The 125,171-nt window shown below is 40.5% G+C and overlaps 6 protein-coding genes and 1 pseudogene across 14 annotated transcripts; 4 read left to right on the plus strand and 3 right to left on the minus strand.

The window, feature by feature from the left end:
- The first annotated feature begins 9,744 nt into the window (after positions 1–9,744).
- Positions 9,745–28,239, plus strand: LOC143848599 (uncharacterized). Of its 7 annotated transcripts, XR_013235425.1 has the most exons (13): positions 9,747–9,903; positions 11,982–12,350; positions 13,658–13,732; positions 13,877–14,059; positions 14,154–14,222; positions 14,338–14,427; positions 14,906–14,992; positions 15,172–15,237; positions 22,798–23,523; positions 23,879–24,061; positions 24,148–24,226; positions 25,202–25,260; positions 27,855–28,239. XR_013235425.1 is itself a non-coding variant. In XM_077357568.1 (12 exons), the coding sequence occupies exons 2-11, from the start codon at positions 12,065–12,067 to the stop codon at positions 24,219–24,221; spliced, it is 1,839 nt and encodes a 612-aa protein (XP_077213683.1). In that variant the 5' UTR covers positions 9,746–9,903; positions 11,982–12,064; the 3' UTR covers positions 24,222–24,223; positions 27,855–28,239. The 7 variants fall into 7 exon arrangements, 6 of the variants coding, with proteins under 6 accessions (XP_077213686.1, XP_077213687.1, XP_077213683.1 ...); XM_077357568.1 differs by lacking the exon at positions 25,202–25,260 and having other exon boundaries at positions 9,746–9,903; positions 24,148–24,223; XM_077357567.1 differs by lacking the exon at positions 25,202–25,260.
- A 1,180-nt stretch (positions 28,240–29,419) lies between these two features.
- On the plus strand, positions 29,420–42,580 carry LOC143847778 (GDA1/CD39 nucleoside phosphatase family protein). The gene is made up of 8 exons (XM_077356543.1): positions 29,420–30,208; positions 31,304–31,416; positions 32,403–32,510; positions 39,464–39,518; positions 41,022–41,204; positions 41,328–41,425; positions 41,598–41,794; positions 42,111–42,580. The coding sequence occupies exons 1-8, from the start codon at positions 29,590–29,592 to the stop codon at positions 42,376–42,378; spliced, it is 1,641 nt and encodes a 546-aa protein (XP_077212658.1). The 5' UTR covers positions 29,420–29,589; the 3' UTR covers positions 42,379–42,580.
- LOC143848825 (autophagy-related protein 8C-like pseudogene) lies at positions 38,409–38,785 on the minus strand (annotated as a pseudogene).
- A 7,256-nt stretch (positions 42,581–49,836) lies between the features above and the next one.
- LOC143848318 (uncharacterized) lies at positions 49,837–55,537 on the plus strand. 3 transcript variants are annotated; one of them, XM_077357229.1, is made up of 9 exons: positions 49,914–49,987; positions 50,234–50,300; positions 50,424–50,840; positions 52,429–52,500; positions 53,527–53,591; positions 53,787–53,943; positions 54,268–54,348; positions 54,477–54,566; positions 55,132–55,537. In XM_077357229.1, exons 3-9 carry the CDS (start codon positions 50,559–50,561, stop codon positions 55,255–55,257), a joined length of 873 nt encoding a protein of 290 aa, XP_077213344.1. In that variant the 5' UTR covers positions 49,914–49,987; positions 50,234–50,300; positions 50,424–50,558; the 3' UTR covers positions 55,258–55,537. The 3 variants fall into 3 exon arrangements, with proteins under 3 accessions (XP_077213343.1, XP_077213345.1, XP_077213344.1); XM_077357228.1 differs by lacking the exon at positions 50,234–50,300 and having other exon boundaries at positions 49,837–49,987; XM_077357230.1 differs by lacking the exon at positions 50,234–50,300 and having other exon boundaries at positions 49,859–49,987; positions 50,543–50,840.
- Positions 55,538–63,528: 7,991 nt separating this feature from the next.
- On the minus strand, positions 63,529–73,207 carry LOC143848498 (putative arabinosyltransferase ARAD1). The gene is made up of 2 exons (XM_077357454.1): positions 71,448–73,207; positions 63,529–64,325 (listed from the first exon to the last, which is right to left on the minus strand). The coding sequence occupies exons 1-2, from the start codon at positions 72,465–72,467 to the stop codon at positions 63,804–63,806; spliced, it is 1,542 nt and encodes a 513-aa protein (XP_077213569.1). The 5' UTR covers positions 72,468–73,207; the 3' UTR covers positions 63,529–63,803.
- A 29,780-nt stretch (positions 73,208–102,987) lies between these two features.
- Positions 102,988–105,165, minus strand: LOC143848249 (uncharacterized). Its single transcript, XM_077357146.1, has 3 exons — positions 104,226–105,165; positions 103,701–104,143; positions 102,988–103,610 (listed from the first exon to the last, which is right to left on the minus strand). Exons 1-3 carry the CDS (start codon positions 105,133–105,135, stop codon positions 103,146–103,148), a joined length of 1,818 nt encoding a protein of 605 aa, XP_077213261.1. The 5' UTR covers positions 105,136–105,165; the 3' UTR covers positions 102,988–103,145.
- Positions 105,166–109,343: 4,178 nt separating this feature from the next.
- On the plus strand, positions 109,344–110,534 carry LOC143848250 (zinc-finger homeodomain protein 11-like). The gene has a single exon (XM_077357148.1). The coding sequence runs from the start codon at positions 109,603–109,605 to the stop codon at positions 110,338–110,340; it is 738 nt and encodes a 245-aa protein (XP_077213263.1). The 5' UTR covers positions 109,344–109,602; the 3' UTR covers positions 110,341–110,534.
- Positions 110,535–125,171: the final 14,637 nt, after the last annotated feature.

A 125,171-nucleotide genomic window follows, 5' to 3' on the forward strand; every position in this document is an offset into this window, starting at 1 on the left:
CCCCAAGGTGAGTCCATCATTCCAGAACCAGGCAGGCCCATACAGAACCTCGTCACCGCCAGAGGTCACGATCTCGCTCTACGCAGAAGCACCAAGCCAAGGAAGACCGAGCGCCGCGGGAAAAATCCCGGCATCATCGAAGGAGTCCGGAAAGTCACTCCGGCTCCGCCGCGAGCCCCTCAGTAGAGAAAAATGAGTCATTGGGCCAAGTAGACCGGAGGGCTGACCCAATGTTATAGAGGATAGAAGAGATAGACCACCGTATAGAAGAATGCACGACAGAAGTTGGAGCTTTATTCTGGCATCCCTTTATGTGATAATCCCATGTCTATATTCTCCTTTTATTTCTCCCAAGTCTCAGGACAATTGAATATTCTCTTACCCTAGGGTTGGAAAATTCTTGTACTAGTTATGACGTTCTAGTTATGACGTCTCTCACAGCTGTTTGGATTGTGCAGGAAAAATAATTTTTGATTGTTTCAAAAAATTTATTAGGTATTGATCAATGTTAGACCCTGTTTGTTTTGGAATTTGAGAACCAATTGTGAGTACAAAACTGATTATTGGACTCAAATTTATGCTTAATTTTAGTGCAATAATCAATTTTGGACTCACAATCGGTTTGCAAAATCCAAAACAAACATGGCCTTACTGTAGCTATTCAAATAATTTTTTGTTTCACGTGTAATCACACACAAGAAAACTTTATCCGGAAAATTCCTGCAATCCAACAAGGGTCTTAAAGATGATTCATCTCCGTCTTTCAATTAATTTTGGTGGGCCCCTCGATCAATGGCTCACATAATCCAATCGAAGAGGGGCCCACGTCCCTATCCACGCACCTTAGCTAATTTCCACAAGATGATCCATTGGAGATATGATCAAACCATCTCAGAAACCTAGTTCACTAAAACTTGGGTACTCATTGCTTGGTTCGCCCCAGCTCGTATCCACAAAGACTGGAAGCGCACTCCTAGTCGGGAACGGGCCCACGCATCTCAGAAACCCAGTTCACTAAAACTTTGGTACTCGCTGCTTGGTTCGCCCCGGCTCGTCTCCACAAAGACCGGGAGCGCACTCCTGGTCGGGAACGGGCCCGCGCAGAAAAATCAAACCATCTCAGAAACCCAGTTCACTAAAACTTGGGTACTCGCTGCTTGGTTCGCCCCGGCTCGTCTCCACAAAGACCGGGAGCGCACTCCTGGTCGGGAACGAGCCCGCGTAGAAAAACCAAACCGTCTCAGAAACCCAGTTCACTAAAACTTGGGTACTCGCTACTTGGTTCGCATCGGCTCGTCTCCACAAAGACCGGGAGCGCACTCCTAGTCAGGAACGGGTCCGGGCAGAAAACCAAACCCTTGCAAAAACCCAAGTTCAATAAAACTTGGTCATCCGAAGCCGTTCAGAGCATACATGGCCGGACCTGATATTTCACTTCAAAATCCTGGTCGTCCTAAGCCGTTCAGAACATCTCCAGCCTGACTGGATATAACGCGTGGGTAAAACTTAACCTGAAGAAGGTTAAGTTGTAGCTCATCTGTTTTTCAGCCGACCTGAGATGGACGACCTGAAATGGCTGACCTGAATCAGTTTCCAGTTCATCCGTTCCTCAAGCCGACCGAGATTTAGCTTGATTCGCTAAAAGACAAAATTCAGTCCGGCCCCAGCCGAACAGAATATGGCGCGTCCGCTAGACGACAAAAATCAGTCAGGCCCAAGCCGAACAAAATATGACGCGTCCGCAAGACGACAAAAATCAGTCCGGCCCAAGCCGGACAGAATATGGCGCGTCCGCTAGACGACAAAAATCAGTCCGGCCCAAGCCGGACAGAATATGACGAGTCCGCTAGACGACAAAAATCAGTCTGGCCCAAGCCGGACAGGACTTGGCCGGACAGATTTTCCGGACAGATTTCCCAGGTCGGACAGACGGCTTAGCCGAACAGATTTCCCAGGCCGGACAGACGGCTTAGCCGGACAGATTTTCCGGACAGATTCCCCAGGCCGGACAGATTTCAGTCCAAGTTTCTGCCCATCCCAGGCCGCCTAGAAGGCTTAGCCGAACAGAATACGACGCGTCCGCTAGACGACAAAAATCAGTCCGGCCCAAGCCGGACTGGACTTGGCCGGACAGATTTTTGGGAAAGATTCCCCAGGCCGGACAGACGGCTTAGCCGAACAGATTTCCCAGGCCGGACAGATTCCCCAGGCCGGACAGACGGCTTAGCCGAACAGATTTCCTAGGCCGGACAGACGGCTTAGCAGAACAGATTTCCCAAGCCGAACAGACGGCTTGGCCGGACAGACGGCTTGGCCGAACAGATTTTACACTCCTCATTTCTGCCCGTCCCAGGCCGGACAAACGGCTTGGCCGGACATATTTTACACTTCAACTTCTGGCCATCCCAGGTCGGACAGATTTTACACTTCAACTATTGGCCGCCCCAGGCCGGATAGACGGCTTGGTCGGACAGATTTTACACCTCAATTCCTGGTCAGTCCCAGCCGGATCTCTTACTTCATTTCATCGAGCCGTCCTGAACATCGGCTCGTTCTACCATTTAGGAATATAACTCATCGCACTTCTCCAAATCACTACAATGACTTGGAGAACTGGGGGGCAACTGATGGGGTATGAAAAACAATAACTAATTACATGTCGACACGTGGCCCCAGAAGGGCCCACCACAAATTGAGCATCGGCTCAGGGGCATCTCAGAAACCCAGTTCACTAAAACTTTAGTACTCATTGCTTGGTTCGCCTCGGCTCGTCTCCACAAAGACAGGGAGCGCACTCCTGGTCGGGAACGGGCCCGCGCAGAAAAACCAAACCATCTCAGAAACTCAGTTCACTAAAACTTGGGTACTCGCTGCTTGGTTCGCCCCGGCTCGTCTCCACAAAGACCGGGAGCGCACTCCTAGTCAAGAACGGGCCCGCGCAGAAAAACCAAACCATCTCAGAAACTCAGTTCACTAAAACTTGGGTACTCGCTGCTTGGTTTGCCTCGGCTCGTCTCCACAAAGACCGGGAGCGCACTCCTAGTCAAGAACGGGTCCGGGCAGAAAACCAAACCCTTGCAAAAACCCAAGTTCAATAAAACTTGGTCATCCGAAGCCGTTCAAAGCATACATGGCCGGACATGATATTTCACTTCAAAATCCTGGTCGTCCTAAGCCGTTCAGAACATCTCCAGCCTGACTGGATATAACGCGTGGGTAAAACTTAACCTGAAGAAGGGTAAGTTGTAGCTCATCTGTTTTTTAGCCGACCTGAGATGGACGACCTGAAATGGCTGACCTGAATCAGTTTCCAGTTCATCCGTTCCTCAAGCCGACCAGGATATAGCTTGATTCGCTAAAAGACAAAATTCAAACCGGCCCCAGCCGGACAGAATATGGCGAGTCCGCTAGACGACAAAAATCAGTCCGGCCCAAGCTGAACAAAATATGACGCGTCCGCTAGATGACAAAAATCAGTCTGGCCCAAGCCGGACAGGATATGACGCGTCCGCAAGACGACAAAAATCAGTCCGGCCCAAGCCGGACAAGATATGACGCGTCCACAACACGACAAAAATCAGTCCGGCCCAAGCCAGACAGAATATGGCGCGTCCGTTAGACGACAAAAATCAGTCCGGCCCAAGCAGGACAGAATATGACGCGTCCGCTAGACGACAAAAATCAGTCTAGCCCAACCCGGACAGGACTTGGCCAGACAGATTTCCCAGGCCGGACAGACGGCTTAGCCGGACAGATTTTCCGGACAGATTCCCCAGGCCGGACAGATTTCACTCCAAGTTTCTACCCATCCCAGGCCGCCCAGAAGGCTTAGCCGAACAGAATATGACGCGTCCGCTAGACAACAAAAATCAGTCCGGCCCAAGCCGGACATGACTTGGCCGGACAGATTTTTCGGACAGATTCCCCAGGCCGGACAGACGACTTAGCCGAACAGATTTCCCAGGCCGGATAGATTTTCCGGACAGATTCCCTAGGCCGGACATACGGCTTAGCCGGACAGATTCCCCAGGCCAGACAGATTTCCCAGGCCGGACAGACAGCTTAGCCGGACATATTTTCCGGACAGATTCCCCAGGCCGGACAGACGGCTTAGCTGGACAGATTTTCCGGACAGATTCCCCAGGCCGGACAGACGGCTTAGCCGAACAGATTTCCCAAGCTGAACAGACGGCTTGGCCGGACAGATTTTACACTCCTCATTTCTGCCTGTCCCAAGCCGGACAGACGGCTTGGCCGAACAGATTTTACACTCCTCATTTCTGTCCGTCCCAGGCCGGACATATTTTAACTTCAACTTCTGGCCATCCCAGGCCGGACAAATTTTACACCTCAATTCCTGGTCAGTCCCAGCCGGATCTCTTACTTCATTTCATCGAGCCGTCCCGAACATCGGCTCGTTCTACCGTTCAGGAATATAACTCATCGCACTTCTCCAAATCACTACAATGACTTGAAGAACTGGGGGGCAACTGATGGGGTATGAAAAACAACAACTAATTACCCGTCGACACGTGGCCCCAAAAGGGCCCACCACAAATCCAGCATCGGCGCAGGGGCAATCCGGTAATTACCTAAGAGTAGGTAAACCTAAACCCACAGAAGGGCCGACACCTATCCTGGGGTAGGTAATCCAACCACGCTAGGTCTCCCTTTATAAAAGGCCTCTCAAGGCTCAAAGCAAGGGGTAATAACTTCTAAGCTACTAATCCTAAATTTTTGGCTCTGCACCCCTGCTCATACTGACTTGAGTGTCGAAGGGCCCGTCTGGAGCAACGACTCCGGGTTGGTCTTCTGACCTCGTGTGCTCTTGTGCAGGACTCAGCTCCTTCACTTCGGCTCCTCGGGTCCTCCAGCTCAGCTCTTACGTCACTGCCGTATATGTTATCGATTTTAGGCCTAACACCATGTAATGAATAGATTCTTGTGGTTCATAGAATACTGCAACCAGTACTAGTCGAGCGGCAGGGACTATACTTCCAATATCAGTCAGTAAACGCTGTCAAGTAATCAGGCCTTGTGCAACAAGGTTGACGCACGGCTGCCAAAATCATATAAACAAAAACCCACTACACCGTAGGATTGATTGGGGCTTCTTGCATGGTTGAACATTTTCTTGATGTTGATGATCGTTTTTCATGAGGAATAGAAAACAAGAAACTCTAACTCCGTTTGGTTGCTGGGTTTTTTTTTTTTGCTAGGATTTATGTGGGAGAATATTTAGTGGTCACATCAGCTTTTTCTTGCTGACATCAGCAAAATCTTGTCTTGAAAATGGTGGTCTCTCTTTCTCTCTCCACCCTCTCTCTCCACTCATCATAATATCTTTCTCTAATTAATGCTTGTCCCCTCTTTTGTCTCCTACCTTTACCCACATAAATCCCAGGAAAAGCAAAAAACTCAGGTAGATGTTTTGAGAGAGAGTTGAAACAAGAAACTCTCAGAAAAACACAGAAAAGCAAGAAACTTAGAGAGGGAAAGCCCACGAGATGTTTTGAGAGAAAGGTGACGAGATGAAATTAAAAAACCATTTATTTATAGTCTGTGTGGGATGATCCAAACCGTCCATTTTCATTTATAAAATCCAGTTTAGTTATACATGTCGATCGAAATTTAAAACCATGGTCTTTTTATAGCCGACAAAATCAACGGCCCAGATCACACATTCACAGGAGCCACGTTGACAAAGTTTTGCCAATGACAAAAAAATCTCTAATCCCTCTCAGACACCGAATTCTACGGGTTTAGCTCAAACGAGCCGGGCCATATGATCAAAGCTCAAATCTCGCCCAAAAACCTAATTTCTCAATTCCCTTCCTCTAATTCAAAACCTCTAAGAGGAAATCATCACGACGGCACTCACGGTAACATTTGCCCCATTCTTCTACTTGTTCGTCGTGGCAAGAGGTTCTAAGTCTAATCTAGGGCTTTTGAAATTAGGATTTGGGATTGTTATCGATGGGGAGAGCACGAGGACTCGAATCCACGTGTTCGAGTTTCGAAGCGGTTGCCGATTTTAGGAAGGAGGGTCAGAGACAATGAGGGTCAATCTGGGTCTATGAATGCTTGATGCAGGGATTCAGGAAAGGATATTCGATTCGTGCCGTCTAGCTCTTAGGTGGTGGTGGTGGTGTTGTTGTTGTTAGTATTTATGGTTTTTACAATTTCCACTTCTCATGTTGTTGGTTTGTATGATCATGGAAATTAGGTTATTTTGATCATAGCTCCTGAATTAAGTTTTGTGTTTACTTCCCCAACGCCGAGTACCACTGGATTTTACCATTCTACTATATCTGTTTGTGTTGGACGTTTTTATTTGATTTTATTGTCACTTTGAAAATAAAATCTTTCTGATCAGCAAGGTCCAGTACAAAAATGTGCATTTTCTACACTTGGATGAGAAACATTTCTTATGAATTGGAGTTTTTTGTTTTTTTTTTGAAACCTAGTTAATATATTTTCGTCTTCATTTACACGATGCAGCCTAATTACATTGATGCCCGACAAATCAATGGTTTGGATCATCCTGCGAAATTAAAAATACTGAACTTGATGTGCACAATCCGAAAATCTCATAATTACATATCTCTAAGGTGATCCTTTTCCATAATTTTTGGTTCGCACTCAGCGAATTATCAAGGGAAGATCTCAAAATTTTAAGGGTGTAAAGATCTTGAACTTTCAAAGGTGTTACCAAAAAAAAAAAAAACACTTAAGATTGGAAATTTCTCGAAATTTCATGGCGGTAATTGCCCCTGGCTCCGCCTCTCTATACTGTGTTTCAATCCTCGGATTATAATCCACCGCATTCGCGTCTTTGAAATTCTTGACTCTTCGTTGAGTTGCGATATTTGATGATAGATTTTCTTCAACTTCATGGGATACTCGGGAATCGTCATATTCCCTTAAGATATAGAGCCTAACTCATTTTCGGGCATATGCAGTCTTGCGTGTTTGTTTTTTTAAAACAAAGTGGCAAATTCCCTCTGAATATGATAGCCTTCAACACGAACATGGCTTTAGCGGCTTTAATCTTTCACTTGCTCAAAACCTCTGCGGTTTTGCCATCTCTATTAGGAGAAGTGATTTCCGAACCATTCACTATCTCTCATAAATCTTGCCCTTGGAGATATAATTCTATGCAAGATTTCCAATATTCATAATGTGTATGGTTCAGCTTCTCAATCATATTGACCGAATTGGCGAAATTCATCTCCTTGATCGAGGGATGAGTTGCAAACTTGAAGTCGGATCTCAGATCTACAACTTTAACTCTGATCCCTGAGCGTAGACGTGTCGGATCTCGTCCTTAGAGGTTTGATCTACGTTCGACCCGCTACGTACACCGGTCCCTGACCGGTGGCTCTGATACCACTCACCGATATTGCATATGCTTATGTTGATTTGGAATAGAAATTGGTTATATCACACACACATTCACTACACAGTCAGGCTACTACAGTTAAGATCGGTCATACATGACTCAAACAAAATCCAATCCGGGCAGGGGAAAGAAACATATTGACTTCATAATGCTACTCTTGAACTCAAGTGGCACACGAGACGTCTACATGTGAAAATAGCTATGTAATTGTACTTCCATAGTTCCATATATACAAAGGATATGCTTACACTTAAATGCTTGCAAAGCTTGTTTTCTTGTCCTGATTTAAACATTACTCAAGATACCTGTTTGAACGAAGCTATATCTGGAAAATCATCCAAGTTATGCAAAGATTTATATGGTTTTTAATATGGCAAAACTTGTTCAACATATAAGCTTTTTCGGTATCATGTGGCCGTTTTCAAGTGTCACTGTTCCAATTTCATTAATTCTGAAAAATCAAAGACAGAGAAAAAGAGAAAGGTATTGGAAATCCATTTGTACTGGGCTAAAGAATCTAAGTAGGGATGGTAGTGAAACTGACATTATCAAAGTCTCTACTAAGCTGTCATAGCAAATTGACAATTGGCACTGGAAAACACAAATACAAAAAATAATGCTTATATCAAGGGTGAAGAGTTAATTTCCTGAAAGACTGTTCTCGCATTGCCGTAGTCTTCCTTATAATTATGTCACCACACTGCTCAATGGAACTTTAAAAATTAAGATTTATATTTATTAAAAAATGATGTGGTGTATGCTTATCTTTTAATTACTTTTCATGTAACTACAGGTTCGAGGAATTGAGCTCCTTCTAATTGAGTTAAAAATACCTGCACCATTATAAAGATGTTAAAAAATAAACCTCTAGGTGTGAATTGAAATTGTATATGTTGAATCAAATCTTGAATCAACGGATCGGTGGAGTTGGCTCTAAAGATGCTTGATCTGGTGCTTGATCTAGGTGCTTGATCTGGTTTTCACCAACTAAAGAACACAAACATTACATCTATGTGGCCTTATCTTTATCAGTTTTTAGTTTTTTTCTTGGGAAGTTAACATTTTTGCACTTTGAAGTGGGGTAAGTTCAATCTTCACATTCTTTTGACTTCTCTTTGCTTTCCGTATGCTATGTCATAAATATCTCCGATATTTTCAAAATGTCGAGCTTTGATCTTGATATTTTAATAAAATGACAAAATCCTGAATAATCCCGAGATTTTAAAAACTATAGTGACATTTTCATTTACCATAATAATATCGTCCATTAGATGGGCCACAACCTAAATAGGTTGTGCCCCAAAAATCAATTCCATAGGTTGATCCTAACCTCTGATCTATAGAGGGACTGCACATTAGAGATTTGATCCTAACCCTCTATAGATCGGATGGTTAGGTCACAGCCTATTTAGGTTGTGTCTCATCTTATAGACTGTTTGGATCATCCTATGGTTTGGGCTGTGCGGTACTTTTGATATTAAAAACTCCATTTTTACACGGCTAATTGAGGAGATTCTAGCCGATTCAGTAGGCGAGGATGAGATCTCTAACCGCACACACCCCTAGTTACTTTTTTTCATAAGCATTCCGTGGAATAATTTTTCGTCTCTGCAATGTTATGGCAATTATCATTAGCAAAAGAAAACATCACAACATTCTTTTTATGCTATTTTAGTAAGAAAAATGCTAAAAACAGGAGCGACTTTTCAGGCCCCACATGATACATGATCGGATGCGTGATCCTACGTGTGACCACACATCCATAAGGATATGATGTAGGCTTGACATGATCAGTGGTCTTGATTACACATGAGTGTCCCTGTGCATGTGGGACGCAAAAAATGACCTACCCCTAAGAATGATATTTTCAGGGCTTATTGGCATAATAAGCATGCAAATTTCCACAAACCTATATCAAAAGAAGATATTCGGGATTTGCTAGGGTTCATCACAGTAGGCATTTTGCGGGGTCAGACCAGCCACCTCGTGAATGAAGACAAGTGTTGTCTTCATTCACGAGGTGGTTGGTCTAACATGCGACAGACTAGTGTTGTCTTCATTTACGAGGTGGTTGGTCTAACATGCGACAGACCAGCTCGCAAATGCCTTTTCCACTACTCTCTCTCTATACCCAACCAAATGGATACTAAGAAGTAAGAAGTGCACATATTCTCCCAACGCCACAGGATTGTCTAATCTAAAAAATGCCAACTAGTTTCTAATGTAACAAGTTGTCTTTCTTTTGCTATATATTTGGTTGCATCACCTAATTAGGAAATAACATGGAAAATGGATTTTTTTTATTAGAGTAAGAAATTGATAGGTGGGACAAGACCACCGGGAATATTACGTAAAAAGAAGGCAAATTTAAAATAGGTACGTTTCCCTTTTTGTTGGTTCCGTGTTTTTTGATATTTCCACCTCGGAAAAGAGTCCACCTGGGGTTATCGATCGGCTGAAAAGGAAAAGAAACCCTAGATTTGGGTGTCGTCATTCTCCCAGTAAGCTTTTTAATCTCTATTCGTCTTCTTTCTTTTGTTTCATTATTAACTACAAAAGAGTGAGTGCTTTTTTTGGAGATTTAAGGTTTCTTATCTTGGAGATAAACACGAGATTTCTAATTTCTGCTAACTTAATTCGGTCTGAAAACATTTGAATTTCATGTAGATAGATATAATTCTAGTATTTTTGCCTCCTTCTTTTTTCTTTTCCTTGAAAAAAAATTGGAATCCAATCCAAGCCTTGCAGTTTTTTTTATTTATTTATTGATTTGAATAGTAAATGTGATTTGGTTTGCTGATCTTTGCTGAAATTTCTATTTTTCGATCACCCGTTTGAAACTAATCACGAATTTGAGTTATGTGGGTAGACACAGGGGCTTGAACACGGAAAAAAAAAAGTAGTAGAAAAAGAGATACAAGTATGTGTTACTCAAATATTTGTGACTTTGTGAGTGATTAAATACATGGGCAGAGTTTATAATTGAATGACTGTATACTCATCTCGTTATGTTCTTAAATGTTAATGTGTGATCTGATAGTAAAGTGGTTTACATATAAGGATGAACAAGCTAGATATCTCAACAAATATGATTGGTTGCACACTCTTGATACGATGCACATGCACCTGTGATTGTTTTTTTTTTTTTTTTAATAGTAGAGAACTATATTAAAGGAAGAAAATTGGGAAAACCCCACAACTGAGATGGTCAATTCAGGGCAAGAACAGTAAGAATAAAATGTCTACAGCAGAACCCCTGTTGTCACGGCCAAGGGGCAAAAGACAAACTATCATATAGGTCAGAAATCTGATGTAGATGGGCAATCGATGCTCGGAGTTATCACGGTCCTCACAGAGATGTCAAGATATTCTCATTGCTGACTCGCAAAAACACAACCACTAACAATTGGAATAAAGCATGACATAACAATTTCAATCCATTGCGCAGCATGTAGTGAATCAAATACAATTTTAAGTGGCAGATTTCTTGGCTGATGAGCCACTTTTTAAATTCTATGATAGCTCTCTGTTAAGTGAAGAATTACCAACACTATGGATTTGAATCTCCAATTACTAGAGCCGATTATAGACTTTCAGCAGAGAATGAAAGGGTGTTCACTGGCTAGCAAAAAGTCTCAATTCTCAGGCTAAATTGAGCTATTGGTTTGGTTAGTTTTCTTAACAAAATGACCTGCAATTCCACAAAGAACAACAAAGAAATAAAAGGAAATGTCCCCAAAATCTCTCTCTCTCTCTCTCTAGAGGGGTGGGATGGGGGTGGATCTGTTTAAGTTGAAGCATTTGAATTGGACATCACGCATCTCTTCTGTCCAGGAATGAAGTCTCCTTGGGATTCATTTTATTATAATGATTTTTTAGAAGGTCAATACAAAGCCATTGGAATGCAGTTGATACTATCTTGCACTGGGAGATCAAGGAGAAAACACACACACTCGTGAGCCACTTTGATTTTGGGAAACCCAAGTAATGCCAGCAAGATCTGAATTTTCTCATCTCATGGGCTCCAAAAGTAGCCTACGTAGCCAATAACCCTAACCATACAATTAGAGGACTTGAATTTGGTGCTCGTCAATTTGTTTTAGTTTTCCATTTGTTAACCATTGCTCAGACAACTAGGATCATTTGCACCCAAAAAAGATGGTTAGGATCATTCTGTTGCTGTGGTTTTGTGACAACGACATCTACACGACAAGGCCATATTCTCTTGTACACCCTTGTACTGGATGAGAAGTTCAGGGTTTTTTTAGTCATTTTTTTCTTTTTCTTCTGAATGATAGGGTTGTTTAGTCTGTTTAGCATTAACTATTTGCGTGTATTCATTTCCCTTATACACATGTACAGTATAACACTATTTTTTCTTTTCTTTTCATGTGGCTAACTCAGTCTCTCCTTTTCCCTTTGTTTTCCTGCCTTTTCTTCTCAATAAAATTTTTATTGTTATTTCTAAAAAAGAAATATAGAAGGTTCATTCTTCGGCACGATTAATGCCATTCTATATATCTGTGGCCATTCTAGAATGACTAATGAACTGAGAGAACACTATAACATTGTTTTACAGCAAAGAAATCTCATTATTTCTGATCAGCTGAGGAAAAAATGTATAAAGCTGCTCGGCAATGACCGTTACAAATTGATGTGAAGATGCAACTGCATAAAAGACCGCACCGTGCTGCGGCACGTCAGAGGTGTCGCCTATGGGCTGAAAAACTCTGGGAATCACAAAATGAGCACATAAGAAGAAAATGGAGGGGAGAACAAAGGACATCGTTGAATGAGCACAGATGCTTAGACACAAGTCATTTAAGAAAGCGAAACAATGTTGATGGAGGGATCAATCATCTGCTGTTACTTGCACAATCAGCTGAATTACTGTTGGAATCAGAACATGACTTCCATTCCTCACACCCAAATAATCAAAGTCATGAAGGTTCGTTCTCCAAAATTTTCAACCTATATTATTTTATTATTTTTATTACTGTTACTGTATTATTATATCCACACGACCATGTTTTGATAATGGGACATGCTCACTTTGTATTACATTCTCTGATTGGCTGCTGAGAGATTTTTGGGAAATGTAATAGCCTTTTACAGCGGTTAAAACATGTGAAGTGCAAAAGGCCAAGCTCCAGGGTGCCCCATTGGATCCCCGTTATTTATGGCGACTTGGATAACCTGCTTGTCCTGTTTCTTTTTTTTTATCCCACTATGCATTATATATACCTTTTTTTTTTATCTCGGTTTAGACCTTTAATGTTGCATTTATTATGGGCTACAGACTCTCATTGCAAATCTGTTTTATCTCATCTTAATCATATTCAAAGCAATCAAAATGAGAGAAAAAAGAAGGAATGTTTTGCAAGCATGGAATATGAGCCAATAAGCCCACGTTGAACAGCCAGAACCCATTTGTAACTACTTACTTCGCGTATCCCTTTCTTTTGCTAGAACAGGGCAGCAACAGTCGCTTGTCCAATTTGATTTTCTGAAACTATAACCACACTAAAACGCCCTGTGGAAATTCATTTCATGTTTCCCTTTCTTTTCTTACTATCCCCTGTTTAAACAGGGCAGTAGCGGATTCCTGAGAGAAATTTAATCATCCAATGCACTAGATGAATTGATATTGATATCGGGATCTGCTCTTACAAACCAAGATCGTAGATGGAGTGATTCTAGCAGTGATTTCACCTTTAAATTCCTGTTGGTTTCTATAAAGAATCACAAGTGCTGAACTCTCTCGGTGTTCTTGAAAACAAACTAGAAACGTGAATTCCTTACTTTTTCCGTTTTGCTTTAAAGAATTTTTTAAAGACAACCCGCTGAGGGAGTTACTCGGCCTGTGAACTCTTACAAACTGACAAGCGACATCCTGGGCTAATTTTTTCTTGGTCATGGGAATGCTAAATTCTGGTTTTTTGTTTTTCTTTCTCTCTTTGTGATAAAGAGTTTTGGCCAAAAATAAATGTGAAAGTAAAGGACCATTAAAAAAACAGAAAGTTAAGAAGAATATTAAAAAGGAGATAACAAAGGTATATTAAATTCCAAATAGAATGATAAAAAGAGAAGCGCAGGTTACCCCAGTTGCCGTAAATGACGTGGATCCAAAGGCATCCCTTGCAATTGGGCTCTTGCATGGGCGCCCTTCACTTTAGTATTCCTCTTATTATTAGTATTATTATTATTATTATTTTTCATCTTTTAATACGGATGTCCATGTCTCTTTTTTGTCAGGATCACCACTGAACCAAATTGTTCCTCAATTACAAAACCCACATAACAATCTTAGCTCAACAGGTCAGTGTCCAGGTACTCGCATCTTGTTTTGCGTGATGCCATTATCCCATCGCACCCTCGTTTATTTCAACCATAATGGATGGAAAATATCTAATGCCAAGTTATCAAATTGCATGTGTTGGACTTGGATGCCACCTGACTGGGTATATAATTCAGATGAGCAACATGTTGCTACACAAGTGGGAGGTAATTCTGAAGTTGGAAAAACCATCTTACCATTGCAAAGAAGGACCCGATTGACCCAGTTCCGACGCCAAGCTCGGTCCAGAAATGCTCGATTAGTACAAGGGATGAATGAGGACCTTGTAAAAGGATATATGGGTTGCCAAAGCATCAAAGGTAAAGTTCTAGTTTTGCCCAAATTGTTCCTTGTGTTGCACAAATGACATAGCATTGGCCACACATGGTACTCTTGCTCTGCATTTGCAAACAGATACTCAAAATTTGGAGAGGGTGCATGCAAAGCAAGTTCGAGAGTCTATGAATCAACAAGTTGTTAAAGGTGGCCTTCTTGCCTTTTCCTATACTTTTTTATGTTGCCTTAGGCCTTTTCCTTTACCTTTTGATATTGCTTTATCTAAAGGATTTTTCTGAACACCGGTTTGATATTTATATAGCAGAACCAGCTGCAAATTGTGATTTCCAAATGCGGGAAGGGATGGATGGAGTCCAAGTATGTGAAAAACAGGATAGCCAATATACTGAAGGTAACTTTCTAGATGGATTTTTTGATACACGCAATAATAGAACATATAGACCATTTAAAATTTAACCACATAATTGAATTTCTCTACTTCAATAATGTCTTTGATAACAGTCGGTTTACAACATTCTAGCAGGCTTTTTAAGTGAAAGGATTACTGTAATTTGTGTTCTTGCTAGAAGGCCTTTTACTAACAGAATGTAATAATTCTCAAATGCTACAGGGGTTAGCTGTTAGCATGTAAACATATGGACGGTCAATGTGATGCTGGCTCAATTTTAATTTGAATTTATATGATTTTCAAATAGACAACCCCATTCAACAAAAGCAGTGAATGCTGTTTAATGTGACCTGAACAATATGGCTTGCTTTGGTTTGAAAATTTTCCTTTTATATAATTAGTTTCTACACTTGACTAAAGTTTTCATTTAACATAATTCCTTTTTGCGTGTTGCTTGGATAACAGTTACCTTATATTGCAGTACAAAAACATTTCTGTAGTTCTCGGGTGGTAGATGAGATTCATGTGGGCCAATTACGTGATGAGATGGATCACCAATGTGATACAGGTGGATGCACCATTGTCCATGCATCCAAACTCCTGGTTGCATTATTTAGTAACTTAGTTCAATATGCCTTCACATCAGTATAGGTTTCACTTATCTTGAAAATTTTTTTTTCTTGCAAAGAAGGTTCCCTTTGATCATACATAACCTCTAAAGCACCATATTTGATTTTCATTTTGCAGCCCCAACAGTTGAAAGGATGCATGAAGACCAAATATGTCAAGAGAGGGACCACAAATGCAATTCAGGTCCACCACCACCCCCACCACCACCATCATGATCATTATCATTATCATCATCATTATTGTTATTATTACTATTACTATTATTATTTTGAATAGCGTCAATTCAGGTCCATTATTAATATTATTTTCTTTGATTGAATAAGCCTTGCAATAATTGCATATTTTTACTAAAGATTAAATAACCCTAGATAGGTCTCTTTGGAAACATCTGATAAAATTGGAATGATACAGAATAACCCTAGACAGAGAAGGGTTTTCTTATAGGTACTCCATCGGATTTGACATTCTGCGACTAATTTTCTCTGAAAAAAATCATTACCAGAATTTTGTGAAAATCATTCTTATTCACTGCAATATTTTCACACAATGTTTTTTATTACCTTTTCTTGTTGATATGCGTGGGATTTGTTGCTAAATTCCTCCTGTGTGTTTTAAAATGGCTTTTTGCTGGCTCTAATTATGATAAGAAAGAAATCTGAAGAGCTTCATGTCTCATTGCTAGAGGTAACCACAAAGTATCCGTCAAAGTAGTTTATGCAATAAATGACCAAAATACGCCTTGTAAAATTTTAAAAATGAAAACCAACGGAATTCTAGGACTATAATTGTGACACTAAAGGCCAGAGACATGCCTAGCCTTTTCTTCAAATTCTCCCCATGAAGGTGAAACTAATTTCTGCGTCAGAAGCTTTCTGCCTATTTATCCATGTTTGTCATCTAATTAGACTTTGTAGAGACTAGATAGTGTTGTCCATTTTTTTTTTCGAAAGGTAGTGTTGTCCATTTTATCTTTTGATGAGACATACTACTTGCTTCTTTCTCTCGTTTATGGTTTCTTTCCCTCTCTTACATCCCTATGTTCTTTTCTCTCCTTCCCTTTTCACCCCTTTGTTGGGTCCATAAACCATTTCTTCTCGGCTGTGCATATAAACCGTTCCCTTCTTCTGCTTTGATCTTTTCTCCTCTTGATCTTGATCTTTCTTGAACTTGATCTTTTTTTTATCTTGATCATTCTTTCCTTTATCTCATTTTCGTGGCTGAGATCAACCCCTTTTCGTCTCTAGTCTAGCTGTGTCTCTTTCTTCTCTTGGAGGTTACCTACATTTAGACTACTAAGGCTAAGGCCCTACATACCACCCATGTACAGATTTCTCCTACATTCTTATTACAAACTACGGTATTACCCTTTTTGAGCCTCCTTTGTTAGTTTTACACCTCTGCTTTTCTTAACCAACCCACCCTCATTCCCCTTAACCTTATATCCTTCACATCTAGGAAGCACGGGTACTCTCCCGGGCCTCCCGTACCCGTATCCGACACGTATGGGGTGCGGGTACGTTCGGGTATGCCATGGGTACGTCCCGGGTATGCACCCCCATAGTTTAAAAAATTAAAAGCATTTTTCTTGTATTGGGTGCATGTCGGGTGCGTTGGGGTGCGTGTCGGGTGCGTACCCGACACGTCCTGTTTCTCTAATCTGGTTTGTAAACCCTTCCTGCTTGTTCTCTCTCCTTTCCTGTACTTAGTATTTACTATTTTATTGTCTTTACTATTTTATTGTCCATTTACTATTTTATTATCCATTTACTTAAGATTTACATGTAAATAACGGAATACCCCCCATTTGGATTTATTAAAAATAGTTTCAAGACCCAAATCTAAAAGGAACAAAAGTCAACTCTCCTGTTCTAGAGCAAAAGTCGTAGAAAAATGGTCGGGCCAAAATTTTAACTTTCTTAACTTCCAAACGGTGGGGTATTTCTCAAAATTTAAAAATTCATAAAATCTATAATGTCCAAACATTATTAAATCCCAAAAGTCCGGTATTAAAAATCTCATAATTTGGTCTCTAAAAATTATCTTGTCAGGCACTGGTCAACACACTGGCGAGAGACTTTTTTTTCAAATGAATGATGTATTGATGCCTCATGTTATGAAATATGGAACTTAATCACTTATGAAATGAAGAGTAATATTAGAATTTTCCATTTTGGTGATGTTATTGTTATTTGATTGCTCTCCAATTATTTTTTAAAATTTTTTATAAATATATAATAAAATCTTAAAATATATTATTATATTCACATACCCGAACGTACCCGCACCCGGTTTTTTTGGAAAATCACGTACTCGTGTCGTGTCGTACCCGCACCCTGTACCCGTGCTTCATAGCTTCACATATTCCGCACCCCCATCACTTTTAGATTTCTTTGAGTCATTGCAATGGCCACTCTTCTAAGCTCAATACCTTATTGGGTTATGTTGGTATCATCCACTAGCTTAATTAATTTCCAAAATCATGACCTCCAACTTGCAATTCCAAATAGCATGCCATCCAACCAATGTTACTTGGAACGTGGTTTGTTCTTGTACGCTGTACGGGAATTGGTATGGGTTACGATATTAGCCCGGTATGAGGCACGATGAGGGTAGGCTAAGTTGGTTCGCTATTTAGGGTTGCGGGTCGGTTTGGAGAGCTAATCCGGGTTGCTCTTGTTCTATATATATAATATCATATATTTTTTCAAGAATATCATTCCATAGTCCATACTACATGGAGTGGAGTTTCTGTTGGAAAAATATATGTTTCAGGTTAGTCTCTTCTCCTCTTCCCTATTTCTTTTATTTCTTTTTTTCTTCTTTTTTTTTAGCCTGCATTAAGGTATGAATAGATTAAAGCTGGGAACGAGAGTTGTTTTTTGGTTCTCTCTTCTTTTTTTTGGAAAATTGACAATTTCATTGATACTAAGAAGATTACATTGGGGACCAGGGGTCCCTACTTGCATTACATAGAATCAATTAAGGGTGGCTAGGAGCATGCTCCTAGATCAGTAAAAAGCCAAAAAATGATCTTCTGGGTCAACCACTGCAACGAATTCTGCACTTCCATGCGCTGCCACCCTGCCGAGTACTTATTTCACTTCCCTTTCGAATTCTTCATCTACTACCCCAGCTGAAAATGCCTTCACCATTTCCCCCTTCTTTCCTTTATATTGCACAAAGGTCTCATTTGAAAGTGCCATATTTGTGGACCCCATCAAATCATAGTTGTGACCTGCCACGACACTTAGACTGCTCCATCACTTTATAGCCGGCTAATTCAAATTTTAAAAATCCCGCTCAAAGGCCTAAAGCTATTGTGCGTCTCTAACCGTGCACGATAGCCAATCCATCGAATCTGATCATCGGCGGCCTCCACCTTGCGCCACTGCCCATTCCGGGGGATCCCCATTAAACCACCAAGCCAAAAACCCTAATCTAACCCTAGAGACCACCATTTTTTACCCTAACTTCTTCCCCTTCAGCTTCACCAGAGCTTAAAATCCTAATCCTACCCTTATTTTCACCTAATCCTAGAGCCCACCATTGTTCACTGTGATCCTACCCTTCTGGCCCCAACCTTGCACCTCGATCAAACCCATCTTTACCCTCCACATCCAACCTCTTCCTTTTTTTTCCGAATTCGGCCACCCTTTTTCACACTCCTGCCACGTCTACCACTTCTGACAACTCATCAGCCCACTTTCTCCATCCACCCAACCCAGATCCGATCCTTTCCCCAATAAATCCGCCCATTTCGCACTTCCAGCCACCAATGCTGCATCCCCTGCGAGGACTGCCCAACTTTGGGCATCATCCGGCCACTAACACCTCCCTTGCCCATCAAGGGAGAGAATGAGAAAGACCAAAAAATAGGAAAGATAGATCTAAGAGAAAGAGAAAGCAGAGAGGAAGAAAGAGAGGGGAGTAGAAAAAAGCAAAAAGAGAGATAACATGAAGAGATCAAGTGAAAGAAAAGAAGATAGGCAGAGAAAGGGATATCAGGAAGGGAGAGAGGGAGATCAATCGAAGAGAGAAAGATCAGCGAGAGATGGGGAGAAAAAGAAGAGAGAGAGATAGACGAAATAGGGAAGAGAGACACGGGAGAGAGGGAGAGAGACGAGATAGGGAAGAGAGAGAGAGAGAAATAGGGAAGAGGGAGAGAGAGACGGGAGAGAGAGAGTCGAAATAGGGGAGAGAGAGATGGGAGAGAGAAAGAGAGACAAAATAGGGAAGAAAACGCCTCCCTCCCTAGGGTTTCCATCGACCTAAGGAGGGAGTTCCAAAATCACCTAAAAAATCGCCTTTCTTTTCTCCCCCTTTTTGTTGTTTGGTTCTCTTTCACCCTTCTTCCCCCTCTCTATATGCATCTCTTCCTTTCCCGCGGGTTGCTCGAGTCGCCATTTCTAGCGATCCAGGTCGCAAATGACCTATGTTTGGGGTCATGTGACCCCGGGTCGTGGGTCGAAGGGCTACCCGGGTAACATTGCATCCAAGCCTTTAATTAAAAGGGCTTCAAATTGGAAAGAAAAAAAAAGAATTTCAAATGCTCATTGGTTGCTAAAGTTTGGTTCTCAAGTTCATTCACTTACAGGGATCGTAATGGTTGTGCACTAACTCAATTCCCTTTCAAGTTGAAATGCGAAGGAATTAAATAGTTTACCTACTGTGCATTAGGAGAAGAAATGCATGCAGTAACTCCACCCAACAATCCGCAGTAAATGAAAAGGGGCAAGCACGACCACTAAGCCACAAACAAGGTTTTAAATTTCGGGTTCGGTCAAAAGCAAAATCGAAATTGCATAAAGTCGAAACGTTAAAAAATTTTGACTGAAATTTTGAAATTTCGAACGAAATGTCGGTCGAAATTTAACGAATATCATGAAAAAATCTGGATTTTGTTTGATATTTAATATTATCCCGAAATTTCAGCTGAAATTACCGAAATTTCCCTAAATTTCAGGGATTTTGTCGAAATTTGGTACGGTGTAAAATATGACCTCATTTGATTTCGATAGATTTCGTCCGAAATTTCAAAATTTCAGCCGTGTGGACAAAAACGCATCCCGAAACTGAAATTTAAAACCTTGGCCACAGATCCTCCGGACTTGTTGAGATTCCCGAGATTTGTTTCATTAAACCTCAGCGAGGAGATGCCGAGATGAAGAACAGATAAAAATCATTGATTCACAAGGTGATAGATGGAGAAAGGGGATAAGCTTCAAACCAAAGCTTATAATTTTGTTTCTTCCCAAATGAAATTAGAAGCAAGATAATCTCTTGCAAACTTCCAAAACCCTCAAGTTTTTAAATCATATTCATCAAAAGCTACCCAACAAAAGAGAGAAATAGGGCTTTATATGTTAGCCCTTTACATGTGGAGTGTCTTAATTACTCTTACTTACCAAAAGACACTTAAAAGGACATTTCAACTTCTTAAATGACTAAGCTACCCTCATTAGCTAGAATTAATGAAAACAAAAACAATTGAGCTTTTTAGGCCGATGTAGTCTTTGTGATGTAGGCTGAGAAGAGAATCTCTTGGATCGTAAGCTCTGATACCAAGTTGATATAGGGTTGGGAAGAAAATCAGAAGAAGAAAGGGTTTGAGTCGTTGTTGTCAAGGTTTTATGGACATGAACATTAAAGATTAGAGCTAGCCTGATAAGTGGCATATTTGCCCATTAGGATTAAATTTTTATGTTATTTAGTTTCTAGGATTTTATTTCCATGTTTTAGTTTTAGGGATTTTATTTTCTATGGAATTTTATTTCAATTGCCTATATATAGGCCTTATGTAATAGAGATTATTAACTTTGGATGAATAAAGATTGATTGGCTTCTGTCGTCTACTAGTTTCTTCTCCTTCCTCTATTCCTCTTCTCTTCTCCCTTAATTTCTTCTTTTTCCCCTATTCTCCTTCTATTCTCGTCTCCTTCTCTTTTCCTCCCCTTTCTTCTATTTCCCTTCCCGGGTTCTACATCACTTTGCCAAGGGGATGCTCTGCATCTCTTTGCGGTGCTGCCTATTTGCTCAACCTTTCAAGAGGTTGCCATGATTGGCAATGTTGCTGCATCTTCCCTAGGTTCGTTAGTGGCTCTTGATTGGCCAGTGGGGTGGCATGTGGCCTTTGGCGGCGGCGTGCTAGAGAAAATTACTGTGCTGGCGTAAAGCGGTCATCATGGCTGGGTGGGTATGTGTCTTGCCACGCAGCCTCAAGTCTCTTGTGTAGGGGTGCAACTCGGGTCGGTTGGTGCCAACCCGAACCCAACCTGAGGTGCCATTTCTCCAATCCGAACCCGACCCGAGTTGAAGGAAAGAAAAACCTCGGCTGCTTCTTCTGCTTGACATGGTTTACTGTTCCTGCTGTAAAGCAGTGAAGAATAGGGCGGAAGAAATATTGAAAACCTTTTGGTAGCAGTTCCAGATAGTTCAAGAAAGAAGAAGATGAGTCCAATGATCAAGATGAAGGTGTCTCGGTAAAAGAAGGATATTTATGTAAATAGAAAAAACACTGGTTGCTTTTCCCAAAAGGCAAGATGTAATTAATGCAAACTGATGCAGATCTTCTCCCAAAAAGCAAGCTTCCCTAAAAAAAACAAGCTTCTCTAAAACAACCAAGAAATCATTAATCCAAGATATAATAAAATATTAGATGGCACATGATTGCTTACGCATTCTTAGATTTCTTACTCAAAAATATGATTTTACGTTGGGTTTTGCAATCTGAGCATTCTTACTAGAACAATACCATAAAAAATAGCATTCTTAGCTTTCTTACTAAAGAAATAGTACTAAAATACTGATTTTGCCTTGGGTTATGAATCGGGTCGGGTTGCCGACGCATTAACCCTAACTTAACCCGAAATTTTGTCGGGTTCCTTTTACTTTTATCCAACCCAAACCTAACCCGACCCGAGCAAAGCCCAACCCAACCCGAGAAAAATCCGGGTTGAACCCATCGGGTTCAGGTTGAGCCCGACCCTGCACCCCTACTCTTGTGGGCTCAGGAGCCACATGGCATTGTGTGGTTGGTGCTTTGATTTCGACCCCAACACATCCAATCTCCATGTTCAGTTGTTGGGTTTTTTACTATATATACTGGGGAGGTCACAAAATTATATCTTGTGCTGGTCTTCATTTTGCTAGTCCACAATTCATTGGCCGTGCAGTAAAAATAATTATCGTGACTCTTCTATATTCCAAGGAGTGCCAATGTGGTGGATCAGCTGCCCAAATCATGTGTCTTGAGAGGCACATTATATTCTGGGCAAATCTAGGCCATTGATGTGCATCTGTCCTTTTCTTTAATATAATGCCCGTTGTCTTAAAAAAAAGAAAAGAATATCGTACTGGTTTTTTTTCAGCCATGCCCGACGTGCAGTGTACATGGTGTAATCTAGAATCATATTGTATGTCACGTTTTGATTATTATTTTCCAATTCGTCTACTGATAAACAGAAACATACCATTTTATTTCTATGTTGATGGTTGATTTGTGTCATATCACTTTTCTTTAATGTGTTCTTTTGAAATTGATGTGTTGTATTACCTGCTGTAGGCACATGGGAAATTGGCATAACCATGCTTTTTCATGGACACTACTTGTTCTGATAGATTTGCTTTATTGAGCCGCATTATATGCTGTTTGTTATTTGTTGATTGTTAAAAAGGGTAGTGATATTTTCCGAAATTAGTTTGTGATGTATGACTTTTATGGAACATTATGGCCACTTGTTGCAGCTCAAAGAAAGAAAGATCGAAGTCTCATCCGTGATGGACAAAGAGAACGCAGAATGAAACATTTCCATCTTGCCGCTCCACAACAGCTAGAATTAACCGTTGAAGGAAGAGAACAATTGAGTTTACAGATGACTGATGAACTACAACAACCTAGGAAGCGACAACGTATTGCACGCCAAGTGAGGCTAAAAAGGACTAATGCACAGAGAGGACAATCAAGGAATAAGGATCGTAATGATGCCCAACCAGAACAAATACATGTACCAATCGAGCAAATCCGCGTATCAAATGGAAGACGGAATGAACAACTCTCTACAATTGAACCACAATGGTTATTGATATCTGAGATGCAACGGGTTCACCGTTTTAATGCGCGTCATCGACTATTATTGAGGACTTCTGAATGGAGAAAGCAACGGAGAGAAAAATTGTCAGATGTGTCGAATGGAAACCACGGTGATGTTGAACATCAATGGTTTTTACAGATGGGTTATATACTGAGGGAACATCAACGTTTTGCTGCTCGACAACTTAGAGCACGCCGAATCACTGAGAGAAGGGCATCAAAAAATGTACTTAAATGCCTAAACCGAGGCCAGGTAAGGGGAGAAAGGAATGTTTGTGGAGGGATCCATCATGTACCTGCAGTCACAAAGGCACAATCGGGTGAATTACTGTTGGAAGCGGAGCCTGATTTCCATGAATCTGTTGGAAATAATTGTGAAGGTTGGTTTCTGAAAAATTAGAATTATTATATAGTCTGTTCATAACTAATCGTTCTCTCTCCTTTGTGCTTCTCATTCCCATTCTGGATGATCTTTATTCCCATTCTCGTATCGGGGTCTGAATCAATTTTTACCTCTGCATCTGCAGAAAAGCTTTCCATTCACTAAATGAGCTATGCCGCTATGCAACAATACTAACTCTCTTTTCTATATTTACTTGTGACTGATGGTTATTATTTATTCGCATAATGCTTATCTTGAATGCAAATTATCTTTTCTCAAAAAAAAAAAAAAAAATAAAAAAAAATAAAAAAAAATCGTGATGCTGAGTATGAGTGTGCACATATTGATTTCAGATCAGTGTGTGGAGCAAAAGTCTTCTGCAACAAATGTGAATGCCAGCACTGAAGTTCTAAAAAACAATTTTTGCGTGAAAGGACGGACCCGCTTAAATCATTTGAAGCGCGAAGCACGGTTGAGACATGCCCATTTGTTAGGAAGAATATCTGAGGGGCAGATGGATTGCCGAAGTAATAATGGTAATATATTGGTTTTGTCAAGTGATTTATGTGTAACATGTTTAGCCGTTCAGTGTATGAAACTTGGTATGCATTTGATATTCCAGAAAATATCTCTGACGCCGGAACTATAGAAGGGATGTGTGCTGAACTAGTGCAAGAAGAGATTCCATCAACTTAATGGTGGTGACTAATTTTCTCCTATTCTGGTTTTCATGAGTATTTTTCATTCGTGATGTTTCATCTCCTACTCCTACTGAAGAGTCTCTAGTGTTCTGCATTTGCATCTTGCCACCGCCATGATTATTGTAATTCCTGAATAGTAAGACTGGATCATAGACACAAATATTTGTCTCAGGTAGTGCAAATCTCGGGAGATTTTAAATTCTTTTGTTAGTTTCATGTTTATACAAGGGAAAGTTTTGAAAAAAATAGAATATTTAAAAATAGATGTAAATATATAATTTACAAAAAATGTAAATTAAAATATCGTAAAAATTTCGTGGTATTATCATGATATTTATCACAGTGAATGATAAAAATGAAAATATTGTGATATTAATCTCGGGATTGTTTTGGAGTTTTGTCGTTTTATCAAAATGTGGTGATAAAATCACAATATTTTGAAAAAGTTGGAGATATTTGTGACTATGGTGTGGATGAATGTGGAAAATGCATGTGAAGAGACAGTGCCATCAGGAATTATATTGAACTCCCCTTTCAGTTTATTTCTGAACATTCAAACTGTCCAAATAGCTTAGCTTGAAACATAATTACTTAACCATAACACCTTCATATTAATTTCTTCACGTTCATATTTCCAATAGATTCTTAGCTATTCCATTTTGTTGCTGACAATGTGTGCATGTGTGAGTGTAAATGCATCCATGGTGTGCTCTTTAGAACTTGTTTAAAAAGGGAAAAAAAATGTACTCATGAGACACTCATGGTTGGGCCCACTGAGGTCAAGTTAGCATGATCACGACTTTTCATTTGACGGGCCCACAATGGAGATTCCATACCCTAAAAATAAAACTCATAAAATAATCCTATCATTCGAATGGTTCCCTGCAAGTAGCCGGTCAAAAAGGTTGAGCAACAGTCCGCAGTCAAAAGTTTTTGTACTTGGAGCTACAATCTTATGCTGTCTGCAACTTTTAGGCTACTGAATCTATGATGGGGGGCCATTACATTCACAGTCCAGATTCTCCAGAACACAGGTGGGCATGATCATACACAATATCAGCATCAATATATGTTCAATACACAGAGTTTTGCTATTTCTTCGTTATTATGTAGTGGGCCAACTTGTCCCGACTGCTTTGTCTATTTTCTGTTTTAGTATTTGTGTGGTCCAGTCTTGATCACCATCCATCTTAGAACACTTTAGTTTTTATTTTGTCTAGTTTCTATTTTTGAACATATTTTTGCACGTAGGATAATTTCCATTCCTGGGGTTGCAACTTGGGTGGATCAGGTTGAGACCAACCCTACCCCTACCCGAGATTGCATTCCCTCAACCCTAACCCGACCCAACCGAGCCTCGGGTATAGGATGGTCAACCCTACCCCTACCCCAACCCACCTCTAAATGTCTCAACCCTAACCCAACCCGTCTAACTTGTTTTTTCCAACTTGGGTCATGGTTGGGTTTGGGTCAACCTAGGGTCATAGAAAAGTGCAAAAAAAAACAAAAAAATGACCCTAAGAAATCACAATAAAATTAGAGGGGGGAAGGTCGGGTTCGGGTCAAGTTGCCCAAGGACTCGACCCTAATCCAAGCCAAAATTAAATCAGTTTGGCTTTTTTCCCAACCCAAACGCTACCCAAGCCGAGCCGAAATCGGGTTGAACCATTTGGGTTAAGGTTGAGCCCGACCCGAGTTGCACCCCTATCCATTCCTGATCGTACTTTCGATTTTGACTTTTGTTGAGTGCTTTTGTTTCACCGACCTTTTAAGTATGAGCATTTAAGTTATTACTTTTTTTTTTGTGACACATCTGAGTCATTACTTAATGAACTAAGTTCCACCCCTCATGCGATTTGATGCAAATTGGGAGTTTTCTCCTAGCCGCGAGGTAAATCTTCTTCTTCTATCCCTCCTCTACTCCTCCCTTCTTTTCTTTTCCACTCCCTCTCTTCTTCTTACTTCTTTTCTTCTTCTCCCTCATCTATTTCTCTTCTCTTCTTTCTCCTCCTCCTCTTCCTCTTTTCTCCCCTTTTCACTATTCTTTTCCTCCTCTTTTTTCCCCTTTGCATGTCCCTTTCTATTTCCCCTCCATCCCTCGGCTTCTTTTCTTGGGCATTTGCACAGTGGGACTGCAGTCCACGATTGCCTGCCACTTGTTTCCCTAGCTCCCCCCTCTTCTTTTATCCTCTCCTTCCTCCCTACTTCACTCCCCATCCTTTCTTTAACTTGCCCATCGCTTTCCCATACTTCTTTGCCGTCCCTGCAGATTTTAGTGATTAAATTGCAGTGATGTGGGGACTATTCATTACAATTGCCTCCCTTCCCCATTCTTTTCTTTGTTGCTTACTCCTTTCTTGCATCTCTTCCATTCTTTGTTGTTTGGGGGTTGCACGCTCACATACACACTATCAGTGTTTAAAAACTCGTTGACTCGACTCGGAACTCGCCCGGGTCGACTACCTTTTAGCTTGCCACGTTCCGCATTGCACCACATTTCGCATTCCGCATTTTGCCCTAGAGAGTCAATAAAAACTCCTTTGACTTGCCCGAGTTATGACCGAGTCAACTGCGTCCGCGCCGAGTCAACAGTGATTTTTCTTGGCCGCATTCCGCATCACATGCTTATTTTTAAACACTGCACACTATATCCTTCCCTCATTGGCTCTCCTACTTGGTGACGCTGCACTCTACTGGGTCCGATCGACTTTCCGGCTCTTCCACCACTTCTTTGTGGCCCCTTCATGCAAGATTTGAGGATGACACACCTACTTATCAGGTGTGATCATATCTTTGCTATATTCAGGCATGTCAGTCCTTGATATTGATTTTACGGACACCCTTGGATCATCCACACCTTGCACCTATTTTACCTTTGAGACTTTTACCTTAGATTGGTGGATGCTTGGCCCCTAGATTCCTCACTTCTTTATTTTACCTGTATATTCGCTATTGATCGGTGTGATCTATTATTTGTAATGCATGATTGGGTAGAATTTTAAGCTTATTGTTGATTAATCTGAAAGATTGAATTCATGTAAAATTCCGAACATGAGGAGATGGTTTTTTCACCCTTTTAACGATTATGCGCCCCCCCTTTTAATGAGATTTGAGGTTAAAAAGTGTTAAAGTCAGCCCCCACAGTTCCCTTAAAAGGGGGGTGCATTACCCTGAGGAGGGAGAGAGAGAGGAGGGGGGGGGGGGGGGGGGGGGGGGGGGGTTGGTTTGGGGGGTGTTGAAAATGTCATCTCCCTTTGATTAATTTCTTGAACGCCTAAGCTGAAAACGGCGTTTGTTTGTGCTATCGTAACTTGTTGATTACTCACGAAGCTCCTAAGTTTCTCCAGAACCTACGAACCTCCAGGTGTGCACCTTGTTTTAATAAGATTTTCTTTATCTATAAAAAGAAAATCAACAATTGAGACAAATCTGCATGGTGTTGACCTTGTATATTGATGTGGCAACTTGGCTCTTTTGTCGGAAAGCAGAACTGCACCTTTTATAACAATCAGTCATCAATAACAGAGATTCATTATCATCTATGAAGTTTAAGAATCTTCAAAATGCTTTTTTTCCATATTTCAAAGTTTTTGCTCTGAATTCATCTGGTTTTCATTATTGAATGCAGGTGAAGAATACAAAGCAGTTGGTGAAATTTAGCAGTGGAGTTGAAGCTGGTTGAAACCAAGGAGAAGAATGCAAAGCAGTTGGTGAAATTTAGAAGTGGAATTAAAGCTGGTTTAAACCGAGTCCTGGAAATTTCTTATCGTGGGCTGTGTGAATTACTCGTTCACATGAAACCTAGCATATCATGGGCTTTGTCAAATGTGCATTTAATACTTTCATAGGGTGGTCAGTATCTCTAATTTCTGATTACAAGGTGTTTGATTTGCATGGTTTTGGTGGAGGTCTAATTTGGATACAATCAAGGTATCATAGGTTTGCTCTGTTTCAAATGGTTGCTTAGTAGAGTTGCTGCCTGATGAATGAAGGGCATATATGCTGTTGGCCCATGAAGTTTGGTAGAGGTATTACAGAAGAAAACCTGTAGTTTACCTAAATCTTAAAAAACCAACTGACATTCAAAATATTCAACAATTGCATTCATAAACCCACTGGAAACCCTGCCAGCAGATGATCCTGACTTTTCAAGATTAACTTCAAGTTGTCCTCTTCAGGTGGTTCTAACGAGTCCCAATTGATTTTTATCAACCCCATGCCCAAAAACCCTCCTCTCATCATCTGATTATTTTCGTTAATGATACACCCCAGCTTTCTTTTCTGCATTTTGTCATTCCATAGACCATGAGTTTGATTTTCAGCAGTATTTAAGTTGTATTTCGATGAGGTTTTGTTGTTGAAAACATAGCTATTTTTCTTTTTCCATATGGAGTAGATAGACATAGTACTTCACCAATGGAGCCCAAACAATTGAGCTTTGTAAGGAATTAGGAAGGATTTGACAGTGTAGGCACCATTAGGCTTTGGTGTCCATACTGTAAAACAACCCATTACTGCAAACAAGCTTATTCTGTTAGGCCCTCTTCGTTTGAGATAGTGGCAGCCTATTCTGATTAAAGGACTCAAAACATTATCAGTGTATCTTTATTATGGCCCACAACATCAACGGTCCAGATCACACATTCACAAGGACAGAGTTTGGCCGATGACAAAAAATCTAATCCAGATAATTTATACAATGTGTGGTTCAAAAATTACGGTGGGATGATCCAAACCGCCCATTTGTTGGGCCACAACGTAAATAGGTTGTCCCCTAAAACTCACTTCTATATGATGATCCTAACCCTCCGATCTATAGAAATTTCCATAATGGACGACACGTGTAGAAACCTCAACGGATGAGAAGGTTAAGATCATCAAATGAAAAATATTTTATGGGCACACCTTATCTATGCCAGGGCCCAACAATCGAATGATTTCGATCACCCAAACAATGTAGGCCCCATTGGATTTTTCTACATGCACATCCATCCACCGTATACTCGTATCTTATTACGGCCCACAACATCAACGGCCCAGATCAAACATTCACAACGACCCACGTTGACAGAGTTTGGCCAACGACAAAAAATCTAATCCCTTCTCAGACACCGAACCCGACGGTTTTCGGTCAAACGGGCCGACCCGACCCGACCCGGACCATACTTTATTAAAAGGTTGAAAAATGCAGAGAGGGGCCTTGTTTTAGTCTTTGGCCTTCCTTTCCTGGCAGAGAGATGGTGAGAAGAGAGAGCGAGAGGGCAAAGCCCTGAAAAATAAATAAGCCCTCTCTCTCCTTCTCCAATAATCCTCTCTGCAAAACCCTAACCCTAACCCTCCTCCCCCTAAAATTCAGAGCTTTGATGCGACGATCGAACGCCCGTTCACCGGCGATCGATCTTCATCCAATCATGGATCCATCAAAGCTCCAATCTCGCACAAACCCCTCTCGATTCAACCTAATTTCTCGATTCCCTCCCTCTAATTCAAAAACCCCAAAATCAAATCACCTCTGTATCATCACAACAGCCCTCACCATAACATTCGCCTTATTCTTCTACTTATTCGTCGTGGCAAGAGGTTCTAAATCTAACCCAGGGTTTTCAAAATTAGGGTTTGGGATTGTTATTGATGGGGGAAGCACAGGGACTCGAATCCACGTGTTTGAGTTTTCGAAGGAGGGGGGAATTCCTGTTGTGGATTTTAGTAAGGGAGGATCAAAGACAATGAGGGTAAATCCGGGTTTGTCTTCGTTTTCGGAGGATCCGGAAAGTGCTGGAAAATCCCTGTTGGAGCTTTTGGAATTTGGGAAGGGGAAAATTCCGAAAGAATTTTGGGAGGGGACGGAGGTTCGGCTTATGGCGACCGCGGGTCTACGAATGCTTGATGTGGGGATTCGGGAAAGGATATTGGATTCGTGCCGATGGGTTCTTAGGGCGTCGGATTTTCGATTTCAGGATGATTGGGCGTCTGTCATAACAGGTGTGGGATTTGTGGTTTTTCTTTTCTTTTGTAAGTTCATTGGAGAAATTCTATTTGTGAAATGAGTGCTTATTGTAATATATTTTGCTAAAAATGTATCTATGTTGTGATCTAACTCATCTAAGTCCAAGTGTTGATATAAATTGTTGATGAGATTTGGTCCAATAGGACCTAAACAACCTTGATTAGAATTAGCAAAAGCATTGTCCCCTTGCATAATGATTCCAAACATGCATGATCGGCATATGCATACTTGGCTGCAGCTCAAATTGAATAATGCTAAACACATTGAAAACCATGTTGAAAAGCATTATAATATCTGAAAAATGTCAATAAGATTTCAAAACTAAGCACAAAATGATGTAATAGAAGTTACTGGTTGAATAAATTCTACTCTTATTCTTTGATCGAAATTGTTTAGTTTTCTTCGTTTTAAAAATCTTCAGAGGCTTTTAGCATAGCTTTTCCAAAGCTTGCATTGAGATTTAACTACTTTGTTTGCTTTTTTACTCGTCATCAAAAAGGTATTAATGCCTTTCGTACTTTATGGACATATCTCTATGTTGTTGAATGTTGATTATGTGGGTTATTGGATCGATTGATTTCTTAGAGCAATTTGCTCCCAAAACCTTTTAAAATAAGTAAAAGCAATTTCCTGTCCAATTATCTTTTCAGTATTCATCAATTAATTTACTGATTAGTCTCCTGTTCTAAACCACCAATTCTTAGATAATTTAGCTAGATAGACTGGACACAATGTCTTGAATAATTTGTTAGTTTTGTGTTTGGGTGTTAAACATGCATGTCAGGTGCCATTTGTTATTAGCTATGCTGATGTCTGATTAGCCTAAACAGGATGTGGTCATAAACTACCCGCTTTTTATTTTATTTATTCGCTTTGAATCTATTGATATTGACAGCCTTTTATGTTCTACAAAGTGCTTATGCCAGTTGCATACAGACTGGAACATAACTTGGCTCTCTGTCTTCCATAACATTCTGCATTTTTATTCTTGCCATTTCGTTTATATTGCTTCTTTGCGGACTTTCAGTTCGCACAGAGAAGCCTAATAGTGCATGATATGATCGATGTAGGCGCCGATGAAGGTATCTATGCTTGGATTGCTGCAAACTATGCCCTTGGCACATTTGGAGGTGATCCCCAGCAAACAACTGGGATAATTGAACTTGGTGGGGCTTCTGCTCAGGTTTAGTTTCTTTTCTGAACCTTTTTTCTTCTTCTCTCTCCTCCCCCCCCCCCCCCCCCCCCCCCTCTTTTCACTCATTAGAATTCGTCCTCTCTCATCTCTTGTGAAGTTTAATGTAAAAGATAACTTGGATAAGCATAGTCTGCTTTGGTAACTATACATAGTTTTCTTTTTTGCTCCATATTATTTCAATAATTTGGAGGATTCTGATTATTTTTCTTGAAAGTTCCTTAACTGTTGGAAGGTGATTCTCTTAACATGATAAGGTGGCTGAGGAAAAAAAGCCCTTTCCCTTGGAGATTTGCCAACTTTTTTCAGGAGACTCAGGATCGGATTGGCGGCTGCTAGGTGTATCTCAACCACGATAGAAGATCGACTAATAGTGAGGGAGATAGATTAGCCAGTGCCGGGCGTCCATGGAATTTTTCGATTTCCTTCCACCTTAATTGTAGTGTATATTGTTGTATGTTTTCCCTTTTCTTGCTTGTTTCAATCACCTCTGTCTCTCCTTCGATTTAATAAAATCTCTATTGCAAAAAAAAGAAGTTCCTTTACTGTTTTACTAAATAATTGATATGTTTCGTATATTATACACGTAATGGTTCCGTTGATTAAATATAATGCTTGATGAGTCTCCAAACCAATATTTATGTGGTAAAGGATAACGTAAACAGTAGCTATAGATTCTCCAACTGTAAGATTTTATATGCTAAACTAATCCAACAATATTGCTCTATCTATACAATCTATCAAAGTTAGTGTACGTTTGATATTTGTTGCACAAACAACAAATAATGTTTGCTGTTGGTTAGAAAGCTAGAACTATGTCTGGTTTGTGCCTTATGTCTGTATATCTATGTATCAGGTATGCTAACATTCATACTTTTACTGTTGCTGAATAGTGTTAGTAGTTTTCCTTGCTTTGGACAATGAAAGTAAGAGCTTTAATATCTACTATTGTCTTACATAGCTGAATATATTTTCAGGTAACATTTGTTACAAGTGAACGGGTTCCCCCTGAGTTCTCACATACAATTCAATTCGGGAAATTCACTTACAATCTTTATAGTCACAGCTTGCTTCATTTTGGCCAGGTGACATTCCTGCCAAATTAATTCAATTCCTTCAATCTGACAAATATTTTGTTCATTTCGATTACTTTATACTTTCTGCATATGCTATTAGACATAAATAGCTGTGTTATAGTCTTCTGACGTATTACTTCGAATGCAATGTTGATATAATCCTAATTCTTTCTTACACTTTCCGTTTTGTGCAAGTACCTAGTAATCTGGTAATTCTATATGTTTATTTCAATTTGCATCATAAGTAAATCCACGTGATTGCTTTGTTTTTTCATGCAAAGACCCGGTGCTGTGGTAATTCTAATATTTCTTTCAATTTGCACCTTAAGTAGTTTTACTTGATAACATTGTCCAAAAAACACAGAGGTTGTTAGCATCAAAGAGTTGCTTCCAAACCCATACAAGTGTGGCCCTTTGGCTTAAAGTCATGGGTATGCTCCCCATTAACGAGAGTTCGAATCCCCCCGGGCTTACCCGATGCGCATGGTTTACGGGTGATTGTGTGCATCAGTTGAGAATAGCCTGCCCTAAAAATTGGGGTGTGGATACCCTATGTCATAAAAAAAACAAAAAAAGAGTTGCTTCCAGATATAGGTTCAAAACGTGATCCCCAGTAGATTCCAGTTGATTTTATGAAGTTATTCTCACTTGAGCTGTGGGAATTTCTGGGATCCGCCACTGATTCTGTTTCTCTCACACGAATCTGGTCGAAATCTTATCGAGAAGAAGAGAGTGCATTTTCTTTGCCTCTAAATCAAGCAAGTCTTAGTTATTCAAACTTAGGATTTTCTCTCGATCATGAGATATGTCTTGTCTTTTGCAGCCAAAAACACCTCCAAGAATATGATGGTTGGTGTGAGAAAGGAATCAGGAAGCCAAGCGCTCTTATGACATGCTTGCAACCATGAAAAAAATTCAAGAAATGCTGGTCTACCCACTCGTGAGAGAGGCACCGGGCTGGAGAGGGAGATTTGAGAGGGAGAGAGTGGGGAGAGCATGAGAGGGGGCTAAAAACAGGTAAAAAGATTCCTACACAAATAGTTATTTCCCTTTAAAAAAAGAGTTATTTCCCCCTTGATTTCAGCCCCTTTTTATGCTCCCCTCACAACCCTCTCAAGTCTCTCCCTCTCCTGCCCTCCTGTCTCATGACTAGGCCGACAAACATTCCATGGATTTTTTACATGGCTTAGCGATCGATAAAGCGATGCAGAAGAACCTGTCAAGAGGAATTCCCGCTCTACATAACACGCTTTGTTATTGATCATGATATTCCACGATGGGTTCTTGACATCAAAAGTTTGCCTGTATTATTACAACCTCATATCTTTCTCATTCTCTTTGATCTCTGTACTATTTGCATTGATGCTTGCGTTCTTCTCAATTCGTCTCGTCGCCTTCATGTTATTCCCTCCATTCTTTATAGCACTCTTCAAATCGACGCTCGCACTCCTTGTATCCCCCGCTTTGTAAGAGAGTATCAAAGTAATAGGAGAAGAAAAGGAGGTAGCTGGTCTCGCCATTTGCTAAAGCCAAGCTCAGGAGAAAAATATAGAGAAGAAGGCATGTTTAATCACATGGACTGACAAGCACTAGCTGACCGAAAAGATCGTAATGCACGAGAGAGAGAGAGAGAGAGAGAGAGAGAGAGAGAGAGAGAGCTAAACTTTCTTGGGAAAAAAATTATAGGCCTACCCAGTTTTCTACTGTCCTTTTTTTTTTATGGAAAGTTCTATCCAAAATTTCCAAAATCTATCTTAAAATAGTTAACCAAATCATGGATTTTTTGCCCTTTGTTTCGTTTTGTTTCTGTTTTCCATTTTCTTTTCAGTTAGGCTAGTAAAACACTTAATGAATCTAGCAGAATAAGTGCTTTTCAAATTCATCCTGAGCTCTTGCGTGAAGAGCTGATGTTGAGACCCCTTTGTCCATGTGAACGCACGCTATATTTTTATACCTTTGTCCATGTGAACACACGCTATATTTTTCATAAATGTTTTAATTTTTATAATACTTTTGTTGATAAAATAGGATAAGTAATAAATTAAGGTTATTATTTTAAATTTTAGAGTTTGAGGACGTGTATTGACAAGTATTTTGGAATTTTGTGTGTGTATAAGTAATTTTTATCACGTTTAATTAGCACGACACTGCCACTTTAAACCAGTTTTTTTCACAGACCATTTTTCTGTTGTGAAATTTTGGCATTTTATCCATCGTTTTTAGCTAGAGACGTTCTATACTCGTCATTATAATTTATTTATTTTTTCCATCATACATTTAGCTATGGTGCCAACCAATGAGTGAAGAGAGGCGTGCTAATACCAAAACAAGGGAGTCCGGGTATCAGCTCCCTCTGTGTGAGCAAGTATACACATTCTGTTATATATATATATATATAGTGTCCAAGCTTATCGGAAAAGTGTTGCTACTCAGTCTTGTGGCCAAGCTTATCTACTCGGTCGAGTTCAATACAGTGGGGGCCCACATTGTTTGGGTGATCCAAACCATTCATTTGAAAGCCCCTTACCTAGATAGGGTGTCCACAAAAAATCAGACCCACAGGATGATCCGGAAAAATGGGCAGATTTGTGGACAAACTATGTCTGTCTCCATTTTTTCCCATTTTTCCCTCCACTGTTGAATGGGTTAGGATCATCCTATGGGTCTGATTTTTTGTGGACACCCTATCTAGGTAAGGGGCTTTCAAATGAATGGTTTGGATCACCCAAACAATGTGGACCCCCACTGTATTTAACTCGACCGAGTAGATAAGCTTAGCTACAAGACCGAGTAGCAACACTTTTCCTTATATATATATATATATATATATATATATATATATATATATATATATATATAGAGAGAGAGAGAGAGAGAGAGAGAGAGAGAGAGAGAGCTCACCAAACTTATGGTGAGCTAGCTTGCCCAATCACATGGGGGCCCACTTTGTTAGGATGATCCAAACCATTCATTTGAAAGTCCCTTACATAGATGGGGGGTGTACCAAAAATCAGCTCCATAGGATCATCCTAACCCCTCCATTTGTGGAGGACAAAAATGGACAGACACAAATCTGCCCCATTTTTGTCCTCCACAAATGGAGGGGTTAGGATGATCCTATGGAGCTGATTTTTGGTACACCCCCTATCTATGATAAGGCCTTGCAAATGAATGGTTTGGATCACTCCCCAAAATGTGGGACCCATGTGATTGGGCAAGCTAGCTCACCATAAGTTTGGTGAGCTTAAGCTCACCAACAGTTTCCTCATATATATATATATATATATATATATATATATATATATATATAGAGAGAGAGAGAGAGAGAGAGAGAGAGAAGTGTAGCTACACATACGTGTAGCTAACTTAGCGACACCGACGGCTTAAAATACAGTGAGCCCACATTGTTTGGGTGATCCAAACCATTCATTTCATAGGACCTCACATAGATAGGGTGTGCCCAAAAAATCAGCTCCATTGGATGATCCCAACCCTTCAAACTGTGGAGGCAAGAATGGACAGATTTGTGAAGGTTTTTACACTTCCATTTTTGCCTCCACAGTTTGAAGGGTTGGGATCATCCTATGGAGCTGATTTTTTGGGCACACCCTATCTATGTGAGGGCCCATCAAATGAATGGTTTGCATCACCCAAACAATGTGGGGCCCACTGTATTTTAAGCCGTCAGTGTAGCTAAGTTAGCTACACGTATGTGTAGCTACACTTTTCTCATATATATATGAGAGAGAACATTTCCTACACACTTGTGTAGGTAAGTTACCTACACACTACCTTAAAATACAGTGGGGGCCCACATTGTTTGGGTGATCCAAACAATTCATTTGAATGGTCCTCACATAGATAGGGTGTCCACAAAAAATCAGATCCATAGGATCATCCTAACCATTCAAACTATAGAGGCACAAAATGGACTAATTTGTGAAGGTTTATACACGTGCATTTTACCTCCACAAATCGTAGGGTTGGGATGATCCTATGGATCTAATTTTTTGTGGACACCCAATCTATGTGAGGACCATTCAAATGAATTGTTTGGATCACCCAAACAATGTGGGCCCCCACTGTATTTTAAGGTAGTGTGTAGGTAACTTACCTTCACAAGTGTGTAGGAAATGTTCTCTCTCATATATATATATATATATATATATATATATATATATATATATATATATATATTAACATTTAGAAAGTAGAGGAACATGATGTTTTTTTTATATTTTGTTTTTATTTTTATATAATAGTATAGGCCCAGCTGGTGGGCTTTTCTGCAATAGTTCATAGCCCATTTTCACCTAATCTTCAAGTATCGGGTCTAAGGGATCAATCGCTCATTTCGCAATCCCGCTCTCTTCGTCTCGGTGATTGGCGAGAAAAAGAAAACCCTCGTCTCAAGGTCAATCTAGCGGAGGCTTTCGCTGGTGTCTCCTCTTTTGATCCTTTCATAGAAGGAATTCACGAAGGTGAAAATTCTCGTCTCATGGTCAACCTGGCGGAGGTTACAGTAGGTGTTTCCTCTGTGGACCATCTGGTTGACGGAATTCAGGAAGGTGACATTTTGCTTCAGAGGGAAGTGGTGGATCCGGTCGGTGGAGCCTGCACAGCTCTAGTTAATTCATCCTGGGTGCTTTCAATCCCTGAGGAGGCACATCGGGGGGTGGTATCGGGCAAAGACATTTGCTGCAGCCAAGATCGGGGTGATTCCTCCACCCTAGGATTAATTGATGTCTGTCATGACAATTTGCTGTCCGATCCTTCTCCATCTGGGAGTTGGAAGTTTTCGGTGGAAGGCGTTGATGGTGGCGGAGTTCCGGATTCAAATGGGAATATGGACAGAAAGGAACTCTCGGATCTTTGATGGGAAAGCTAAATCTCCGTTCTTTTTATTTATTAAGGTCATTTCGCTTACGATCTCCTGGGCTAGAGCCTTGCCGTTATTCCGTTTCGTGTCGGCATTTGAACTGTGAGAAGGGTGGATGGTAGTGTGCCATAGCAAGGAAGTCCTGCAGGTATCCATTCAGCATTGGAGCCCTCCTTACGAAGGGCACGTTAAATTAAATTTTGATGGTTCAAGCTTGGGCAACCCAGGCCCTGCAGGGATTGGTGGAGTATTACGAGATAGCAATGGTGTCGTCCTGAAGGCTTTTTCTGGTCCAATCGGCATAGCTGATTCGAATGAGGCTGAGGTAAGGGCTGCGCATCAAGGCATTGTAAGTTTGGTTAGGGGAACATCAGACAGATGTGTTGTGGAGGGTGACTCGCTGAATGTTATAAGATGGCTCAGGGGACCTCGGCCTCTCCTGTGGCGCTTTCTTAAATTCTTTGACGAGATTACAGATCTCCTACAGGGGCGGCCGGTATCTTTTAATCATGTGAGACGCTCTGCTAATGACGTAGCAGATAAGTTAGCAAAAGATGGCGTATCGCAGCAGGCTTTAGAACTCTATGATTTTCTCCCGCCCTAATTGTATTACTATAGTCTGTTTTTATTTTTCTGTGCTGAAAGGGGGACTCCCTCAGTCTTTTTTTAATATACTTGCTACCATTCAAAAAAAAATAATAGTATAGGCATGTGCGATGGCCTCTTGGTGTTTAAACTTTAAAGGAGGGAGGGGTTCTAAGTTCACCAGATTTTATGAATTTGTCAGTAGTGAACACTACTTTACTGTGAGTACTGGCTGATGCATTACATAGCTGCAATATTCTAAAGTCAATCTATGGACCCATTTATATAATGTACTATCATTTAATGTAATCTCTTTTCTTTCGATACTGTCGATATCTAAATATCCGTTGTTCCCGATTCAACATAAAAATAAGGGAAAGCATTTACAAATGTAAACATGATCCTGGGAGATGACTTAGAATATACACCTTCCATGGCTTTATTTACATATTGGGTATCATCGACTGTCTTAAGAGGGCCCCAAATGTGTTATCGCCAGTGTGATTCATGTAAAGAATACCATCATCATTCTTGTTTTCCTTGTAGATTGAAGATATCATATCAGTATTGGGAGGTAAAACATTCTGGACAAAGATGAAAATGGCCTTCTCAGCTCTTTGTTTAATCTTTTTCTGTACTACGCAAACAAATTACCCCACTGTCAAATCTGCAGGAACCAAACATTTCTTCTAATTGATATCTGGAATGTCACTCGTTTCATCCTTCTCAACGATCACTGATATTCTGTCGGGATACTTCTCCCTAATATGAGCTGCCTCCTCTTGTGATGTTGTTCCCACTTGAAGGAACTTTTGGCCATGGTGAGACTTCTCCAGCGACTGCTCTCGTTGATGAGTTTGCCAACACCAGATTTTTTAATTCTGATGCTGTTTGCTTCTATCTCATTTAATATAATCTTTTTTTTTTTCTTCTTTTCCTTTGTTTCTAGAATCGAATAAACCTTAAAATTAATATTTTTTGTATCTGATTTTGGGGTGTGTTTTTTCATGTATCTATATCTGTTCATGGTTGATGTTGTTCCAGGCTCTACACCTGTACCATTGCATTGGTTTTGTACAGCGGCATTCTTGTTTGGACATCAGCCTTCATCTATTACAAGTTGTTGAACTTTTATTTAGTAATAAGCAATCGTTGGCAGACCATGATATATTCTTGAATTTTAGCTTATCATGCTTTCTTTTAGCTACTTAATTTGTTTTTCTTCTTCTTTTAGCTACTTAATTTGTTTTTCTTCTTCTTTTAGCTACTTAATTTGTTTTTTTTCTTCTTTTAGCTACTTTATTTGTTTTTTTTCTTCTTTTAGCTACTTAATTTGTTTTATTCAGTTTCTGATGAATTTGACTTCACTAGTCAACCCATCCCTTTCATTGTCAATGTAATTTATCTTTGTGTGGTGTCTGAAATCTGTTTTTTTTTTAATTTCTTTATGGAGGTGCTATTATGTACTAATGGCTCATTATTTATGGTTTTTTTGCAGAACGTCGCATACGAATCGTTACACAAATTGCTCATTTCGAGAGACCTAAAATTATGTAAGTTGGTATGCAGTTTCTGACCCAAGTGAATGATGAAATTCTTTTACCCTTCTTGTAACTCTGAACATTATTATTATTATTATTTGAAACTTTAAGGTTCAACTTTATTGAAACAGAAAGAACAACAAATTACAGTGGGGTAGAGATTGCCCCTCATACAAAGACTACTCACACACTTTTATCGAGTTCCTCTGAAGTCTGAACACCTAGATTATATTGTTCTGAAAAATTGCATTTCATTCCAACAAGGTGCTGGTCATTTGTGCTTAAAGTATACTTTTGTCTTTGGATTGTTGACTGCATGGATATGATACTTGGACATGTTTTAGAGGCCCAACGTACCGTGTCCGGTGTGACACGATACTCTATCCATGTCTATATTCTACCTTCTGCAAAATTCTGAGTTATATCTCTGTTCCCATGTTTGTGTCCGTTTCTGTGTCTGTATCTGGGTATCATATAACCACATGGATTGAATCCTTAGATTTTTCAGATAACAGTACTGGAAATGTTCAAACATTTGTTCCCTATTTTCTGTACAATTTCATCCTTCTGCTTTCCACAATTCATTTCCATAGAGTGTCGTTAAGCCTTTAGTTTTGTTTAGTGAAGCTTGCAACTTAGCAATAAAGGCTGAGTGTCTGTATTTACACTCATTTTCATGAATATTCTTTTCTGCGGGGTAAATTTATTTTGCTCGACAATAATATCAAAATACAGTAATGCCACTTTATCATTACACTAAATTTGACTCCATTGTCTGCTATCACAACAAATTATTAAAGTAGATGCTGGAGAGATGTATACCGTTTCTTGGTATTTGGGGGACAACCACTGAGTTGGAGCTTACTGTAAGGTAGCTGTTAGCTTTAAGGGAGTCTCTCTTAATCTAAATCATTGAGCAAAAAAGTGTGTTCAGCAGTTTTCTCTTGCTTTAAGAAGCCAACCCAGGACTTGTTTTAATCATGTTTCCTAGGAGGCTTTGCAAAGGAAAGTATCACTTTACACCCCTTGCTGAGAATACCCACGCATATTTTACATGTCCGGTGTTCCCCTGCTTACTGCTGATAAAGGCAAGCTTCAGCCAACAACAAGGGGTTCATCTCAAATGTTTTTTAGTCTTGTTATGGTGGAGTATCCCCATCAAAATTCCATCCAGTTGATAACTGACCTATTAGTACTCCCTTCTCTCACTCAGGAGTCATGACTAAAGAATTACACTTTTGAGCACCTCCAAATGAACCATTTAACTACTGTACTGAGATCTTCAATGATGAGTGAGAGAAACTTGAGAGTTTCATTAGTCTTTAATACATGTGTATAATTGTACATTCATCGTGGAATCTATCCATATTTCTATCAATTAGCATGTTGATAACTTTCGTAGATCTGTGGATAACATCTGTACATCTGTGCATGTGAAGTATGGTTAGGAATATGTAAATATAGATATAATGATGCTGGTACAAAAAGTAATCATTCAAAGTTCCTAAAATGCAGCTGCAGATTCAGTTCAGGAGGGAATATTTAAAGATCCGTGTACTCCTAGAGGATATTTACATGGTGAGGAATCATTGAAGCTCTCTGCTGGTGTTTTGGACGCGAATAATCCTACTGTTCATGCATGGGGTAACTTCTCAGAGTGTAGATCTGCTGCTCTGATGCTCTTACAGAAGGGAAAAGGTGTGTGTTTTATTTTCTGAGTTCAAATTTTCATCACCTCTCTTCAGTGGACATCTTTTTTGTCGATATGTATATGTTGTAAGACGAATAAAAATAGTGACCCTCTTTCCATATACTATGCAGATGAATGCTTGTATCAGCACTGCCATATAGGATCAACATTCGTACCGGAGCTACGAGGAAAATTCTTGGCCACGGAGAATTTCTTCTTTACAACAAAGGTACTGTGAACTTTCTATCCTCTAGTTGGCTCTACCCGACTTTAAACTATTTATGTGGCCTGAACTTCTTTAGGAGCAATATGTCTCCATTTTCTAGAATTTTAAGCCTCCTTTTTAGACAAGCAAAAATCCTGTTTTGAATGTTCCGTTTTTGTTTCTTAATTCCTGCTAGTTCTTTGGGTTGCCCCCGACGGCAATTCTTTCCAATCTGATCGCGTCTGGACAACAATTTTGTGAAGACGATTGGATTAATCTGAAGAAAAGATATCACACTCATGATGATGAAGATTTGCAACGTTATTGTTTCTCTTCAGCGTATATTGTGGCCCTACTCCATGACAGTCTTGGAGTTGCTTTGAATGATGACAGGTATTGATTGGTTTTTCTTTACCTCAATCTCAGAATTTTGTCGTCTCAGTTATTAGTTGTCTGAATATTTTTACTTCCCGTTGTCTGGGTTTCAAATAATTTCATGATACAAGCAAGATTAAATATTTTCAGCACTTTTATATAACTTTTTGCAATTTAACCACTGCCCTATTGCATGAAGGCCCTGATTCTTTTAACCTTAGTGAAGGTTCCTTTGTTTGAAAGGGTTCTCAAACTACAAGATCTCTATGAAATAAGCGCGATATCCTTACATTTTCAGTGTTTCATTTGATTATATAAGCACCTTCTCGTGCAGGATTAGTTTTGCAAATGAGGTGAGGGATATCCCACTTGACTGGGCTTTGGGAGCTTTCATATTGCAAAAAACAACAGATTTGGAGGAAGAAGACTCAGATTGGATTAATGTCATCAGTGATGATTCATCTGCACTGCTATCTCTTTTCATTGTTTTGGCCGTAGTGGTTTTATCGGCATGGTCAGTTTCGAAATGGAGAAAACCACAGTTGAAGACAGTATATGATCTGGAGAAAGGGCGTTACATTGTTACCCGTGTCAACAGATGATTACTCTCGAGATGATGAAATGGTATATAACTGTATCACTTCTGTATTTCATTTTTTGGTACATTTAGTATGTTGTCATATTCATGGGAGGCTGAGGCCTGCCATTCTCTATTTACAGTTACAGTACAGAAGAACTAACTGTCTCCCTTGTATTTATAGAAGCTTGCTGTATCTATTATTTTAGGCAAAGGGCATTTTCTCAGATGTTCTGTTCTTGATGGGGATTTTTAGGTGAAGACTTTAGAGTTCTGTAACAGGGAAAGGATATAATGTTAAAAAAAGTTCTGTTACCCTTTGTTATCCAACTTCATAGATCATAGCGGTTCAGCTGGTGGCCACACTACAGATGATTCTTTTAACGAAGATCACGCCAACGAGGCTGAGTTGAATCACAGCATTTCCATTGTAAGCCATAGAACGTATGGATCCTGTTAAAAGAGGAAAATAATAGAAGGAAATATCATTTGGACCATCAAGATTTCAAATCCTAGAGGAAATTTCTCTCATTTTATGGAAAAACAAGCCTACCAAAAATATTTGGTTGAAGAAACTGGTGAAATTAACCTCGATGGCGGTAAATCATAAATAATAATAAAAAATCAAATCCCATCATCTCTGTTTGAGAATATTACAATGATTTCTATCTTTGGACCGTTGGCCGAACTTGTGGAGGGGAAGGAAAGAGCAGAGAAAGATGATGGGATCTTTGGCATGGCAGTAGCCAGCCCTCTACGCTTCAAACCCTTTTTTTTTTTTTTTTTTTTTCTTTCACACCGGAAGCCTCTTTCCGATATTTATGTTATGAAAGAGTACGAAAAAAAAAGGATAATTTTTCCTTATTTGATCGGTGGAGGGCACCTTTTCTCGAAAAACGATCTAACAATTCTTCTATATATGAAATTCAAATATTAAGATGGATATCTCATAGAGGTCGTATTTCTTTGGGTTTGTAGTAATGGAATGCTTTCATTATCTAAAATGTAGAACATTTCCCACCAAAGGATCACTCCAATAATACCACTCACAGGTAAATAGCGCAATACTTCAGAATATGTCGGAGGAAGATAAACTTTTCAATTTTATGAGCGGGCTACAACTACAAGGCTGGGCTGGGCCCAAGCCGAGATACATAGGCAAGGTGTAAAGGACTTGCCTGCAGCTAGCCGGCTATGGCTGCAGCGGACGCATTGATCGACTACAAACAGTCGTCAAATTCTTCAGGAATGCGTAGAGAGCGGAAAGAACACAAACGGCGAAAGCACTCTGCTGGGCTGACACTGACACTGAGAGACGAAAGCGGCCTGCAATACTAAATTCTTTCTACTGTAACTTTTTTTTGTTTCACAGAATTAGAATGTAATATATTGCAAGAGGGAACAGTTTCTTTTATTTCTTATCACAAACATGCCAAACAATCTGTTTATGTGATCTTTTAATGGTATATGTAAATAGTATTTTCTTGTTTCCTGTATTCTCGGGTGTGGTCCATCTCGGTCCCCCCCCTGTTCTTTTTATGATATTTTTCACCATTTCAAAAAAAAAAGTATTTCCTCACTCTCGGAAATGATATTTCCTGACGTTTCCATGGAACGATAGAAAAATGGGTGGAAATGGAATTTACTAGGGACCATCACAGAAGGCATTTTGCGGACAGACTGTTGCATGAGAGAGCAGCCACATAGGATCACTTTTTTTTTCTTATTCATTTAAATTATCCGATCACTTTTCTGTCTTATTCATTTAATTCTTCCTATGTGGCTGCTCTCTCATGCAACAGCCGGTCTGCAAAATGCTTTGTGTGATGGTCCCTAGCAAATCCCTTTTAAGAAAAGTCTAACATAGGGAGTGGAAATACTGAAGTTGGGAGAAATTCTATGATGCCCCAGCGTGAAGTCCAGTGGGGGGCACCACCTTGATATTTGATCCAGATCGCTGTTGGATCAAATATCAAGCGCGGTGCTTCTGATGTATAGCCTGCACTGGAATTCACGCTCCAGCACCGTATAAAAACTCCTAAACTTAGAATGGAAATTTCATTTCATTTCCATATAATGAATTCTGTGTTGGGTTCGTGTGGGAGAAAAAAAAAAGTAGACAAATAGTTAGGGAAATGATATCCACACTTCCTTGACCGTTTAAAGCATGTTGAGAATTATAAATCTTTAAAATTTAATCACAATTTTATAAAACTAAAATAGAAGGTACCAGTGAGAAACTATATCACGAAGGCCAATATAAACACGTACTCATCATCTCATACTTGATATTTGATCCATCAGCCGCTGTTGGATTAAATATCAAGGGTGGTACTTCTGTCGTACGACCTTTACGTGTTTATATAGCATTTCATGGTATAATTTCTTGTGGACCAATTTATAAAGTTCTTTTGTTTTTTTGTTTTTTTGTTTAGTATGGGTTTCCAAATAAAATGGATGAGTTCAAAAGTTTGAGTTATGTTAATTGAGAAAAAAATATGGAATCGAGCATCGGCAACAATGGTGTTTAAGTTTTCTCGAGTCCCGAGTTGACCCCAACTTTGACCGAATGGATCTCAACTTTTTCCTAGTCAACTCCAACTTTTCCTTCTTCCTCTTTTTTTCTTTTATTTTTCCTGGCACCCTATATTTTTTCCGGCGTCCTCTATTTTTTTCGGTGTCGATTGCTCTTTTCTCGTTCTTCCTCCTCCTCTTCTTGCTTATTTTTCTGGCAACTTCCATTTTTCCGGCACTTTTCAATTTTTCCAGCGCCCATTCTTCTGTTTCCTTCTTTCCCCCTTTTTCTTCTTCAACTTCCTCTTTCTCCTCTTGTCTTCTTCCCCCTCCTTCTTCCATTTCTGAGTTGCGGAGGTGGTGGAGATGAAAAGACGGAAAAAATAGAGAAGAAGAAGATGTCATTTGGTCTTTTGGACTTTTCGTTGCTAGGCGGATGTGAATCGCATAATGGTGCCTCTATCTGTCATTTCACATATAAAATGCATTTTTCATAAGTTTCCCCATTTCTTGAACTTGTTTAATACTTTATTTTTACTACAAAGTTTTTATAAGATGCCCAACCGTCAAGTACCGTCAAAACAGTACCTCCCATGATAATTTATATAACATCAGCATACTTTTTAAGAGGCTGCTGTTGGATCAAATATTAAGGGTGGTACTTTTGAGGTACCACATTCAAGGGACTTGACGGCTTGGCATCATATAATTTCTCTTTATTCCAAACAAATGGCCTGCAATTTTGAATTTTTATCAATATTTAATATTGAAACTTCCAAACTAGGATGTCCCATCATCATTCATAATCATAATCTCGAATGCATTATCATAAAGATTATTTTTTATGTACTATACATCATCATAGTCTCCGAAGATATATTCAATTTAATTGTTTAATTATTAACTTTAAATAATATATTTTATGTCATTTTTAAGTTTTGGCCAGCTAGTAAATTTTTTTAAAGAGATTGGCAGGCAAGACGTTCTCTGCTCGACGAACGTAGACAGTCGTGACTTGTTGACTTCTTGCACACATGGAATATATGATTGGTGATCGGGATCGTTGATTTGATGGACCATTATAGGGCGACCTAGTAGATCCGGGTCCAATCCCAAACAGATATCTCAACCGCAGGCATGATTTTAAATTTTGGCCTGAACATTTCTTTTCGGCCGAAATATTTCAATTTCGTTTGCTACCTAAAAAAAGGTAACTTTTATTAAACTATGCAAACCACGCAACTTTTCGGGTAAAAAAAGCAAAATATTTGTCAAGATGTCGACATTTTGACATTTTGATAGAAACCTTGGCAAAAATCAATTTCACTAGCAAAAAAGAAGAGAATGATGTTTTTTCAAAAAACCCAGTGATGAATCATCATCTTACATGAGTCTTGGCCATGATTTTATACCGAAAAGCTTTTGTGATTTTTAAAAATCTTGGTAGAAATTTTATACCGAAATAGAAATATTTTCCGTTTTGCTTATGACCGAAACCGAAACCGAAACCCAAATTTAAAACCTTGATTGTAAGAGTGGGTGATTTAATCATTTAAATACATCTTAAAAGACACTTATTTAATCCGGGTTGATTAAAGGTCTAGAAGCATGGGATAAGGGCTATAGGGAGAACTTGTGATGGCCCACAATATATATGTACCCTATCATCATACATATGGCAGTGGGCCCATGCTGTACAATGAATTCTCTACTAGGGACTTGAGAATCACTTTTTCTGGTATAGAATCTATAGATGTAATAGCATGAAAATCATCCTAATCGAACAATCTTAGCCATTCGATTGTAGTGCTTCTAATCAATTTTGCTTAACCTTCAGTTCTGCTGGCCCTCGATCGAACGGTTAGGATCTTCCGATAGGAGGTGAGGCTGATATGAGGTAGGTGGGCCCAGAAGCTTCTTGTAGGAAAGTATCCAGAGACTTGAGAGTCGAACAAAAGGAAACGGTCAATGCAGAGAACGCCAAGGCCCTTCCGTGCAATTTCTTGGAAAGTATTCTCCATGGGCGTTTAACGAGCCTAAGCTGGTGGGGCCCACCCGAAGCTAAAGACTTTCCGAACCGCTCAAATGATAACGTCACCTCTTCTCTCATCCTTGCGACTCTGTTTGGTTTTTTTGGGTTTGAGTGGGGTTTAATTATGATGGGGCCCACCCTTGTAAAACCAAAGTTACTGAGAAATCATACGGTGTAAGGGCTTACAAGTTACAACAATAAGGCCTTTGTACGGTGGAAGTACCACCCTTGAAAAGTGAAAAAATATGCTGTTTCAAATTGGTTTGTTTTTTTTTGTTTTTTTTTTTTGGGGGATTTGCTAGCGTCCATCCCAAAAGGCTTTTCGTGGCTAGTCTGTCGCACTTCAGACCAGTCATCTCGTGAATGGAGACAATTCGCTAGCAAATCCCCTTTTTTTTCCATTTTTCCTCTCACTCCAAACTCTCAAGTCTCTGTCCGTTTGCTCATCTTTCACAAGTGGCCTCACTAATATTCCATGAAATATTTTTTCATGGTTTCCAATCATGTCTAGTTTGGTTGTAGGTTTTTAACTCGTAGAGTAGTAGTGTAAGAAGTTAACAGGGAGAAGACAGGCCATGTAGATGCCACATACGATAGTGGTAAGTACTGTTTGGTTTTCAACCTCGTAGAGTAGTATGGGGTATCATTACCGGTATAGAGAGATAAGAGAATGAGAGAGACATAAAAAGCATCACTTCTAAGAAAATTCTTCTGACTTTTTGCTTGGATTTTGTTGGGTGTTTCCTGGCATACCATGTCAAAAGACAACCATGAGACATCCAGAGTCATAAGTCTTCTAAGATTCTAATGTTATATTGGCAAGAACAAAGGGTTTTGAAGATGTAACACCCAAAATCCATGGAAACCCCTAAGTCGGCCTGACTTTTGTGCAACCACCCAGAGAGCTAGTGTATTCCTTTTTTTAGAGCAGACTACTATTCCAATGATCTTTGTTTAGAAAAATTCAAAGGGAGTGATTTTTCATAGTTTGTCATATATAAGTACAGAGACATTGGCCAAGGTTCTCACGTGCCTCTCATGGTAAAAGGTTCTCCTCAGGCCATTTGAAATAATCTTTTAAGCACATATTTTTTATGGGATTTACTAAAATATCACAGAAGACATTTCGCAGATGGGCTGCTGCATGTGAGAGCAGCCACCTTGTGAATGAAGACGAAATCCGCTGAAAAGTGAGCCTGTGTGGCTGCTCTCACATGCAACAGCCAATTAAAGAATGATATAAGCACAATCAGGGGCGATGGCAGAAATTTTGCACAAGGGGGGCAAAAATTATAGTAATTTTTTTTCTCCAAACAAATGAAAGTAATATTATAGTTTCCAAAAAAAATCCTCTATATATTCCATCACCAGCAACGTAAACATCACTTCGGCTAAAATGCCCTTGGCTATATATTTCAATCTTGTTCTGGAGAACAAAACATATTCAAGTGAGGAATGATAGAATGAAGTGCGGCATACAAAAACCAGCTACAAGGGCGCCTCCATCGGTCCAATCTTAAGAAAGTGAGAAACTGGATCACTTTCTTAAGATTGGACCAATGGGGGTGCCCTTGGAGCTGGTTTTTGCAAGGGTGCCCTTCAGTCTATCATTCCTAAAAAAGTGGAATGTTAAATTCTCTTGCAAACCCCACTGGTAGAACGGGACCAATGTGCATTTATAACTTGTATAAGTCAAAGAACAATAAATGGATTCAGTGACAATCACCAATGGGGTGCCCTTTCATCTGTTTTCTGCATTCGATGACATTCACCAATAAAGGTATATTTGTTCTTTCCCAAAAAATTAAGGGGGGCAATTGCCCCCCTTCCCTTACAAGTGCCGTCACCCCTGAGCACAATCATATTTTGATATTTTCTCAAGCCATCCTGTTTTTTAGTATTTAAATAGCTGTCAAAAGGTTATTACATTTCTCAAAGAGCTCTCACGAGCCAATTAAAGAAGAAAGGACAGCTTGGTTTGTGCAAATATTAAAATATGGTTGTGCTGATCAAGGTTTTAAATTTTGGGATTCACCGGAATCGAAATTTCTGTCGAAATTGGGTAGAATTTATCGAAACTACTGAATTTTCTTCCGACTGAAATTCCGTAAAGGAATAAAATAATAATATTATATTGAAATGTCGACTGGAATTTCCAAATTTTTGACTGAAATTTAGTATGTTTCGGGAATTTCAGTTTCGGAACGTTTCGGTTTCGGTTTTGACCGAAATCCGAAACAAAATTTAAAACGTTGGTGCTAATAACATTGCCCTTTTATTTTTTGTTGTTTGAATTTAAAAAGGGAAATGTTATCAGCACTATTGTATTTTGATGATCACACTCCTCACTTTATTAAAAGTACCATATGCCCCGCACCATAGGATGATCCAAAGCATCCATTAGCTGTGCCACAGCCTAAATAGGTTGTGCCCCAAAAAATCATTTCCATAGGTTGATCCTAACCATCCGATCTGTAGAAGAATTGGATATTATGAAAACCTTATAGATTGGAGGGCTAGGATCATCCTATGGAAATCATTTTTGAGGCATAACCTATTTATGTTGTGTTCCAAGACATGGACGGTTTGGATCATCCTATGGTGTGGGCCATACAGTACTTTTAATAAAGTAAGGAGTGTGATCATAAAAATACAATAGTGCTGGTAACATTTCCCTTTTAAAAATATGGAGATGATTTTTTCACTCCTCTTTAGGATAATGCGCCCCACTCTTAACGTGATCTGACGTCAAAAAGCATTGAAGTCATGCCCCTTATAAAAAAGACATTTTTGTGGAGAACGTGGGGCGACGCGGGGAAATGAAACGGAACACTTCCACCGAAGTAACGTCCGTTAGTGTCTATTTGAAGACCGAAGCGGCTAAGTCCCTTACAGACGTTTAATGGACGTTACCGAGGCTATAGGCTCGGAGTTTCCGAGCCTAAAACGCTGATAAGAAAGCTATAAAATGGAGTTCCTCTTTTGCTTCGCCATTCCGTGTCTTTTTTCTAAGAAGAGCTTTCAACAGAGAGAGGGGATTGGGAATTTTCAAACCTAATTTTTGACCACGCGATTGAGAGCTTTTAAGGTACGTAGATTCGAATTCGGTTATTTCTCATTCGTTTTGAATTATATGCAATTGATTCTGCGGAAAAAACCTTCGATTTGGTGTTAATTTGACGAAGATCGAGGGTTTCTAGGTTTTCATTTTGGAGATTTGATTTTCCGATGGTATTCTTTGTAGATTTTCGTATTTTTGAAGTTGATTTTTATGTTTTGTGATGATTCTCTCTCTCTCTCTCTCTCTCTCTCTCTCTCTCTCTCTCTCTTCCAGAAAAAATCATGTTTTGGTTGGGGAATTTGTTAGGTTTGGGTTTCTAGAGGAAAAATTCGCTGTATTAGTAAGTTTTTTTCCGAAAGTGAATATTATTTGGGATTTTTCGTATTTTTTTTAGCCAATGGATATGCGTTTCTGCTTTCTTATGCAGAAATTAACGTTTTTTCATTTTTTTTCCTGCTTGCAGCAAGGTGAATCTGGTCATAGATTGTTATCCTTGACTTGACTGTACATTGTTATCCGTGTTCTTTCATTGAGGCAAAGAATCAGTTGAATTGAGATTGCTTCTTATATTTTGTTGGCCAGCAAGTTTTGTTAAGGAATGGGAGATCATGTGGTTGTGTGTGTTGATCGTCTCATAACACCTGTGACCTTAGAATCCCAAAATGGCACTGAGGCTCTGGAACTCCCTGGAGAGAGCTCTTGCTCAAATAGCGCAGTTACATCTGTTTCTCCAACGATGGGAGATGATAAGAGGATAGAGGAAGGTGGGGCCTCTGAGGAGGAAGAACCACTTATTCAGACTGTAGAATGTCGTATTTGCCAGGAGGAAGACCACATCAAGAACCTTGAGACCCCTTGTGCTTGCAGTGGCAGTTTGAAGGTTTCTTTCTTTTAATCCTTTCCCTTTAAAGTATAGTTGTGAAATTTGGTTAATTTGTAGATTTTCATGCAACGTTTTGCTGTAATTAAATTGATTCTAACGTCTTTTGGGGGTATATGTTTGTGATTTTCTAACCTTGGACTTAGCCCACGAGGGATGCTTTAGTTTGATATAGTTTCTGGAGAAATACCTCCATGTTGAGGCTATTCATTGTCTCCTCAATTATTTTACTTCTGAAATGGATTGAGTTGTGGATTCGATTCTCTTTGTTGGCAATTAAGCTGGTGGATGTCGGCTTAACATTGAAATTTTGTTCTCAGGTGTATACACTGGCTGGGTTGTTTTGTTGGAGTAAAACACTTGCTTAACTCGTCATGTTTGTGTCTACTCTAGACATTTTATTAATTCCAAGAAGGTGCTATTCCTTCTTATTCTTGAGGTATGGATAAAATCCCTCCTCATAGATGGGGTTAACAAACAAATTTGTTTGACTTCAGTAATAAGGGGTGTCAATGGATCCACCTGTCTTGGTCATGATCCGTTCAAATCGCTTTCGGTTGAATTCTTTTTGCAGTTCTTTTTGAATCTTACTTTCTGAGTTTAAATCAAGATGTATTTTGAATCGGACCATCTATCGGAGTGTCCTAGGCCCTACTTACGTTATACACAGTTAGGACTTAGCGTTAGGGAAGTTAAGAGTCAAGAAATCGAGAGAGGGAGGGTGTTTATGGTTTTGAGTTAAGGTTTTTAAATGTTGCCAAAATACCCTTCATGAATAGACATAAATCATGTTAGAGACCTTATTGATTCTACTATTGTGGAGGGGGATTCACTCAATGTGGTTAGGTGGCTCCGTGGGTTTGTGTCGCCACCTTGGAGATTTTGGTCGTTTTTTTATGAAATCTCTGATCTTGTTGAGGGCTCTTCTATTGTCTTTAATCATGTTAGAAGATCTGCAAATTGCGAGGCGGATTCTTTGGCGAGATCTGGGCTTGATAGATTGAAGTTAGAAAGTTTTGATTTTTTTCCTCCCTGAGGTTTGTATTTTTCCTTATTTTTTCCCTTGTATTCCTCTGGGGGTCCTCCTCGTGCTTCCCCTTCTTTTTAATATATTTGACTTACCATTTAAAAAAAGAAGAAGACATAAATGGCTTAAAACATGTCTGGGTCATGATATGAAATAATTTCAGACCTTAGGATATGGATCCTATGGACATGGTCGGGCCTAGCTGCTGTGCTAAAATCCTGTCCAGTAATGTTCGGGTCTTATGGATTCAACCAACTTCTGTATATATCACTAATAGTCACTATGAACAACATAATTATCTCTTTGTATATATCCTTCTGGAAAAGAAGTTGCCAAACTCCTCTGAATTTTATATGCTTGGTGGGGTTAACATTGAATACAAAGGTATTCTGATTGCATTTTAAATCTGCTGTATTTTTTGCAAGAACTGGCATAGAAATGCAATTTTTTGTTGTATTTTGTTACACCTTTTTCGTGATGGATTGTGTTTTGATTCCTTATTGCATTCAAGTGATTTATTGCTCATATGGAGGACTGAATTGAGACATGTGCCTTGTCCAGTTTGCCCACAGGAAATGTGTGCAGCGATGGTGCAATGAGAAAGGAGATATAACTTGTGAGATCTGCCATCAGGTTAGTCAGCAGTTCTTCCAATTTTTAATGCTTCAAGCCACAATTGTTGCAGATTTTAATTCTCTTAGTCTATCTTTATAAATTTACCTAGAAAATATAAATAGTCGTTTTTATGTACAAATTTGTTTATGCCTTCTTCAGTATCTTTCTCATATCTGCGAACAGCCTAGTTGTGATATGGTGGCTTTTGATCAATGACCTCTCGTTTAGTATTAAAATGAATAAAAACTCTGTTAATCGTTAGAAACATGCAACATCATTGTTTGGCTCTTCTTTTTATCGAGTGTATGACCTTGTATACATGTGTGTTTGTGTTTTGAGGTGGAATTCTTTATTGATGAGTGGGATTTAAAAAGAAATGCTACACCAAAAGATCTGGCGGCACATACTTTTCTGACTCTATCTTTTGGAGGAGCTTTATTTCTTATTTTCTTTATCAATTTTCTTCTTAAACTGGGGTTTCTATTTTTTATTTCCATTTATTTGGATTTATGGACTAAGCACTCCATAGTCATGGCAAGCATATATTAGATCTTATTTATATCATGGAACTGGTACTACAGTTCAAGACTTGAACAGTATTTGCATTTTTTTCTTGTTCCCCACTAACGATATTTGTGTCTTAGTTGTTATCAATTGTGTCCTTTTATATTTATTTATAAAAGTTGGGTTATTAATATGGTTATTGTCTTTAGTTTAACTGTTGTTGTCGGGTTTTCCTGTAAAAGTATAAATTCATATTACATTATCTATGATATTAATATACTTGGAAGTTGTTATACATTTTAGCTCCTTGAACTGCTGTCATTACCTTGTTCAGTTGTGGTATTGTAAGTTTTACTCACCAAATCGTAGTGCAGTTTGTGATGCTATCTTGTATTATGGGATATTATATTATGCTGAAGTGATAATTCTTCAATCTGTACTATAAATGCCCGGAATTTATTTATCATCGTAATTTTGTTTCAGTAGAATATCTTCCTATCCAAGTAACTGATTGTGATGTCTTGCATTCTATGGCAACAGGCTTACAGCCCTGGGTATATTGCTCCACCCCCACGAGCTCCTGACGATACCACCATTGATATCAGGCAAGTTAAATATGTTAAAATGCTTCCATTTTCTGGTTAGGCTTTGAGATGATGGTTTTAAACTTTGTGTTTAATATTTTCTTTATAGTCATCAATTCATCATGAACTAGAAATATCTCTTTAGTTATTATTGGTTGAAGACTCCAGCTTGATTAATGTTATTTCTTAACTTTCTTTTTTGGCTTGCACTTGCAGTGGAGGTTGGACCATCTCAGGAACTCCGTTGGATTTGCGTGACCCTCGGCTCCTGGCAATGGCAGCTGCCGAACGCCATTTTCTGGAAGCTGAATACGACGACTATGCCGCTACAAATGCAAGTGGTGCTGCATTTTGCCGCTCTGCTGCTCTGATTGTAAGCCTTATTGTTGCACTGTAGCTGCCTGTGTGTTACTTTAAGTACAAATGATCTCCATAGATTCTGAATTTCTAATGAATAGCCAAAATGCTATGTTTACATAAGTATATAGATGGATTAAAGTTAGAGAAATACATATATTTCCATTGCTTAGCAGGCATGAACATTGGTTTTCCGGCTGCTCATTCTGGATTTCTGCTGGGATTATTTTCGATTTGAATGATTAGATACAAATTGTACACCTTGTGTTCTGATATAATTTTGTCGTGTCCTTTGGCCTGGTCTAAGTCCTTAATCCTTACTGGTTTTGCCTTGATGCAGTTAATGGCCCTTCTACTCCTGAGGCATGCATTGAGCATCACCAATGCTGATGAGAATGGTGACGCTTCTGCTTTTTTCTCTGTAAGTGTGATTAAGAAACTCAGACTTTCACCCTTAAATCTTTCCTTTAATTGTTTTTTTATTTTTCTTGCTTTATATGTCTTGGAGATTGCAGTCTATGATGATTTTTTAAAAAAATCTTTGAACAGCTTTTCTTGCTGCGTGTTGCTGGGTTTCTATTACCATGCTACATCATGGCATGGGCCATCAGTATATTGAACCGTCGAAGGCAAAGACAGGTTATAACCACACTCTTTACACTTTTCTCTTTTCTTTAAGGGTGTTATTTAACTTAGTACGTAGGGAAGGCATCTGTAGTTTCCTAGTATGGTCATATGTAAGTTCTACCTCTCATGGTTATTTACTTTTTCCATAGAAGGTATATTGTTAGTGGGAATATGTTGGTTTGGTCATGTGGTGGTGAAGATCCTAGTGCAAAATTTTTCACTTTATGGGATCTCACTCAACCTTGGTAGCAATCATTTTTGACCCAAGACTTCTCCCATTCTGGAGTCTCACTCTTGCTCCAGCTCTACTTTCCATTTCCATTTCCCAACCAGGTTTTGCTCCTACTGATATCTCCAATCTGGCCCCCTCTATAAGCTCAATCGATTTAATTAAGTTTGCAGCTGTCATTTCTCATTCTGGATATCCTACGCTTTTATAAACACAAGCATGAAATAATCTGCAAAACTGTAGTTGTCTTAGATGGTTATTTGTAGCCCTTCATGATAAAATTCTTTAATAACTCCTACTTGTTTTGAAACTTTACTCACTATCGCCTCGTGATTTTCTTTTGATCAGGAAGCAGACGCGTTGGCAGCAACAACAGAAGTTGCTTTTGTATTGCAGTCGGGGCAAAGAAGAGGTCTGCAATTTACAATAGCACCAGGCCTTGCTGCAGCTCCTCGCGAGGAACCACTTCAATAGTAACTACTCAACTCTCCCTTAAGCTGTACAACTTTAGTTTCCAGCAACTTTAGCAGAGGTAAAATAAATCAAGGGAAAAATGTCGCTTACTAGTACTATGTATTTTAACATGGATGTCTCAGATGGTGTAATTCTTGTTGAGAGCTTTTTCTTATGTACATATTTATGGGATTTGGGTGTGGTTTCTAGGTGCTAATTATCTTAGCAGCAGTGAATAAAACCACCTCATACTTGTCTTCAGCTATCTTAATTGATTTATTTATACATGATTGTGACTGTATCTGGCGAATTCCTCTCTGTATCTGTATCTAAGCTCCTCCTGGGCATGGTTTGAAATTTCGGTCGAAATTGAGTAAAGATGCTCGAAATGTCATTTTTTTGGTCCGAAATTTTGTAGAGGAATAAAAAATTAATATGTTATGTGATATTTCGCCGAAATTATAAGAAATTTCCGAAATTCCGAGCGAAATTTTGTACTTTTCGGATATTTCGGATTTCGGTGTCAGTGTTGACCGAAATCCAAAATTTCGGTCCGAAATTTCAAACCATGTTCCTGGGTATGAAATAGGTGTTTTTCAGCTGATTTTTTGTTGTTGGTGTGAACCGAACACGGGAACAAATGGCTCTCTGATTGTTTCTTTTTCATCATATTCTGTGGAGGAAAAAAAATTAATGGTTGAGATAAATGCATGGAAGGTCAAGTGCATGTGTTTGATTAGTTAACTTAGATTAGAATGTAAGAACAGGTTCTCCCCGCGATATCTTCTGGCTACTGATATTGGCACTACCATGTTTAAATAATTGCACAAACTTGTCTATTATTATTGGGATTTTTGCTGATTAGTTCCTGCACGGCAAAATAATTGCTTATTAGTCCCTAACAAAAGCATATTATCTTAGCAGTCCTACTTTTAGAAAATATTTGCTAAAAGGTCCCTAAAACTCACCAATTAACGGAAAAAATATTTTATCCGTTAAAAATTTTAAAATGGAAAATTTACGCCCCCCCCCCCCCCCCCCTTTAAAACTCATTTAATCCGTTTTTAGATTTCCCTTCCAATATTTTCGATAAATAACTAGGAAATAAGCAAAAATATTACCTCTTCCAATATTCTAGTAAAAAATCCTCCAACAAAAAAATCATTTTAAATAAATTGAAAATCCCTCTAAAATAAATTAAATAGGGTCAGTTTGAGTTATCTTTTCTTCATGGATAAATAAAGTAAGAAATTTTAGGAATATTTTTGGTTTCAAACTTTTCCAAGAAATTCCTATTCCGGTTGGATTGCAAGAAAATATCTCCGATGGAAAATTATTTCTATGTAAATTTATTTCAATGATTTAAGAGGGGATATAATTTAGAGGGAGAATGTCAAAGGGAAAGTCAAAATGGGATAAAACGTTAACAACTTTGAAGGGTTTTACAAGATTTTTGAAGAGAATATTGGAAAAGTGGGAAATCAAAATAAGCCAAATGGATTAAAGGGGTTAGGGAGTAAATTTCCCATTTTAGAATATTAACCGAGCAAGTTGACGTAGATGAGTTTTAGGGACCTTTTAGCAAATATTTTCTAAAAGTAGTACTGCTAAATAGGGACTAATCAGCAAAAATTCCCTTCCATTGGAATGTCCTAAGTCTTACTGTTGTACACGATTAACCCTTCTACATTGTTTTTCCAAGTAAAATTCATGTTTACATTGTTGGGAAGCAATGCCTTCCTGTCCGTGTGTGAATCAAAGATAAAAGCAACCCACAAACGTGTCTACGTATGTGTCGGGAAAAATAAGCCACACTATAAATCGCACAATGCAAAATCATGGTTGACAATCATATATGCCCTAAATTCAGAGGGAGACACTATATACTATTTCCATAGCAACTAGATGGACCCTCAGGGTCTCTCTTAGCCTTTCAAAATACAATTTTGGTTGTCAATTGTCAACCTAGAGCCCCAAACAATAAATTAATTTCAATGATACCATTTTCTATAATCACCGGATTCCCTTAAAACTTCAACATACCAAATTTGCATATAATTCATCTTTTAACATATCTAGATGCTCTACATGACTATAAAGGGAGATGATATTTTCATTCCCCCTGCATTGCGCATGCGCCCCCCTTGTAAGGTGATTCGACGTCAAAAAGCGTTAAAGTGGAGCGCATGCGTAATGCAGGGGCGTGAAAATATCATCACCCAGTGGCGGAGCCAGGATTTACACATAAGGGGGGCATGCTTCAAATTTTAAAGGGGGCTGGGCTCAATTGAGTTGGGCTTATTAAGGAGTTTGGCCCAACTCAACAGGGGCAGCTGCCGCCCTTATGCTGCATGTAACTCCGCCACTGTCATCACCCGACTATAAATACAATAAAGGGAGAAATACAGTTACACCCCCTCAACTTTTTGACACATTCAACAATAACCCTGTGTTTTTAAACTCATCAACTACACTTCTTGACTTTTCAATGTGTATGAGGTAGACTTCCTTAGTTGACGGTCCGTCCACAAAGCTAAGGGTTAGGATGATCCTATGGAGCTTTTTTTTAGCACACCTTATCTATGTCAGGGCCCATCAAATGAATGCTTTGGATCATCCAAACAATGTGGGCCCACTGTGTTTTTGGTCGGCGGACTAAAGAGGGTTCTATAGTTGATCAACTAGAGAAGAGATCTTAATTAGCATTGATAGTGTTTCAAAAGATGGGGTCTACCTTATACACATTGAAAAGACAAGGGGTGTAGTTGATGAGTTTGAAACTATAGGGTTATTCTTGAATGTGTCAGAAAGTTGAGGAAGGTAACTGTATTTTTCCCTACAATAAACCTGCATAAGTGTATCGAAGTATAAATGATTAAATGACACCAACTCTAACAGCATAAGCCCTGGGGGATGTGATGCTGAACTCTGCTCTCACCTATTTGTAAACTAATATTCCATGAATCTCTCACCTGTTTGTAAACTAATATTCCATGGAAAAAAAATCATGTCTGCCAAACATGGCCCAAGTGCTCACCACTATTTTAAGCATATGTTCTCTATATTTCTCATTCTATGTGCTTTATTAAAGAGAATATTAAACTAATGAAGGCAGGCAAAGCAAAAATTACAAGCTCAAAACAATGTTCTAGTTTGTTATTTATGTTTGTTTTCATGTAACAAACACCTAAGAGCAGAAAAGAAGGCATATTAGTAAAGTGAGGAATGATCCATTGAGGCACGACCCACCCATCGCCGTACAATTGGACGACTAGGATGACTCAATCACTACGACTTTTGAACGATTGGAGCTCAAAGGTAGGGTCCACCATGTGAATTGTTTCTATCGAAAAAATGGTGGGTCCCATCTTCATGATAGAAGTAGTTCATTAATGTAAAGCCAGGTTATGCAGCATGTTTATGTTCCTTAATTATGTAAGAAAGAGGGCATTAATAAATGATTTTTGATCTTTAAATCCTTTGGTTTGAAGAAGTGAGAGATGTAGAAGAACAAATAACAAGTTTTAAATGAGATTTTTAATGGTCCAGCCCCTAATCGCCAGTGGATTCTGCTCTATCTAACCTTTGTTTTGCTTCCTTTTTCTTTTTCTTTTTTGGTGGGTCAGTTTGAGTTAAGCCCATAATACTAAAACCTAACGAGTCGACTCGAAACAGCTAGCCAGATTACTCAACTGGGTGCAAAATTTCAAGTCAATTCAACGGATAAATTTTTAATATGATGTAACATAATAGTTAATATATACAATTATATGGAGGGATTTGCTAGTGTCCATCCTAAAGGCATTTCGCGGATGGGCTGTTGCATGTGAGAGCATCCACATAGGCCCACTTTTCAACAAATTTTGTCTTCATTCACAAGGTGGCTGCTCTCGCATGCAACAGACCATCCACGAAATGCCTTATACGATGGACGCTAGCAAATCACTTGTATGAAATTTATGTTTTTGGAAGAATAACCAATCTGGGCTGTTTGGATACATAGATTTTACAATCCTGAAAATGTACAATCCAATTTTTAGCTTATAAAATCCAGGTTTTACAATCTTGGATTGTAAAATCCGTATATCTAAATAGCCGTGTGGGGTTTTCATTAGGTCATGAAGTAAGTTGGTCGAGACAACTCAACTCACATTCGAGTTTGGTTGAGTTTCGAAGTTTTTGAGCCGTGGTCAAGCCCCTAACCTTGTGATTGAGACCCTTTGGTCAGGTCCAAAGGCTCAAACACTGAGATGGCCTTGTTTAAAGAAAAATTCAAAAGGCAGTAGCTTTAAGACTCTCGAAAATTGCTAAAGAGGATCAAAATGATTAAAATTTGATCAACATCCCTTAATTATTTAACAAAATTTTATAAACTTGTCGTCCCCTTCTCGGGCTCATATGAACTTTACAAGGATGGGTATCTATCAAGTACAAAACCTTAAAAAAGGTGTATCCGTACCCAACCAAGGCAAGCCTACTACATAGGCAGATAGGCTGATGCATTCTTTTATCTTATTCTTATTCTTTGTAAGGCATATACACCCGAACACACACACACACTCACTCACTCACTCACTCTCTCTCTCTCTCTCTCTCTCTCTCTCTCTCTCTCTCTTATACACACATGTGTATGGGTGTATGTCCTACTCACTCATGCTCAATAAAAACTCAGAGAATTATTTTTAATTAAAATATATAAATTTCAAATTTTTATATTATATGCGACTCGTAATCATTGTTTTAAATTTCGGATTTCGGTGGAGACCGACACCAAAATGGGTAAAAACCGAAACGGTCATTTATTTCGACCGAAATTTTGGAATTTCGGTAATTTCGGCCAAAATTTAATATTGAATAAAATATTAGTTTCGGGTTTGGTACCAGTTTTCGACCGAAATTTTGAAATTTCGGTCAAAATTTTGAAATTTCAATGTCCGAAACCGGTACTGAAACCGAAATTTTAAACCTTGCTCATGATACATTTTTATTAGAAAAAGCCCCCTCGACTCATTTGATGACTGAGTCAATCTACGCCACCCGAGTTTCGAGTGGACTCGTTGAGGTTTTGTACTTTGGAGTATACAGATACAATATGTATCATATGGGCTGGGTCATGGTTGCATGAATGCATACTACTAGCATGTTTCATGTGGTGGTGCAATTCAAATATTTTGAGTCCACGTAGTGTCGGCGCAAAATTAGAAAGTAACATTCCAATTGCTCTTTTACTTTAATTGAAAGCTATCAAAGCATGGGGCCACCTATTAATGCAAATCCAAATTGTGTTATTTGGCATGGACCACTACCAGTCTCCCTCCATGTTAACAACATGAAATATCCCACCTTAGTCTTGATAAAGTGCAGAATTTTTACTGTAGGTTGATTTTTTGTAGCATGTGATCATGTATATTAATGAGAAGAGAAAATAAAGGAGCGGTTAGTCTACATAGAGAAACGAGAAAAAAAAAGGAAAAAATCAGCAGGGAGAGATGGGAGAGGGAAGATGGTGAGACATGGGGAAGATTGTAGTGGGTCTGCTTTGAAACTTTGAATGGAGGCTTGAGGCTCAGCAATCCAAGGAAAAGGATGGATGCAATAAGAGCAAAGAAAAGCATAAAGAAACCCATTTAGCACAAGAAACCAAGGATTGCTGTTTTTCCTTGCATGGTTTTGAGAGCTTCAGGGTTCAAAGGTGAATTCTAAAGTAGGCATGAGGGGATCTTGGAATGGCATAAAGCAAGAGTTTGGCTTGTTGGGTTCTATTCCCCATTCTTCCATCTCTACTTTAAGGCTTGCTTCCAACTATAGCAATCTATAAACATAGCTCATGGCTCGGGTTTTGTGGCCCACCCACTTTGAATAGGCTTTAGGCAATGATGTACTATGAGAAGCTTTTATTTTGGAAAGTATTTTAGAAGCTTGACTTGGGCCCACTCACATGATGCATATATGATCTAGGCCCTTCATCTGAGGACCTTTACTTGTAAATGAAATGATTTGAAAGTCACTTAAAACTGTCTATCTGCATGACATTGATCAAATAGTTGAGATCATTTCTGGTCATGCATTCTCCACATAAGGCCCACCAAATGAAGGGACCAAATCACTGTAATGTCAGATGATTGGGCCTAGATTAAACATATGAAGCTTCTTATAGTATCATTATACAAATTACTAATATTCTCCTTCGAAGTGTTCAAATCACCAAAAAATACCACTATAAACGCAAGCAGGCGAAATTTTATGCAGATGTGGCATAATGACCCTTAAGATTGTTTTGAGCTTGATTTAACAATCACAAATGAGCACTGTGAATTTGTTGTGAATTTGTTGGGTTATGGAGTTAGCCATTTTTTAATGACATACAGAGTTTATAGGGATAGGATATTTTTCTTTATCTTCCTCTGGCCATTTTCTTTTCCTTTTTAAAAAAATTGTGGATGCTCACTGGCCTTTTTTCCATGTGTTCTTATTAATCAAAACATTTCAGTAATTATTCCAACAAAGCAAATGCATAAAACTCACTACCTTCCATTAGCAGAGTTCAGCTGAGCTAACTAAGCTAAAAAACAGTATAGCATGCTCAGCTGCATGTACACATAAGCCTGGTCGGGCGTGACGTGGCGGTCTGCCACAAGTTCAAGGAAACAGATGAAGTTGGTCTTTGTTTGATAGACAAAAGCAATGCAAATGATGGAGGGAACCAACGAAAAGATACTTGTCTTCTCAAGGATGTCATTCCAATCTCTTTATTCAAGCCTGTCAGAACCTTCTAAAACAGCCTTTAATTGCTTGGATTGCAGGCTTATGATTGAAGTGAATCTAACTTCTTTAGGACTTGTGGGCCCTCTGGCTTTATGCTTTTAAGACCCACATAGATAAGAGATAAAACCAGGCTTATATCTACAGGAATGGGCCACAATAAGAGAAGGATTACAGTATCAGAGTTGCTTACAATGGGAGAAGAAACCATGGTTTTCTGTACTCACAGAGTGCTTATCATCCTTGTCTGTATTGGGCTCTTAACTGTTCAACCAGAGAAGGTTTCTGGCTTGAGAAATATAGGCCTTGCCATCAAATGGGATGAAGACAATGGGATAGCAGCAGAGAAACCACGAATTCTGAAGGCTGTCGCCGTCGAGAACCTGAACACTAAGGAGAAACCAGTACCCACACCTCCCACGTTCGATCCCAATCAGTCAAGTAAAAGAAGAGTTCGAAGAGGATCGGATCCCATTCACAACAGGTGCTGATACTTTGGCTTTGTCTTATCAGAGTCAAAAGGAAGTGATTGGATTGGCAAACAAAGAAGATCTCTTGTCAGTATCCCCACCGTGGAGAGATTGGAGGGTGTTGGACACTCTCTCAGACAGATTTAGAGGTTTTATTGCTTTAGAAGTTTTTTTTTTTTTTTTAAAAAAAATTTGAGTTGTTTGTTTGTCTCTACTCTCTATTTTATTAAAAAAAATTTAAGGTTTTGTTATAGAGATATATACGTACAGAGGTGTTATTGGTATGGCCCTTGAGCCCTTTCAGCAATCTAGCATCTCTGTGAGCTGCAACTGAGATCCTTGCCAAGGACACCAAGGAGATTCTAATGGTGGATGATGCTGGCTCCCAAAAGTATTACAGTTTAGTGGGTTGTTTCATTTGGAAAATGATTTATATATGTCTGGATTAGGAACTTTAGTTGTTGCAGATTTTTGTGGGACTCTTCATTCTTCCAGTTCATACACCTCTTGTAATGTACAGTGATTTCAGTTTAGATGTCAAAGAAGTTGGAGAAGGGTCGATGTCATAGTCTGTTTCCTATTGTTTTAAATCCTAAATCGCATTTGTTTTGAAGATTCAGATATTTTCAATATCGATAACAGCGTAGTCTGCTAATTGTTCTTTTCTTGTTGATCTTGTTTCCTGGCGGGTCCTCTGCCTAAATTCTTAAACTACAAGGTGATATGAGAAAACCTCAATTTAGCATAAATATTTTAGCCACTCTTTGTAAAACATGAATTAGACTAGGAGAAACTCAACTTTGATATGTCAATGTTTCTTGAGAACTTTTCAAGTGTTGTTGCCGGCTTAATATCATTTTATGACCAGCAAAATCTTTTAACGATGTATAATTTAAGTGTTTGTCTTCTCTTAACTGTTTATGCCTTAGATTTGACAAACCTTAATTCGAAATTGATATTGACGTCAAGGTAGAAATACTAGTGGTTTTTAAATAATAATAATAAAACAAATACAAGATGCTTCAAGTACAACCATACATGGGATTTTCAGACTTTCAAATCCAAAGAGGAAAACATGTAAATTTCAATGATTACCGAGAGAATGGTCAATATTACTAGTGATTAACAAAATTGGAATTTTTCATGAGCAATTACAATCAATTGACTGAAGCAGAACAAAGCCTAACAGATCTCTAATGGAGAAAATACACATGCATTTTTCAGAAGACCAAGACAAATAGACTCCAATGTGGAATTTTCTACCGGTTTACAAGAAATCACCTTATCATTCAAGTAGGTTCCCGGCCGTTGTCATTTTCCTTCTGAACCTTCATCCTAGTTACTCTTCTTTGCAAGCTGAAGTCGATAAAATCTATTCTCCCGGTGAAGTTTCAAACTAACTTTAGACATTTTACGAGCAATTGCCTCCCAAATCATCTGCACAGCATCCCCTGGTTGTGATGGGTACTGATATTCAAAATGATGAGCAATTTGCTTTAACCTTTTCCACATTTTGGTCCACTCGTCTCGTTTGATTTCCCTAAGTAGATTCACCAAAAAGCCCTGCTTGGTAGCATCTGATGCACGTACAAAGATACAAAATTCTGAATAATCTAAGACATCTTCAAATGGGAGTTCAATGTCGTCACTTATGATGACAGGGATACAGTGACTTGCAATGGCGTCAAAAAGGCGATTTGAGGAGGGGGTGTCTCCAGCTATATTCAGGCAGAATTTTGACAAAGCCATTCCTCGAGACGCCCCACGGATCCCATTCGCTCGAGCACTTCCAAAAGCAAAATGTACATCTTTCTCGTCTTTGAGAAGATAATAAAGTTCTTGACGTATGATACCACCCTGAAAAATGAATTAAATAAGAACTTGGACACACTTGCGGGAATTAGAATGAAATGATGAAAAAGAATGGTTTGTCCAAACCAAAAATCCTAAAATGTGTCATATAAAGAAGATAAGACTCTGATGGAATGGTTACAAGTCCCAATAAAATAAAAACAAATTGCTAAAGTACAACCTCAAAGTGAGGTTGAATATATAGTGAATCAGCAAATACAAAAATTAGAGCACCCAAAGGTAATAAAAACCTATGAAAGAAGGGGGATATTTGGGCTGTTTGTGATCCAAGGTGGGAACCACAGCTCAACAAAGGCAGCAAAAGTACAGTTCGTGAGGAAGGCCTTGATAGTGATGTGGCCCCACTTCAAGGCTGTTGTTCATGAGGAAGCTGTTTGACGTAGCTGAGGTCCACTCTGATGTGCTATAGTTGTTTAATCTCCTTTAGTTATTATTTTATTCTTGTTTATTTCTACTGTTAATTTACTTTATGCTAGCGAGGACCACCATTAGTTAAAGTCAGTAATTTATGTTTAATTTGGTAGGGTCCATCTGTTAAGAGAAAAATGTGAACAAACAGCTAGAGAGGCTTTATATGTATGTATAGATGTATATATTTATTGGGGCCGGTCCAAAACAGATTTTGAAGTATTGAGTAAAGAGGAAACGAGAGGTTTGACATCAGTTTTGTGGCTGTTTTATTTGTTAGTGGGTTTTTCTTAAAGGAAGAAAATTTCACTCGAAGAGTCTTGTTGCTATTTTTGCAGGAATTTTCTCCAGATCTGATTACGGTTATAATCAACCTAATCCGTGATTTTTTTGCAACAATTGTTCCATGTTTGAAAGTATTTACAACAATGGGTGACTATTGTGATCAATTTGCTACTGAGATTTAATTGTGTATTAAATCTTTTTTTTTTAATGGTAATTGTGTATTAAATCTAGATTTGAATTCTTTTGAATCTGTCACTAAAAGCTACCCACCGACTTGTAGTCATATTAATTTCGTAAAGTTTTATCATAAATTGGTATCAAAGCGTATTTGACTCCTAAAAAGTCATCCGGTCTTGATTCTAGTAAAGAAATTCAAGAAAACAAGGGATTTAGGGAATTTATTTGACAAAAAGATGAAGGAATTGTCAAATTAATTTGGCAATTTTGTGAGAGGTGTAACGAGACAAGTATCTCAATTTGAGCAGAATTGAAGAAGTAACCCCTAATATCAACCCTCACACAATCAGCACCCCCTCTAAAATAATTTCAACCCATGAATCATATTTCATAAAAGAATAATTGATGGGAGAGATTATGATCAAAATTCCCGAATTTTATGGCGGATTGGAAGCCAAAGAGTATCTTGATTGGTAATATTGGTGACTGTTTTTTTATTACAAAAAGGTGCCAATGGATAAAAGGGTGCTATTAGTTGCCTTGAGCCTCAAATGTCATGGACGGCATGGTAACAAAAGATGAAAATATAAAAGGCTCAGTTATTCCCAACCGGCGGCTACGACTTGGGAGAAGATGAAGAGATTGATGGGAAAGGAATTCGGAATTCCTACTTATGAATTATAGACAAACTTTATAAAAATGACTCTATATAAGATTACTCAAAGTACAAAGATACTTGCATAATATATGGAGGGGTTCTAATAAATTGCTTGTTCGAAATTGGTTGGAGACAACCAAGAGCAATTGATCGCAAGATATTTGGGTAAGTTGAAGCCATACATTCATGATGCATTACATACTTTTGGGACTGTTTCTGAGGCCTAAGTAAAAGCTCAAGCCATTGAAGAAATTCAGAAGAGTGTATCGTTTAGACCTCCGTTTCCAGGCAGCAAGGATCATCATTATCTCCAATACAATATCTAATGTGCATCAACAAGGTCCAATCAAGGTACTTTTCATCCCTCTAAATCCTACAAAAATATTTATATGGCTCCAAGAGAGACTTCATCCAAAATTGTCCCTAATAGAGATAATGTGAAGTGATGTTGATTTGGAAAGATGGGTCACATTTCATTCAAATTTCCTCAAGCTTTACAACAACTACTAGCACAAGAAGAACCTGGAGAAGGCATGGAAGAACAAATCTAAGAGGAAGAATTTGATGAAGGAAATGGAGGTGTTCCAGAGAAACGTAATGTTCTTTATGAAGACTCTTATGGCCCTTGCTTATACTCCTAGGAAGGAGGAAGGACATTGGTTGAGACACATCATACTCTATACCATGTGTCCTATTAAAGGACATAGAGCCAAGCTCATCATAGATTCAGGAAGTTGCAACAATGCTATGATTTAGCCGACACTTGAATTTATTGCTAATACATGCGTCGTGTCGTGTCCAACACGACACACATGTCAACACTGCTTTCGACACTTAAATGTACTGCTAGAAGTATTAGACTTGCTTCAACCATTTCATGAGTGCAGACCTTCCCTTTTTAAGGTTTGTGTATGCCTACGATCTTTGGAGTGGGTGGATAAAGATCTGTGCTAGCAGCGAGCATGCTAATACGCCTTCCCCTGGGTGGTCTCCTCCTGATCTTGGTCAGTTAAAGCCCAACTTTGAAGGATATATCAGAGGTACTCGGAGCCTACAGGAGTAGGTGGCATTCTTAGAGATGAGAATGGTTTGACCAAATGAGCCCGAGTGGGTCTTCTCGGACTCTATTGGAATCACAGACTCTATCTTCTGGGTATCAGGATTGGAAAGAGTAGAGATTTGAGTAGGTTGATCGTGGAGGGTGACTCTCTCAATGTTAACCACTGTGGCTTGATGGGAGACATTCCCATCCTCAGATATTTGCCCACTTGATGAGACCCAAGACTGAGTGGCAGGATTTCCCATTTCTTTCCAGCACATCAGGAGATCAGCTAATTGTAATGCCAATAGATTAGTTAGGAGGGGAGTGGACAGAGATAGATTGGAGATCTTTTATTTCCTCCCTACTTGAGGGCATTCTGTATCCCTTGTCTCGCTATTTACTCTGTGTATCTTATCTTTCTTATCTACTGACAATCCTCGTCACAAGTTCCCCCTCTTTTTATTATTAATAAAATCTTTCATCATTCAAATGAAAAAAGTGAACTCCAAGATCGTTGATGTCTTTGGTCTTTAGTTATTAAAGAATCCGATGGTAGTTGACGAGTATTTTGGCAAGATAGTGGTGAAGGTTGAACTTGAAAATAATCCAAACTACATAATGGTAGATGAGTATTTATTCAAAGAGAATTGCTTGTGGATCCCTAATACGCCACTTTGACAACTCATCATCAAAGAAGCATAGCCTAGATCCACCTTCTCAAAAAAAAGCATAGCCTAGATCCGGGCACTTTGGAAATGACAAAATGATGCACTAGTACGAGAAGGATTCTTTTGGCCAAGCCTAGTCTGAGACATTTCTCTCTATGTGAAGAAGTGTCAAACATGCCAAACATCCAACAATATTCCACTCAGTTTCAAAACTCCCTTGAGTCATCGTGGACTCCCCTGAGTTGACTCTGTTTTACCTTGGACGTGTTCTTGTCTAAGTCACGTTTATCCCTCCTTTGCCACTCTCAAGTTATGACCGCATTAACTGACTACTAGGTCGCGTCAACTGAGTATTCGATCCCATCGTGCCGAGTCAACTAGGATTTGCTTTTGCTGTGTTTTGACCCGCATCTGCATTTTGAAACACTAAAAGGGCGTCCCAGTGCACGAGGCTCCCGCCATTGTGGGGTCTGGGGAGGGTGCTTCCACTAAAGTTAGGTTGTACACGACAATAGTTAATTCCACTTACCCTGGGGTTAGAGGTTTCAATGGACTTTATTCTTGGTCTTCCTTGGACTTCAAGGGGTAGAGATATCACATTTGTTGTTGTTGATAGGTTTTCAAAGATGACATACTTCATTCCATTCAAGGCTCTACATGATGCCGGTAAGATCGACGATTTATTTTTCAAAAAAGTGGTGTGGCCATGAGTTGCAGAAGACTATTACACCGGACCATGACACTAAATTTGCTATTTTACCTTTTTTTTTTTGGAAAAAAATTGTGTATGAAACTGGGAACTTATCTCAGGCTTAGTAGCTCATATCACCCTCAATCTGACAGTCAAACAAATGTCTTGAACCAAACATTACGAAACAAGTAGGTATTAAGTCAATCTAATGGGAAATTGTGATCATGTACTTCCGAAGATGAATTTGAATTTAATTGCTTCAAGAAATGCACAATGGGCTTTTCCCCATTCCAAGTTGTTCTTGGCCATAATTCTCAAGGACCACATGATCTTTTTAATAAGATAAGTAAGAAAATAGATGAGCCACTTGAAGATTTGATGGCTATTCATGTTGTGCAAATGTCTTATATTATATTATGGCATTATTTAGCACCCTATGGACTAATGTTCACGACGCCACATAATAGGATTACGGGTGGTAAAGTTTTCTTTGACTTCTTGGCTGAGAAGGAGAGTTTTGTAACCTAAATCAAATTAGTGAAACTCTTCTCCCGTGGACGTACGCACACTGTCGAACCACATAAATCTAGTATTCTTGCTTTGTATGATTGTGTTTCTCGTAGCTTCTTGTTGCTTGCTACAAATCGTGTTTGATCCTTGTTGAGAAGGTATTTCCCGGTTTTCTACAATTCACTAACAAATGATATCTAACATTGAGGCTAGCGATGCAAAGTACCAAGAGAATGCCGGCCCTCATCGCCGAGAGCTTAATTTTGAAGTTGGTGTCGAAGAATGGTGTATCTTTTGAAAGAAAGGTATCCTAGTGGTGAGTATCATCAAATCATGCTAGGAAGATTGAAGCTAACGAAATTAGGAAGAAGATTAATGACACTGCCTACAAGGTGATGGTGCCCCTGGATTTGCATGTTAGTGACACTTTCAACACCAAGCATATTTTTCCTCACGATAGGGATCATGAGAGCAAGAGCAAGAGCTAGAGTTCTTTTCAAGAAAGGGTGGATGACTAATGAAGTACAATCTCACATTAACGTTGAGGATATAGTGAATCAACAAGCACAAAGATTAGAGCACTCATCCAAAGGCTATAAAAACCTATGCAAATTGGGGTTGCTCGTGATCCAAGGTTGGAACTACAGCATGCGACAAAGAAAGGTAGCAAAAAGTATTGTTCGTGAGGAAGGTCTTGATAGTGGTGGGCCACACTTCAAGGCTGTTGTTCATGAGGAAGCTGTTTGATGCAACTGGGGCCCATTTTGATGTGCTGCAGTTATTTTATTTTCTTTAGTTCCTGTTTTATTTTGTCTCTTTCTGCTATTAAGTAACTTTATATTAGTGGGGACCATCATTAATTACAGTCAGCAGATGATGTTTATGTTTTAGTTTGGTGGGATCTATCAGTTATAAAAAAACGTGAACAGTAACTAGGGACAAGCACACAAACATAGATCTGGTCCAATACAATTTAAAAGAGGAAAGGAGAGGCTTGGCACCAGTAGTGGATTACGCTGATAGAAGGAAGGAAATTCCACAAGTAGATTATTGTTGCTGTTTTCACATTAATTTTCTCCAACAAAATCAATGATCTGTTTACAGCAGTTCTTCATCATTCAAAAGTGTTTACAACAAAGGCTGTAACAGGGATCTATTTTCTGCTGAGGTTTATTTCTGCATTTGAATTTAGATCTAGATTCTTTTGATATAACCTATAACCAAAAGCAAGCCACCGACTTTTGGTTATGTTTTGGTGAAGTTTCATCAAAATTGCTACTGGTTTTAAAGTCAGCTTGTTCTTACGGTTCAAAAAAACTCACTTTCTCTTTCTCTCTAATCTCTTTAGCAACAGGGGTAATGACAAGATTAAGCCCAAACTAGTATGTATCGGCTGTATTACTCATCATGTATTGGGTCTGTATTGGCGTGTATAAACAATATCAGGCGGTATTGAATCCTCGAAATTCCAACTAAGTACGAATAGGATACATATTTCCAATATTTAAAACCATATTGAAATAGAGTAGTCTAACAATGGTATAACATAGATTTTTATTTTTGAAATCTGAAGGCAAACATACATTATATGTTGCATCCTAAAAGGGTTTCTTTTCCTTCCATGGTACATATTCTTACATGATTAACAATATGTGAAAACATTCATTCCTCTTTTGCTTTTAATTTTTTCAGTTGCCTTTAGAACTACAACAATACTCTGAAAATACAAAGGATAATAAATAAACTTAAAAACTTGCCATGGTTCTGCAATCACATCACAGAGTCAGAACCATATCAAACAATATTCAGTGCCAACTATAGTACTTTGAGCTGCTAAGCACTTAAACTCATCAGAACATTTAGGATCCTGAGTTATACAAAGTTTTACAAAATAATTCTTCTAAGAATGCATGAAAAAGGATTTATAAGTCTAAAAATATGAAGGATAATAAATTAACTAAAAAACTTGCCGTGGTTATACCATCACATCACAGAGTCAGAACCATATGAAACAATATTCAGTGTCAAATGTAGTACTTTGAGCTGCTAAGCACTTTAACTCATCAGAATATTTAGAATCCTGAGTTATACAAAGTTTTACAAAATAATTCTTTTAAGAATGCATGAAAAAAGGATTTGTAAAGATCCATCAACACATAACATAGCAACAATAGAAGGAACATTTTATTTTCCTGATCCTTAAACTTCCTCTTCTTTTCGCTTCAGTTCAAATACGGAAAAAATGTAGTCCTGGGAAATGAAGAAGTCTGATTCCCATTGGTGGGAGCAATGGGACCCCTGGGAAATGACAAGGGACCCTGCAAATTGGTATAGGTATCATTGATTGTTCCTATTTAGATTGCAGATTGAGTTGGATAACGTCAGATCCAACTCAATCACCATCTAAATTTAGTGCCAAAGTTCCTTATTAGTCTTATGCATTTATCTTTCTGTTGTTTTCAAAAGTAGTTGGAAGGGTAAAACATATCAAGGGCTCTAAGTTTATTCAGGTACCTAGCAGTAAAGTAGCCTTTTGGGCAGAGGACCATGATTAAACTCAAACGAGCATGATCAAAATCAGGTAATCACATTCCAGAACAACAAAGAAGTTCAAAGAAAGCTCCAAAAGTAATTCAAAAGGGGGGCGGGGAAAACAGAAATAACTTACATCTTTCCTGTAGATCGCTCCTTGAAAATACACCAACATTGGTCGGCCTTCGAATGAGACAGAGTCATCACCGGTTGTACTAACGACATGCCTGTAAGGGGCAATTATGTCCTTCTCAATGTTCGCTACCTCAACTGGATATCTTCCGAAATCTGCAAGCACAAACATTGCAGACTCAAGCTTCCTCCTTGCGTCCAACATACTATTCGGATGGTGGGCCACGATAATATGATCCTTTCCGCCATATCTCGTCCATTCTTTCTGAGCCATCAAAAATTCCACCAACCAATTTTGCAACATTTTGTTCTTACTAACCTTCTCTTTCCCGTGTAACTTAGAATACCTATTGTAACTCAAAGACGAGAAAAATGGCACAAAAATTACATCTGCCAGACTCGAATTTTTCACTCTAATTGCCCCACAAGGCCTAACTACTTCCCGTGCATTCGATGATAGGAGATCCAATGTAAGCCAATACTCAATACTGTGTTGCAAGTTCAACCCACCAGGGTATTCTGGGATTCTACCAATACTAATTTCTGGCCATACTTCACCGCCTTTTCCTTTCCAGCCTAACAGTCCAAAATGAAATTCAGGAGGCAAGTCATACATAAAAACCTTTAACAATCGCTGGTTTATGTCACATGCCTTCCTACTCCCTTGTCCTAAAACCCTAATCTCCTCGTTGGAATCGGGACCTCGATGAACATTGTATTGAGTTCTAGATATTGTTCTTTTAGTATCGATAACTACAGAAGGAGAATTTGCAGGAGGTAGATGAGGAAGCTTATCGGCATTACTGTTGGTATTGGTTCTTAACTCCGCCGTGTCATTAACAAGCATTAGCATGAAAACGGAGTCGGGTATGAAGGAACTATTGATAGAACTCAGCAAGAAAAAACAAGATAGACTCAAAAGCAGTATGGACACAAAACATAAGCAGAAAAGGAACTTTCTTGTCTCATAATTTGAAGGCTGCATGTTTATGACACTAAAAAAAACAAAGAAAGCCAGAACCATAAGATTAGATCATTCTATCACAAGTGCACAATATCAACAAGACAGGCAGTATAAGAACCAAAATTTCAATCAAATTGAACAAGGGTAGAGACTAAAAACCATAGCCCTTAGCTTCTTTGTGCCTCACTTCAACTGATTCTCCCAAAAGTGAAGAACTTTCATCTCTTCACATTAACAAAAACAACCCTAATGAAGGTGGAGAACTCATATACTTTATTAAGACAAATAAAATCTTAAACACAATCCCAAAACCTCAGCCCTAATGCACTTCTTGAACAATCTTTCCTATAAAAAAAAACAGCTTCCTTTTAGCTCCTACCCACCAAGAAAGATAAAAAGTCAATTCTTTTCTAAAGCTCTTAGCGTATGATGTACAAAACCAAGACTACCTTTCTTCCTTTTAGAATCTTAAAAGCTTGCCATAAATCATTGATTCTCCTTCATAACCAGTAATAACCTCCAATACATACTTGATAAACCAAAATACCCATCTGGGTTTTGTAAGCAACTTAAAAAAATACCTGATAGAGAAGCCTAAGAGCTAGTTCTTTGAGAATCCATGGAGTTGTGACCTTTTAAGGGGAAATTCTACTTTTGAGAATGATGCAAAAAGGGAGAGGCACTTCTTTTCATTACATTTAATTAGAATCCTTTTATTTATTGCTATACTGTCACTCCATTGAAGTGATTCTTGAATGGGATTGGGTAGTTTAAGAGGATTTTTCTCGTGGAGTGTTTGGAATTTTTACAAAGAAGAAAAGAAACAGTCCATCCACACAAAAATTAGCTCATCTTTGGTACGGGAATGATACTGTGAGAAGGCTTGATATGAGCATAACTGAGACGCATGATCCGGGTCCACCCAAGTCATTTCAGCAAGAATCTGACCGTTCATTTGGTAGGGAATATGGTGGATATGACATGAGTAAAAAATCACAGTTATCAGATGATCTCAGATTTTTTATCAGTGGCCCACATTTATGTTCATTAATCGAACGGTTGAAATTGTTTACATAGAGTGATCTATATAGTATTGATCTGAACGTTTTTGACCGTTGGATGAAGAGTCTAGATCATGTGGGCCCAAGTCATGCTTCTCATGCACTGCTTTTATTAAGAGAATTCCATGGTATCACTCCTCTGAAATTGTATATAGAGAGATACAGGAATGATATTTCAAGGGTCATATGGTGCAGGATTTCATATGACAATACATATGTTTTTATGATGTGACTGTAGGTAGTAGAATTTGGGAAGTGATATATTCGCCCTGTTTTCTTCCCCAAGCCACCCCATTCTGGTGTATTTATAACAAACACTACAAGAAGTAGCCCAGGGAAGAAAAGGGGGCAAATATATAGTTTTTACACTACATTTCCCTTATTTGATTCAAACCTTTACATATAGAGTGATAAATTTAAGAAATACCACTAATCTTGATGCTTTTAGAAGAGAATCAATCAGTACTTACTGCTTATAAGTAGCACTCAGATGATAAACATAGAAAGAGATAATAATGGAATATTCTAATCAACCTAATTACTAATTTAAATCAAGGTGCCTAATCTAGCTAGGTTACCCACCAACTTGGCTAATACAAATAATTGCCAGAGCTAACAACAACAATCTCACACTCTAATATGCCCCATCAAACGTATGTGGATTGAAAAATCGATATAAGTTTGATCATACAATCCTAACCATTCAATTAGAGGGCTTTTATAACCATGTTGTGCCCTAGGAAATCCATTAATTGAATGGTGTAAGGCACACCGATTTGCTATTGTTTTAAGAACAGAAAATTAAATAGACGGCCATGAGGCAATAATCTTTGTTAGGATCGCTAAAGATCAATTTCTATGTCCACCCAAGGGACATGTATGTATAATTGAGACCGTTGATCCTGTGGGCCATTATAAGATGACCCAGATGGTCTCGATCCCAAGTCGAACTGGCATCTCGTGCAAAACCTAAAATACTAAAAAAATCAATGGTTTACAATTGCTTAGTGGACCCTTAAATGGGGCTTGTTGATCAAGGGCTAAGATCATTTGATCAGGGTGATTCTATTACGTCCACATATCACACTAGGGCCCACTATGTTTTTGGTAGTGTTTGGATTCGGGTATGGGCCCACATTGTTTGGATGATCCAAAGCGTTCATTTGATGGGCCCTGAAACCCAAAAAATAGCTCCATCGGATCATCCTAACCCTTCAATCTGTGGACGAACCGTCAACTGAGGGGGCCTACCTTATATAAATTGAAACTTCAAGGGGTATAGTTGTCACGTTTTAAACTATAGGAGTAGAGGTGGATGTGTCAGAAACTAGAGGGGGTGTACATGTAATTTTTCCTAAATTTTTATTTTATTTTTGATGGGTAAGCTAGGGTTAGGAAGGACTCCGACCAGATGCATTGATAAAAATCAGATGCATTGATAAAAATGGAGAATTACATGAAGCTCAAAAAAAGAAAAAAAGAAGAAAGAAAAAAGATAAACAACCTCAACAAGAGGAGGCAGCAAGGCAAGCTTTAAAACAAAATAAACAACCCCAACTGTAGAGGCCAAACACAAAGTTCACCATAGCATTGCACCATGGAAAGTGGCACGTGGCATTGGAAAGGTATGTCACGTGGCCTTAAAAGCAGTGTCACGTGGAACTTTTTTATTTTTTTGTTTTTTAATTTTTTAAAGCTTTTATCTTTACCCATGCATAAAGTCATGCATCCTATCAAAAATTAAAGTAGGGCCCACTCTATGTGATGATTAAAACTATTCATTTGTTGGGCTACAATTAGGGCTGCAACTCGAGCCGGGTAAAACCCGACCCGCATCGACCCGACCCGAAAATAGCCTGGGTCGGGTTTAGGTTTCATGGGTTTCGGGTCGAGCCGGGTTCAGCATTCAAAAGCCCGCATGAATCTCGGGTCGAGCCGGGTTTGAAGGGGCCCGACCCGACCCGACCCGAGTTACATAAGTTATAGTATGTACATTTTTTTCTATTGTTAGTTAAAAGTTAAAGGGATAATTACATTTACACCCCCTCTAGTTTCTGACACATCCACTTCCACCCCTATAGTTTAAAACGTGACAAATACACCCTTGTAGTTTCAATTTGTTTAAGGTAGGCCCCCTCAGCTGAAGGTTCGTCCATAGATTGAAGGGTTAGGATGATCCGATGGAGCTGATTTTTTTGGCACACCCTAACTATGTCAGGACCCATCAAATGAACGCTTTGGATCATCCAAACAATGTGGGCCCACATTATTTGGATGATTATTTGGTAGTGTTTGGATTCAGGTAGGGGCCCACATTATTTGGATGATCCAAAACGTTCATTTGATGGGTCCTGACATAGATAGGGGTGTGCCCAAAAAATCAGCTCCATCGGATCATCCTAACCCTTCAATCTATGGACGAACCTTCAGCTGAGGGGGCAACCTTAAACAAATTGAAACTACAGGGGTGTATTTGTCACGTTTTAAACTATAGGGGTGGAAGTGGATGTGTCAGAAACTAGAGGGGGTGTAAATGTAATTATCCCAAAGTTAAAAGTGAAAACCCACGCACCCACTGTTTCTGTATGTGAGTGTAATTTCTGCTTCTATGAGTTGAGTTGATTCAAGTGTTTGATTCAGCATTGTTTGATTGTAATTACAACATTGTTTGATTACAGCATTGTTTGATTCAAGTGTAATGTGAGTGTAATTTCTGCTTCTATGAGTTGAGTTGCCTTGCCAAACAAGAATTTTCCTTAAAAATTTGCGTCAACGTGAAAAAACCCGACCCGACCCGAACCGACCCGAGATTTATCATGGGTAGGGCCGGGTTTGGGAATTGTGGGTTTTCCGAAAAAAAACCCGACCCGACCCGACCCGAGATATTTCTCGGGTAGGGTTGGGTTCTCCAAAACCCGACCCGCCCGACCCGAGTTGCAGCCCTAGCTACAATGTAGACAGGCTATATCACGTAAATCATCTCCAGGATGATCCTTAACCCTCTAAAAATTGCAGGGTTAGGATGATTTACCGGGTACAGCCTATTTATGTTAATGGTTTGGATCATCCTATGAACTGAGCCCCTTACTTCCTCCCGCACGCCATATAAAATCTTAGAGAAGGGATTCAACTTGGTCATATGGTTACTTTCTTGCTCTTTAAATTTTTGTCTCCCCTCCCTCCGTATTCCAAATCCACTCTGCTTTTGGACTCTAGACATATATTAGGTGTTGGAGCTTAGCATGAACCCTAGAGATTAGGTCATGTTTTCTATAATTTATTTCTAAATAATTTAAATTTAAAAAGGGTGATGATATTTTCACCCCCCGCAGAACTTGCACACCCCCTTATAACGTGATGTGACATAAAATTGGCCACTTTTCACGTCAAATCAGGTTATAAGGGGGTGTGCACGTAATGCAGGGGGTGAAAATATCATCGCCCTTTAAAAAACATATAATGGGTTAAATGCCTAAAAAATAGGCATAGTTCAAGAGAATGTCTTAAAATGCCTCAGAAATAGGCATTTTGAAAATAAAGAAGAAAGTTGTTAGAGACAATGGATTATAGATCTTAAATGCATTAAAACTGCCTAAAATAGCCTTTTTGGAAACAACCATGGCTAAATGCCTCAAATGGCGATTAAAATTTCTTACGAAATGAGAAATTGAAGAGATATTTAGGGAGGGCCCTGTCCCTGGGCCCACTTGTAGACCAATTTTAACATGGCTAAGATGGACTCCGATTGTGGATTTTGGCCTATGGCTAATCCAGAAGGTGGCCCACCAAATTATTGCAGTTGGATTTAAGGGTCTCACAGTAGTTGTTTGGGAGAAAAGAGAGTCTTATCGTATTAAAATTGAGGATATTTTAGTCATTTTATTAATTTTAACTGACCAATGTAAAAAACAACGATAAATCCCTTTATTCCCGTTTGTGTGGTAAAAGGGGCCTTTCTAAACTAAACTTGGATGATTATCATGAGAAATTATATGATACCCGACCGTCAAACAACAAGGGCAGAGAGAGAACTCCCGCCCTTGATTTCCGATCCAGCAAAAACTAAAAAAATGGAGCTTTTGTTGGATCAGAAATCAAGGGTCGAGGGGTTCTCTCTCTCCGCCCTTCTTGTTTGACGGTCGGGCACCATATAAACCCCAATCCGAATCCTTCTAAAACTCAACTTTCTATTTATACTCCCCATCCCAATCCTTTTTAAACTCAACTTTCTATTTATACTCGTGAAACTCAACTTGCATAGTTCATTATTTATACTAGTAAAGATTTTTCCCTTCCTAGTTGCTAATTATGAAAATTTAGGGGTAATTCTAGTATGGGAAATGTTATCAGCACTACTATATTTTGATGAGGGCATTCCTCACTTTATTCAAAGTACGGTATGGCCTACACCATAGGATGATCCAAACTGTCCATTAGATGGGCCACAATCTAAATTGTTTGTGCCCAAAAACTTATTTCCATAGGTTGACCCTAACCCTCCGATCTATAGATGGTTAGGATCAACCCTCAAACATACAGATCGGAGGGTTAGGATCAACCTATGGTAATGATTTTTGGGGAAAACCTATTTAGGCTGTGGCCTATCTAATGGACAATTTGGATCATCCTATGGTGCGGGCCATACCGTACTTTTGAATAAAGTGGGAAGTGCCCTCATCAAAATACAGTAGTGCTGATAACATTTCCCTTCTAGTAAATACGTTTTTATCTTGGGGGTTTATAGTAGTTTTCCCAAATCACAGAGTCCCTAGAGTTTCTCCCCAAGCTCCTACAAATTCTCTAACCCACCCACGTAAAAATCTCTCTCAGACATAGTTATCAAGTGCTTTCTATTTATCAATCGACGAAAACGTAAACCGCTTTTCAAGTTTGGATTCTTCCTACTACAATCCTAATCTCTTACAAAGACCCTTATTAATAGTCCCATATTCTTCCTTTCCTTTACGTTTTGTACTTACTCTAACTCTAAATTTTTTTTGGGTTATGATTGATAGTTGGGGAGGAGAATTTGACAGCATGGGAATATCAAAGAGATGGATTTGCTGTGGAAGACTCCGTGTTCATTTTCTTGATTACCATAAGCATCTCTTTCATCAGCACCGCAATGAAGATAAAAGGCGTATTGAGAGAGAAGCATTGCTGAGGGGTATGCGGATGAAATACAAATCGGTGGAGAGGTTGTTGCTTGCAAGGGAAGCAAAAGGATTTACTGGGTTTGAGAGGGATATAGAGTTATTGCTTGCAACTCGTAAGGAGAACTATTTTATTAAAAGAGATTTGCAGAGTTGCCTCGACTCGGATGGAGCATCATCATTATCTTGTTATCAAACTTGTTTGGAGAGCAGTGAGGCGTATCGATTATGTATTGAGAGAGAAGCATTGCTGAGGAGGATGCGGTGGAAATACAAATGGTTGGAGCAGTTGGTGCTTATAAGGGAAAGACAAGGATTTACTGGGTTTGTAGAGGGATATACAATATTTGCTTGCTACTCGAAGGGAGATCTATGACATTAAAAAAGATTTGCAGAGTTCCGTCGACTCGGATGGGGTATCATCCAAACTGAATCCCCCTTTTCAGAGTCTGAGATTTTGTTCTCAGAGTAGTGAGCTGCAGCCCAAAATCTGCTCGTGTAATCCAGTTTGCGGCTGCTAAAAACTGCTTGCATGCTAGACCCAGAGGAGAAGAGCCTGTTCACTGTGTTTGTCGCTAGGCGGAGGAGATGGAGTAAAGCAAGCCTGTTCTTTACCTTCTGGTGATTGTCTTCTTTGTTTTTTTTTCGTTCTTCTTGTTATTAAGAAACAATGTAATGAACTCGAGTTTAGTAGTGACAGACAATGCTTTTATTTGTTAAGTCTTTTGTATTTCAGATTCCTTAAAACCATTTGTTTTATGCATTACTCTTTGAAATTACTGTTATTTTTATGGACGCAGTGACTGTTGGTATTCAAAATTCATCTTTCTCATCTTATATGGAAGCTGGAGTACACTAGTTTTTAAGGATTCCTATTTTTTGTTGTAAATAGTTTTTATACTTATTTAATATAGAACAAGATTTGCTTACGCATGTATAAAGCTGAAGAACTTTTATGTTGAGAAACTTGGCTTATTTCCTATTGTTGTAGTGGGATACAAAATAGAAAGTTAGGTTTCTAGGTCTTAGGAAAGCGAAATATATAAGTTAATTAGAAGGCTCTTGTCTGAAAGGTGTTGTGGCAAGAGATTTGGCCGCAGGCGAGAGAGAGAGAGAGAGAGAGAGAGAGAGAGAGAGAGAGAGAGAGAGAGAGGGTCATGGGTTTTTTTCTCGGATTTTCTCTTGGCCCTGTTTGGTTCGTTAGGAGAGTTAAAATAGAAAGTTAGGTTTCTTAGGTTTTAGCAAACCGAAATATATAAGTTAATTTGAAGGCTCTTGTCTGAAAGGTGGGCAAGAGATTTGGCCGCGCAGAAGGGAAGGGGGAGGGTCTTGGGTTCTTCTTGGGGTTTCTTCTCGGATTTTCTCATTGGTAATTTTCTCGGGGTTTTCTCTTGGGTTACTCTTGGTGTACGGTCTTGGGTGAGAGGAGTAAGGAAATTAAGAATTGCGGCTTTTTGGGATTGGGTTTAATCCATTGTAATCCTTAAATATTATTTTTCTCATAGTGGAAGATCATGTTTCTCATCTATGGATGTAGCTTTGGCCGAACCACATAAAATCTCGGTGTTCATCTTGTGGCTTGTGTTTGTTTTTACTTTTCTGTTAATTTGTGCATGATCGGATCGGATTTGCCAACGGATTTTCTCAACAAGATAGAATACTTCTTTTCTTTTTCCCTACAATTCCAGAGTAGAGCAGGGATTTTCTAGGGACCATTGCAGAAGGCATTTTGCGGGGTGGATTTTGCATGAGAGATAAGACACCTCAGATGAATTAAATGAATAAGAAAATATTTGTTGAAAAAGTTAGCCTATATGGCTGCTCTCTCATGCAACAGCCAGCCCCCGAAATGCCTTTTTCGGGACTACGATGCTCCCTAGCAAATCCCAAGTAACAATATGAAACTATCTATCTATTAGGGGTGCAACTCGGGTCGGGTTCGGGCCAACCCGAACCCGACCCGAGCAACCATTTACTCAACCCATAGCTGACCCGAGTTCCAAACCGACGAGGTTCAACCCAACCCGACCTGAGGAACCCTTTTTGCCAACCCGAGATTTTAAGCTTAAATTTTTACTTTTAAAAATAAAAAAATTATTAAAAATTTCGGGCTTCACTTGGGTCGGGTTGCCCAAGCCCTCAACCCGAACCCGACCAGAATTCAACCTGAACCCGACCTGAACTCAACCCAACCCAACTTTTTTTCAGGTTGAGCCCGCCTGAGTTGCACTCCTACTATCTAATATCTATCTTCCATTGTCATTTACTCTTTTATTAAAGGAAAAAAATTACCGGAAAACTTTTTCACCCAAAGAATTGGTTTTGCTACTACTAAAACGGTTTTCCTTTGGTGGGCCTGACCCTATCCATCGATTTCAGTGGAAGGGCCCACCCTATCAAAACATGGTGTAAAATGATGGGTATTATTCTACCCTATTCATGGATTTGGGTGCATATGGTGGACTCATTGGTGTAAAATGGTGGGTCACACATATGCATGGGTTTGGGTAGAGATGGTGGGTCATAGGCTCATAGCTACGATATTGTGTAAAATGGCGGTCCACGCATGCTGTATGCATGGGTGTAAAATGATGGTCATCACCTTATCAAAACTTTTGTCGAAAAATGCAGGATCACCCATGCTATGCATGATGTGTAAAAATATTCAACGTAAAAAGAATTCCAATAAAATTTTTCACGTAAGTAAACGCATGACAAAGAAAAGAAACATGTTTAGCATATATTATATAGATATGTGATTTGCTAGGGACCATAGCACAAGGCATTTTGTGGACTGGTTGCATGAGAGAGCAGCCACCTCAGATGAATTAAATGAATAAGACAAAATCTGAGCCTATGTAGCTGCTCTCTCGCCCAACAGCCTGTCCACGAAATACCTTCTGCAATGGTCCCTTGCAAATCCCTATATAGGGATCAATTTAGCTGTAGATACTTAGTGAAAATTAATTAAAAACAAAATAATATTTGCGACAGAATAATCCCTCGCTATAAATATTTTAATGACGTATGGTTGATATTGGAGACGGATAAATTTCTGCCAAGTAAAATTGATACACTTATTTTTTTAAAGAAGATATATGCATGGTTTTAAATTTCGGCCGAAATCTGAAATTTCGATCAGGACCGAAACCGAAATCTACAAACTTTCGGTCGAAACTTCAGAAATTCAGTCGAAAATTTTGATAGAATATTAGTTTTTTTAAAATTTCTTTACAGAATTTCTGCTGAAATTTTGGCCCAAAAATCCGACATTTCGAGCGCATATATCGAATTTCGGCCGAAATTTTGGGATTTTGGCCAAAATTTTGGTTTCGGTGAGGACCGAAATTTAAAACCTTTGATATATGTAGCACAGGAGCTACAACAACCATGGTTTGAAATTTCGACCGAAACACCTACACAGAAATGGCCGAAACGTACAAAATTTCTGAAATTTCGGCGAAATTTCAGATAAAATATTACTTTTTTATTCCTTTACAAAATTTTGGCTCAAAAAACCAATATTTCGAGCAGCTTTACCCAAAGGAGGGACATGTTTCGAGAACTACCGAGGTCTTACATGACATTGATGAGGAAGAGAAGGAAAATGCCTCGGGTCTCCATAGCGAAAGATTGGCTATCGCTTACGGGCTCCTCCGAACAGGTGACGGATCATACATTCGTATCGTGAAGAACCTTCGTGTGTGTGTCGATTGTCATTCGGTGACGACGCTACTCTCAAGTGCTTACAAGAGAGAGATAACCATAAGAGATCGTGTTCGTTTCCACCATTTCAAGGATGGAAAGTGTTCCTGTAACGATTATTGGTAAAAATTTATCGCTTACCCGTATGAGCCCAAGATATAAAGAGGGTCAGATGATTAATGTATCATTAGCCTGAAATCTCGTAGAGTTTGGGATTTAATTTGTTTTATGGAATTCAATTATGAGAACACATAAGAATTATGATCGTTTCATTTCTTTTAAACTCTTTGTTTCCATTAAGACAAGATGAAAGCTTGTATTACTTGATAGAAAACCCTTCATCAGTGAAATTTTAATCACTAGAAATATGTGAAGTGTATATCTAACCCAATTGTGGAATTTCTGAACATGAGTCTCTTGAAGATGGGCTTAATCTATGATCGATCTACACAAATCAGAGTAACCACCTCACATCTTCCATGGCCTTAAAATCAGATTGATTGGACGCTACCTACTATTTAACTGTCACTAGCAAAGTAGTTAGGATTGTTAAGTTAGGGTGTTCTTTAGGCAATTAGAGATCCAAAGGTTGTGCGGATAGACGGTTTGGATTGATAGAAAATAGTAGATAAAATAATGGGATTGCTCCCCGTTTGATTAGATAAATGATGAGGCTCTAACTTTCGAAGTAGTGATTCTACACATTTATTTGTTACCTCCAGAAGTATTCCTCGGCAGTCTCCTTCTTATGCTGCAAATATCCCAGTTTTCATATAGTTATATGGTTACTAATTTGGGTCGGGCTTCTAACCCGAGTTCATCTCTATGCATGAAAATAGAGAAAATTTGATGTCCTTTGTTTGTAGAATCCTCGATAATCCAAACACATATAATGATCTACTTGGTTGTTTAACAGCGATTGTATATGTTGTAAATCATGGTTTGAAATTTCGGTTTCAGAATATATTTCGGACCTAGCCGAAACCGAAATTTCAGCTGAAATCCCGAAATGTAGTCACATTTTACAATAAAGAATATTGGCCAAAATTTTTGGAAATTGTAAATCAAAATTAGTATTTAATGGTTTTGTGAAAAGTCATTGTTGTCTTATAGGGTAGTTATTATGTATGGAAAATGTAAGTGTTGTGTTTTCTATAGTCCTCAATGTGTAGGCTAGAATATCAAAGAGTCAATGGGGAGTTCCTATAATGTTGCTTTGGATACAAATAGGTGTTTAAGGTTTACTATTTTAGGAGTGTCTTGGTTCTATAAGTATGGATTCATTGTATTAGAGATTGTAAACTTCAAGTGAAATCTTAGAGAGAAGCTTCAAGGTAAAGGTTCAAGGGGGAACAGACGTAGAGATTTCTTGTAAGTGTGTTTTTTATATTTATAAAGTTCTTTATATTTTGGTGTTACATTTGTGCTCTGGTGGAGCAATACACGAGCCCTTTGGCTGTGTATCTCCCAAGCTCCCTTACCTTTCTCTTTTGATCATAACACAATCGATCCATCTAAGTGGGGCCAACAAAAATGCCCAAAACCCGGGCCCAAATTTCACCTTATCTAAAATCAAGGGTTCAAATAGAACCGGGCTGTTCAAGTTGGGGCCAGCTCTAGTCCTAGCCCTACAGAGATAGCATTACTTCAATTTTAACTCAAACCTCAATCCGAGGAGGGTTAACCCTAACACAACATGCCTCTAAATTACTTAACCATAACCCTAGTAGAGTAATTGCACTTTCCAAATTGGGCCTAGTTGGGTTCGAGTTGGCTCAGGCAGTGCAATTATCTTTTCTTTTTTAAAATTTTTTAACTAAAGAACAAAAGTGCAGCTGTATAATTCCAAAACAACCATATTCTTGTCCTTCACTACATAGCCAAAGGTAGCTTTAGGTCGAATTGGTCTTGTATAAGGGATTTGCTAGGCAGTTTCATGGAAAGCTATTCATTCCGTGGCTCACATTTGCAGGAGAGAACAGCCACCACAGATGAATTAAATGAACAAGATAAAATCTGCTAAATACTGAGCCCGTTTGGCTGTTCTCTCCTGCAAAAGTGAGTCGCGAAATTACCTTGCAAATCCCCTGTGATGTACTGATAAAGCAACCAATTTCATGTTAGAATGAAGGATTCCCTTGCAATAACCAGATTCAAGGGCGCCCTCATTGGTCAGTTTCACCAGAAGTGCATTTAAGATTTCGCCGAAAAAGGCAATCATGAACTTTTTTTTCCATGATAAATTAGTTTCCCAAGTGATGCATGAGAGACGGGGAGGGCAGGTGGGAGAAGGAGAGAGTTGAGATAGCACGAATGAGTATAATGTGAGAAGTGGCTAAAAAGTAGGAGAAAAATCAATCATATTTTGGGTTGGCTTTTTTGTTTCTTTATTTTTCGGGCTTTTCTTTCCCTCGTGTCTATCCATCTCCCATCCTCCCTCACCTAGCTAATTTTCCATGAAAAAACCTCGTGGTAGCCAAACATGCCCTAGAAAGCCAACCCAACCTGAGCAAAATTGGGAGGCCTGGACCCTATCTAAATTAGTATATCTTGGAAATGTGTCGAGAGAGAGTACTTAACTAAAGATTTGGGTTGATAAGTTTAGGAAATTTCACTAATTCTTGGATGATTTACAATGATCCCTAATGATCCCTAATGAGTGTTTATATAGAATACTCAGAGAGATTAACATAGCAAGAGACCAAGATAAATATAGAAATTAATAAGATTATCCTAATCTAGAATAACTACTAAATCTAATTTGGTTGCCTGATCTTGAATGATAAGATCTTATGAGGTCTGATCTTATTTTCTGACATGCCTGTCAAACTTTTGTGGATTGGAAATCAACATAAGTTTGATTACAATAAGTGACTGAGGCTTGACGCTTGTTGCCGAGATGCTGATGACGAGGACTAATGTTGATTGCCAAGGAAAGTGTTGCGTGTAAGCTATGCTGCGAAGAGCCTCAATGGGCTGAATAAGACTCAGAGCCTAGATGGGCGAGTCTGCATAGGTCGGTTTTGTATACCGATCCATCTGAAAATGAGTCACTATGGACCAATGTCTCAACAGACAAATCATCATTGATCGATCGGTTTATATACCAATCCTCATGAAAATGAAATATTCTTTCAGGCAAGGACTTCAAAAATGAAGCACATCAACGGAAAGAGGTTGATATTTCAGGCACGTGCCTCGAGCAAGGTACCTCATTTTAAATGACCGAGAAGAATGCTAGAACTGAAAAATAAAGAAAAATAAAGACGATTAGATAAGCAACAACTAGCGGGTGAATATTTTGATGGCAAATATCGGCTACATAAAAGAAGGTACGATGTTTCATGAATCTTGATCTTACGTGAGTGCTATGTCAAATATAGGGGTGCTTCTTCTTGTTTCTTGTTTTTAATAAGATGAGGTGAGAGGGATGTGGAAAATAAAATGAAGGGAGAAACTACAGATGGTAGGGAAAAGGATGAGAAATTGAAGTGTATGGGTTGCAATGGATATTGTTCTAAGAACAGAGGTTAGGGATGTGATACATTAAAAATGAGCATTACCATACCTTATATTCTCACAGACAAAAAAATCTATACCCATTTTATTTGCTTTCATTTCAGCATATGAAAAAGCACATCATGCCCATACCATCTCCGTTGTCTTTTTTATTTGCTCCTATGACATGTGAAAGAACCGATTACTGCAAAAGCTTAAGCTGTGGGAGAAGGCGTTATTTAATCTTTTATACTTTAACTCTCGCTCCCATGTGTGTTTAGGGTTGGCCTACACATGTCACATGTGGCCCGTCTTTCATTTCATGTGGATCTTTAATACCAAGGAGGTTTGGACCCTGGGTAATTGCTCCGATACCATGATAAGTTTAGAAATTTTCACTAATTCAAAATTTCACTAATTCTTGGATGATTCATAATGAACCCTAATGAGTGTTTATATAAAATGGATTAACAAAGCAAGAGATAAAGATAAATTTAGAAATAAGATTATCTGATACGACCACAAATCAACGGCCACCTTCCACAAGGAACCGGCAATCACCCAAGCATCTCAGTGATTACACATATTAGCAGTTATGAGAAGTTATATTACTTGTGGTCATAATTCCAATGGAAGTTATTTTCAGTTATCTTATTTTCTGTTTAAAGGGATGATGTATTCACATTTGAAACGGTAGAATAATTATCACAACTCTCAATTTCATCTTCTCCCACTTCCATTTTCTGGAGGACCTGTCCTCGAAAACAGGGATCTATCATTGGTGCTTTCATTGATTCTTCTCCCATCATGGCAGAAGGAACCCGCCTCCGCATACTCGACGAAACCGTCACCAACCACACCGATCAACTCGCCACCATAACGGAGCAATTAGCCGCACTGGTCACCACCGTCACATCCTTCGACGGAAAGTTGGAGCAACTCCGTCTAAACCGCCCTGAACCACGCACGCCCGACACTCAATCCACTCACACACCCAATTCCCGGTTCCTAAAGCTAGATTTTCCGCGATTTGACGGAATTGACCCGCTTGGCTGGATCTTCAAAGCCGAACAATTTTTTGGCTACCACAATACGCCCAGTGATCAACGACTCACAATCTCCTCATTCCACATGGATGGCGCAGCCCTTGCATGGTTTCAATGGTGCCATCGCAACCATCAATTTCAAACATGGGACGGATTCACCCGAGCGCTCGAAACACGGTTTGGCCCATCTCAATATGTCGACCACCAAGGCGCATTGTCGAAATTAACGCAAACTACAACTGTTCTTGCGTATATTACAGACTTTGAAACCTTAGCAAACCGTACTGATGGCCTACCACCATCCTTCATGCTTAGTTGCTTCATTTCTGGCCTCAAACCAGAAATTCGCCGCGAAGTCCAAGTATCCCAACCAACACACCTTGCACAGGCTATTGGCCTAGCAAAACTTCAGGCCGAAAAACTAAACGACATACATCGTTCGTCGTTCCGACCCATACCTTCCACCCCATCCCCACAACCGCCACCACCAACTACATCAACATCAACCCGTTGTCCTATCCGCCGCCTTACACCCGCAGAAATGCAAACTCGAAGGGAAAAAGGATTATGTTTCAACTGTGATGAAAAATTCTCCCGCAACCACCGTTGTAAGCCACAATTTCATCTCATGCTCGCCGATGAAACCGATGAAACGATTGATATGGCATACCCAAACATTGAACCCGGACTAGTGGTCCCTGAAGACAACCTTCTACTGGATACACCGGCAGAAATTTCTCTTAACGCATTCCAAGGGCAACCGTCCCCACGTACACTCCGCTTCACCGGAAATCTACACGGAGAACACGTCCAAATTCTTGTCGATGGAGGAAGCACCCATAATTTCATCCAAGAACGTGTCGCTGCCCATCTAAAACTGCCATCCCACTCACACCCACCATTCTCCGTCACCGTTGGTAGTGGTGAAACCCTCACGTGCAAGGGACTGTGCAAAGATGTTCCACTTAAAATTGGAACAACTACCTTCCAAACAGACCTTTTCATCCTACCATTACATGGCACAGATGTTGTCCTCGGAGTTCAATGGTTAATACCATTGGGACCTGTTACCTTCGATTACCGCCACCTTTCCATGTCCTTTAAGTGGAACTCCACCAACGTCACTCTCTTTGGTGAACAACTACCAACAGTCCATTCCATTCAACCATCACAACTACACCGCTACTTTCGCACTTCCGCCGTAGCCTCATTGTATAACATCTGGCCAGTTCACCCACAAAGGATACCTCCAACTACACATCCAGACTTACACCCAATACTAACCGAATACAGCTCTCTTTTCTCACCACCCCATGGCCTTCCTCCCACTCGCCAATGTGACCACCGCATCCACCTAACCCCTGGATCAGCCCCTGTAAACGTCCGACCCTACAAATATCCATATTACCAAAAACGCGAAATCGAGCTATTGGTTACAGAAATGCTAAAGGACGGTATCATACAACCAAGCACCAGCCCATTTAGTTCACCCGTCCTTCTTGTCAAAAAGAAAGATGGTACATGGCGATTTTGCGTCGACTACCGTGCACTCAATGCCGTAACAGTGAAGGACCGTTTCCCTATTCCGACAGTTGAGGAATTATTTGATGAATTACATGGTTCTCAATATTACTCAAAACTGGATCTCCGCTCCGGTTTCCACCAAATCCGTGTCCACCCTGCAAGCATACCAGCAACCGCATTTCGAACACACGACGGTCACTATGAATTTTTGGTCATGCCCTTTGGCCTAACCAATGCACCCTCTACCTTCCAAGCTGCCATGAACACCACATTCTCCCAGTTCCTTCGTAAGTTTGTCCTCGTCTTCTTTGATGACATCTTGATTTATAGCCCCACTTGGGAAGCCCACCTTGACCACCTCCGTCAAGTCCTCCAACTGCTCTATGTCAACCACTTCAACCTCAAACTCTCCAAATGTTGTTTCGGCGAACAGAAAATCGAATATCTTGGCCACATTATCGCAAGTCACGGTGTTGCCGTCGACCCTACAAAAATCCAAGCCATTACCCAATGGCCACGTCCGACAACCATCAAACAACTCCGGAGCTTCCTCGGTCTAGCCGGCTACTATCGCCGTTTTGTCAAAAATTATGCCTCAATTGCAGCCCCTATAACCGACCTCCTCCGAAAGGATTCGTTTCATTGGTGTCCAGCCGCTGAGTCCGCATTCGAGTCTCTAAAATCTTCCCTCACTACAACACCCATCCTACAGCTCCCGGATTTCACCGAGACATTCATTGTCGACACGGATGCTTCCGGTAAAGCTATTGGCGCTGTTCTGTCCCAACAAGGCCATCCCATAGCCTTTTTCAGTAAGACACTCTCAACCCGCTTACAAGCATCATCAACATATGCACGGGAAATGTTTGCCATAACTGAATCAGTCCTTCGCTGGCGACACTACCTCCTTGGCCGCGATTTCCTCATCCGCACGGACCACCGACCTCTCCAATATCTCATGACCCAGGCACTACAAACTCCAGAGCAACAATATTGGCTCCAAAAATTGGTGGGCTACAACTACAAAATAATTTACAAACCCGGCCGCGAAAATGTAGTGGCTGATGCCCTTTCTCGCTGCACCGATTCAGAACTGTTCGCGTTCACCATGCCATACACAAATATCATCCACAACATCCAAAAGGAAATTGTGAATGACCCTCAGACCCAAAAACTCCTCGCCGAACTACAAGCGACCCCGGCCACAAACCCACATTACACTCTCAAGAACGGAGTCCTCTACTACAAAAACCGTGTCTACCTACCCCCAACATCATCTTTGAAGACTGTGGTTTTCAAGGAACTCCACTCTACACCATCAGGTGGTCATTCCGGATACACAAGAACATTGGCACGGATTCGACAAAGTTTTTATTGGCAACGGATGCGGAAGGATATCCAATTTTGGGTCGGCGAATGCCTCATTTGTCAACAAAGCAAATACTCAACCCGCTCACCACAAGGTTTGTTACACCCGCTACCCATCCCTACACGTGTATGGGAGGATATAGCGATGGATTTCATCACCAACCTACCAACTTCAAATGGGAAAACAACCATCTTCGTAGTGGTGGACCGTCTAACGAAATATGCCCACTTCATGGAATTAGCCCCAAACTATACTGCAGCCAAAGTTGCAGACACGTTTATATCCAATGTGGCCAAATTACACGGGATACCTCGTAGCATCGTCAGCGACCGTGACCCACTGTTTCTCAGCTCTTTCTGGAAAGAGTTGTTCCACAAACAAGGCACGACACTTCGCATGAGCAGTGCCTACCATCCTCAGACAGACGGCCAAACAGAAGTCCTGAACCGTTGCCTGGAACAGTACCTACGAAGCTTCTGCATGGATCATCCACGACAATGGACAAACTACCTCACTTGGGCGGAGTATTGGTACAACACCACACAACATTCAGCGATTGGTATGACGCCATTTGAGGCGGTATACGGCCGAGCACCACCAGCCATTCCAGACTACGTGCCATCAATTTCCGGGGAAAATGCAGTCGACAACGAATTACGCACAAGGGACGACATCCTCTGTCAACTCAAGCAAAACTTGGAACGTACCCAACATCGCATGAAGCAACAGGCCGATCAGCGAAGAACCGACAAACAATTCTCCATCGGTGACTGGGTTCTCGTCAAATTGCGACAATATCGCCAAATGTCTGTAGCAGGCCAGCGCTACAGCAAACTGTCAAAAAGATTCTATGGTCCGTACAAGGTAGACGCCAAAATTGGACCCGTCGCATACCGACTTCAACTACCAGAAGGATCCCGAATACACCCAGTATTCCACGTGTCATTGCTCAAAGAATTCCATGGAAATTATGCAATTGCAGCCTCACTCCCATACCAAACAAGGGACTTACCCCCGAACCTTGTGGACAAGGTTCCTTTCGATGGCGGGAGGGATGATACGACCACAAATCAACGGCCACCTTCCACAAGGAACCGGCAATCACCCAAGCATCTCAGTGATTACACATATTAGCAGTTATGGGAAGTTATATTACTTGTGGTCATAATTCCAATGGAAGTTATTTTCAGTTATCTTATTTTCTGTTTAAAGGGATGATGTATTCACATTTGAAACGGTAGAATAATTATCACAACTCTCAATTTCATCTTCTCCCACTTCCATTTTCTGGAGGACCTGTCCTCGAAAACAGGGATCTATCATTATCCTAATCTAGAACAGCTACTAAATCTAATTTGGTTACCTAATCTTGAACGATCAGATCTCACAAGATCTGATCTTATTCTCTAACACGGGTCATACTTGTCAATATGATCAGTCCAAAAATCAGTTGCAGAAGAAAGAAAATCAGTCCGAAATCAGTTGCAGAAGAAACAAGATTATGAACTGTAACACCATATCTACTTGCCAGTTGCCGTTCATTGATCAGACGGTTACAATCACCTGATAAATAATTTGATCGTGACACATCAACGGCAGGGCCCACCAACGTGGTGTAATGTGGGCCCCAACTAATTCCTCTTTAATTGTCTTCTTATGGAAGTAAAGATGTGGGTGGTTTTGGGACAAGTTTGTCCTTTATTATCTTCAACTTGAATGACTTTGGGCTTATCCTGAACTCATCTTCTTATGTGGGGAAAAGTTTGTCCTTTATTATCTTCAACTTGAATGTCTTTTGGCTTATCCTTAACTCATCTTCATATGATAAAGATTTGGATGGTTTTGGGACAAATTTGTAAATTTGGTCTTCATTAATTATCTTCAACTTGAATATCTTTGGGCTTATCCTAAACTCATGGATCTTATGAGTTTTATATGAATTTCCATTTTTCTTTTCCTTCATTGATATCTCCATCTTAATCTCTTTATTCTTCATCTTCTTTAATAACTATTAATAAACAATCTCATGAGATTTTCTCACAACAAGCAAATAAACACTGACAATCACCTTAGATTCTAATTCATTTGTAAAATTTTATTTTCTACTATTTCCTTCTTCTGACTTCTAATAAGGGAAAGAGATAAAGACATAAAGGGGAAAAGGACCAGTGGTCCAGATGAGCCAATTTAGGTGGTCCCCTCCACATTAGTGGAAATGATGGGTCCACCTGTGTATTTCATTTGCCTATAATAATTGCACTAGAGATGCTCTCCTCATTTTCACTAGGGCTTCATAGTACTCCTCTAGACTACCAATTCAGGTGATCCCATCCTTTTGCTCCCATTGGTGGAATTGTGAGACTAGGTGAGGAATGGTTCAGTAGGGCACGACCTCACCGTAATATAATGTGGCAGCCCTCCATACAATAGTGACTTACCTCTGATTGATCTGAACCGTTCATTTGATAGTTTTTGCTCTGGATATTTAATGTCATGAAAATCAGACCAATCATCTACTCCAAACATCCAACAACAAATTTTTGTAGTGGAACACGGATGGGAAAATAATACATATTCAACAACAAACAAGTACACATTATTAAATCTTATGGTTTAGAGTTTAGACTTTAGAGATGAAAAGCAAGGTCTATCAAATGGATTTTTCATTGTTCAGATTTATCAAAAGTGGGACCCACTATGCTGCAGTGAGGGCCCACATTGTATTTCATGAGACCGTACCGTACTAAAGCATTCATCAAGAGTGGGTTGCTAAACTATGAATTGGTTTCAAGGTAGTAAATCTGAACATGATGAACCCACAAACCCCAATAAGGTTTTCACCCTTAGATGGGATTCATGTGAACCACACTAACCCATGTCGTTGGCATTCGAACATGTAACATGTTTGGGTTCCACCTGAATTGGTAGTCTTGCGGGCTCTTCAACTCTTTCCACCATGATAAGTTTGAAACCCTAAAAACCCTAATTTTCAATTTATCTTCATCGAGGCATAAATGCAATAAGTAAAGTTGCTCATCCACTCAAATTTTCTTCGGCATTATCACATTATTTGTCAGAAGAGCAAATGGGGTGGTGTTTGTTTTGTCAGCCCATTTCACATCAAAAGGGAAAGGTGGGGTTCATGGAATCTGGTTCTGAAAACTGCAGTGATTAAAGGCAACCCATCTCCACAATCTCTCATTTTTTCCAGCTATACTCAAAGCCATAAACCCTAAACCTAACCCTAACTCTTAGCTGTAGCTCAATTATTGCCCAAAAAAATGCTCCCTTGCTGGCTGACCAGGATTTTAAAAGATCACATGCAAGTTAAAGGACGGTTTTACCCCTGTCATTCTCAAAACTGTCTATTGTAATTTTAGTATGAGTTGGGTTGTGATTTTGGATAGGGATTAGGGTTGTTCATGTACTTGGAGATAAGGGTTCAACCCATGGTCAAGTTATAAGAGTAAACTGATAAGGGTGAGCGGTTGTGGGTCCATCATAATGGCTTAATCGGGCCATCATATGGGCTTAAAAGGAGGATAATTGGACCGTCCATGTGGTGGGCCCCATAATTTCAGCAGATTTTGTCTTATTTATTTAAGGGCGATGATATTTTCACGCCGTTAGTACGCCCGCCCCCTTATAACGTGATTTGACGTCAAAAAGCGTTAAAGTTGCCTAATGTTCACGTTACACCGCGGGTGGGGTGGTATATCATCACCCTTATTTGATTCATCTATGGTGGCTGTTCTCTCGTGCAAAAGTCAGGTGCAAATTGGCTTTCCACGGAATTGGCTAGCAATTTTTCGGCTTTTAAGAAATTGTCAAGAGTTTATATTTAATGGACTAAACTCGGTTAGCCGTTAATCAGATGGCTCGGATTGTGCAATTTATGGTTTTCCATGCCGCGTCGATACTCTTGATTTGATGAAAACCATGGCATGTGTGTTGTCAAGTCATTAGCTATTTTAGGTTGCTACATGCCTACATCTTAACTCCATGAAAGCATGGTCTTTCTTATTTTACTTTTTGAAACATCCTCAAAGCCATGTCATGTGTCACATCTTTCAATAATGCCAAAATGTTACTAGTCTTTTCATGGCTTTGAATATTGAAACCCATAATCCTACTTGGATTGCAACTCTAGCTCTTTTTTCCACCAAATATAGTTTCAAATAGTGCCAAATAGCTACTTGTTTTGACATATATATATATATATATATATATATATATATATATATATATATATATATATATATATACGAGAGAACGGTTCCTACACACATGTGTAGATAAGTTATCTACACACTAGCTTAAAATACAGTGGGGGCCACATTATTTGGGTGATCCAAACCATTCATTTTTAAGGCCCTCACATAGATAGGGTGTCCACAAAAAATCAGATCCATAGGATCATCCTAACTATTCGAACTGTGGAGGCAAAAAATGGACTAATTTGTGAAGGTTTAAAGACATCCATTTTACCTCCAAAAATCGTAGGGATGGGATGATCCTATGGATCTGATTTTTTGTAGACACCCTATCTATGTGAGGGCCTTTAAAATGGATGACTTGGATCACCCAAACAATGTGGGCCCCCACTGTATTTTAAGCTAGTGTGTAGAGAACTCTCTACACATATGTGTAGGAACCGTTCTCTCTCTCTCTCTCTCTCTCTCTCTATATATATATATATATATATATATATAGAGAGAGAGAGAGAGAGAGAAAACGGTTCCTACACATATGTGTAGAGAGTTCTCTACACACTAGCTTAAAATACAGTGGGGGCCCACATTGTTTGGGTGATCCAAGCCATCCATTTTAAAGGGCCTCACATAGATAGGGGTGTCTGCAAAAAATCAGATCCATAGGATCATCCGAACCCTATGATTTGTGGAGGTAAAATGGATGTCTTTAAACCTTCACAAATTAGTCCATTTTTTGCCTCCACAGTTCGAATGGTTAGGATGATCCTATGGATCTGATTTTTTGTGGACACCCTATCTATGTGAGGGCCTTAAAAACGAATGGTTTGGATCACCCAAATAATGTGGCCTCCACTGTATTTTAAGCTAGTGTGTAGATAACTTATCTACACATATGTGTAGGAACCGTTCTCTCATATATATATATATATATATATATATATAGAGAGAGAGAGAGAGAGAGAGAGAGAGAAAGAACGGTTCCTACACATATGTGTAGAGAGTTCTCTACACACTAGCTTAAAATACAGTGGGGGCCCACATTGTTTGGGTGATCCAAGCCATCCATTTTAAAGGCCCTCACATAGATAGGGTGTCTACAAAAAATCAGATCCATAGGATCATCCCAACCCTACGATTTGTGGAGGTAAAATGGATGTCTTTAAACCTTCACAAATTAGTCCATTTTTTGCCTCCACAGTTCGAATGGTTAGGATGATCCTATGGACTTGATTTTTTGTGGACACCCTATCTATGTGAGGGCCTTAAATATGAATGGTTTGGATCACCTAAATAATGTGGCCCCCAATGTATTTTAAGCTAGTGTGTAGATAACTTATCTACACATATGTGTAGGAACCGTTTTCTCATATATATATACAATGTCAATGGGAGAATGATCATATCATTGGCACTTATTAGATGAGAGACTCTGCACCCTTGTGATGTGAGGCTCTCTCTAAGACTTCATAGAGTACTAGGGGTGCAACTCGGGTCGGGTTCAGTCCGAAAAGTCAGGTCTGGTTGGGTTGAGCTCGGGTCGGGTTCATGTTCGGGTTGAGTTTTCCAACTTTGTTTGAGTTCGGCTTAGGTTCGAGTTGAGGACTTGGGCAACCCGACCCGAGTGGAACCATACATTTTGAACAACTTTTTTTTGTAAGCTTAAAAAATCTGGTTGGGTTGGGTTGAATCAGCTCGGGTCAGTTCGGGTTGGAAAAGAAGGGTTCCTTGGGTTGGGTTGAACCTCGTCGGGTCCAAAATTGGGCGGGGTCGGGTTGAGTAAATGGTTCCTTGGGTTGGGTTTAGGTTGGCTCCAACCCGACCCGAGTTGCACCCCTATCATAGACTGAGGGTGTATTTGGTTGCCAGGATAGGGGTTTTGCTTGGCAGCAGGCAGCTGACTGCCACGTAAAACACCTTGTTTGGTTGCTAGTATAGCATTGACTTTCCTGGAGACTATCGGGGACATCTCCAGATTAGCCATGGCATGTGATGTGTCATCCTTGTCTCCTCCCAAAGAAATCTGATGGGGTGTGAAAACACCAGCCTCTCACAGGCTGCCACCTGTCCCAGAGTAGGTGAGACTCAGCCTCTCACAGGCTGCCACCTGTTCAGAGTTGGTGAGATCCAGCCTCTCACAGGCTGCCACCTGTCCCAAAGTAGGTGAGATCCAGCCTCTCACAGGCTGCCACCTGTCCCAGAGTAGGTGAGACTCAGCCTCTCACAGGCTGCCACCTGTTCAGAGTAGGTGAGATCCAGCCTCTCACAGGCCGCCACCTGTCCTGGACACCTGTCCAGGACACCTCAACAGATTTTCCCTATAAATAGGGGACTAAAGCTCAGACTAATGGGTAATGCGAAAATCCCTTCTCTCCCTAAACTCTTAAGACATCTCCCCTTCACTCCTGCTCATACTGACTTGAGTGTCGAAGGGCCTGTCCGGAGTAAAACCCGGTCTGGTCTTCTGACCTCGCTTGCCTTGTGCAGGACTAAGCACTCACCGCAGGACTCATACTCAACCTCCCTCGTCGCTCGCTCTCAGCTCTTACGCCACTGCTGTACCTGTTACCGATTTTTGGTCTAACAGATTGGCGCCATCCGTGGGACCAAGAACTAAAAGCTGTTCTTACATCTCACTTATAAAATGGCAGGGCGCAAGAGTGCGCGGTTAGCTTCTGCGCAGAACGACCAATCCGCGCTACCTCGCAGGACCCGGAGCGGTCGAATCGCCTCGATGGTAGTGGCAGCTTCTGCCGACCAAAGCCTTTCTCGCTCGGAGCACCACAATCCCGTGCCCACCTCGGAGCAAGTCCAAGCCCTCTTCCAGCAGATGACGGCCCTTGTTGGTCAGTACCAACAACTACTTCAAGCACCCCCTCCACCTCCTCCAGAGGCCCCGCGATCTGCCCAAGGAGTCCACAGGGGAGAGTCATCACGTCATGGGGAGGGCAGAACTCATCACTCCGCTAGACAAGTTTATCGCCCCATAGTGAGGCACGCCCAGACAGAACCTCATCACCGCGAAAGATCGCGGTCTCGCTCCACGCAGAGGCACCGGCCTCACGAAGATCGTTTGCCACCGGCAAAATCTCGGCCTCGTCGTAGGAGTCCGGAAAGTCAGTCCGGTTCTGTGGCAAGCCCATTTGTGGGAAGAATCAGGTCCCCAGACCGCAGAACGGATCCGCTGCTACAGAGAATGGAGGAGATGAACCACCGGATAGAGGAATTGGCGAAGGATCAGAGCCGGCCCGCCTCTAGAGCGTTCTCAAGCAGAACGCCCTTCACTAAGGATGTCCTGAGTGCTCCAGCACCCAGAGGATTTAAGATGCCTGCCGTCCCTCAGTACGACGGCACTACCGATCCCGTGGATCATCTGGAGACATTTAGAACAATGATGCTCCTCCACGGCGCCTCCGACGGCTTCATCTGCAGAGCCTTCCCAACGACGCTCACTGGCGCGGCAAGAGACTGGTACTCCAGGATCAAACCAAACTCCATCAACAATTTCGACGATTTTGAAGAGGACCTCGTCCGCCACTTCATGAGCAGCCGCAGGCCAAAGAAAACAACAGCTTCCCTGATGGCCTTGCGACAGGAAGACAATGAGCCCCTGAAGGTGTTCGTCCGCCGCTTCAACAGGGAGGCACTACAGGTGCCCAATTTAGATCCCTCAGCGGCTATGAACGCACTCCTCACCGGTGCAAGATCTGATGATTTCCGTCGAGCGGTGGCTCGGCAAAATCCGCACTCACTGGCGGATCTCATGGCCGGGGCAGAAGAGTACATAACAGTGGAAGAAACACTGGCAGCTCTTAATTCAAACCGGAGGATAACCTCTGAAGAGAAGAATCTGCCTAAACAGCGTAGGGAGGATAAACCTCCCAGGAAAGAGAAGTCTCCACCCCCTCAGAGAAGAGAAGAGAACTTCACACCTCTCAATACCTCTAGAAAGCACATACTGGCGGCGATCAGTGAGGAGGAGTTTGTGAAGTGGCCGCCTAGAATGATCTCCAAAGGAAACAGAAGAGATCCTTCAAAGTACTGTCGGTTCCACAAGGACCACGGCCATGACACAGAGGATTGCTGGCAGCTCAAGGGAGAAATTGAGCAGCTGATCAGCCGGGGTTATTTGAAAAAATACATCCAGAATGACGGCCGCACCCAAGGGCGCAAAGGAAAGAGTCCCCAGGGCCGTAGCCCTCGAAGATCACCGCAGCCCCCTCCTCAGGATAAGACTTCTCAGGTCACCGACGCGCAGCCTGAGGCACCCCGATCTCAACCAAGGGGGGTTATCAATACAATCATGGGCGGATCAGCCGCCGGGGGCACCTCCTCTGCTGCTCGAAAAGCATATGCACGGCAAGTTAACGCCGTTCACACAACCAGCAAAAAGTCAAGAACGGAGAATGAGATCTCCTTCTCAGACGCAGATCTGGACAGCCTTATTTTGCCCCACGACGATGCATTGGTGTTAACCATGCTCGTTGCCAACTGGGAGGTAAAGAAAATTCTTGTGGACAACGGGAGCTCAGCGGATATTCTATACTACCATGCCTTCGAGAAAATGATGATAGGCGACGACCGTCTAAGGCCGGCGAACTCAGATTTGTTCGGCTTCTCCGGAGAGGTCGTAAAAGTGGTAGGACAGATCGAGCTCCCTGTTCTTGTCGGAGATTCACCATGTCAAGCGTTCGCCATGGTTAACTTCCTGGTAGTGAAGGCCACCTCGGTCTATAATGCTATCTTGGGACGGCCTGGCCAGAATCTGATCCGAGCAGTCGCCTCAGCCTACCACCAAAAAATGAAATTCATAACCCCTAATGGCGTGGGGGAAGTTCGCGGAGATCAGCCTCAATCAAGGGAGTGCTATGCAATGGCACTGAAAGGAAAAAACGCAGTGGAATCACTGCCAATCGAACTGCTTGATGTAAGGGACGAACTCAGGGGTACTCAACCCGCTGAGGACCTACTCTCCATCCCACTGTGCCCGGAGGACGGTGAGAAAGTCGCTCTGATCGGTTCCTCCCTTAGTAGTAGCATTCAACATCAACTCACCGAGTTTCTCCAGGGCAATGCAGATGTCTTTGCATGGGTTCCTGCCGATATGCCCGGCATCGATCCAGAGATCAGCACTCACAGGCTTGGTGTCGATTCAACCTGCAGACCGGTGAAACAGAAAAGGAGACACTTTGCTTTTGAAAGGCGACAGGCAATAAAAGAAGAAGTGGAGAGGCTTCTGAAGGCTGACTTCATTCGTGAGATTCGATATCCGGACTGGCTAGCAAATGTAGTCCTAGTCAAGAAGACTAATGGAAAGTGGAGAACCTGCGTCGATTTTACTGATCTGAATAAGGCTTGTCCCAAGGACAGTTATCCGCTCCCGAAGATTGATCAGCTCATCGACGCCACAGCGGGTCATGAACTGTTGAGCTTCATGGACGCCTTCTCCGGATATAACCAGATCAGGATGTACGAATCGGATATACCAAAGACCTCATTCGTCACAGATCAAGGGACTTATTGCTACCGAGTCATGCCCTTCGGCCTCAAAAACGCCGGAGCTACTTACCAAAGGCTGGTGAACAGACTTTTTCAGAACCAGATCGGCCGAAATATGGAAGTGTATGTGGATGATATGCTGGTCAAAAGTCGAAGCGCACAGGACCACGTGTCTGATCTCAGAGAGACATTTCAGGTCCTCAAGAAGCACAACATAAAACTCAACCCCACCAAGTGCACCTTTGGTGTCAGTTCGGGGAAGTTCTTGGGATTCATGGTGAGTCAGCGAGGGATAGAAGCAAATCCCGAGAAGATCAGAGCTGTGATAGAGCTTACCGCCCCAAGAACCATCAGAGAAGTTCAGCGGCTCACGGGAATGATAGCGGCGCTGGGTCGCTTCATCTCCAAATCGGCGGAGAGATGCCTGCCTTTTTTCAGTGCGGTTAAGGGCCTCAAAACTGCGCCCTGGACGGAAGAATGCCAGATTGCCTTCGACGAGCTGAAAAGGTATCTGTCCTCCCCACCATTATTAACAAAGCCGGAGCCAGGTGAGGAGTTATTTCTATATCTCTCCGTTAGCACCACGGCACTGGCAGCTGTCCTCGTCCGCGAGGAGCACCGCCAGCAAAAACCAATCTATTATGTCAGCAAGGTTCTTCACGACGCAGAAACAAGGTACCAGCGGGTCGAGAAATTGGCTTACGCGCTGGTAATGGCTGCAAGAAAATTAAGACCGTACTTTCAAGCTCATACTGTAAAGGTCTTGACTGACCAGCCGCTCCGGCAAGTACTCCATCGACCAGATATCTCCGGACGACTTGTGAAATGGGCCGTAGAGCTGAGCGAGTTCGACATCCAGTACGCTCCAAGGCCAGCCATCAAGGCCCAAGTACTGGCAGATTTCGTAGCAGAGTGCACCATCCCCCAGCAAGTCGCCGACCCTGAAACGGTACAACTCCCAGTTGCAGAGAAAGCGGTTCCTGACGAATGCATAGCAGAAACTCAGACAGAAATCTTGCAACCCCTGGCAGAGCAGGACTCCATGACCAGCACACCAACTTGGGAAGTATATGTCGACGGTTCTTCAAATAAAAACGGCTGTGGAGCAGGCCTCATCCTCACTGGGCCTGAGGAGTTCACTGCGGATTATGCTCTGAGATTCGGATTCCGTGCGTCCAACAATGAAGCAGAATATGAAGCCCTCCTTGCCGGGATGAACCTAGCAATTCATACCGGCGCCCGGAAATTAAAAGCATACTGCGACTCACAGCTGGTAGCAAATCAGATCCAAGGGGTCTACGAAGCCCGAGATGAGCGTATGGTTAAGTATCTTGCTAAGGTTCATCAACTCTCCAGCCGGTTTGCCAGTTTCGAGGTCATCAGAATACCACGGACAGAAAATGCCAAAGCAGATGTACTGTCGAAGCTGGCTGCTTCTGGATACACCACTCTTGGAAGCATACGTATGGAATTTCTACAAAGATCTAGCATCGAAAGAGAAGCCGCAGATATAATGCAGGTGGAGAACGAGCCGTGCTGGATGGATGAGATCATTCATTACTTACGGGACGCGAAACTTCCCGAAGATAAGAAGGAAGCCCGTAAGGTGATACAGAGAGCCGCCCGATTCTCCCTCAGCGGTGACATTTTGTATAAAAGGTCCTACACTCTCCCGTACCTGAAGTGTCTGGGACCAAGTAACGCCGCGTACGCATTGCAAGAGACTCATGAAGGAATCTGTGGAGAACATCTGGGGGGCAAAGCCCTGGCGATCAAGGTACTCCTCAGAGGATTGTATTGGCCCACCATACGACAAGACGCGCTGAATCTGGTTAAAAAGTGCGAGAGGTGCCAGAAATTCTCCCCCACCATCCACCAGCCTGCTGTGGCGATGGCCCCAATTATCAGTCCACTCCCTTTTGCAGTATGGGGGATGGACATTCTGGGTCCTTTTCCACTGGCTTCCGGAAAGCGCATATTCGTAGTGGTGGCAATCGACTACTTCACCAAGTGGGTGGAGGCAGAACCTCTAGCCCAGATCACTGAGCAGAATATACAGAATTTCTTCTGGAAGGCAGTGGTCTGCAGATTTGGGATTCCCCGTGCCTTAATCACAGATAACGGCAAACAGTTCGACTGCCGGAACTTTCGGAAGTTCTGCTCTGACCTAAAGATTGAACATAGATTCACTTCGGTTGCTCACCCCCAGACCAATGGGCAAACGGAAGTAACCAATAGGATCTTGCTTCAAGGGATAAAGAAAAGGCTGGATGAAAAGGCTGGCCGATGGGCAGATGAGCTCTACCATGTTCTGTGGGCTTACCGCACCACTCCTCGCACGACGACTGGTGAATCACCATTCAACCTCTCTTTTGGAACTGAAGCCGTGATACCTGTTGATATAGGCACCCCATCTCCCAGAGTCATCAGTTTCCATGAGCAACTGAACAGCGACGGACTCCGCGCCAACCTCGACTTACTAGAAGAAATCCGGGAGGAATCTCGAATCCGGGTCGCCGCTTATAAGCAGAAGGTGTCGAATTATCACGACTCCAAAATCCGCCCCAGAGAATTCAGGACAGGGGATCTGGTCCTAAGAAAGGCAGCCGTCTCCCAGCCGACGAAAGTAGGGAAACTTTCCCCAACTTGGGAGGGACCCTATCGAGTGAAGGAAGTTATCCGGCCAGGAAGCTACAGGCTAGAGACACTGGAGGAGCACCTATTACCTCATGCATGGAACTCCAAAAACCTCAGGAAATATTATCAGTAGTCGAATTATCCGGCGTGAAAAGGTGATCTTGTAAATTTGTATATTTGTTGTTATGAATAAATAATCTTCTTGCAAATTCAGTGTCATTTTTATATCTGGAAACCCAGTTCACAAAACTTGGGTACTCATTGGAAACCCAGTTCTTAAACTTGGGTACTCACTGGAAACCCAGTTCTTAAACTTGGGTACTCACTGGAAACCCAGTTCACAAAACTTGGGTACTCACTGGAAACCCAGTTCTTAAACTTGGGTACTCACTGGAAACCCAGTTCACAAAACTTGGGTACTCACTGGAAACCCAGTTCTTAAACTTGGGTACTCACTGGAAACCCAGTTCACAAAACTTGGGTACTCATTGGAAACCCAGTTCTTAAACTTGGGTACGCACTGGAAACCCAGTTCACAAAACTTGGGTACTCATTGGAAACCCAGTTCTTAAACTTGGGTACGCACTGGAAACCCAGTTCTTAAACTTGGGTACGCACTGGAAACCCAGTTCACAAAACTTGGGTATTCATTGGAAACCCAGTTCTTAAACTTGGGTACGCACTGGAAACCCAGTTCTAAAACTTGGGTACTCACTGGAAACCCAGTTCACAAAACTTGGGTACTCAATGGAAACCCAGTTCACAAAACTTGGGTACTTGTTAAAAGACCAGTTCGTCGTAATTCGACCATCAACGGCCTCACTCACAGGTTATCAAAATAAAAAGACAAAGTCAAGCAAATCACTCAGCTGAGAAGTATCAGAGACAGACAAATTTCATTGATCAGAATATGTGGGGCCTCGAGGGCCATTACAAAATTCACTTTAAACATGCTGGTAAAAGCTGTAGGGTCTCAAGGACCATTACAAAAAGAGGTCAAAACAAAGACAAAACAAAAAAAAAAAAAAAAAATCTCTAAGCATCTGGAAGAGAGGTGATGTCAGCAGGAGTATCAGCAGGAGTATCTGGCTCCTCATCAGTAATCTTCGGCCTGGCAGGGAGAGTCATGTTCTGCATCAATAGATTTGGATTGCAGGCCTGGAGCTCCTGGAGGCAGTCGTAGTATCCAAGACTGTAAGCCTCGCTCGACAGGCTGAAAAGTTCAGCCTCCTTTGCCTCTGTGGCCTCTTTCACTGCCTTCTCCTGCCTGTCAGTAGCCCTTCCTCTTTGAGCCTCCATGGCTTCAGCAGCCTTGGCCAGTTTCCTCTTCTCTGCGGCCAGATCTTCTTTTAACAACTTCCTCTCCTCCTCTATTCGCCCGATGCTCGTTTGAAGCTCCTGCACCTCAGCGGCCAACTTTCCGTTCACCTCTTCAGATGAAGTAATGGCTTGGGAGAAGCTCTTACTCTTCTCCTTGAGGTCATTATAGTATAGCAAGATCTGAAGAAAGAACAGAAAGAAACAGGCATCAGTATGGTGAAAGGAAGAAATGGGCAGAAAGTTAAGAAAAAAGAAGCACTACTTCCTTACCTGGTAAGCGGAGGACAACACAGCCTCCTCTCCTGTAGCTGGCGGCTCGTAAAGGACCTGTTGCTTGTCCTTCTGCAGCAAACACTTGCTCATAAGCTCTGCTGCTACCCGGCTCTCGCCTAAGGCAGTGTCATCTTTCAGAACGGCCCAATTGGGTCGAAAGACTTGCTCACTAATCCCCGCAGGAGGGCGAGCCCCAGAACCGGCTCCGGTAGAAGCACCACCGGACTTAGAAGAGCCACCGCCCTGAGCAAAGGGGCCTATTAGCTTCACCTTAGTCTTGGGCCTCTGGGATGGGGGAGGAATGCCCTGTGACGGGGCCGGACTCCTCAGCACAGTCGCTTTTCTCTTCTGGCGCTCCTGCTGCGCCTGTTGAGCACCTTCTTGTGCCCGCGGTTGAGCTCCCTGCCTGATTTTCTCGACGGTTGATTGTTTCTTCATCTCTGCAAGACAAATGAGCAGCCAACGGTCAGAAGCAAGTATATAAAAAATAAACAGATTGCATAGACAAGTCTAGCTACATACGTCCTGGGGTCGCGGCACTCACGCCCAGCCCGACCAGAATCGCCTCTTCAGAAAACTCCTTACAACGGATGAGGCCCGATTGCTCGATCTCCTTCCGCATCAAGGCGAATGTTATCCTGTCCTCACCTTCGAGGAGCGGCTTTCGACTCAGTTTTGAGGTATCTGGAGTGTCCCACACTAGAGGGACGGACCAGGGCTCACTGGCCTCCTGATCCACAACATAGAAGAATGTATTCTTCCACGAGTGAATCGACGAAGGAATGCCAGTGATTATCTTCCGCTCAGGGCGCTGGCTAATGTAGATCCAGCCCCCTTCTTTATGCTTCTTCAGGTGTGCACAAGCACGGAACAGTGACAAAGTCACACTCCTCTCTAACCGACCGTGGACGAGGTATAAAAACCCAACTAATAATCTCCATGAGTTCGGAGCTACCTGGGCCGGGGCTAGTCCGTAGTAACGTAGCACCGCTGAGAAAAAGGGGTGCAACGGAAATCGGAGTCCTGCCCTCAGTGACTCCTCATAAATACAGAGATCCTGGCTCTCGTTGCAGGCTCTGTCTCCCTCTATAGCTGCCCTCAGTTCAAATCTTGGGGGCACGCAGTATTTATCCCTGATATCTCCCAGCATAGACCTGGTGAGGTAGTTCTCCTCGACTAGAGCTCGCAAGTTGTATTTTGGATCGGCATCCATCCGCGCTCTAGCGATCACCTCCACCGCCCGGCCAGGATGGAATGTTGTGGACGCTTCATTAACGTCGCTCTCAACACTCCCTCCTGCTTGCGGGAGACTGCCAGTCAAGGGAGGAGTGGCATTCAGATCTAAGAACACTTCATCCCTATCCCCTCCGTCGTCACTATCTACAAGGTCTATCCTATCAGACGGACTAGCCAAAAAAGGCTCCTGAGGCATCCTAAACTCCGAAATACTGCTAGTGGAGGACCCCGTACCGGACTCGGAATTGGAAGTACTACCAGACATAATAAAAGGAAGGGCTGAGAGGAATACCGGTGAGTGGAGCCCTTAACAGATCTTGGAACGCGACTGCGAGCTACGAACTGCGAACTGCGATCTGCAATCTGTGGACTGCGAGCTGCGAACTGAGAAGTGGAAACTCCCAGAGCAAGAAGAGGAAAAAGATGAAAGGTAAAAAGTAAAAAGTGAAGGGGGGTAAACCTCCTTATATAGTTTTTCAGAGGCGGTGGGGTAATAAATGCGATGCACGCATCTCGAGGCCATCCGGATTGCGCCACGTGTCCCCTATTTATGACGGACACATTCTCCCACCATCAATACGATCAAGCACGCGCGTAAACATTCACGTCCCAAAGATGGATCTCCGCACTCCGCACTCCGCACTCCGCACTCCGCACTCGGCATTCAGTCCGGAAAAAACCGTACTGGATATAACGCGTTCTCACAAGACGACAAAAATCAGTCCGGTACGCACCGAACTGGCCGCTAGAAGACAAAATTCAGTCCGGAAAAAACCGTACTGGATATAACGCGTTCTCACAAGACGACAAAAATCAGTCCGGTCCGCACCGAACTGGCCGCTAGAAGACAAAATTCAGTCCGGAAAAAACCGTACTGGATATAACGCGTTCTCACAAGACGACAAAAATCAGTCCGGTCCGCACCGAACTGGCCGCTAGAAGACAAAATTCAGTCCGGAAAAAACCGTACTGGATATAACGCGTTCTCACAAGACGACAAAAATCAGTCCGGTCCGCACCGAACTGGCCGCTAGAAGACAAAATTCAGTCCGGAAAAAACCGTACTGGATAAAACGCGTTCTCACAAGACGACAAAAACCAGTCCGGTTGAAGCCGTACTCCGGACTGCGAACTCCCAACTCCGGACTCCGGACTGCGAACTCCGGACTGCGAACTCCGGACTGGATATTTGACTCTGTGTTGCGCCAGGAGCCAGTCCGGTTGAAGCCGTACTCCGGACTGCGAACTCCCGACTCCGGACTCCGGACTGCGAACTCCGGACTGGATATTTGACTCTGTGTTGCGCCAGGAGCCAGTCCGGTTGAAGCCGTACTCCGGACTGCGAACTCCCGACTCCGGACTCCGGACTGCGAACTCCGGACTGGATATTTGACTCTGTGATGCGCCAGAAGCCAGTCCGGTTGAAGCCGTACTCCGGACGCCGGACTGCGAACTCCGAACTCCGAAATCCGGACTGCGAACTCCGGACTCCGTGCTAAATTCTTCGATTCACCCCCGAACAACGTCTCCCCATCCAGAAAAACGAGTGATCACACTTTCCCAAGTCCTTCAATGACTTGGAAAACTGGGGGGCAACTGATGGGGTGTGAAAACACCAGCCTCTCACAGGCTGCCACCTGTCCCAGAGTAGGTGAGACTCAGCCTCTCACAGGCTGCCACCTGTTCAGAGTTGGTGAGATCCAGCCTCTCACAGGCTGCCACCTGTCCCAAAGTAGGTGAGATCCAGCCTCTCACAGGCTGCCACCTGTCCCAGAGTAGGTGAGACTCAGCCTCTCACAGGCTGCCACCTGTTCAGAGTAGGTGAGATCCAGCCTCTCACAGGCCGCCACCTGTCCTGGACACCTGTCCAGGACACCTCAACAGATTTTCCCTATAAATAGGGGACTAAAGCTCAGACTAATGGGTAATGCGAAAATCCCTTCTCTCCCTAAACTCTTAAGACATCTCCCCTTCACTCCTGCTCATACTGACTTGAGTGTCGAAGGGCCTGTCCGGAGTAAAACCCGGTCTGGTCTTCTGACCTCGCTTGCCTTGTGCAGGACTAAGCACTCACCGCAGGACTCATACTCAACCTCCCTCGTCGCTCGCTCTCAGCTCTTACGCCACTGCTGTACCTGTTACCGATTTTTGGTCTAACAAAATCCAAGCCAAAACCCACAAGAAGGTGGTTTTGGGGGCTTGGTGCCGAACAGAGATGTCATTTGCAGGATTGCAACTTGCAAAAAATCAGCGGCTTAAATACATCGGATGTCTTCTTTATCATTCTTGATAGAAGGACTAGAATCACCCAAAATCCAAAATTTTATCCACTTTCAAGGGAAATTGCAAACCTACTATATCCTGAATTTTTTTCAATAAAATATAATTTTCTATGGAAATATTTTCCTTAGATCCAAACACCCTACTGAGGCCCTTTTCGGATTAAAAGTTTAAAACTTCTTCCGTAGATTTATTTTGTTTATGCCGATTTTGAGGGGAAAGAAATTTGTTATACAGTATTTAATGGGATGTCATAAGGAAATGAAGGTCTTGGAAAATAAAGGGCCATGATAAATTCGCACCCTCCCTAGGATAATTGGCGCCTAACGCTTTTTAAAAAGGAATAATTTGCACCTCTTTATACTCCTTAACGCTTTTAACTTCAATTCACGTCAATTGCTGGCTTGCTGCCTTGGAATTGTCGAAATCAGTGATCGGAATCGGCGTCCCATTCCAATTATCCTAAAAATGGAATGGAAACAAATTAAAATAAAATTTTAATTAAACATCTAATAAAAAATTGCCAATTCAGAATACCACTTACTTGGATGGGAAATAGATTCTGGTATTTCCCCCCTTAAATTCCCCCCTCCCCCCCGGGTGTTATTTCTAGTGTTGAGAAAATTCGTCGCGCAAAACAATTCGGTCATGCACAAATTAAACGGAAAAGTAAAATAATAAATCAAGCCACAAGAAGAACACTAAGATTTTACGTGGTTCGGCCAAGCCTACTCAACGGGCGAGAAACACGATCTTCCACTATAGGAAAAACAATATACAAGGATTACAATGGATTAAACCCAACCCCAAAACCCGCAACCCTTTCCTTGCTTCCCTCAAACCAAGACTGTACACCGAGGGCAACCCGAGAAAAAACCCACAAGAGAATACCCGAGAAAATGCCAAGAGAAAAACTCAAGAGGAAAACCCTCTTCTTTCACCTCTCTTTTTCTCGCCTTTTTTTTTCCCCTCACTCTCTATGCCTCACACACTTTGCAGCTGTGCAAAGTAGACACAAATATTTAGGTTTTGGAAAAACCTAAACAACCATCTTTCCATTTTTGCCTTTTCGCTCCCCACGGAAGTTTTTTTTTGGGAAATAAGGCAACTTTCCCAACATCTAGGGCTGCAACTCGGGTCGGGTTCAACCTGGAAAAAGAAAAGAAAAAGAAGATGGATCTAGTTGAGTTCGGGTCGGGTTCGGATTTGGGTTGAGTTTTTAGAACCCTTGTCGAGTTCGGTTGAGGGTTTGGGCAACCCGACCCAAGTGAAACCCGACACTTTTTATCCAAATTTGTTTTTGTAATCTTAAAAACTCAGTTTGGATCGGGTTGAACTCAGGCTGGGTCAAGTTCGGGTTGGAAAAAGGGACTCCTCGTGTCAGGGGTCGGGTTGAACCTCGTCGGGTTGGGTCGGGTACAGGTTGGAAAAAAGGGTTCCTCGGGTTGGCGTCAACCCGACTCAAGTTGCACCCCTAGTTATTTCTCACTGAAAATCCAAGAAATGGTGTAAGGACAGCATACAACAGCTTGATCATGAACCCTCTTTTACACTGTATTTAAACTAAAAACATGATTTCTAAAATCCGCGTATCCAAACCATCCCTCCAATCCAAACGCAGCAACACCCCCCTCTCCTTTAGGCTCTATTTGGATTATGCAAAAATATTTCGGACATTCTCAGACCTTTTTTTTTTCTTTCTATAATTAGAGGGAAAATATATGATTGCGGTCAATTTAGCGGGATATCATCATAAAAGATGGTTAACTACTCGTATGGCATTAAACAAATTTACTCTAATAATCTGAATCATTGAGCCAAGTGCTTAAAAACTCGAACTCATATTGGAACTCAACCAATTCGAACTCATATTGGAACTCAACCAATATAAAGAGTGTCAATTAGTTAGTAACAAAACTGGGACTCACTAACACAAGTGGGACTAGAACTCGCCCGAGGTAAAATAAAGTAGACTCGCGCCGAGTTGACTCGTGGGTTTCCTAGATTCCGGATCTCACTTCCTGATATTTTCATTAGAAAGTGTTTTAACTCATATGAGTCAGAAATCTAACGCTAGATTAGAACCAGGGTTAAAAATGTGTGGTTAAGAAGAGACACTTCTCTTGTATTCCCTTCATCCACAATCAAAGATTTTGCCCTTTTCATTACACAGCCTCCTCTATTTCTCCCTCTCTCTCAGTTGCACCTTCACCATTATCTCTAACATTCAGACCGTTTCCTTTCTAGCCATGGACAAAATCCCTCCTACCAAAACCCTAACCCTATCCCTCTTTAAAGAAAAAAAATGACAACATCAACAACAAAATAACCCCCCTCCACCTCCCTAAATGTTACAAGACACCCCTCTACTCACATCACCACCATGGAACCCATCTCCAAACCCAAACCCTCAGACCCCATCACCAACGGCGCACTCAAGCACCACCCAGCGCACCCCAGCCCACCTCCCACCCAAACCCTCTATTACAAAGAGTGCCTCAAAAACCATGCTGCAACCCTAGGTGGTCATGCCCTAGACGGATGTGGCGAGTTCATGCCCTCCTCTTCCGACCCCACCTCACTAAAATGCGCCGCATGCGGATGTCACCGGAACTTCCATCGCCGGAGCACCGACCACAACCCACCTGAATTCCGCCGGACCGACGAAGAATTCCCCCCAAAACTTCATAATTCAAATTCAACTTCCACCCCCACTTCACCTCCACCATCATGTTACTTTCCATCTGCACCCCAAATGTTACTTGCCCTAAGCACAGGGCTTTCCGGCGATAATCCGGTGACGCCGAATGGGAATCCGGCGAGGAAGCGATTTAGGACGAAATTTAGTAGGGAGCAGAAGGAGAAGATGTATGTGTTTGCTGAGAAATTGGGTTGGAAGATGCAGAAAGATGAGGAAGATATGGTTGAGGAGTTTTGTAATGAGATTGGGATTAGAAAAAAGGTGTTGAAGGTTTGGATGCATAATAATAAGCATAGTTCTGTGAAGAGAGATGTGTTGATGAATAGTAGGGGGAGTGATGAGGGTGTCAATAACAATATTGAGAGCAATAATCAGAATGGGAGTACTTATGTTATGAATGGGTCATCTTCTTCATCTTGAAAAAATTGGGTTAGTTTTGGCAATTTTAGTGCTTTTGCTTTGGTGGGTGGGTGTCTTTGGGTTCTTGATTAGCAGTCCTTTTTGTCTTTCTTTTTTTGATCAGTGATAGAAACAACTGGTATGGAAAATACCCATCTCATCATTGGTTCTTCTTTCTTCTAATGTGATGTTAATTTAACAGTGATTTGGTTTTATTTTCTTCTCGCAATCTCTCTCTCTCTCTCTCTCTCTCTCTCTCTCTCTCTCTCTCTCTCTATGTTTGTTGGAAAATACTGTGTAGTATGATGTGGGTGCTTTGGCCTTTCGGATTATTGCCTACCTTCCTTGTTCTGGCATTGCTTGTCTCATGTTTGCTTTCCTTTCTAGTGATCTTCTTTTGGTAAGTAAGAATTATATAAAGAGAAGAAAACAAAACTGTTATTATGTACAGTGAGCACTTTTTAACTATCTTTAGGGGCATTTGACTGCATTTTAAGACCAATCCCTTTGTTAAGAGAGGTAACTTGTAGCATTATTAGTGTGATCTGATGGATGTTTGTTCTCTTTCTCTTGATGGATCTTCTATTATTCATTTGTGATTTGGTTGATTATATCATTCTTGAGATTAGTCCAACCTTTATTTGGGAATTTGGGTTCTGTTTGGTCCTCTCATTTCCTTCACTTTACAGTATTGCTGTTCATGAAACCCTAATCTCACATTCTTATCCATTTATTTATTTATTTATTATCCTTCTCTTTTAAGTTAAGGGAACACCTTAGAATTAAAGTTATTTGGAAGCTTAATGGTCACCTTTCTTTGGTTGGTAAGAAATTAATTATATCCCCCCTCCTCAAATACAAACATAAATCAAGTGAATTTAGACGTAATCATTGTATTAGCTAATATAATTGAATCTAGACCTCAAATAGTCAAATAGAATTTAGACCTAATCATTCTATTAGCTAATATAATTGAATAATGCCGACATGAAGACAAACGCTGACAATAACTTTAGTCTAATCTTGTGATGAATGGATGACAAAAGGTCTGTTGAGTAACACACACATGTGCCTTGCTACGATTGTACCATTTCTCTGTACTCATTTTGAGAAAGGCTAGGTAGAAAGTCATTTTCACGATCAATAGTAAAAAGTAAATTTTGGGTCCCCATGGGCATACGTATGTAAAATCAAAACCGTTTATCTTGTAGAACATCATGAACAGTCCACATGGTCTTGGGCCCATCTTGAACGGACCTCTCATGCCTCAAGTAAAGAAATGGTTTATCTTTTGTTAAAATATGTGAGATCTTAACCCATTCTAACCGTTGGATCCCACGTATGCTCTGTACAAGCACACATTGATCCTCTTGTAAATGCATTTGCCTAATTTATCTAGTTGCTTCGTTTACCCAACTTACCTAATCTACCTCCAACGGTGAGATCTTAACCCAATCTAACCGTTGGATCCCACATATTCTAACATCTTTTATGGGCAGAACTCTAAAAGAGGGTTGATGGATCAAGCACCCAGGATCATACGATCAAGGTGGTTCTCAATGGCATTTGACCAGACTTTATGGCTGCCATCAACAGAGGCAAAAGTAGGGCCTACCAAGTGTCTTTTAGGAAGGGGTGTAGTAATGTTTTTTAGAGGAATGATAGAATGAAGGGCACCCTTATTTGTTGATTTCTGCATAGTCAACACGGTTTCAACTTTTTTAGGTGCCATCTACTTTTTTTTGGTGCCATACTTTGCAGAAATTAAACCGATAGGGGCTTCCTTGAAGCTGATTTTTGCAAGGGCACCCTTCATTCAATCATTTCTCTCTTTTTATTTTACAATTTTCCCTTGTGTAGGACACTAGGACCGTCTGTTGATAGCCGTATAAAGGTCTCTTTGACTACCTTATAGAATTTTTTGGGTCTGAATTGCTCCATCTTAGATTGAAATTACGTTATACATAAGTTCTAATCTGAACTCAATTTCATTTGGGTTCGAATGCCCCTTGGATTGACTAGAACTCAAAAATAGAATAACAAAAAAATTTCACTGTCATAAATAAAAAGTTGGCATGTATGTTAGTACCTATTGCAATGAGTGAATATGGGTCTGTAGAATTTTGCTAGAGTAAAATTACTATTTAGATCCATCGTATGGGCCCTATCACGCCCTCATCGAGGTTAGTATCCCCTAGACGTACGGACAGATTTTAAACTGCTTGAGGTCTGGTAATAAACAAGCCCGGCTTGGATGCGGTATTATTTAGGGGTGCAACTCGGGCGGGCTCAACCTGAACCCGGCGGGTTCAACCTGGGAAAAACTCGGGTTGGGTTGAGTTCAAGTCGGGTTCGGGTTGAGGGCTTGGGCAACCCGACCTGAGTTCGACCTGAAATTTTTAATAACTTTTTTAGTTTTTAAGCTTAAAATCTTGGGTTAGGTCGTGTTGGGTCAGGTTGAACTCAAGTAGGGTCGGGTTGGAACTCGGGTCGGGTCGGGTTCGGGTTGGCCTCAACCCGAACCCCACCCGCCCGAGTTGCACCCCTAGTATTATTGCTCCACATTCTTTATGGTCAAAAAATGTTGGCAGTATTTAAGTAGATAGGATCATGAGACTACATTGGATTGTCTTGGGTTCCTCCACAGCCCTTGTATTTAGCTTATAACACAATTTTCTTGTAAATTTTGCCTTATTTTAATGTCTATTTACACAATCTAAATTATCTCTAAATCCATAGAACAGAAGCAGATGAAGCATGAGCTCAAATTACTAGGAGAAAAAGTAGATGAAGTATGAGGTCAAATTATCTTTAGATATTAGGATTATACTTCGATGATAATTTGAAATAATCTATAGATGCTATAAGAATTTCCATACACAATTGATGTATGCGATCAGTTGGTAGACCCAAAAGTAACTATTACTGGCTCGAATCTATAGTATATGCACCATTTTTCAAGGTTGTTAATGGATTATTAATGGTGTAATTAACAGATCATTGTAGTTCCCTTGTTAGAGATTATAAGTTCATCTCCTACGTAATTTGTGTTAGAGTAATTAGGGTTTAAGCAAGGATGCTTAAAGCATTACACCCAAGGTATCTATTTTGGAATACCAAGTTTGTTGCCTCCAGCCCCTATAAATAGAGATACACTAGGGTTATAAGAGGTTAATGGGCTCCAGCCCAAATGGGCCCACTACACCCGATCCATTACCTATTGGGCTTATATTAGAACATACATGGGTTATATTATATACCCAACAATCTCCTCCTATGTTCTACATATAGCACAATCCAATAGATAGATAATGTGATGTCCAAACAAATTTATTGAATCATCCATATCACCATATCAATAAAGATTTGTAATCCAACTGAAAACAAAAATACTTTAAAGAATAACCAAGAGTTTTAGAAATAATCTAAACTCAAACATAAGTAGTTTCATATGTAGGTGAACTATTTAATCAACGGAAAAGAAAATAATATTTCCCACTGCGCTATAAGGATTCACTCATCAAGTAAGTCATCATCATCAAGATCCAAATTGAGGCAATCTCCTCCATTTTCGCCAATTCCTGTAAATTACCAAATATGAATTTCATTAAAAATGAATCCAATCATTTGTGTATTTTACTAAAGGTATCTAGTTCTACCAGAAGAACTTAGTACAATTTCATAATGGTTGAAAAAATAAATATCAATATCAACAAGCATCAATGTCAAGTTTCAATCAAGAACAAGACCTAAACAGTTTCTTTTACAAAGAACCATTCCATGTTTCCATTTGGAATGTTACAGGCATCATATCCAAATTGAGTTAAGCTGTATCATTAAGTTTGGAATGAAACAACCTTTCCCAAGAAGGACATGTCATCAAATGTGGAATGACATAAAGATAACTGTAAACATCATTGAAACATATCAAGTGCTTATCTTGGCTATGATAGGGAGATTCAAAAAATTCAAAATAATATGAATGTAGGTTAAGACACGTCTACGCAGTCTTTAACCCCATCTCCCTCACAGTTTTGAATATTCGATCTTTGTTCAGTCCCTTCGTAGGAGCATCGGCCATATTATCCTTTGATCTCACATCAACCAAAGTGATAATACCTTGTTCTAGAAGATAATTCAGCGTGGCATGTTTCAGCCTGACATGTCTCCTCTTACCATTAAAGAGTGAGTTTTTCACAATCGTAATTGTAGCTTGATTATCACAGAACAAACTTAAAGAGTTAATATTTAAATGGGTCAACAGAATGTCCAGGATCAGATCTCTTATCCACTCTGCTACATCTCATGTAGAAGCTAAAGCATAAAGTTCTGATTCCATAGATGACAGAGCAATACAAGTCTGTCTCTTTGACTTCCATGCAACAGCGGCTCCACCCAGTGTAAAAACATAACCACTGGTAGATTTACTGTCTCCTAATTCTGAGCCTCATGATGCATCAAAATACCCTTCCAGGATAGGAGGATGGCCATTATAACATAGAGCATATCCTTGAGTACCCTTAAGGTATCTCATCAGCCTCATAAGGGCATCCCGGTGCTCATGGCCAGGATTACTAGTGAAACGACTCAGCATGCCAACTGTAAAGGCTATGTCTGGCCTAGTGTAACTCATAGCATACATGAGACTACCAATCAGTTTAGAATAATCTAACTGATTCACACTATCTCCTTCATTAGAGATTAGCTTCTTAGTATAATCAAATGGTGTCTCAATCGGTTTACACTCACTGTATCTCATGTAGAAAGTAGTTTTTCAATATAATGGGCTTGGCTAAGAGTAATCCCTTGCCTTTCAAAACTTACTTTCATACCAAGAATGGTGTCAACCACACCAAGATCTTTCATGTCGAATTCTTGAGCCAAAGTGGTTTTCACGTCACTCACTACAGAGAGATCGGAACTAAGAATCAACATATCGTCTACATACAAGCAAATAATCGCAACCTTATTCGACACAGAACAAAAGTAAAGGCATTTATCTGAGTAACTGGTCTGAAAACCAAAGCTCTTTACTACCTTGTCAAATTTTTGATGCCACAATTTAGGTGCTTGTTTAAGACCATACAAAGATTTGTGTAACTTACAAACTTTGTTCTCGAAACCCTCCATGACAAACCCTTCAGGTTGGTCCATGTAGATTTTCTCTGTGAGGTCTCCATTAAGGAAAGCCGTTTTTACATCCATTTGATGCACAACATACTTCTCAATAGAAGCCAAAGCAAGAAGAATTCTTATCGTTGCCAAATGACAGACCGGTGAGTAAACATCAAAGTAGTCTATCCCACTGACTTGAGTATAGCCCTTAGCTACTAAACGTGCTTTATACCGAGCTATGGATCCGTCAGGATTAAGTTTCTTCTTCAAAATCCACTTACAGCCCACAGTCTTAGCCCCTTTTAGCAAATCGACTAGCTGCCAAGTTTGATTTTGTAACAAGAGCTCATTTCATCATCAATGGCTTCTGCCTACAACAAAGAGTCCCTAGATCTCATCGCTTCCTTATAGGTTGATGGATCATTCTCTACATGGTAGGTCACAAAGTCCTCACTAAAGTTCTTGGGTACTCTATCTCGTGTAGAAACTCTTAAAGGTTATGATGTACAAATCAGTATAGGACAGGTGTCAGAAGTATTCTGTTCAAACTCTACATGTGATTCTGTAACCATCTCAGTATCGCCAGGTAGGTTCAAACCATGATCTCTGAGAAATTTATTCTCAAAGAATACTGCATCTCTAGATTCTATAACCAAATTGGTAGATAGATCCAAAAATCGATCAGCAGCAATATCCTCTGCACCACCTAGATAAACACAAGTGTTTGTTCGAGGTCCTACCTTAGGTCTTCTAGGGTCTTCTATCCTCACATAAGCAATACAACCCCAAGTCTTAAGAGTGTCATATCTACAAGGATGTTTATGCCATAACTCATAAGGAGTAGTGGTCAACTTAGAGTGTGGTACTCTATTCAGGATGTGATTTGCAGTTAAAGCTGCTTCTCCCCAATAGCTCGTAGGCATACCAGCTGTCAATAACATAGAGTTTAACATTTCAGTTAACGTCCGGTTCTTACGTTTAGCTATGCCATTAGATTGAGGTGAGTAAGGAGCAGTAGTTTCAAGTATTATGCCCTGAGAGGCACATAATTCCTTGAATTCTGTCAAAGTGTATTCTCCTCCTCTATCACTCTTAAATCGCTTAATTTTCAAGTTCAATTGATTTTCAACACGATTCTTAAAAATTTTAAATTTATCAAAAGCTTCATCTTTCGACTTTAGGAGATAAATATGACAATATCTAGAAAAATCGTCTATAAATGTGATTAAATACTTCCGACCACCTCGAGTAGTGAAACTTTTAAAGTCACAGAGGTCAGAATGTATTAACTCAAGAAGTTGTGTGCTCCTAGAAACCGAACGAAAAGGTTTTCTAGTGATCTTGGTTTGTGCACACACTTCACATTTGTCAAATATAATCGATGTATCTAAATGTATATTATAAGTTTTAGCAAGTTTGACCATTTTTCTATAGTTCACATGTCCCAATCTAGTGTGTAACAACTTAGGATTAATCAAAGTGGAACTAACGTGACTAACGGTTTCATTTGCTAAACTCAGTCTATATATACCATCGATTAAGAAAGCACAGCCAAAATAATAAGAGTTAACAGTTAAAGTTACTCTACCACCCAAAAAAGATGAACGCATGCCAGCATTGTCCAAAAGACTAATAGAAATTAAATTCTTTTGAATAGCAGGAACTACTTTAACATTTTTTAAAGTTAGTATTTTACCTGAAGAAAGGACCAGGTTCGCAATTCCAGTGTGAGTCACCTTTGCCTCAGCTCCACTAGCCACTGTAACGGTCTCGTTCACGCCAACAGCATCCGTAAGTAGTTTTTTCGAGTTGCAAACATGGCAGGTGGCTCCTGTATCTAACCACCAGTCTGAAGAAGTACTGGCCTTGCCATTGCCTAACATGGCAATAAAATTCTTAAGCGCAGCACTGCCCACCATCATATGAGCTTCCTTTTGTGGTGTGTCACATTTAGCCTTCTTAGGTTGTTTACACTCTGCAGCAAAGTGACCCCATTTCCCATAGTTGTGGCACTGCCCTTCTTTTTCTGAAAGATAGTCTTTTTGGTCTCCAACTTGGGATGTTCACTTTTAGGTGACTTGGATTTCCGAGGAAATTTCTTAGGATATATTACCGCGTTAGCAGCAGATTGTTGCTGTCTAACCATCTCCAAGTTATTTCTAGCTCGATTCTCATCTTCGATTCGAATGAATCGTTTGAGATCATCCAGTCCCACTTGCACCTTTTTCCGATACATCTCGGTTTTAAAAGAATGCCATGTTGATGGTAACTTATATATAATTGCACCCACAAGAAACGAATCACAGACAACTATTTTTTCATTATGCAACTTAGATCTCAAATTCTCTAGATCATTCACTTGATGAGTGATTTCCTTGTCCTCTTGAATCTTGAAATCCATGAATTTGTCCATAAGATGGGTCTTGGACAATTCCTCCTCCTTTTTGAATTGAGCATCTAAGTTGTCCCATATTGCTTTAGCAGTGTTAAATTTACTATAGGTTTCTGCAAGACGATCTGAAAGACAATTCAACAAGTAGTCTTTGCAGAAATCTTCATCTCTAAGCCATTGAGATTCATCAACTTCTTCATCCGTCTCAGCAAAGGTACTCAAAACGGTGTAAAAACAATTCATATATTTTAGACTGAATTGCGTCTTTCGCTTCCAAGAGTTAAACTCAGACCCACCAAAGGATTGAAGTTTGACCATCTCAAAAGGCATAGAAATCTTTTCCATTTTAATTTGTAGAGGAAATAAAATTGGAAAGAGTGCACCTGATTTGCGAATCGTGAGAACCGAATCGAAGATGATCTCCAAGAACTGAATCTAAGCTGAATCCAAGACAAGCCTCTGCCAATTCGTGATTGCAGAATTTTCTCTAAAAAAAGGAATACAATTCGTTCACGATTGTTTCCTTTTTGTATCCGACACAGACACAGCCGAGAGAGGGATGCCGGCTATCAAAGATTCCTTTGGAATCCCAAGGTCGAGAGCTCTCCTCCACAATCGTGAGATCCTACCCGGATTTGAAATAACTGCCGTGAGTGAATTTAATATTGAAAACCAATATAAAATATCCACGAGAGAGTCACCAATTTGGTGGCTGAATAACTTAATTCTTCCAAGCGAGAGAGAACAAGGGTTCTGTTTGAACAAGTGAGATGGCTTCTAATCACCAACCAAGAAAGGAAGTGATTCTTTATATGTTTCTTCCAAGTTCCAGCAGATGAAAAAACCCAAGTCAATGAAGCAGACGAGTTAACGTGTCTATGAGATCAAAATTGAGATCTCTCTATGGGATCAATGAAGCAGACACATGTCTCTATGGGATCAAAATTGAAACGAGTTATTGGGATGCAATCTCACAAACGGTGTTCAAAAACCCTAGCACGTGAGATAAGATATTAAACACACGGTTTCACTGAAAGATCCCCAAATCGGTTTTGCAGATTTGTGAAACCCCAACTTCGTGAAAAACCTGCAATTCGAACTCCAAGAAGATAATAGCAAACGAAATTGGCGTAATGCTAATGCTACAAGATTTGAAAGAAAAAAAATCTTTCAAACGTGAGAGAGGGGATTAATGCTTTAAGATTGTTAGAGTAATTAGGGTTTAAGCAAGGATGCTTAAAGCATTACACCCAAGGTATCTATTTTGGAATACCAAATTTGTTGCCTTCAGCCCCTATATATAGAGATACACTAGGGTTATAAGAGGTTAATGGGCTCTAGCCCAAATGGGCCCACTACACCTGATTCATTACTTATTGGGCTTATATTAGAACATACATGGGTTATATTATATACCCAATAATTTGAATATATAAGTGAAGGAGTTCTCTAAGAGATGCTCGTTAGTGCTCACAAACATTTGCATATACAAGTCACTCAATGATGAAAAGTAGAGTTGCTCGTCCTTGTAAGATAAGAGAGTGAAATCTAAATATTTGGTTGATTCTACCTTGTGTCTAAAACAATTAATGCTTAATGCAATCTCTAACAAAATATTTGGTTGATTCTACCTTGTGTCTAAAACAATTAGGGTATGTTTATGCTCACTCAGCTCAACAAAGCCTTTGTCTCAAACTAGTTGGGGACAGATAATTAGGGTATGTTTATATTCCATGAAAAATTATATCATGGAATATTCGTTGGCCAACTGAAAAAAAAAGAGCTTGGAGTAGGGAAAGGAGAGCCTTGAGAAGGCAGGAGTGGAGAGCACGGAGATAGAAAGAGAAATCTTAAAAAACTAATGAAAAAAATCCACTACTTTAAATTGGGTTTAATTTTTTCCTGTTTTTTTTAGTGGTTTTTCATGCTCCTCTAACTCCCAGTACTCTCTCGAGTCTCTCCCTAGCTTCCTGCCCATTTCTCACAACTGACCCCACTAATAGTCCATGGAATATTTTTTCACGGTTGCCAAACATGCCCTTAATGTGCTCCCACTCTCTCAAGTTTCTCCTTCTCTGCACATTTCTCACGACTGACCCCAATAATATTCCATGGAATATTTTTTTTCATGGTTTCCAAACATGCCCTTATTGTGTTCCTAGAGACAAAATGAGGGATGGAGGGAATATATGCAAGCTTTATGCATTGATAGCAGTTTTTTTTTTTTTTTTTTGAAAGGTAACTTTTAATAGAAGTAAAACGAAGTACAGAGAGCGGGGACAAGATGCTCCCGAAAATAAAAAGAAAGATAAATTACACGACACTACCCCCTAAATGGGTGGTATGCCAGATTCGGGCAGATAAACAAATCGAATACCAGATAAATGAACCCCCTCTTTAGCCAGAATATCCGCCTCAGAATTTGCAGTCCTTCTACGAAGCATTGATAGCAGTTGCTCTCTACGATTACCCATTTGTATCTGGCTAAGTTGATGCATCATGCTACATACATTATACAGAAAATATAATCATAGAATGATAATTATCTAATAAGTTCATTGTTGTGTGGCACAAATACCTTGATTAGGCACCTTGAAATCTTTTAATTTTGGAGATAATCCTTAAACATGATGGATGATTTTGTAACAATAGTCCAAACATTTATAATTATGGTGAGTTGTGTGATGGATGGCAATATTTTCCTTAAATTTGAGAATGTAGGCCTTCTATGGATGGGTGATGCACCAAAACTCAATAATATTGGATAGCTCTAAGCCTACAATTTTTGTTATTCTTAGATAGTAATTAAGGAACGGTCTACATTCATCAACAAAATCTGAAAAAAATAGAGTCTTAGAATCATCTCATGAGGGATAATTACGTGTAACTATAACAGGGCCGAGCAAATAAATGGTTTTGATCACTGAAACAAGTGTGCCTCAATTGTACTTCTGCCCATCATGTTTTCCCTTTGAAATGCATGTACATTCATCATATAACAGCCTCATTAATTATATAGTCACTGGCACGAGGTTGTTTTGCGAACTCAAAAGCACCGGTGATGCAACGAAGTCCTCGTGACTTAGTCTTAGCCAAACTCGTTCAATACTCAACTTGAAAGTGACAAGAAGGCAACACACAAGAACACAAGGTTTTAAAGTGGTTCGGCCACTTGGCCCAACTCTTGAGTCCTCATGACTTAGTCTCAGCCAAACTCGCTCAATACTCAAATTGAAAGGGACAAGAAAGCAACACAAAAGAAAGTGGTTCGACCAACTGGCCCAACTCTTGCCTACAGTGTTATTGCTTACACTTTGCTTGGAGTCACTCACCCCCAAAACTTTGCAACAATATAGGACACTCTCTCCCCAAAGCCCAAAAACCCTTTAAAACACAAAGGACTCACTCAAGACCCAATGCCTAAGACCCCATGCCCTGACTATAGGGGTCGTTTGGCTACATATTGGCCAATTTACAATTGCCCACAACACCCACTACATACGTACATACATACCTTGTGCAGTTAAACACCAGAACCTTACAAGTGGCATAACTGCCTTACAATTGGCCATAAACTTGGATCATATGTATATGTTGGAATTAACATCACTACGAAATGGGAATTTGAAATTTCCAATTCGGGTTGGGTCGGGTCGGGTTGCCCGACACCCCAACCCGACCCAACCCGATTTTCAATTCGGGTTGATTTTTCCCAACCCGATTTGCGAAAAGCTTAACCCGTCCCAACCCAAATTCGGGTTGAACCCATCAGGTTCAGGTTGAACCCGACCTGAGTTGCACCCCTACTCCGCAATGACCAATCCGGCCCCCTCCAAGTGTAAATTACTGGCTCTGCCCCTGGGCCCAATTGCCCTCATGCCACATGTATAACTAGTCCAACTGCCAGTGAAGTGTGCGACAATCTGTGGCCAACGTGCATGTACCCGTCACCAGCACAAGCCCAATGTGCCACGTCCACTGGCCTGTCGCACATCCACCAGACCGTTGCTTGGCTGCCACCGTTGCTCGTGTAATGCCTCGCGCTGCCAAGGTCCTCGTCATGCCTCATTACCATGCCCTTCCACACATGGACTTTACCTTGACATAGTCCCATGTCTATGGTCTTTTCCCACCTTGTTTGCTTCTTGGCATACCTCCTTATGCCCACTGGCTATTTACAAGGGTGCAAGGTGCTACCACGCACCATCAAGGGGGTGACAGTAACCTAACAATGTAAAGAATAATGCAGCCATCAAGTAAATGTGACATTTCATTTGATATAAACAAATATTTAGTGTTTTTGGATATATAAAAAATCTAGTGGTATATATATATATGAGGAAAGTGTCTCTAGTCTCTCCCCTAGATAAGCTTATCTACTCCTCCCTTTAAAAAAACACAGTGGGCCCACGCTGTTTGGATGATCCAAAGCATTCATTTGATAGGTCGTAACATAGATAGGGTGCGCCCAAAAAATCAGCACCAAAGGGTCATCCTAGAACTTCGTTTTGTGGTGCCTTGTGGTACCCAGAATGGACACATATAAACGTCCACGTTTATATGCGTCCATTTTGGACACGGTGTGCCGAACAAAATGAAGTTCTAGGATGACCCTTTGGTGCTGATTTTTTGGGCACACCCTATCTATGTTAGGACCTATCAAATGAATGCTTTGGATCATCCAAACAGCGTGGGCCCACTGTGTTTTTTTAAAGGGAGGAGTAGATAAGCTTATCTAGGGGAGAGACTAGAGACACTTTCCTCTATATATATAGTGTTTTTGCCGGTGGACCGCCGGTAATTGACATAATTAAAGTGTTGTTTTTCACGGTCATTTTTACCGACGGTAAAAACAAAGCCGTTGGTAAGTTAGTGCGGTTTTTTCAAGTTGGTTTTACCAGCAGGCATACACCGGCGGTTATTTCGGTGGATTTTAATGACAGTTGGTAGATGTCCACCGGTATAAACCTACTTTTATTTAGTGGTGCTAGATATATCCCCCTCAAGGCTTAAAAACCTATTGCCAATGTAACCTAGCTTATGAAGTATGAGACCTGGTCAGCCATGTCGTTTCTTGTATAGAATTGGGAATGCGACGTGGAACGCGGCCAAAAAGAATATCCTAATCGACACGCACAAAAAACGGCTAAGAATGTGGTTCATACAGTTAAGTACCCGGTTGATGCGGTCATAATTTGGGAGAGTCGAAATTGTTTTTATCGACTCTGTAGGGTAAAATATGGAACGCGGCCAAGGTAAAAGGGAGTCGACTTGGAGGATTCGACGTGGATGCGAGGGAGTTTTAAAACTATGACATGATGTGTATGTTTATGCCCACCAAGTTGTCCCCACATATGATTAAGAAAATGAGCTGCGAGAGGAGAGGTACTGGCCTAAGATCCACATGGTATTGTCTCCTAGGCCTGTCAGGGTGAAGTTATATATTTCACACCAAGGAAGTTTCCTTGTTAAAATAGAAAATGCAGTAAGGAGCAGCTGTTTTCCCATGATAGGAATAGACATGGGTTCTCATAACTCTCTGTAGCTTGAGCCAGCTATAGACCCATCACTTCTTGCATGGGGGCACTAAATGCTCCCTAGACTACAAAGGAAACATGCCCTCTCTCTCTCTCTCTCTCTCTCTCGTCTCTGTACCTCCTTTTGAAAAGAAACGCTTCTTTGCTTCATTTCTTTCAAGTGATCACTCACATGTAGGGGAGGCCGGGAGGGGGCACGTATTTAGTATACTTTATTGTGTTTTTTTCCCAATTCAAACGGGCAAAGAAGGGTCTCCTCTGCCTTGTCATTTGGTCATGATATTCATGGATGGCTTGTGTTTTTCTCCAATGCTTTAACAGGTTGGATTGCATGGATAGTCAGAAGTATAGATGACCAACTTTTAAAACGGTAAAAAGTCAAAACACTTCACATGTAGAACATTTAAGACCCTCTGTAGATTTCCAAGACAATCCCTGCCCTACGGTTTCCCCCTTCTTTAAGTAGTATTATTCATGAGATTTTTCAAGATTCTCAAGAGAACTTATCGAATCTTGTGATCATTCACAAGACACGTTCAAGGCGAATCCAAGTCAGCTCTTATTTATAGAAGAGAGAGTCTAGGCATTTCCTCAGAGCCAATTTCGCAGCCCTTTTTTTCCGAGAGAGAAGCGCCACCTGTGGCTATTAAATGGAAAACTTAGGTTCCAAATTTCCTAGGCAATTTTGCTGAAAATCATTTCGTGGATCACTTTTGCAGGATACAACAGCCACCTCAAATAAATTAAATGAAAAATAGCCTGTGTGGCTGTTGTCTCATTCAAAAGTGAGCCGCGAAATGGCATTCTGCAAAATTGCTCAGCAATCCCCATATCGTTTCCAAATGTGTACATGTATACACATTCTCCATCTCCTTTTCAGCATTTCCACCTCTTTTGTTTTGCTTTCCTTAAAATAACTGCATTTACAAAGAGAACTCATTTTTGGATTTATATGAAAAAAAGTAGGTACGGCCCACTTTTTTTTATGATCCAAACCGTTCATCTGTTTGGGCACAACTTAGATAGGTTGTGCCTAAAAAATCATTTCCATAGGATGATCCTAGCCCTCCGATCTGTAGAATATTCCATAAATGATTTTTAGAAATCTCCATTTTCAGATCAGTTCAGATCGGAGGGCTAGGATCATCCTACGGAAATGATTTTTTGGGCACAACCTATCTAAGTTGTGCCCAAACAGATGAACGGTTTGGATCATAAAAAAAAAGTGGGCCGTACCTACTTTTTTTAGACTTCACGTGTTTTCACGGCCACCCATCGTATAAATTCTCCTCATTGTTGTTGTCATTTTCATGGTAAGACAAGAAAAAGGGGTGGAAAAGCTGGAGAGGTTGAAATATCATTTCCCATGGGGTCAATTAGGTTCTAGAAACTGCTTGCATTTTGGGTGCAATATCAATGAGACTACAACCTATCTTCATTTCTTTTTTTATTTTATAGGAAATTTCCAACTCCCACGTAGCTTAAAAAAGGTGAGAGTTGAGGCTACAAGTGCTAAGACGCTATGAATGAGGGTGTTGTAGGAATTAAAGACGGGTCCTTTTTCAAAAGTAGAGCCATAAGAATCAATAAAGGTAGTGTAAACAGGGTGTTTGTGGTCAAAGGGAAATGATATATTGGCGGTATTTTTTTTTACTTAGGAGTTAGGACAGCCCTCTCTATTCTATTTATGACTACTCTTTTACATTAGAGGGGGCTGTCCCAAGTCAAAGAAAAGTGGCCAATACATCACTTCCCTTGTCAAAACGTTAGATAAGAGTTGATGATGGCTATTTGATGAGGATGTTTTG

The sequence above is a fragment of the Tasmannia lanceolata genome, unplaced genomic scaffold (assembly GCF_043159265.1).
Source record: "Tasmannia lanceolata isolate RefF3 unplaced genomic scaffold, GAP_Taslan_0.1 ptg000016l, whole genome shotgun sequence".
Classification (NCBI taxonomy): Eukaryota; Viridiplantae; Streptophyta; class Magnoliopsida; order Canellales; family Winteraceae; genus Tasmannia; species Tasmannia lanceolata.

Excerpts from the sequence above, each read along its gene's own strand:
- LOC143847778 (XM_077356543.1), top strand. The coding sequence starts at position 29,590 with ATGCGACGATCGAACGCCCGTTCACCGGCGATCGATCTTCATCCAATC. Across the intron at positions 30,209-31,303 it reads TTGGGCGTCTGTCATAACAG|GCGCCGATGAAGGTATCTAT; the intron begins GTGTGGGATTTG and ends TGATCGATGTAG. Across the intron at positions 32,511-39,463 it reads GCTTGCTTCATTTTGGCCAG|AACGTCGCATACGAATCGTT; the intron begins GTGACATTCCTG and ends GTTTTTTTGCAG.
- LOC143848599 (XM_077357568.1), top strand. The coding sequence starts at position 12,065 with ATGCAACTGCATAAAAGACCGCACCGTGCTGCGGCACGTCAGAGGTGT. Across the intron at positions 12,351-13,657 it reads AAATAATCAAAGTCATGAAG|GATCACCACTGAACCAAATT; the intron begins GTTCGTTCTCCA and ends CTTTTTTGTCAG. Across the intron at positions 13,733-13,876 it reads CTCAACAGGTCAGTGTCCAG|ATGAGCAACATGTTGCTACA; the intron begins GTACTCGCATCT and ends TATATAATTCAG.
- LOC143848250 (XM_077357148.1), top strand. The coding sequence starts at position 109,603 with ATGGAACCCATCTCCAAACCCAAACCCTCAGACCCCATCACCAACGGC.
- LOC143848318 (XM_077357228.1), top strand. The coding sequence starts at position 50,559 with ATGGGAGATCATGTGGTTGTGTGTGTTGATCGTCTCATAACACCTGTG. Across the intron at positions 52,501-53,526 it reads CTTGTGAGATCTGCCATCAG|GCTTACAGCCCTGGGTATAT; the intron begins GTTAGTCAGCAG and ends CTATGGCAACAG. Across the intron at positions 54,567-55,131 it reads ACCGTCGAAGGCAAAGACAG|GAAGCAGACGCGTTGGCAGC; the intron begins GTTATAACCACA and ends TCTTTTGATCAG.
- LOC143848498 (XM_077357454.1), bottom strand. The coding sequence starts at position 72,467 with ATGGTTCTGGCTTTCTTTGTTTTTTTTAGTGTCATAAACATGCAGCCT. Across the intron at positions 64,326-71,447 it reads GAGCGATCTACAGGAAAGAT|GGTGGTATCATACGTCAAGA; the intron begins GTAAGTTATTTC and ends TTCATTTTTCAG.
- LOC143848249 (XM_077357146.1), bottom strand. The coding sequence starts at position 105,135 with ATGCCTCAGGAGCCTTTTTTGGCTAGTCCGTCTGATAGGATAGACCTT. Across the intron at positions 104,144-104,225 it reads GAGTGCCGCGACCCCAGGAC|AGATGAAGAAACAATCAACC; the intron begins GTATGTAGCTAG and ends TTTGTCTTGCAG. Across the intron at positions 103,611-103,700 it reads TGTTGTCCTCCGCTTACCAG|ATCTTGCTATACTATAATGA; the intron begins GTAAGGAAGTAG and ends TTCTTTCTTCAG.